Source organism: Myiozetetes cayanensis, unplaced genomic scaffold (assembly GCF_022539395.1).
Source record: "Myiozetetes cayanensis isolate MyiCay16 unplaced genomic scaffold, myiCay2020 scf4, whole genome shotgun sequence".
Taxonomy (NCBI): domain Eukaryota; kingdom Metazoa; phylum Chordata; class Aves; order Passeriformes; family Tyrannidae; genus Myiozetetes; species Myiozetetes cayanensis.
The window spans coordinates 3,790,802-3,934,980 of record NW_026087631.1 but is presented as its reverse complement, the minus strand read 5'-3'; the positions used below and the strand labels follow the sequence as shown (position 1 = coordinate 3,934,980).

The 144,179-nt window shown below is 40.8% G+C and overlaps 3 protein-coding genes across 4 annotated transcripts; 2 read left to right on the top strand and 1 right to left on the bottom strand.

Moving 5' to 3' along the window:
* Window positions 1-13,296: 13,296 nt before the first annotated feature.
* Window positions 13,297-17,040, bottom strand: HINT1 (histidine triad nucleotide binding protein 1). The gene is made up of 3 exons (XM_050329433.1): window positions 16,886-17,040; window positions 14,408-14,512; window positions 13,297-13,651 (listed from the first exon to the last, which is right to left on the bottom strand). Exons 1-3 carry the CDS (start codon window positions 16,994-16,996, stop codon window positions 13,487-13,489), a joined length of 381 nt encoding a protein of 126 aa, XP_050185390.1. The 5' UTR covers window positions 16,997-17,040; the 3' UTR covers window positions 13,297-13,486.
* A 2,769-nt stretch (window positions 17,041-19,809) lies between these two features.
* Window positions 19,810-28,683, top strand: LYRM7 (LYR motif containing 7). The gene is made up of 5 exons (XM_050329434.1): window positions 19,810-19,880; window positions 22,786-22,858; window positions 23,490-23,560; window positions 25,789-25,870; window positions 28,056-28,683. The coding sequence occupies exons 1-5, from the start codon at window positions 19,863-19,865 to the stop codon at window positions 28,130-28,132; spliced, it is 321 nt and encodes a 106-aa protein (XP_050185391.1). The 5' UTR covers window positions 19,810-19,862; the 3' UTR covers window positions 28,133-28,683.
* A 33,904-nt stretch (window positions 28,684-62,587) lies between these two features.
* CDC42SE2 (CDC42 small effector 2) lies at window positions 62,588-143,482 on the top strand. Of its 2 annotated transcripts, none has more exons than XM_050329091.1 (7): window positions 62,588-62,743; window positions 63,721-63,778; window positions 77,322-77,394; window positions 111,663-111,980; window positions 136,389-136,490; window positions 140,963-141,080; window positions 141,509-143,482. In XM_050329091.1, exons 4-6 carry the CDS (start codon window positions 111,927-111,929, stop codon window positions 141,059-141,061), a joined length of 255 nt encoding a protein of 84 aa, XP_050185048.1. In that variant the 5' UTR covers window positions 62,588-62,743; window positions 63,721-63,778; window positions 77,322-77,394; window positions 111,663-111,926; the 3' UTR covers window positions 141,062-141,080; window positions 141,509-143,482. The 2 variants fall into 2 exon arrangements, with proteins under 2 accessions (XP_050185048.1, XP_050185049.1); XM_050329092.1 differs by lacking the exon at window positions 62,588-62,743 and adding an exon at window positions 63,004-63,115.
* The last annotated feature ends 697 nt before the right edge of the window (window positions 143,483-144,179 follow it).

Here is a 144,179-nt window from a genome sequence, read left to right as displayed (position 1 = left end):
GCACCTGGCCTTGTTGGCAGCTTGGTGTTATCTGCAACCTTGCTGAGGGTGCACTCAATCCCACTGTCTGTGTTATTAATGAAGACACTGGGCAGTATTCATCCCAGTATGGATCCCTGAGGGACACCACTCAGCACTTGTATCTATTTGGACATGGAGCTATTGGATTAGCGACTGCTTTTGCTGTTCCCTCAGGACTCTAGGAAGCATTTTTTCAGTCCTGTAGGCTTGTATATTTCTATTTTCCTCAGATGGCCTTGAGCCTGATCTCTCAAAAGTATGTGGGACTTCATTTCTGTTTCCTCCCTTGACACACAGGGACTTGATAGCAGGAAGAGCAAACATCAGTGAAAACTCAGGCAATGCAGTTCTTGAATATCTCAGTGTCTCCATGTCAGTTCTCTCATTTATAAGGGGTGTGCAGAGGTGTCAAGGATACAGTTTGTTTTGTCTTCCTTTTCTGACTAACACACCTGTGGAAGCCCCAGCTGTTTCTCACATCCCTTGTAAAATTTAGCTCCAGCAGTGCCTTAGCTTTCCTGATCCCATCTGTCCTTACACTCTCTGCAATATCCCTCTATTCTTCCCAAGGTGTGAGTCCCTGCTTCCACTGCCTATGCATTTCCCTCATCTTTCAGCCTAACCAGAAGGTCCTGCCTCAGACATGCTGGTATTCTACTTTCCTTACCTGATTTCTTGCTCGTAATTTCCTGTGCTCTAAGGAAAATGGCAGTAATTGTTGCCAGCTCTCTTCTGCTCCTTTTTATCTCTGACAGCAGTTTCTCAGGATGTCCCAGACAATAGTTTCTCAAATAACCAAAAGTTCACTTTCCTCAGGTTTAGCTTTAGTCCTTTTCCTAAGGGTTTTGACCACACTTTTCACCTGGCACATACACCTTGAGATCACGAATTCCACCACAGCGTGACCACAGCAGCTCAGGCTACCCCCAACCTAGACCCCTCCAATAAGGTTCTCTGCACTGGGGAGCAACAGGTTGAGTAATGATTCTCCTCTGGTTGAGCTTCCTATCATCTGGATTAAGCTGTTAACGCAAGAAATCATACAGTAGAACACACTGGCACAAACACTTCTACAGCTTTTACACCAAATGTGAAGAGAGCTTCTGAGGACAAAAGCTGGTCTGTTCTTCACTCATATAAGCTGCTCTAATTATATACTAAAATCTTCCTGCAACTCTTCTCATTTTATTAGCTACACTGCTTTGTAAAGAGACACAGGCCATTTTTCAAGGAGCCAGTTAAAATTAAAAGATCTTACTTTGAGGCCCATATATAATTAAGATTTCACTTTTAGTTCCTACTGCACCAATCACGTACAAGTAGGAAATACAAGAACAGTCAGATGTGAGCTTTGCCAGATGCAACCTTCAATGGTTTACAAGGATTTGTACAAAAGTGAAAAATACTTTTCCCAAGCAGTTTTCACTTTCACCTATCTCCTAAATCTTCCCTGCTTGCCACCTAACATTTCTGAAAAGCATTCAGAAAAGCATTCTGAAAGCACCTGCCCTACAGAGAACGGGAGATCTTGTTCAGTGAATTAATTAGGCCATTTAAAATCAATGTTTTTTTTCAAACCCTAAGGAGCTTCGTTGAGTGCAGGACACAAACACAAAGCAAACAGCAAGCCCCGAAGACTTCTGCAAATCAGACATCTGAAAAAATTGCAAGGAGTCAAGGGAAAGAGAAGTAATTCCTGATTTTATGGAGCCAAACTATACCTACCAGTTTTCACTACCTTTTTTCCACTTTTTTTTTTTTTTAATAACAAGCCCCTTAAAACATTGTACCACTTGAAAGAAATATTCCTGAGAGATCTGGGATTGCGTATTACGATTCTTCAAAATAATCTACCTCTATAAAGTAGCATTTCCAGGGTGCTTTGAATTGTATATTAACATTTAGAAAATATATCCTTCTCTACTTCACCTTTACCTTTTTTTAATCATTGGCAGCCTAAAGCGGGACATGAGATACATGTTGTGTTAAAAGTCTCCACTGGTTAACGATTCCATGAATGAGTCCTTGCTGTTGGTTTCGCTGCTTTAACAACAGCAATGTACAGACACACACACATATGCAGCAACTAGAAAAATGGGAACATGCACAGATGAAACTGAATATGTTTTCCTCGCAGGCTGAGAAGAATATTTATAGGTGGTGAAGCAGGGAAGCTTGAAATAAAAACCTCTCATTAGTTTTCATTACTTATTGTTACTACTTTCTATTTCAGAATTAGAACACACTTTTTACCGCGCTTTCTACTCCAACACAGGTCTGCAGCTAACCTACAGATAGCACCCCTCCATTTTTTTTTTCCCCCTAGTGTGGAATAATTTATTCAGTACCACATATTATACTCTTGCTAACAAACAGGCCCCTCTGACTGGAAGAATACCCAAGGCCTTCATCTTGTGAGCTGTCCCATGAGCTGCAAATCTCAATGAGAACATAAAACTGAGGGAGAAGAGCAGACTGACAGTTCCAAAACGTCACTGTCCAGCAACAGGCAGGTAGATAGTAAGTGATCATCACTTATAGTCACAAAAAAGCAACTATGCCACCGGGTCAGAAAGAACCTGACAGTATTTAGGCAGATGTTTTTCTCATTCATAGAAGTTAAGGCCCAGGCCATACCCCACAGAGTTCAGCAAACAATTTATTTTACCACTGAGATCCTAGAAAGTTAGTTAGTTGTAGTGTAACTTTAGAAGCCACAGTCCCTGAAGACAGTGGGACTTCTTAGGGGATAAAACTGCCTATTTGAGCATTACTAAACTCTAGTAATATGGCAAAACAACAGAAATTCCAGTTAAACCTGGCTCTCATCTCATTTTACTTTCATATTCCTAATCCTGCTTTAGACTAAAATATTTGGTTTCACTTTCTCAGTCAAACCAAAACTTTCATAAAGCAGCTTTGTAAAGATTGCTTACTTCTTGTTCAATCCTTGAAGCCCAAGATCTTTGCATACAACCATCAATGCTTGGCAGGTATCATTAGTAAAATTAATTTTTTCTCTGGGTCAGTCGCAGTGTTTGTCCATGGAATACGCAGGATTTGTTCCTGCTTCAGTAACTTTCTCAGGCATGCATGGCACTACCTCCAGTATAAATCAAAACATGTGGAAGAAGCTACTGAATCAGATATAAGAAGCCCACTTGCAGAGGAAAAAAATATTACAAAAAGAACCCAGAAAACACAACAGGGAAATAAAAGAGCCAGTGGGATTCAGAATTGCCCTTGACAACATGTGGCATTCGGTCGCTCATTTTGTACCTTAATGCTCTCAACTGGAATGCAACTCCCCACCTGAAGAGTGACTTGAAAACACTGTTAAGTTTTTTTCAATTGGTGTTGACTGCCAGCATTATTCAGTGGCGGCTTTCATATTACTGTGCATAAATCCGAAGCATTTTTGAAAGAAAGATTACATTGTTATATAATTAGACTTAAGTGGTTGTTGAGCTATTTCTAGCTAATACTCAGAGATTCTTAGGACCCTTTCCTGCTAAAGGTTCTGAAAGCAGCTCTAGAAATGTAATTATACACCAGTGCTTCTCTGAATAATGAGGCATCAAAAGCAGGACTCTGCTATTAGAAAGAGTTATGCAACCACCCATGTTTTGTGCGCCTGCAGTGACAGTACGTTAGCTGTGAAGGTAAGTTTTCACACATGCCACCTTCAAACCACAGAAGTAAGTGTCGTCTTTGTAGCACCTGCATTGATAATTCTTGGAAAGGGCCCTCCAGAAGACATCCAGTTAATACAGGCATGAGTGAATGCGACAAATTCTCAAGGGCAATCAATGCATGACGCACGAGAACACCAGCAAGGTTTTTTTTTTTCCCTAAACTAACACACTGCAGACCTCAGGATTGTATCGAGCTAATTAAAAGCCAAAACTCTGAAAAAAAGGCTATCCAGCCGTACTAATCACGCTGAACAGACAAATGCTGTTCTGCAAACCAGATATTCCGCACATCAGAGAAGAAGCCATTTGAGAACCTGTGCCGCTTATTTATTTATCTTTTTTTTTTTTTTTTTACAACTTTTCATATTAACATTCACACACCGCCACCCCCGAGGCCGCTGCTGAAACACCAGAGGATGAGTTTAACAAGTCTTACGCTGCTCCCATGTGGCCCTGCCCGGGAAGTACACGCAGGGAAATTCCGCTAGGAAATTCCGCTGGGAAATTCCATCCGCCGTTTCCAAAGGCACGAAAAGACGACACGCTGGAAGAGACAACAACACTTCGCTTGGATACTCGGGTGTGTAAATTCCAAATGCAAACGCTTGCTAAGAATACAGTAAAAAAAATACATAACAATTATACTTACTGCACTACTTGGTATCTGGAATAAAAGTCATGTTCAGTAAGCCATATTTATTTATTCTCCTGTCTCTCAGTACCCCATCATCCTGTTATCTGTCTTGAGATTCACCGTCTTCCTTTCTCTTACACTACACAATCATTAAATTTGTGATTGCCCTGGAGTTTCTTACTTTATTTTGCTATCCATTGTTCTATTTAAAATTTACTGATTTTTTAAAAATTTATTCACTTTTTTAACCTCATTTAACCTGACTTTGAAACACATCGGACGCAGTGCATTTCATATGCTTTAGCAGTATAACATAAATAATCAATAAAATATTTCCTTATGGAAGAATAATTTAGTTATTTTGTTTAAATCTATCCCAGAGTTTTTCAAATGGGAACTGCAAGAAAGTTCAGACTGATCACAATGAGACAGAAAAATGTAGTGCTAGCCATCAATAACTTATTTAATAAAAAAGGAAGAATTTTAATGGCTTGCCACAAGTGCCTAGATTAGCCAGGGCACTGCTGCAGGGCAGTTCTTTCAGAGCAGTGGAGAAGGTTTTAAACATTTGTGCCCACCAAATACTGTCATTTTTTAATTTCTCCATACTCCTGAATTATAATTTCAAAAGACAGAAAAATCTAGTTGACAGAGGATATAATAATTTTTCCTGTTTGATTATATCACACTACCAGTTAACTAAATTGACTCCATAAATCTTTGCAGCATGATTTACAATATTGGCAAGTATGTCACATGTACACCTTTGTTTTCACTTTTTCCAAAATTGGAGGTAGATTTTCTAAATATTTTACAAATAAGAAGACATAAGAGGACTAAGATACAACAAGTTTGGAAATTGGAGTTTCAGACTCTAATACCCATAGAACAGCTTTTTGTTTTGCTGTAACCATTCTCAGACAGCTCACTAATACAACATCAAATTATTCTGCCTTTTTTTTTTTTTTTACAGTCAAGTTAGGCATATGTACTGTAACTTCTTCATGCATCTTTTGTAGAAATTTATTATGAAAGTATTGTGAAACAAAACTACATAAGGATCTAACCCTTTAACCACATGTAGCCATTCACTCATAATTTTTTCTAGCAAAAAATTTACAATTTTGGTAAGTCATAATATTGAAACTTATGCAGCTATATAAAACAACACTGGCTGGGGGGAAAAAAAAAAAAAAAAAAACAACAAAAACAAATCACAAACAAACAACAAGAACACCAGGCAGAACACCTTAAAACTCACACACATAAATCTGACCAAAAGCTTTTCTTCCAATATCTGCTTCTCTTGTCAGCCAAAAAAATATAACCTGACTTGGCAGCAGAAAGGCTGAGGTTCTCTTCAACGTGGGCAGCCTGGCAGGCAGTGCAGATCTGTGCTCTTCCTACCCAAACAGCAGTCAGCTGGGACTGCTATGCAGAAGCCAAAAGTCCAGACACCATCTTATAAAGGCAAAGACAAAGCCAAATACGTTATGTTCTCCTCTCCTTTTTATGCCAAGTAACTTGCATGACATACATGTACGTTTTAAACCAAGCAAGTATCCAAGACACAGCTCACACAGCTCACACAGCTGTAGGCGACATGTTGCACCGTTTTGGTCTGGTTTTTGGGTTTTTCTCCAGTCATCATCACTAATTACATAAGTTCCACAACAGTTTCAGTGTCACCATAGTTTCACATATCAAGGTCTATCCGCTGAGAAAATGAGAGAGAGATAATTTCCAGAGAACAAGGCTCAAAACTGCACTATTGTCTGGCTTCAGATGGGAATTAACAGTGGCTAACTTCCCAAGACAGTTGCAATTCATCAGGGAATACAAAGGGGGTAGGGGACATTATCCACACTTCTCTTACAATTTTTATGTCTTGTAAAACGAGAAACAGTCATGCATTTTTCAATACAAAAAATTCAGTCTGTTCATAACAGCACAACAGCTCTAATCCTCTTTTGTTTCGTGTCTTTGGGGGTTTTTTTCTTTTTTTGTGTGTGTTTGAAAGAAATGTGTTCCACATTCTGATGGTTTCCAGACATTGATTTCTAATTAATTGTGGCTAACAATGAGCAGCTTAATATGGTATTTCTCCCAGTCTCAAGACAGAAGGAGTAAGATACGTCATAAATTCTGTACAAACATATAAAGTCTCATAGATGCAAATTTATATTTGTATTTAAATTTTGAAATTACAGGATTTCAGATACAACCCTTCTCCCTCACATGCTTTTTATTTCAATTCTGCAACTTTTTGAGGGTTTTGCCTTGTGGCTTTCCTGTTGCTTCCATCACTTTATTTTGAACCATCTCAGAAAGTTTTGCTGCTGCAGAGAACAATATTGGAAGGGACCTTTGGAGACTGTCTAGTCCACTTTTCTGTGCAGACACGACTCAACTTTGAAGTCAGATCCACATTCCTTGGGCTCTTGTCAAGCTTTCAGTATCTACAGTCTCCCCAGCCTCTCTGAGCAACCTTCTCCAGCATTTAATCTTCCTCACTGAAATCTTTCCTAATATTCCTATTCAGAATTTCTCCCGCTGCAACATCAGCCCATTGACTCTTACCCTTTCCCCCTGCACTTCCAGAAGCCTGTAATCTCTACAACCACCCATTAAAAAGCTGAAAAGAGAAAGCCCCCTCCAAGCCATTCCTTCTTCAAGACAGAACAACCCAGTTTCTCAGACTCTCTTCGAGTATCATTGGCTTCAGCAACCGTGTCAGTGGCTCACCACTGGACTCTCTCCAGTATGTCTGCACCTCTCTGGTACTAATGAACCCAAGCTGCACACAGCGCTCCAGGCATCCTCTCACAAGAGCTGAATTGAGGGGATTAATGATTCCCTCAGTTAAGCTGTTCCTAATGCTGCACAGGGTGGGCTTAGCCTTCACTGCTGCAAGGACATTTTCGTTCAACTTGTCATCCGCCAGAATTCCCAGATCTTGCTTGGCAAGGCAGCTTTCCAGGCAGTCATTCCCGTCTGTATATATTGCATGAGAGTGGTCCCTTCCAAGTGCAGGACTCAGCACTTCTGTCGGACTTCAAAAGGTCCCCATCAGCCTCCAACCTGTTGTGCCCCTGAATATCAGTCCTGACCTCCAGCTTATCAATCACTCCCCTCCCCAGACTGATGTCACCTGTGAACTTCCTAAGGCTGTGACTGATGAAGACGGTAAATGCAAGCAATACAAAACCCTGAGCAATGTGATGCCTAGTCAGTCACTGTTTGAATCCCTAATCCTTGTATCTATTGGTCCAGCCAGTTTTCCATTCACATGGAATCCTACCAGTCCTTCAGATACAAAGAGGCTGTGTCACACGTTTTGCTCTCTCCACGCCCACACCGTAAATCACATCATTGTATAAGGCTGGTCAGGCACAACTTGACCAGGTAATCCTGTGCTTGTTTTGCACAATCACCTTTTCCTGATGGGCCTGGAAACAATTTCAGGAAGACTGGCTCCATGGTCTCCCTGAGGACTCTGCTTGAAATTCCCCAAATCCACCTTATCTTTCTTCAGGACAGCCGTGTTGCTTGCCTTCTTTCAGCCATAATGTACTTCACCCAGGCATCATGCCTGTTTGAATGTCACAGAAAGAGGCTTGATTGACCAGTTTCCTCAGCAGCACTGCATGCATTTCACTCAGGACCATGAACTTCTGTGTAAGTCTAGATTGTTTAAAAAGTCCTTAACTAATCTTCCTTTACCATGGCCCAAACTTGGCCTCTGGGTACACAGACTTAGGAGACCTGACAGTAGACCTTGCCAGTAAAGAAAGAGCAAAAAAACCTGTTGCCTTTTCAATTTCCTGCATGACTAGGCCCAACCACCTCGTTTTTTCAGCAGGTCTACATGTTCTTTAGACTGCTCTTGCTGCTTAGGCAACTATAACAGCCCTTCTCGCTGCCCTTCTCATACACTACAAATTTCACTTCCATCTGAGTTTAACCCTTCTACTCCATCTGAGAATTATTTATTTCTTTCATGTAGCCCATGCCCACTTCCACTGATGTACAAGTGACTTGAGTTCAGTCAGAGCTGCCCATTCAGCCATGTGAATCTCCTGCCACATCTCCTCAGCCTGTAAACTTCAAAACATGCTGTTCCTGTTCCTGAAGGAGGTTATTGTTGATAATCAAAAAGCTGGTTTAGACCTCTAAAACGCTCCCTCCCATGGGATCTAATCCACAAGCTCACTCAAGAAGTAAGTCCATTCTTCTAAAGACAAAGATCATTGTTCCGCTACACTTTCTCTTTTCCCACAGTAATATATGAGATAAACTCGGGAAACCACTGTCTCAACATACTGATGAATAACTGATCATAAATATAATCTAAACTAAAAACTATTACAAAGGCAAATGTTAAGGTCTGAAAGAATTTCATAAACATTTTTTAATTTCTCTGCAACAGACAGGACATTCTGCTACTTATGCTGGTTTCTGTAATGCACACAGCCTCTCATTCAAGTCTGAAGACAATGCTACTAAAGATGACAGAGCTGTGCAGTTCATCCATGTTCAAAAACCCCAGGGAAAACACCACCCTTGTCCCGCAAGTGTTTAAATGTGCAAGGAACCCATTTGTTTTTCCTGGTTATCTTCAGAAAGCTCTGTGTGTCCAAAGAGCTCAAGTGTGGCAAGCCTGATTACAGCAAAGGGTACACACACACGGTCAGACACCACACTGTGCTGCCCCAGCAAGATCGGGACACATATCAAAAAGTCAGAACTTTTTTTATTTCTTTTAATTGAGAATCTGTCTGAAGGAAAATACGAGTTATTGCAAAATGCCTACCCCAGCATCCTACATGTTGAATCTAAAGGAATCAGCATATTCTATCCCATATGCCTTAACTGTGGGACGGGGACTTCAGTTTAAAATGCAGGAGTATAATTCTACCCTCTCCTTGTTCCCAGGTCCCTCTGCAAAACAGTCACATTAATCTGATCTTCATGTTAGCGTTCAACACATCTTCTGGGACCAGAGTGATAGTGTTTTCCACATTTCTCTAAGCTAAGCTTCAGTGAATATAAATAAGCCTTCTAACCACTGGACCACACTCATGATGCATCTTGTTTGGCCGTGAAGCTGAAATTCCATTCTGTTTGTGCAGAAATAACAGAGGAAGGCCCTAGGCTAGGTTATGATTTGATGATAACTGGAGTCTCCAGGGAGATTGGGATGAAGTCCAGAGAGGTGCCTCAGAGCGGAAAGTGAGCTATACCATGACTCCCACTTATTTCACATCTTCCGATTCAAAACTCAAATGCTTTTATGTCACAGCTGGAAAAGCAAGTGCATGTTTGCTCTGCTGTGAATAAAAATAGAAGCAGTTTTGTGGATGCTGCTGTGCTGCTAAATGATAAAACCCCCACAATATTAAGAATTAAATGAGGCTTTTCTAACTGCAGAAAAGGCAGTGACAAGTGATTAATTCTATCAAGCATCAACCCAAGTGTTCTAACTAAATTAAGACCCAAACACAATTTATAGGACAAAGCTTTTGGACTAAAAATTAAATCCATTTAAATACCTTTCCAGAAATTATTAAGAACTGATATTATTAATAAGCAGCAGTGCAACTTGAAATCTAATCACTGAATGCATTCCAGTCAACAAGACTACAGAAAGGAAGACCTGTGTAAATACTGCGATGTTGTCACCACAGGTCACTGGAACCTCACTTCTGCAAGAGTGCAGAAATGTTATGGACAGGTAGATAAGGTCTGATGCAAATCAAGGCACTGAGCCTCCCTTGGCTTGCACATGGTATGATTCTTGGAGTATTCTGTGCAGGACCAAGAGCTGGACTCAATGATCCTGATGGGATCCTTCCAGCTCAGCATATTCCATGATTCTGTGGTTACATTCTCTGAAAATCTGATGGAAGTACAGCTACCACAACAACAAAATAAAATTACCTGACTGGAGTATAGTTAGTTATTCTCAACTGTGAGTCTTCGCTGCTACTGAAATCTCAGTTATAAAAGACTGACTGGTCCTTGGCCTTCAGCCAAGACAACAGTACAAATCCTTCCTGAAAAACGGGTCAGGGACTACAGCTCCAGCCTGTTTTTGTCCCTTTACCCCTCACATCCTCAAAGTGCTGTCTCCAGTAAGGTTGTGTTTTGATCAGCTTTAGCGCGACCAAGTTAACTTCGCCCACATCTGCTCGGTCACATCTCAGAATCATAATCTTTAAGGTTGGAAGAGACCTCCAAGGCCATTCAGTCCAACCATCTTCATAGGTATTTCTGGGTTTCCAACCTCCTATCAGCTAATACTTACCATTTGCATGCAGGAATGCTGGTTCTCTTTTACCATGAGTTGAGAAGAGGCAGTATCTTCCTTCTGGAATCTCTAGATGCTGCTTCTCCCAAGATCCTCATGTTTCTCAGAAAATTCTGTTCTCTTGAAGCTTCGCACTCAAAGGGGCTGGATCCCCAGACATTTCCCAAGTTTCCCATTGCCAAAGAGTCCAAAAGTGGCCCCTCCTTAAATCACCACTCCCTCTTCAACTTTTACACAAAAGACTCCACATTTTAGACTTTGTTTCCCCCACCTGGCAGCCCTATAACTACCCCAGGTATGTTGTGTAAGCATATCATGATCTGGTGAAACCCACATTTCCTTTTCAAATCCTCTATGATAGGTACAGGGCACATACCTGGTGGCCAAAACTGGCAAACAGCTCTGCCCAACAGCATTAGCCTAGGTTTTGACTTTCCACCAGTTCTTTCAAGCTCAGCTGTGAATTGGTTAGAGTGTAGTATTACAGTTTGTCCAAAGGAAAGAAATTTGTAACTGGAAATCACTACAAAACAAGATTAAATTCTGCCTAGTTCATCACAGACATTTCCTGTTTCTTAAGAAGTAAAAGGAATTGTTGGAATGGCTGTTTTTCTCCCCAAGAACTGGAGAAGAAAAAGAACGAAAACAGAACATTGTATTTAAATCCATACCAAATACAGGTATAACCAGATAAAAATTTACACAGTGCTCTTGACAGAAATCCAGTGTGGTCTACAAAAATGAGTTCTAACACACAAGAAAACACCAAACAAAAAGGAGAAATTCAAGACAACTGTAGCCTCAGTCAAGATGATTTGTCCAAAATTGCAACAGTTACTATCACGGGATTTTCAAGAACTGTATGGGTAATTGTGGTCAGCTTGGCTCAACAAGACTGAGCAGCTCAATACCTAAAAGAATGCAAAATTTCATACCTAGGAAGTGCCTGTTCAAACTCAGTATCTGACATTTTCGAAACTGACTTGAGTGTCGCAGTGCAGTTCAGCTCGCTCTCTCGGACACTCACGTTGTCTCTGATTTGCAGCAATGTAACAGTGGTGTTACACTACAGCAACTCAATTTCAGATTATACATTAGCTTGTATTTAGGTCATGTAAATTGTTTCCACCTTCTGCCCATGAAGATTAAATAAAGGTGAAGTCTTTGGGTGGCTCACAGACTTTTGTCATCTAACCACATTCGATTACCTGCAAAACAGCAGAGATCAAGCCATCTTCCAGAGGGGTTTCAGGTCCACCAGTAATGCAGTCAAAGGACATGTAGGACAATCCTGCTTTCCCACATCCACCTCCTTGGTGTTTACTATGATGAAGTTTGCTGCCTCCCTGTGATGCAGTTAATGTATCTTCCTATGTTGTGGCCTTAGAAATCACAGGACAGAGCAGCTGTACTGGAGTCATCCAGCCACAGAATCAACACTCATTCTTGTGATACACTCTCAGCTATTTGCCCAGGGATGTTGTTCCTCTGGGGACTGGGTGGTTTTCTTCTTCTCTTTTATGCAGGTTACACAGGAATTATGCCGTCAGGCTACCACTGCAGAACCACCTTTTCACTCCTAATTCAAGCAGAGACCAGCCACCTTCAGAAGCACTACCTGATTTTTCCAGTTTAAGTAACATCTTGGGGCAAAAATTCTCAAGGGCCAGGACATCCGGAGGTACTTACAGAATACTTTAAAGCTGAATGAATTCAAATGGCTTTACCAAACTTACAAGTTAGTTATCTGAGCAGAAAACACAACTCACACCCCTTACCTCTCCACCCCCTACACTCTCACATCTTTAACACCTTTGGTGCTCAAAAATAACCCAGTTTTTCTCAAGGTATCTGCCTAGAGGCTTTCAAGTATCTTTTGTCATAAAAACTGGTTACTTGTGACTTAATTTTATCAGAAAGAACAGCTGTTTTATATTTACACTGGCAGACACAGCTGTAAACCTAACTCCAAGAAAATTCATTGTCTTGGAGATCTGATGGCACTGTTGCGTGAAAAACTAACTGTATGCAGCAACACAGAGGCTACTGTTCACTGAAGGACAAAATCTGCTCACTAAAATCTGGAATCTAAAATGTATATACATACATCACGCTGCTTATACGCCAAGATGAAATGCCTTGAGCATCTTAGAAGAGTTCAGTATTTTGAAGCCCTCAACTTGATCCAAATGACGATGGGTAGATACCCATTCACTGTGGAACTATGACAGCTGCCAATAAGACTATTATTTTGACCCTTCTCATTGGAAAAATGAAGCCTTATATTGCCACTGAGAGCGAGCTCCAACAGGAGCTGTATGTTCCCATCACACTGCACTGTACTGACACCAGCCTCATACAGGACATTCGAATTTCACTTTTTAAAAAAAGTTTCAGGGGCAGCCTACACCAGCTTTATGAATATTTACTAACCACATCCAAAAAGCTTTCAAGTTTTCCTCCTGAGAGACGTGAAAAGTCGGCCAAGCAGTTCAGCTGCACCTCCAGGTTCCAAATGCCATGGCAAATCACTGCCTACAGAAGATTTGTCAGCTGACAGAAACCTTTAACTCCAGAGAAAACCCTTTCACCTCGCAGAATTGTTCCCGTAAGTAAGGCACACCAGACAGAGACGATTCCCACATGCTTAATCTTTATTGTGCGAATGTTGCTCAGAGCATTTATCCCCCTCTGCAGACACACGTTAAAAAAAAAAACCAAAACAACAACAATACACTAACAGTGGCTAGATTGGTGGACAACACATTAAATCTATTCGGTGGTAACTTGTGTGCATGCAGTTAAGCTCTGGTGGTGCCAGAAATCCTAGCCAGGAGGCCAGCCCAACTGACGGCCACCCAGGACATGGAGGTGTACGTGATAGACAGACTGCCCACCCTCAGGCCCTTCATTCACAACCATCCGGAATCCGTTGGTCAGGCCCAGGTTAGCAGCACACTTCTTGCCAACAATCATTAAATGCCCAAGAAGCTGGAAGAGAAAGAAAGAAAGAGAAAAAAAAAAAAAAAGAAAAAAACAACAACAGCCAGAAAACACACAAAAAAGAGGAAAGGGCAGGGGAGGGAAGGAATAAGAGCAGAGAATCAATAATTCTCAAAAATTCAGCCACTGCTCTTCAAACTGTTGTCTGATTGCAACTGACATTTTCCAAAATAAAAACTATAACGACTGACTAGGCAAAATATAGGGGGGAAATAGAGCTACAGACTTTTCAAGCCAGGATGTAACAGACTACGAAAGTGTCGCAAAAGCCAAATTATGGCTAAAGCCCCCATTACTGGTTCAGACAACGTATATAATTCTGGTGGAAAAGAAACTTTATCTTACCATGTAAAGCTTTGCAAAATCTTTAAGCTTGATGTTTATAGTTACAAATGAAATATTCAGCACCTCTCAGCTAACTTTCCTTTTCTTCACCTCTGACCTGCTAAAAACCCCAAAGTACTACTGCCTGTAAACCATGAAAACAGACATCAAGAGTATAGCATAATAAATACCAATTCATTTTGCATGGTAAAACACACACAGAGATCTTTTTTCTTTCTATGACTAATTTTACTGGAAAACTTTAACTCCATTATCATTCTAAGTTAGAGAACAAGCATTATAGTATCAGAAAACTACTCTGTCACTTTGATATATCAAGAGGGTAAGGGGGAGAGCCTGCTACATTGTGAAGTAATTAGAGGCATGGCTTGGTGTACAGAAGGCTTCTAGAATACTTACAGATTCATCAGAATCTTCTGCTTCAGACAACCTGACAATTGGCTTCTTAGGAATCACTAGGAAATGTGTTGGAGCTTGAGGTGAAATGTCATGGAATGCGAGGCACTGGAGAAACAGCAAACAATTAAAATATGATTCGCCTGACAGAAAGGTAAGAGTTTCAGTAAACCAACACGCCCTGCGAAATACATACACGTGCCGATGATCAGATAACCCAAACATAAACAGAATGTTGATTTTTCTTGAGTGATTTATTATTCTACATAGTCTCTAATTTCTAAACACAAAACACTACTTACCAAGACATGCTGGCACGAAAAAAAAGAATTGTAATTCCATTTAAAAACTACAGTCCTCTCAGCAAGGTTAAATGTAATCGGGTTCATGATCTATTATTTCAACAGATGCATAACAACTAACAGAGCTGCTGGCGTGACTATAGAAAGTACATTTATGCTTATATTAATTTTTTTATTAATGCTATGTTTAATAAAATAAATGGTAAATGGCTGTTAATCATCTTCCAGTTACATCTGAATATTGCCTTGGCCAAAAGATAGCAGGGCAATTCCAAAGAACCTGAAGTTATTTGATTTGAGACCAAATTACACTTCTGTTCTGAACAGCACCAGGTATTTCAGAAAAAGATTTCAGAGTAATCCATTAAGACTGGCTCTATTTCAGACACTCCCACACTGAGCCAAAGGCATCACTTTTGAAACATGAACTATCAGCAGTGAGTAGTTGACTCTCAACTAAAGTTATGCAAATACTAAAACTGCTACCAATCAGAAACTGAAAGCAGCACCTAACAATCTCAAATTAGGAACTGCCAATAGGTAAGAGAAATAAAAGAGAAAGCATAATAAAAGGAAGCTATGTCTCTGTACAAATGGCCAGCCTCAGGACTGGGACTTGCTACTGCAACCAGGGCAATCTGCAGAGGCCCAGCACGTGCTCTGCCATCATCTGTCAAAGGACACCTCCAACGTGCCCCCCACATGTAACACTGGTTATATCACAGAGAGTTCACACTTAAAAACACACCAATTCTTCCAAATATTTATTTCCTGGATACTTTTATTTCTGTTTAAGAAGATATACTACCCAGGTTTGAATCTCTGACGAACCGAACAGAGAAGGACAGTAAGCAATTAATCCACGAACAAAACTAATTTGCACCCAATTAAGCATATCTTAATTTGAGTTGATCATTTTGTAAGCAGTTTTTCTACTACAGGTGGCCCACGCAGAGGCAGAATGTAAATGGTCAAACTGTGTCAAAGAACTTAATGAGCAGAAGACCAGCAAAAAGCTGGGACAAACAGCAGAAGTAGTATTGAGCAAAAAGCACAATCACAGGAAGTCCATGACTGCAAGGTAAACCAATCTTCAGTTCAGCTAGTTTAGATTCGACTGGCACAACAGTGATAAGGCATAATTTCACAGAGACTTTGTACTTTTTAGTATGTCCTCTTCTCTGCATGTCAATTAATGATTAAAAAGACTCCTTTACCCTTCTCCTTGTAACATTTCCAGCCGTATCTAAAAAGACCTTGAAGGAGTGCACATAACTAATTAAAAGATCACCACTAGTCAACTAAACTCTAAAAGAAATTCTACATCGCTGTGCAATTTAAGGTAAAAATCAACCACGATGCTTAAGGTAATTTACTCTTCCAGAAAATATATTCTGGACTAATGGCTGTCAAGAGTGGGTTATACTCTTTAAGTCACTCTAAGAGTGCTCTGGTTACCACTGCAGCTGAAAAAAAACCTCATGCAGCTTTGACCCGGGTAAAGAAAGAATTCACACCCTCACATGAACACAGAGCTGTAACACAAGCGCGATTTTCAGAAGGCAGCGAAGATTCCCAACACTCTTGAGAGAAGAGGGCAACTGCAGCGTTTCTGCACCAGCTCTCTCAAGCTACTCGGAACTTTTAAGCATAGAGATCTGACACCCTTAGCGAGCCTGCTGAACTCCACACTGAAAATGGCCCTTCATTTTGAAAGTAAAAGCAAAAGCCCCTGTCAATGATGGATTCTGTATTTCTCTTTGAAGGAGGGGGGGAGGGGAAAGGGGGCAGGGGAGCCTATATTGAATACTAGTTAGTTTACAGCTTGGAGATGATCACTGCATTATTTCCTTTAGCCTCTAACGCGCTGTGATGCACCAGCCCCAAGAAGTCACACAGTCACCGCTGGAAACTCTTGCTGCCTGCAGCACGACCAGTGCTATTTAAGAAGAGCTCGAAAAGCTCCAAATGTCTTCCAATTTTCCCTTTAACAATCCTTCCCGCAGGGGAAGGTTTGGCGGCTGCTGCCCCACACCAGCTTTAGAACCCCCGTGCCCTGGCCGGGAGCCCGAACGGAGCTGCAGGGACGGTGCAGGAGCGCCCCGCCCGCCCCGCCGAGCGCCTCCACGGCACCCCCACGGCCCGCTACGAGCCGGGGCGGAGCGGGGCGGCCGCGCACCTGCTCGTCCTCGTAGATGATGTTGGCGGGGATCTCCTTGCGGATGATCTTGCCGAAGATGGTGTCCCCGCCGGGCCGCGCCGCCTGCGCCTTGCTGATCTCGTCCGCCATGGCGGCCGCTCCCGCCGGCCCTCGCCGCGCCCGCCGCCCGCGGCCACGCCCCCCGACGCGGTCATTGGGCCGGCGGAGCACCGCCCGCCACGTCCTGCCCCGCTGATTGGTCGTTTCGCCTGTCTTTCTTCCCGCCCGTCACCGCCCACCGCTCTGGCGCGCCCCCCCCTCCTCGCTGACCTGAGGGGCGCGGAGGGATCCGCGGGCACGGCTGGATGTGGCTGCCGCGGAGGGATCTATGCCGTGAGGGGAAATCGAACGTAAAGAGTTCGGAATGTAAGGAGTTCGTGCTGTCCCATTAAAGGCTGTTGTTGTAGGCAGAAATATTGCTTTATCAAATCCAACCCGAGTGTCTGTGTGACTTCTTGGGGCTTCCCCTTGCAGACTGATTCGGGCAGGGCTGCCTCTAGGCTTTCCCGCACAGGTCGGCAGGTGTGGGGTGCCGGTGGGGGGGTGCCTCCCACAGAGGAGCAGTTTAATGTGCCCAAAAGTTACAGAGGACACCACAGTGTTACACGGCTCTACATCTACTCGTAAATGCCTTTTTTTTTTTTTTTTTTTTTCCCGAGCAGTGAGGAGAAGAAAAAAAGTAACAACACGGTTTTCGTGTGGTTTAACGAGAACAAGTTCACGGTGCTGCTTCACGGCGTCAAACCGCAAGATTGCGGGTTCAAATTAAGATATTGGGAAGAAATTCTTCGTTGTGAGAGTGGCGAGGCATCACAAAGGTTCACCCGGGCAAGCTGTGGATGCCCTGCCAGGGCATTTGCTCTGAGCAAAATGGTTTAGTGAAAATCGTCCCTCCCCATGGCAGGGGGGTTTGGAACTAAGGTGATCTTTAAGATCCCTTCCAATCCAGACCATTCCATGGTCCTGTGATATTCTGAAGCTCGCATATAAAAGAGATTGATTTTCCCCCAAGCTTTGTCTAGGAAGATTTTGATGCAGGCATTTATACATGGCTGCCTCTCGACACAAATGTCACAGGAGAGCCTTCTGGAGGAAGGCAGGGGATAAATACTGCTAAGTGGTTTAAATCTAATATGGCTCCATATTTGATTACCTGAACTTGTTAAAAAAAAAGGCGGAATTTGTCGGATATTTCTGGTAATAACTTTGAAATAGTTTATCTTGAGATACCCTAAACAAAGATCTGATAAAGCAGATTAAACACTGGGATAATGCTCTGTTCCTCAGTTGGTAGTTCTGGATTAGGATATTTTGACATGTATATGTCCTACAGATGGTATTGGAGCTTTATGACATCTAAACAAGCATGGAATTGGTGCTTCCAGGATAAATTTCTTTGATTTATATTGTTGCCTAAGTTTATTTAGTAAATATATAATTAATTTTTTTTTCCTTTCTCAGGAATTAAAGATATTTCGTGAAAGAACAAAAGATCTGATATTACCAGCTAGACAGATTACAGAGTTTAACTTATAGACACTTGTTCAGGATCCATTTGCACACGGTAGTGTACTTTATGCAGTTCCATGGACTGTGGTGGAATCAGTCTAGAAAGCATATTTCTATGTTAAAAGAAGACACAAAGAAACAATTTTAGAAATTTGTCTGAAAAAGTAAAAAGCATTTATTTCATATAGTTGACTTCAACATATATTTTTGTCTCACCATGTAAATGGCAAATTTTATACTATTTTGAATAAAACAGGGTCTTTTCAAAGAGTTTCATTCATTAATTCAAAATAATTATTACTGAAAATAAATCTATGAATAAACATCACATCTCCAGCAAACAGAATGAGTTTATGGGGCACATAGTACAAGATAAGTATTTAATAATTGCTTATTATTAAGTATTAATAATTAATAAATATTAATAAATATATTAAAATTATTGGGTAATAGTTTCTTGTTCCCCTTTCTCAATTATCTTTCAATGTAATTGCAATTAAGCAATTAAATAGACTATGTATTGAAGCTAGAGATGTAGTGAGCAGTGAAGCTGATTACACAGCAAATCTCTCTGCCGCCTTTAGCTAATGCTGGGTGATGTGTTATTGAAGTAAAGCTTGTTTGTTTTTCTAGAGAGTGGCAGCTGAGTTTTATACAAGTACTGGAAATGGCCATGGTATCACTGGGCCAAGGCCGGGCTGGTCCCTCAGGATGTGGGTAAGGCAGGGCAGGGCTGTGGGGACTTTGATGTGAGCAGCTGAAAAACTGACCTGACTAGAAAGGGAAAATGACCGAACAAAAGAAAATGCCTGTTGGAAAACACCAGCAGAGGAAAAAAGCCTGCCAGCCTGGGAGCTGAGATCCTGGGAACCAAAAGTGTCCTGGGAAAGCGCAGCTGGCCCCTCCTAAGTACAGCTGGGTACCCTAGAAACCAGAGACAACCTGAAATACCACTGATAAGAGCAGAAACAAGGAACTGCAGCCACCACTTTCCTTCTGTAAAGGTGAAAAAAGTAGTCTGGGAAAGGAGAAGGCACCCCGACTAAGTAAGGATTCTTAGGGACGATGCGGGAGGGACGAGCCGGGATGGGCGACCTCGGAAGGGCGATGGCCGAGGAACAGGACAGGTGGCAAGGGGCAGAAACTGAGGCACGGGGAGTTCCACCTGAGGACGAGGAAGAACATCTTGGCCGAGCGCTGGAACAAGACGGCCCACAGAGGGTGCGGAGTCTCCCTCGCCGGAGATATCCACGGACCGCACGGGCGGCGGCACCGCCAGCAGCCGGAGCGGCACGTCCGGGATCGCCTCTCCGACACTGCCCATCCCGGCTCGTCCCGCCCTCATCGTCCCTCCCGGATCGTCATTTCCCTGGCTCCGTCACTTCCCTGCTCCGTCACTTCCCCGCTCGGTGCCCGGGCCGGGTCCGGCCCGCCCTCCCGGACCGCCATGGGGAGCCGCGGGCAGGCGAGTCACACACACCTTCTGTACTCACGGGAGCTCTCCGGGGCGGGTTGGAGCTTTGTAGCGTTTATAGGAGGTAAAAAAGAGATAAGGCTTTCAGGATAAGGAGGGCTCAAAAGCTAGGTAAAGGAAGGGAGGGTGTTTTGTTTTGTTTTGTGTTTTTTTTCACGCCAAGGGCCGTTGTGGGAAATGGAGACGAGACAGGATAAGCGGAGGTTAAAATGCGTGGAAAGCACGGCTCGTGAGGGTAAGGTGGAAAAAAAAAAGCAGAGAGCGAAGAATTATTTAAACCGTTCTGTGTTTGCGGTACTGTCAGGCCCGAGAACGCCTCTTTCATCAGTGTTCCTGGTTTTGGAGCGCTGATGCACCGGGGTGTTTGGGGAGCTGTGTGTTCGAGCGGGGTATTGGGGAGGTCGGAGGAGTCCCCACTGATGTGCCGTGATCGAGGTGGGCTGGTGCGACTGCCCCGTGGCTGGGGTGGCGAAAACTGCCCAGGAGGGGTTTGCAGAAACAGGGTAAGAACGTGCTGAGTTGGAGTGGGCCCACAAGGATGATCGAGTCCAACCCTCAGCCCTACACAGGAGCCTCCCCAAGAGTCACACCATGTGCCTGAGTATCATCCAGACCGTTCTTGAACCCTGTCAAGTTTGGTGCTGCGACCACTGCCCTGGGGAGCCTGTTCGGTGCCCAATCACCCTCTGGGGGAAGGACCTTTTTCTAAGATCCAACCTAAACCTGCTCTGACACCCCATTCCCGGGGTCCTGTCAGTGGTCACCGCAGAGAAGAGATCAATGCCTGCCCCACCTCTTCCCCTTGTGAGGAAGCTGTAAACTGTTATGAGAGTGGGAGGGTGCCTGAAAATTGCTCATCAAAGAGTTCGAAATAACCGTAAAAAACTTCTGAGTTTCACCATACGTGTCTTTGACACAAAACCAGTGGTAATATTTATTCAGTATTTACGAAGATGGTGAAAATATTATGGGATAGAAATATTGAAGGATGTCCTGAAGTAATTTAGTCAAATCCGTTAAAATACATCTACGAAGGAAAGAATTTATTTGCTGCATTCTAATTCTGTGAGGTTACTTTCCACAGATTAACCCATCTAGGGAAGGTTGCTATTAAAGGCAAAATGGTTCTGTTCAGCTGCTATTTATTAAGCACCTGGAAGCTGAAAAGGAGCTAGCAGGCTCCCTGTTATTTTTTATATGTATCTGCTCAGATTGATTTAACCGATTGTGAAGTCTCATACTAATTCTTTTGAAAGTGACAAAAAGGTTTTTAACCTGAACATTCACAAGATTCTTGTGCAATTGAGAATGCACTAATTTGCCCTCTTTCCAGAAAGATCTGTCATAAAGTTGCATACACTTCTCAGCATGCTGAATCACATGTTACAGTAAAAGTTATGATGTTGTCTCATCTTCATGGGGAGGTGAGATTTGAAGTTGTCCCTTGACAGCACTAAAGTTTAGTATGTTAAAGAAGCAGCACTGAACTGGAAAGTTGCATGTACTTTACTGGTTTGCCTTCTTCACCTTCCTAAAAGCTGTCTTTCTGTGTGTGCACACTTCTGGATGAATTATCTCAAGGTGTGGCCAAGTGGCCAGCTGAGTGGAGGACGGAGAACATAGCCTGAAAATCTAAAACTGCGTTGGCATTGGTTGAAAACAGTAGCTTTCAGAGAAGATTACCATTTCTGTCATTGGCAGACATAAAGCAGAGACAACACTTTTGTCAGGGTCCTGCCAGGATGGTTTATTTGCATTTTAGTCTTTGGGGACAGTCTTGTTTTCATCTCCAGCTCAGACACAGAACATGCTGATAAAGAAGGTGGCCATTTCACAGTTATAGCCCTGCGTTTCCTCGGTGCCCTTCTAAGAAATTTTTGGAATACTAAATGTGAGAAAACAATTTAATATTATTAAGAAGTACCTGGATTGTGCCTCCTAGAGATGCCAAAACGTGCTAGGAAGTGCTAGAAAGAGCCTCAAAAGGTATCTTGTTATCAACATTAGGTGTTTTTGTGGTGCTTGTCAGAGATCCTTTCCAGTCTCTGACAAACACCAAAGAAGTCTCATAAGGACTTGAGGATTTCTGTAATTCTATGTAGTCTGTATGAGTGAACAGCCAAAGCCACATGCCTGTGGGCTGTGATTCTCTGGGGGTTTGCTTTTCATACGTATTGAGGTGCATCTTCTTCTACATTGTAAGTCCTAATTTTTTGAGTGTTTGCTTTTACTGAAGTTTTTTGTTTGCTGACCTGGCAGTTATATTTAAGGGAAGGACTTTGCTTTGCTTTGGTTCTGCCACACCACCTGTAGAAGATTATGCCCAGGCATTGCACAGAGCCATGACAAATAATTGTTGAATTAGTTAATACACAGTTTCAGATCCTTTTGAAGTTCACTTTTCTCAAATTGGTTTGTAAGTGTAACAGTACTTTAGCCATCTCTATTTCTGCCTTTATCAGTGATTGGAGAACATCCACTGATGTACCCTTGATAGTACCTGCAAGTAACTTGACATTTAGCATTATTCCAATTCTGTTGGGTTTATTTGACATCAGCACAATAAATATGTTTGTGTCCGTGTATTTTCAAGGTTATATACCCATCACGCCAAATAATTACTTAGGAAGGTAACGCTAGCATCTTAGATTAATTTGAAATGTGTAGAACTTGAAATGCCTGGGATTTTGATTTCACCACATCTGCTTCTACTGCAATTTTTTTTTTTTAACCAGGAATTGAAGTAAAATATCTTAGATTTTGGTTTGATTCTGTTGAATTCTCTATTAAATGGAAAGAACATGAAATTTCAACCAAAACGTTTTTAGTTGAAACATGTTGATTTTACCAGAGAATCCTGACAGCAAATAAGTTAATTCTATTGTTGTATTGGCAGGTTTTAAAGGTTTTTAAGTTGTTACACCGAACACGGCAAGAAGTTTTTAAAAATGATACCAGAGCCCTTGCAGGTGAGATATTTGTTTGGTGTTTGCTTACCCATATTTCTGTGGACCTTTCTTCTCCAGAAACACAGAGAATTCATAACATAATTTTTCTTTGCATTATTCTCTTCCATATTTTTAAGTAGTTATTGGGAGAACTTGTAATAAGTAACCAGAGATCCTGTAACTTGAAACGAAAAAATGATTATTAGATTCTAGCACTCAAGCCATATTTTATAAGGGAAACATCTCTTTTTTTTTTAACCCTGCTAATCTTCCTGGGAGATTTTTTTTTTTTTTAAATTTTCTTTTTAAACCTCCTCTGTTCAGTCCAGCCAAAGCATGTTTAACTGTACTAAACATTTGAATTAGTTGTCTGTGTATGATTTCTCCTCAAGGGATAAGTGCTGGTTTTTTTAGTAAACAAGCTTCTGTATGAAGTTCAGAATGCTAGATAGGGAATCTTATTTTATTCCTATACTAATTGACTTAAAATATGACATAACATGACTTGCAAGGAAATCTTACTTTGTAATGCTTAAAGCAGAGCGTCCCAGGAAGGTGGAATAAAGGAGTTAAGATTCTGAGCTTTGAGGCAATGAAAAGCACAGGATACAGTTTTTGTTCACTCTTTGGGTTTTTTGTTTTCTTTATTTAGCTGCAAGACAAAAGATAAATGAAGAATTCAGAAATAACAAAGATGAGACATCTGAGGAGAAGATAAATGAGGTACTTCTTATTTTCTTTTTTTTTTTTCCCCCTTTGCAGAAGAATACATATAAATGACCTTTTTTACTTAAAGGGTCTTTAAAGCAGTGGAGTTACATTGAGAAATCACAAAAGCCAGCTTAGTTCAAAAAAGCTGCTACATGTATCTCTGTTTATAAATATATAAATACCTCCGATGGTATTAATAAGAATTTTTGCACATACAAAAATACATAAGTACAGTTCAGTATGATTATTTTGAAGTTTATAATAAAATTATGGGGAAAATGCTTACAATTGCTGTTTTCATGTAAATATTTTATACTTTGCTCGTAACAGCTTGGTCACTTGAGTTTACCTGGTCGTCGTGTAGACAGGCACAGAAGGATGCAGAGAAATTAAATAATGTGCTCGGTTACTGGCAGATTACAAACAAGTCAGCATCTTCTGTGGGAGGCAAAAACCAGCAAAATTATTATGACTGATTGTAATATAGAGGTGTTAATTATACTCTAGGGATTTTTTATTTCTTTACCCATGGTGCATTAAAAGTACAACATTCTGTTAACTCACTAAGTTAGTTTCCTTTGCTTAGTGGTCACCTTTACACTTTTTACTGAGTCATTTTTCTAAAACTTACTGAGGCCTGATGTGAAACTTCTGTATTTTAGATGATTTTAGTTCTTAACATCTATAGAGAGTGAATAACTAAGTCCTTGTCACTCAGCCTTTTAGCAGACTGTATTTACATTGTCGCTGGGCGTTGGCTGGACAAAAGTGCCTCCATTCATCCCTTGCAAAAATAAATGTAAACCTTTTCCTCATACCAGCCTCTAGACAGTAACATAAATAGTCCATTTAGTTAGGACTTTCTGCATTTCTGCTTGTTGTCAGCCTCCAGTAGCAACACCCTTGTGTTTGTGTTCCCAGTATCTGATCAGCTCAGCTATGTGGTTTGTGGGTTTGTTTTTCTTTTAGTAGATGTTCAGGAAAAACACTCGCTGTGATTTTTAAATCTGTATTTGTTAGGATTGGCAACCTGCAAAATACACACGTAGCTTTTTAATGTGGGTTAGTTGATACTTGATGGATTGTGTCAGTGAAAGAAATGCTGGACCTTCGTCCCAACTTTGCGCTCCTGGAACATCACAGAACCTGTCAGGTTTATTATATATACCTACATATATACATTTGTACATACACACTCTGAGGGCTGCAGAAGGACTGAATCAAATGATACACAGGACTTGGGAGAGTTTGGGCCCTTGCTTGCATAAACACAGTGCTGTCAGCGTTCTGCTTTGGACAGCAGCTCCAAAATTCAGTACCATCATGATGAACCCAATGTGCATTACTTTGCTGGAGTAGAAAGCTGCAGTGTATTCTGATATGACACTTGAAGGGGAAGGTGTGCTTCAGGAGCAAGCAGCCTGGCTGCTAGTGGCCTTTCAGTGGGGAGAACTGATGGATACCTTCTCCAAGCCTTGAAAGGGAAAGGCATGAGGAGAAATGCAGTGTAGATGTCAAGCCTTGAGCTCTAACCTTTGCAGAGATCCTCTTCAGTTGGTTCACACTACTTTCTAGCGTAAGCATGCCTCCTAAAGTGTCTCACTTGTGCAATTTCATTTATTTCTGACAAACAAGCATTAGGCTTCTCTTCATGGCACAGCAGAACAACTAGCAGGGGCGCTTCAGCTTATCGTCTTAATGAGGAAAGGAATTCCAGGCCTTTTGCCAAATACTAATGCCTCTGCTAATCTTAGGTAGTGCCTTGTTCTTGTACTGCTTTGCTGTGAAACCTCAGAATTCTTAATTCTTGTCATGTTTTGCCCTTGTTTTTTTCTCCCTATTTCAAGAGCAGTAGTGTTAAAAGAATGAGATTGCTCTTTTCACTAGGGCAGGTATTATTCAGGCATTCAAAATGTCTTTGATCATTGGAAGCTAGTTAATTGTTTCTGTAGTTGCATTTTACTGTATTTGTTTGCATGGTTTTTTTATACTTTGCTGTATGTTACTGAGCTGAAGTTTCCTTCTCTCATCTGTGTATCAGAGTAGTTTATATATAAATCTGTAAATTATTCCAGCATCCCTAAGGCAAAAGCTACATATAGATAGCTAACTGAATAATTGAACTGACTGGTTTTATTATTTGAATAGTTCTCTAATATGGAAAACATCTTCAGGAATAATCACATACCATTTAAATTACTCTATCGTGTTTTATGTGCCTTTCTCGTTCCTTTTTCTAGCTTCTGAAAATAGCTTCGGATGTTGAAGTGATTCTTAGAACTTCTGTTATTCAGGCAATTCATACGGATTCTGACAAAATAGGTGAGTCTGCATGCTAAAAGGATGTTTTAAAAGGTTATAGTTGTGTAAAAAAATAAAGATTGGGAAAAAAAAAAAAGTAACTCACTATAACTCTTACAAGGGACAGTAATTAGGTAGCAAGTCAGCTTGGAAGTGCAGGCTGGTCAGTGTATGTGTAAATGCAGTAGCCACAGTATCTTTGTATAGGTGCTTTCTCTGCCAAGGAGGTAGAAGCTGCCCGAGGAGAATTAGCAAGGGTACACTGTTCATAGAATAGCATTTTGAGGATTGAGTGTTCTTCCCCAAAACCTTTTTCCAACAATTTCAGACTCAGATTACGCTGTGGAAGATTTGTGACACAGTGGTGGCCTTGATGCAAAGTCTGCCCGATTCTGAAAGTTGAGTCCTAGCTTAGAAGGTCTTTTATTTTAAGGTCAAACACTGGAGAAAGCATACAACTGTGTGCTAGAGAGTAGGGAAAATCTTCACCCAAGTACATTGTTTCCTTTCACTTCTGTTTAGTGTTGTCTGTAAAGTTTTGTAACAGTTGTGAGGTTTAGGTTTGGTAAAGCATTTAATTTTAAAACGGCAATTTTGATGAAGCCCAAAGATATGTCTAGACCAGTGTCAAGTCTTCCACAGAAGAAGAAAAAAAAGCTGAAAACTTGTCTTAGTGAGAACAAAAAAAACCCAAGGGGGAACATCTTCCCTAGTGCAATTAAATTGTCGTGCTGTCACAGCTGCAGTTCAGAGGGCACTGTTATTCTCTGGAAAGAATTTGAGACACAGTGGTGTACAGTCATGTTGAGATTCATTAGTAAATCCTTGAGGAAAAAAATAGGGTGAGGTTTTCTCACTAAAGAGAAGGTAATTTCAATTTGGAGCTTGTTAGGTGTATTAGACAATTTTTGGGGGTTTTTTAATGTTTAGTTACGTTGCTCAGTAGTATACAAATGTCTCAGTCCTTTCATTTTGCTTTAATTTCTGATTAAGCTGAGACAAGTAGAGCTTACATTTTAGTGATATATCACACATGCAGTGTGCTCTGATTTTGATTTGGTGTGTTGGCAATGTGTGTTCAAAACTTAGCTTTGAAAAGGAACGTTAAAAATTCTTCTTTCAGTTTTTGTTTGTTTGTACTTTTGTTTTTCAATACTTCATATCCAGTTCCAGGGTTTTTTAGTATTTGTTCTAGCTATGTAGATCAACGTGTTTTGTCATACCTGTACTCCAGTTGATTATATCTGAGAGAAATGTGATTGAAATGTTACTTAAAGCTCTTAGAAACTTATTAAATGCATCAGTATCGGTACTTAGATGCAAAAAGAGCACACCCTCAAAAAAATCAGGTTTTTTTCTTGTAAGGTAAGGGATATCAGTGCCCTTTGGACAGGATGTTACTCATTGCACACGCAAACACACAGTTTTACAGGTTTAGTGCATCTCTTGCAGCCACCTGGCATAGTCAAAGTACAGTGTTATGATTTCAGGTGTTTGTGATTTAGTTTTTGCTGCTGGAGCAAATCTGACATGACACAGCTCCTTCACTTCATGAAGAAAAGACAAGCTGATCCTGAGTAGTTAGACAGCAAGAACTGAGGTGTCAGGGAGGGGTTAAAATGGTGTATAATTGGACAAACCCTGACACAGTGCACTTCCGTGACAATATAGTCAGTTCTGTGACAATATAGCTGCAATAACTTTCACTAGATGCTTGCCTTTCCTCTTGGCCTTTAAAACAGGTGTGACAAGATAAACAGTACAGATGAGATTCCAGGACTTGGGGGAGAGGGCTAAGTCAAATTCAGTATTAATTTTTGAAACTGTTGAAGTATACATGACTCAGGCTTGATAAAATTGCCGTTCGCTTGCCTGCTAAGAGTTACTGCAAGGCTTTGCCAATTTTTTTTGTGGCTTCTTAGTGCTGTTAAAGTTTTCGGTGTTCTTGAAAGGAAAAATGGGAAGGCATTATTGTGGCCAAGTGAAGGTAAAAGTCTTAGGATAACTTTTTCTTAGGTAGAAGTCATGATGCTGCTTGTACACTTACCAGAAGTTCAGATCCTCATTCAGATCCTCACCACGAACCCGAAGTTCAGAGACTCGTGATCCTCACGAGACCCTGATTTTTTTGTTTGTAAACGTAAAAACAACTTTGAATTAGTATTTTCTGTAACATTCTGTCTCACTGGTTTTTTTCCTGTTACAGTGCTCGTACCCAGGAAAGATCTTCTACAAGACAACACTCCTTACTTAGATAAACCCACAAAAAAGCAAGAATCCTGAGGAAAATACGCCCCCTCTCCCCAGAAAGTTAATATTCTGTAATGACATCTGTCACAATCAACCAACAGTGTATCCCTGTTTTGAAGCTAAATTTTGAAAACAGGAAAACTGGTAACAAACCAGAGGCTGAAGCCAACTCGCCGTTTTTATTGAGTGCTGTGATACCATCGTGCGCTTCTTCTGTGGAAGCCACTAATATTTCTACAGAACTTAAAAGTACGCTGCTGGATTGTGTTACTTCAGGCAGGAATATTTCTCGTTATGACAGCTGTCAGACAGAGATTGTTTCCTAGCAATCCGGAGTTTGTCAGAGCTAAACAAAAATGAAATGCAGTTCTTAATCCTGATAATATTTATTTGTAAGTTTCTTGTTGATCATAGGCTTCTTTGAAGTAATGAAAAAACGTCCTGTGGCATGTGCCGTAAAATTTATACTTTGCACTGAAAGCATGATTTCTGAAGTGGTCATTAATTGTACACTAATATCCTGAGATTCTTGAGAGAGTTCTTAAGGGTTATCTGAATAAATTATTTTTATTTTACAAACAGAAGAGCATGTGTAGTGTTTTTCTTCTCTCACACACCTTGGAATGAGCAGGACTGTTAGAGTTTGATTTCTTAGATGATTTCTCTCTCAGCACAATGACAGAACCGAGCTGCAGCCTAACCTAGGGATGTTGGTTTAGATCATGTGGTTTATGAATTTATGGTTTGTATTTTAACTTGTGATTATTGAGTGACTTACTGAGGCATCCTCTGAAAAAGGAGCCTTGCTGGTTACTTGCAAGTGATGCAACTTGCCTGAAGTGGACGTATGGGGAGTTTAATTAGTAAGCCCTAATCACTTCAGGTTTTTTTTTTTAGAGACTTACTTGCTTCTTTTGGAATTCATCACAATGAGCTGTTTACTTCCATTTTAATTGGCACCAGGTACAACTGGTGCATGGCACCATACTAGGATCTAAATACCTCACACAGGAGTGAGGTGGTCCAGTAACACCCCTCAAATTCTCTTCCAAGTCCCACTGATCCTGTTTATTTTTAATAAGCCTCAAAGATGTCAAAATCGCGTATCTGTGTGGGTTCTGACATGGCTTCGTGACTGAGTAAACTGAGAAACTCGTGCCCTCATCCAGTCCCTTCTCCTCACACAGCGTGCCAGTGTTGTCAGTACTCCTTTCTTTAAAGCTGTTGCCTCTGGCTGCCGTGGGCAGGGCAGCAAACACAGCCTCAGTAACTCTCATTGCACTCATACTGCCTGCACTGTAGCTAGGAGGCAGTAGGGAAGTGATGGGGGGGTAGAGTGAAATGACTGCAGATCCTGCTGCTTGTGTTCTGTTGTCTCCGTTAGAATGTCTCAGTCTGTTGGGGATGTGCTGTTCAAGGCCCCTGGTGCTGTTGACTCCCCTAAGGACAAGGTATGTTCAGTGTCGGGTTTCCCGTCCCTCTGCAGCCTGACTGCCTTGACTTTTTTTGTCCCTATAGGGAGCATAAGAGAGGGGCCTAACCAGAAGGTAGTTGCAACTGTAAAGAGGGAGACAAAACAGAGGATCACCTCAAGCCAAGTGACTAACTTTTAAGCAGAAATAATTAAACAGAGTCTGGCAAGACTGGCAAATTATCTAACCACTGAGGTGTACATCCCATGCCACGTTGGAATTGGGGGGAATTCACCTCTTGCAGACACACTGCTTTAGGCTGTGGGTGTAGCCTTAGTGACTTTATCCTTCAGGCAGACTTCATAGAACTGAGGGCCTGGTAAGACTTTACTATTTCAGCACTGATGAAAAACAGCGTTGCCCGTTACCATCCAAAATACGCACTGAAAGACTCCAGTGATGTTATGGTAGGTGGTGATCTTTTATTTGGTGTTTGAGGAAACCACAGGTGGAGAAACTTTTCACATGTGGTATCGTGCTGTCATGTGTTTCAGGGTTTTATTTCACTCAGAACACGTTAGTAGAAGCGTAAATCCCTCACTCAGCACCCTCTGCGATGAGCGAATCCACAGGAGGCAGACTTAGTCCAGGCAGAACTCTCCTGTAACTTTATTACTCCATTTGTTTATGGAATAAGGGTCCGAGCCATCAAGCCAGGCCAGGTGTTACTTATCTGCACCACACATACCACACAGACACTCCCGTGGCCGCCTTCAGACACGGTCATGCTTCAAGCGGCTCTGCAGCTTGACCTTGCAGTTGTTTTCACACACACACACACTAATCTTAGCTCTGGCTCGCTCAGGACCACAATATTTTTGCTGTAATATTTTCTCCTATCGTCCAGGTGGCTGGTGGTGTCTTTTTAGCTGCTCCTACAGTGCAGAAGTGTCAGCTCACAGGATCAGGCTTGGGATTCAACAGGCACTTGTGTGCTTCATCTTGCCCGCATCTTGAATGCTCACAATAAAAATACAGAATGAGTCACCTGAACAGCATACACAGCTGGTGAAAACATATACTGCATGGTAACAAATACAGTTGGGAGAATTTAATTGCCTTCAGAACCATTCTTACACTCTGGGCAGTATGTTTGGGGACTGTACGTTCCATGTTCCCGCTGTCTTTGTGCATTCCTGGGCAGCAAAGAGGAGCTGAATGTTGCAGGTTTGAGATGAAGAAAACCAATGTGATAGGAAAAAGGCTACTGATGTAAGAGGCTGATAGGCCTGTTGATTGCTCTTATTCAATATGGTCTTAAATAGAAATCCAAAGGATACATAGACCAGGATAGACAGGTATCCAAATAAGTAACTGAGCCTAACAGTATTTCAGAGTTGGCGGCTGTTTGGCCCAGCAGGTGTTTGCTTTCTGCAAATTTAACTTTGCAGTCTTGAAAGACTCTCACAGACCTGCTTAATGAGCAGCTGCTAATTAAAGGCTTCTTTGTACTAGTTGGTGGTAGTGACTATTCCTCTTCCCCTGATTTCATGCTTACCTGTTGGTTCACATTCCAGAACCCTGCCATCCTCCCAGTTTCCATTTCCATTTCCATTTCACTCTGGGTGTGAATCTGTTCTTGATACCACTGGCTTTGTGCTTATACATGTCTATTTTCTTTAATTAATATCAATAATAAGTAAGACAGGAACTATTGTCGCAACCCCTCTGCAAAGTTTGAAGTTTTAACAGGGAAAATATTTTAACTAAATGGCTTGGGAGGGAAAAGGCAGATTTTTTACAACAGAAATTGTAATCTAATAGGCTTTTAATCACATAATTCAGTCATGTTAAACTTTTTCAGGTTTACTTTAACTGCAGAATTTTTAAAGCAAATGTATGTGCCTTTCCTTCTATAGTATGCGTCATTAGTCTTGAAAGATGAGCCTGGAAGGTAATGGTTCTTTGGACTGTAGTTTAGGTATGTCTGTGTCAAAAAATCAGTAGAGGTTTTCTGCAAGCAGAGATGCTGCTGGAAGGGCCTCACTGCTTGTTCAGACCTGCTGCAGTTCAGCTGCCACAGCCAGGAGGTCAGTATGGTCTGACCACCGTGTTGCTGTCCGGAGGTGCCTCCACGATCCCAGCAGAGACACCAGCAGCACTGCCCGGCAGGATCCAGTATTGTAACTGAGAGCTCCAGGTCTGCTCGTGGTAGCCTCATGTGTACAAGGTCTGGCAGAAGAGATGTCACCTCAGTGATTCCACACAACGAAATTCTAAGCGCTTCAGCTTTTGACATCGTCTACCAGGGATGGGTCTGTCAGAGCCTTCTGTCTTGGGGTTCTCTCTCATGAACTCTTGACTTCGTATGCACTGTAGCTTTATTGAAAGCGTTGAATACATCCTAAGAGTATTTCCTGTTTAAATATCGAGTTTTGAGTTTGTGCCTACAATCTTTTCCTCTCCTTTATTTGGCAGTTTCAAAACACAAGGTTTCTTCAGTTGTATTTTTTCTGCAAGCAGTAGATCAGGGTAGGGACCAAGTGTGATATTAGTACATTTGCTGTAGCCTGATACTCATAAAACACAGGTCATAGGTTTAATCTGTGAATTGATTTTATTTTGTGTGGGTAGGGTTTGAGTTGAACTCCTTATAGTCTTCAGGTGAAACAAGGTGGCTTTTCTAATTTAGCAGGGCCAAAGGAATTCCTCTCCTCTGTTCCTGTGCAATTTGGTAAAGGAGACAGTTGCTATTTTTACGGGGAGTGATTTTGAACCAGAGAGTGACTCCACAACGTGTTGATCTGCAAGTAGCATTAAAAATTTAACTTGGAGAAGTGGCTTGTACATTCCCTAAGGATCCAAGTTCTCAAGCAGTTTTTCAGGTAATATGAGATCAGCAAACCTGTGGCAACTTCAGGAACTAAATAAGCATTAGCATTTTTTTCTTAGAAGTCCTGCTGTCTGAAGGAGCTGAAGTATTCTGAATGCTGCATAACATTATGAGTCCTGTTTGTATTACAATGGACCTGTAAATACAGCTTCAAGTACTGGCAGTTCTTTAAACTTCCTTTACAAAAGGGAAAAAAATATTGACAATTGAAAACTAAAAATAAAGGCTGGCCAACTTACAGGAAGAGCTGAGTCCTTGTACTTCCCAGCATTAAATAACTCTTTCTACTAACTACTTGCAAAATTTAATGCCAAACTCTGAAGTTTGGTGGTCTATCAAATACTAGATTTTTAGCTTTAAGGGAAAGGAGGCATTGGGTTGAGGGTCAGACTCTTCTACCACACCTGCAGTGAGAGGACTAAAACTGAGACAGAGGAGATTCATATTACATATTAGAAAAAAAATAAAATTCACTGTTAGGGTGGTCAGGCATTGGAGTAGATCTCCCAGGGAGGTGATGGACTCACCATCCCCGGAGGAGTTTAAGAGACGTCTGGATCTGTCACTGGGTGATACGATTTACTGGCTAAGGAGTTACAGTGCTAGCTCTGGGTTGGTGGTTGGACTGGATGATCTCAGAGGTCTCTTCCAGCTTCGATGACTCTATGATTTTGCAGTTACGAGGTTTTGATGTTTTGATAACTCTAGTAGAAATCTAGTCATCTCAGAGGGTAAAGTATGTGTGGCTTTTATTGGGTAACTTTGTGGTGTAGATAATCCAGACATCTGATTCTGCTGCAAGACTTCACCAGTGAAGCTTTTGTGATAGATTTATTCACTGTTTTAGAATTCTGCTTACCTATGTCTTTTTGTTTGTTTGTTTTGTTTTTGTCCTGCCAGCAAGTGTAAGTCTGAGGAGAGGAAAAGAGAGGAAGGTCACATCTTTATACTTTGCGAAATAGCAATAGGTTTAAATAATTTGCTCTTTATATAAGCAAATATTTCCATTTAGTTAGGACCTCAATAATCTGGTTTGCATCAGGCAGAGGGGTAGTAAAAGCATCTACTTTTCAAATCATGCTTTAAATTTTTCTTGCAATATGTGCCTCAGGCTTTCCACCTCATCCAAAAGGCTATGGATTCACTCCAGGGTTGGTCAGGATTAAATAAACAGCTGGTGGAACTTCGGCCTCTGGAAGCAGGGGGAGAGGATGGCATGCTTTGAGTTGGGCCATGGAAGTGGGAACAGTTCCCCTGTTACACCTGCTGCTGCAGCAGTAGCAGCCCTGTTCTCTGAGGTCCGTGGGTGAAGGGTTGACTCAGCTGCCCTCAGCCACCCCTTCCAGCTGACGGACATCTCCGTAGCCAGCATGGGACTTCTGTCACTCTGCTCACTGTGCACCACAGCTGTGGAAGTGCAGAAACAAGCAAAAAACAACCCACACAGCACTCTGCACTTTTTCCCGTCGGTTTGTAAGGCAAAAAAACCCAAAAAGCTGCTTGCCATGTTTCCTTCCCTTCCTGAGTGTGTATTTGTTGTGTGGTCTGCTGCTGTTCGCCTGCAGATGAGGCAGCGCTGATGTTGCTGTGTGGATGATTTTTTCGGTCTATTCATGCATTTTCTGTCTGGGAGGAGTGCTGTGCTTTGCTTCAGATTTCCTCCTGAGAGGTTCGGTCCGAAGTCAGTTTCTTGGAAGATATTTAGAGAACTCAGCACAAACTGCCCATAAAGAAACAAGTGCTTTTAAGGGGAAGGGACACAGCAAGATATATGCGTTTTTCACACACGTCTTGCCGCGTCACAATTTGAAGACTGTGGCTTCCAGGCTTGTAATGCTTTTGGATGTGATTTCAGAGGCCACAAGGAAGGAATCCCCACCTAACTGGAAACAGTCCCTGAAGAAATGTCCCTTTCATGTTAAGAATATGACAGATTTTAATTTTTTTTTTTTTCTTCGCTACTATTTATTTACGTGTGTGGTTTCCCTCGGTAATTTTCGTCTGAAAATGCTTTGTGGAAACACAAGCAGACAAGTGGTCTCTTTCCTCTGTAGATAAATGTCAGGTTTTCATTGTTTAGTTATAGTCTGCAGTGCAGACTGGAGGTGAAAGGAAGACTGATTATATTTGGACTGAAGAGGAACAGAGCACTGAACAGAGAAATAATAAAGGCAAAGAGTTTATTTCATTTATGCTTGATCTGGCTTCATTGCAGTCATAATTAAGCCCGCAGCATGCTCAGAAAATAACTTATCTGAACAGAAAGGTTTAAGGTCAGTTATCTGTTTTGTAGACATTTTTCTCTCTCTGCTAAGTTTCTGTTGCATTCAGTGGAACTTATGTAAATAAACTCTCAGTTGTCATGACTTGTGGAGGTTTCTGGCTGTATTTTTATTCCTTGTGGAGTATGAAGGAAGAGAATTTCTCCTATAAGAGGGCTGTAAAACTCTTAAATGATGTAATGAGGAAGAGCATATAAAAACTTGAAATGTACCCATATTACTTTCTGGTGATGTTGTAGATGTGCACACGTAGGTAGTAAACTCTCAGCTTCTCGCAATTTCATCAAAATATGGAATCAAATACATTATAAGCATGTTATATATCGCTTATATGTATATATAGCATATATATATAAGCATAAGGTATGAGAAAATGGCAACTTAGTGTCAGACTAACAATACAAACTCAAAAAAAAAAGAAGAAAAGAAAAGAAAAAAGACAAGAAAAGAAAAGAAAAGAAAAGAAAAGAAAAGAAAAGAAAAGAAAAGAAAAGAAAAGAAAAGAAAAGAAAAGAAAAGAAAAGAAAAGAAAAGAAAAGAAAAGAAAAGAAAAGAAAAGAAAAGAAAAGAAAAGAAAAGAAAGAAAAGAAGAAAAAAAGGCTCCAGAAACTGAGGTTCATTTTACAACTTGGCACATAGCTGTAAAGGGTGCACTGCCTGCCTTTGTCAGGTGGGAAACGTGAGTTATGATGCACCAGCTACATCAAATGATGAATCATACTTTAAAGCATGCTGTTTGATGTTATTTCCCATTCCCCTAATACAGCTTTATTTGAAATTCTGTTTTAAGATGCACATTGGGATGTCTTTCACCTTTTTTTTAACCACATTTCAATGAATATTTGAAACTATAAACACTTAAAATGGAGAAAAAAACATTTAAATGCTGATACATGTTTTTTCTCCATTGGGCAGAAGACCTCAAATATACATGAGAAAAAGAGTACAAAAGAAGCCCCCCCAACCAGGAAACAAAGTACTCAACACTATTTCTGAGATCAAGACATCCAGTAAAGCTTGCTGCAGATTTTATCACCTTGTTCTTGTACAGTTCCATTTATTTAAAACTTAGTTTTCTAAGAGATGAAGTAGTTAGCTAAGTAATCTGTTAAATATACAGTAACTCAAACCACAGAAGTTAAGTCAGATGATCTCTCAGGGATTTCTCTTAAGTACCATTTCCTCTACTGCATGTCAAAGAAAGAAAATAAACAGGGAAAGCTAAAATTTTGAAGAAACAAAAAAAAAAAAAAAAGAGCAAAAGCATTTGAACTGAACTGCCTGTAACATCTGGAATGGTTTTGAAACTAAAATCCTATTTAATCCTATAAAACCTACCTCTGTGGAAGTAAAGGGACTTGATAAATTTTAGCAGGAAGAAAAAAAATATAGAGAATTTGGGTTTCTATTTTACTTAGAGGGCTGTTTCGTAAGCGGAAATTGGTAAGGTCAGGCTGGAGCAGTGTGACAGCTTCTAGCTGGGGCTAAGAGGAATTGGGGAAAATATGGGCTGAATATCAAGAAAAGCATGAAGTGCCTTTGTCACTGATGTCAATTAGGCTCTGATCAATGACTTGTCACAGCAAAGTATTCCCTCCTGGAGAATGGACACCCTTCTTGTTAGGATATTTGAAGTCTCAACTCCCACAGCACCAAAGCACACTCAGTAGAAACATTAGAATGAGTAGGAATAAGGATTCAGCTGGGAGCTGGGAAAATAATTAATTGTACCAGTTATATATGTTAAAGTAACGTAACAGCAATGTGCTCAAAGACACTGAAGGCAGCAGAAGCTGAAAGGAAAGGAGATTCTTAGGTCTCCACCATGGCTTACAAGAAAATTAGGAGACAAGGAGAGAGAGAGTACAACAAAAAGATGTTGTGCTGCACTTGGTTCTGTGGGAGTGTATCTGGCTGTAACATCCCTCTGCAGTTCATGGCCTCTACAGCAGAAAGTCGTCCTGCCAAGTGACATAAAATGAAAATTGTGTGAGATGCTAACCTTCTTTTTTTGTCTTAATAGTTTATGTATGAACATTGCACATTTGACTTCTACCTGAGTGTGGTGGGTTGACATTTGGTAAGATGCTAGGTACCCATGAAAACCACTTTATTTATGCCATCCTCAACTGAACAGGGGAGAGAAAATTTAATTAAAGGCTTGTGTGTTGCAATAAGGACAAGGAGGGATCACTCACCTGTTACCATCATGGGCAAAACAGGCTCGACTTGGGGAAATGAGTTTAATTTATTACAAATAAAATCTGGAGTAGGGTAATGAAAAAATAAAAATCTTAAAACACCTTTCTCCCACCCTTCTCTTCCTTCTAGACTTAACTTTGCCCTTGATTTTCTCTCCCTCCTCCCTCTGGGTGGTGCAGGGTAGTGGGGAATGGGTTCTGTTCATCACACATGTTTTCTGCCCTTCCCTTGCTCCAGAGTGGGGTCCTTCCCACGGGAGACAATCCTCCACTCATTTCCCCAACATGAGTCCTTCCCAGGTCTGTCTTGGAGCCGGCTGGCACTGGCTCTGTTGGACACAGGTGAAGCTTCTGGCATCTTTTCAGAGAGGCCACCCCTGCAGCCCCTCCTCTACCAAAGCCATGCCATGCAGAACCAGTACCCTGTGCCCTTCAGGAGCTCTGTCCAGAGTCGGTTTCCACAGGTGCTGTCAAACACTGGCTGTGAACACCGTGTTAGCACAGGTTATTTATTCCCAGATGGATTCTGAATGTGCTACCCCAGAAGGAATAACAGCTAGGAATCGTTTGCAGGGCCTCTGCTGATACTTCCACCAGGTTAAATGGGAGGAAACTCAATCCCACTTCACTCAGTGGGATTCCGTCGTTTCCACTCCACCTGTTTCAGGTTCATTCAACAGCTGTTCCAGGAATGGGAGAGGGTTTCTTGTAAGTGTGAAGTTCTGGTTCTGCTTTCCTGTGTAGTATTGGTCCCCAGCAAACTCTGACTTGGGTACAACAGTCAGAACAGATTCAGACTGTGTACAGGAAAATGTCTTTTTTCTCTATCTTTTCTGTCTGTTGGCCACTATCCGTCTTGGCCTTCTTCCCTCAAGACTTGTTATTTTCTTGCTGTCTTAGAGCCAAAATTCTCCTTTTTTTTTGTCAATATATGGGGACTGATTCTAACCATGTACCAAATATCTCGGATGATTCTTTTTGAGTGACTGATGGTTTTTTCTGCTCCTGCTGAACTCTGAGAAGAGTGAACAGCAGCCTATTCCATGCCAGATAGCTGCATGTGGAGCATGCAGATCACTGTGGATATCCTGAGTCCATTGAAACCAGAAAGGCCAGTGCTTCTTATTGCCTTATCTTTACCCATCAGTCTCACAACAAGGAAGCAGAAAGGTGCTGTATGGAAATACAATTTTATACCCCCTGTTTGTGTAGCCCTCACCCACACGATTACTTTTGCAGAAGTGGGGGAGGACTTTCAGTAAGGAGTGTCTTACTTCCTTAGAGCATGACTTTAAACGAAAACTCCAGCAGTGGCATAGAATTTGAACTGGGCAGCATTTGAGCAAATACATGCTCTCACTTATATAAACAACCCCACTGAATCCACTGCTTAAAAGCTTGCAGAACTGGCAGTGTACTTTATAAGGACAGTTTGCCAAGGAAATAAGGAACTTGGGAGTAAATTTTTCCTGCCTTGTGTACAGAAGCAGTATCATTGAATTCATCTCCGTGCATAGAGCAAGCAGAATTTGGCATGATCTTCAAAGTGTGCCAAGCTCCTGTTTGCACGGGGTACCTTTGGGCATGTAGTTACCTAAAAGCAATACAGAAGTCAATAGAAAGAATGTGTAACCACTCATTTAATCTCTGGAGCCATTTGAAATTTTTTACCCTGGAAAATATCTGTATAGATCTTCACCATGATGATTGATCTCTTTTCAAAGAAAATCACTCTGTGGATCATGCCTTGTGTGTTTCACCTCTGCTGACAATGAGGCTGTTATCTAAGAAGTGTATCTAGTGCAGTTAAATATATATATATATGTGTGTGTGTGTGTGTGTGTGTGATGGTAACAGTCCAAAAAGATTTAGTCACAGAACCAGCTGCAGAGAGCATCAAACCTTCAGACCTTCAAACCTGCACTTGCACATGACACTGTGGTATGGAGTAACAAAATTGCGAAGGAAACTCCACAAAGCTTCACGTTACTGAATGCTTGCACAGCGGTGCAGCTGTGGACATGCTGCTGCAAAAAGCCAAATTAGATGGTGCATCAAGTGTTTTAACTTCCCTCATTTGTTATGCTCATCTTTGTGCCTTCACATATGGTATATTAATGCTTTAAGAAGATTCTAAGGAGTAATTGGAACAATATGTTTTGATTTTTTTGAACTGTACGTTTGACGCAATAGAGTATTCTGGTTTCCTGTCCATCTGTGTACATGAACATCCTTAGATAACCTTAGGTGAACACAAACACATCAAACACAAACACCAACACACAGTTGTTTTATGGCTTTCATCTGTGCTGTTGGCTCCTTTATTGTGTGTAATAATGTGTCCTTTCAGGAAAGAGAGGAAGCTAGAGATGTGAAAGGAGAAGTGATCCCCGGCATTCTAGTTAGAAACCTGACTCCATATTTTAGAATTGCTTTCTCAGAGCTCCAAATGGCAGGCAGTATTCTGCCCTGTTTCCAGCTGACCCTAAGGAGCCTAATGAATGAAATCAGGTGAGGGGCAAGTGAGGCAGTCCCTGTGGTGCTGCTTGGAGAGGTGCATGGCATGGGATTGGGGAAGGCCAATTGTCCTCACACTCAGCCCACGGCTGCTATTACTGGCACTTAGGAGTATGTTCTGCAGGACTTGGTAGTGCTGCACTTTTTAGCATCCCAACCTCCTTGCACAGTCATCCCCAGCCCCCAGACCAGTCACAGTTTCAACTTCCCAAACAGCGATACTGCCTTGGTAGCCTCTCCCATAATCTGGCAGGCAGGACTGGATCCTCCCAGCATCATCGAGCACCTTGGTCTGTAGCTGACCCCTGTCCCTGTTAGACAGGGCTGTAGGCAGTGACCAGCCCCAGGCAAGGCCATTCTCAGTGTCTGAGCACCAGCAGGGGGAGGAGGTAGTGGGGAAGGCACGGGAGGTGACAGGGAGGCTGTGGGAGACAGGCATCGACCCAGCATGAAGAGCTGGGTAAGACAAAATTGCATTGGATTTCTGAAAAGATAAAAAAGCTTCTCAACAGCTGCCTCCAAAGACCTGGAAATCCACAGGAATTTTGTAATTCCCTTCAGCTTCCTGCTTGGAGTTTCCTTATGAGTTAAGCCAGGTGAGTGCAGCAAGCTGAGGAAAGCTGATGATACTGACCACAGAAACTCTTCCTTGTTTTTCCTCCTTTGGCCAAAGAATTTAACATGATCCATCAGCTATACCCCTCTACAGCTTTTTCTCATTGAAAATCCATCAGCAGTAGGTACTGCCCACAGCTGGACCATTTGCAAGCCACAGTCAGTTCAGATTTGTCGCTGTTGTTGCATTAGGTGCAGACAAGTACTGGTTTTACTGTTCTAACTTACAAATGCTGTGCAACTATGCAGATTACGTTTGCATTTTGATTCCAGTATAAAGGCTGAGGATTAGGTTTGATCCTAGAATCCTGAAGATTTCTTTGTTATTCCTTCCTGATAGGAGCAGGAGAGAAACTTTTTTTTTGGGGGGGGAGGGGGCAGGATTTTTGTGCTGGAAGCAAGCTGTCAGAAGGGTTGACTGTGTGATATTTGAATGTCAGTACCAACAAATTAAGCAAAGGAAAGAAAGTGTGTGTCTGTTACTTTTCGTGTTTGTCACAGTTGCAAAACTAGTTAGATTAGGTACTTCAAAGGAGGATTTTTTGTCCCAGTCTCAGCTTGATAGGCCAGGTGTTGAGGGTAGAGCTCTAGTTATTAAACGGACAAAGAAAATAACAAGAAATTGTGAGTAAGATATCAAAGATGGTAGTCTGTTGGATTTCATTACTTGCTGATATTGGGCTGCTTATTCATAGTCTCCAAAAAGATTAGCTTAGTGTTCCAGGCCAAACTTTGCAAAGCCAAGAATTGCTGTATAAGGGAATAGTAATTACAGCTATGTAGGATTTTAAACAGTAGTAAAAGCAAATGCCAGGGGGAGGATGCCTTAAAAGGCAAGGAAGAGATTACAAGTTTGTTTAAAACAATGCAGCAAAGGTGGAAATGGTGCTGGATACAACAAAAGCTTTTGACCTATTTGCTCAGCCTAACGCCACAAAGTTTTATTTTATGGCGTGTTATGTATCTATCATTAACAGAGACAAACTGGGATAGAGGCATGGAATAGAAATGGGAACCAAGGAGAGATTTTCACTGAGAAAAAAGCAGATAGTCAGAAAGAGTTGGAGGGCACCTGCAAGAGGCTGAATTCCTGGGAGGGAGGGAGCTTCCACTTGACTGGGAGGTCAGAACACCAGCCTTGAGCTACACATACTGAAGGGGGTTTACAGGGTCAGGTTTACAGCCAAGTTGCACAGTTTTAACATCTGCTTTATAGAATTGCAGTGGGGAGCCAAAGGGAAAGAAGTTTTAGTAATCATGGTAGTGGATTGTGGGAATTTATGCTGACAGTTTGGTCACCAGAACAGGACAAAGAGAGCAGGTCTTAAAATTTTCTGCAGAAAAAAATATTCTGTGTGTTGTTATTTTCTCATTTTCTGATTATAGCAATGAGTAGTGTTCAGGATAAAATGTCCCTGGTCTAGCTAGGATAGAAGTATGACACTGGTTGTGACGTAGGACTGTTCTGGATAGAAAACAGGAAATTAATATCTGATTGAGATCTGTTTCTTATCACTCTTGTCCTACTTTGAAGTTCCTATGTAAAAAGTATCATCCCTGCAAGCACAAAATTATTTTCATAGTAATAACTTCCCACCCTTCCTCCCTTCATGAAATTAGCTGTTGATTCCCTTACATAAACTCTCTGAGGTTGAGGCAGGAGTGAGGTACCCACGTCAGGGTCTGGAGGGTCCGTCTATGAGGCAACACTGAGGCACCAGGGAGTGCAATGAAAGCTGCCCACGCTGCTTGGTTCAGAGCAAAGCAGGGGTCAGAGGCCACTGAGCTGCCAGATGTCTGGCCAAGTGAGGGGATGGATGTTGTTCTGTGTGTCCACAGCACATTAATGGCCCATGCATAAGTGGCAGCTGAGGGTGAGAAAGGCCTGGAGCAGGTTATAGTTCCCAAAGGCAGAGAAAGCCACACAGTGCTGCCTGTGTGACACCACAGTTGCATTTCAGAATGAGTGTGTATCTCTCTTTTGCCTTCTGCGTTCAGCTGTAGGAACAGGACCACTGTAAAGCTTGGCAGCGTTGGGAGCACATTTGCATCACAGTGTGCCACCCAAGTGGCAGGGTGTGCACTTGGGACAGTGGCTGTGCAGAGTAACCTGAGACTGCACTGCTACTCACCTGAGTACCCTGCATAACGTCAGGATAAAGAGCTGAGGTGAAAGCTGGTCCCTGGGAGGAGTGAGTGAGAGTGATCAGCAGCTATGGACATGACCTCAACAAAGAGGACACTCCTTTAAGAGAAGATGCAACACAAACAGCCAAAGAAGCAGAATAGTCACAAGCAAACCAGTGAAAGGGGAGTAAGAGAAAGGAAAAGGTATGGTGGCATTGCAGAGTTTCCTTAGGGGGGAGTATCTCGTCCTTATCAATGGAATGAAGAGCTTGGCCCTCTGGGGTACAGGGTGAGGCTGTCTGTTTAAAACCCCTGCTTTTCAGTGTGCACTCCAGGACCTGCTAATGCACCTGGACAGCCTTCTCTGTGTGGAGACATATCAGCAGAGGCACTTCTCATTTCTCACCTTTAAACTAATTTGTCCCTGAAGAGGCAGCTGCGTGAAACGACACAGGGTTTTTTTTTTTTTTGCAGGTTTTGTGAGAAGAAAACACCTGCCTTTTCCTCTTCACCTGGCCTTCCCATGACACGTCCACAGATCCAAGGCGGGGACAGAAGGCCTGGAAGAAAGGCAAAGGTCTGGGAATTGGGGTAATGTTGTGGAGTCCTTTTTTCACAGCGTGTATCTGATATGGATGTAACAATACTGTCGGGGGAGAAAGGTCCTGCTCATGCTTCTTCATGGGGCTTCAGTGCTTGAGGTCATGGCCCTGTTATTCTTGTACAAATAACTATACCTTGTCTTACTCATCTTGTAATGCCCAGTTCTAGAACCCTCCCCCCTTACATGAGGAGACTGGTACCTTTGTATGTGATTTGCATGTTTGTGCATGCACTCACCAACATATCTTATACATAAAATGTCTTGATAACAGCAGTATTGTCGTCTTGTCATACATTAGGCTTGATAAGGTTACTTTCAAGTGGTTTTTTTTTGTAGTGAAACAGTAGTATTTTTAGGGCTTCGTATCTGGAGTAGGGAATCTGGGAGCTGAAGAGCACATCTGCAGGGACCAGAAACTGCTCTAATTTTTCTGCTTCTCACAGCAGTATTTTTTGTTAGAAATCACTCATTAAAGTCAATCCAGTGAGATGTGGTGCAATGCTGCAATTCCCTGATGAATTACAAACAGCGTCACTGTGCCACTACACAAAATAAATATTTCACATGGAAAATACTTTCTGAGCAATAACCATTTGGGAGACATGCACTGTCCATGACAGATCACTGGGGAGAATTTGCTGGTGCCCACAACACGATAGCAAAGATTATACAAAAAAAAAAATGCTTAAAGTTTATAAATCACTTTAATAGTTGTTGTGTGTACTGTTTGATGCTGTACGTTTTTACAACGTAGACGTAAGGAAAAAACACAGCCTGTTTGCCTTCAGCTTGTCCTAAAAGAAGCTCTGAAAATTGTGATTCTGTTATTAATAAAATTCTTGGATTATGGCACGTGCTCTGTGTGTTCTTGCATATTTATGCATATGTAATTCTTGAATGCCTTGAGCCACCGGGTGAGGCTTGGATCATGAGGCTCTGGCACTGTGTAGCTGCCCCTGTGAGTGTGGAGCTCAGCTCAGGGTCTGAACTGTGTCTCAGTGGGTTTCCTGTGGTTTTCTTGCTCCACAGCACAAGCTAGACCTCACCTGAGCTGTGCAGGGCTAGTGCTCTTTCAGGGGGTAAGGATAGACCCAAAGGGTTCCTGCTGCTACGTGCAGGTTTCTCAGGTAAGTGTAAACATAGAATCACAGAATAGATTGGGTTGGAAAAGACCTCCAAGATCATCAAGTCCAACCCCTGATCCAACTCTAATTACTGTATCATGGCACTAAGGGCCATGTCCAATCTCTTTTTAAAAACCTCCAGGGATGGTGAATCCACCACCTCTCTGGGCAGGCCGTTCCAATGCCTGATCACCCTCTCTGTAAAGAATTTCTTCCTAACATCTAACCTAAACTTCCCCTGGCAGAGCTTGAGCCCATGTCCCCTTGTCCTGTTGTTGGTTGCCTGGGAGAAGAGACCAACCCCCACCTGGCTATAACTTCCCTTCAGGTAGTTGAAGAGAGTGATGAGGTCACCTCTAAGCCTTCTCTTCTCTAGACTAAACAACCCCAGCTCCCTCAGCCTCTCCTCATAGGACTTGTGCTCCAGTCCCTTCACCAGCCTGGTTGCTCTTCTCTGGACCCGCTCCAGCACCTCAATATCCTTCCTGAACTGAGGGGCCCAGAGCTGAACACAGCACTCCAGGGGTGGCCTCACCAGTGCTGAGTGCAGGGGAAGGATCACTGCCCTGCTCCTGCTGCCACACTGTTCCTGATCCAGGCCAGGATCCATTGGCTTTCTTGGCGCCCAGGGCACACTCTGGCTCATGTTCAGCCTCCTGTCGATGGCTGTGTTGGAAGGTGGGTTAGCAGGTGCTGACGCTGTCAGGCTGTGTTTGGCAAAGCTGCCTTTTGACAAAGGTGTAACACTGATGGAAGTTACATGGGGCAACACTGAAGACAAACCCTGGTGGTTCTGGTGGAGCAAGACATGTTCAAGACACTTTCTTAGCATGGTATCGTTGTCGGGTTAAAACTGCTCTGCGACAGAGTTGCCACTGAGAAGGGTGACTGTGCCTCGCTCCCAGGTACATGTTCCCTTTCCTATCAAAATCAGGAATTGCTTGGCAAGTTTGGTGAGTTTGTTGATCTGGTTGAAAATGATGCCTCCAGGGAAGAAACCCTGGCCTTCAGTGAGACAGGGGGTTGAAATGTCCCACGGCTGAAGGACCGCTACAACCATGCGAACACACGGCAAGCTCGAGCAGCTGGATGTCCAACAGGAGGGGAATTGCTTCTTTTAACAGCGACGTGGCCTAAGATCAGCTCAGGGTGACACTGAAACCATTCCCTCACTCAGGATCAGCACAGCGTTGCTCCTGTCTCTCAGGGGATAACAGAGTGCCTGGAAAAAAAAAAACAGCTGCTGACCTGTTTCATGACAAATCTCTCTTTTGGGCTGCAAACAAGGAGCCACAGACAGTTTATCCCTCTGTGTTTCCGTGGTGGATGTGATTCTCATTAATTGAAACTTTCTCTTTTTTTGGTTTTGATTTTAGTTTTTGGTGTGGTTTTTTTTGTGTGGTGTTTGGTTTTGGTTTTTTTCTTTTTTTTTGGTTGGGGGGTTTTGCAGGAATTTTTGTTTGTTTGTTTGGGGATTTTGGTTTTGTTACTTGTTTGTTTGCTCGTTGTTTGTTTCAGTGGCAGGCTGGCTACAAGTCCAGTAAGGCACTAGCAGTCCTTATGGAAATTTTTGCTAAACTGGTACAGCTACAGGAAAAGTTAAATCCTCATTATTGAGTGAAAATAAACGAACATTAGTTTTACACCCTCCAGCAGCCCTTACAGCCTGCACTTCTATTTAAAATTATCTGAGCATTTATTTCATGGCTTTCTAAAAGCTGTACTCAGAATAGTTGTCAGAAATTAACTGATTCATAATCAGTGTTGCCAGGAAGGCAACCTTGATGCAAAGCAAGTGTGTGGGCAGTGTAATGAAATAAGCCCATTAAAGGAAGTAACAACTGCCTCCATATATAGAAGTTGGTGGTAATAAATACCAATAAAGTACCTCTTCTTGGCACCATTCCTCACTTTCCCCAAAACCTCCATATGTCTCTCAACTCCAGAAAATCTTCAGATCTGGAGTCAAGTAGTATATATTTCAAAAATTATGTTCATTTTCAAGCTACACCAAAAAAAAGAATGACTCTGAGAATCTTAATAGATTAAATCCCTAGGGGGGGAAAATAAAAAAAAAAGAAATGGTAAATACTTTTGCTTTGGGGTTTTGAACTATTCTCTGACAGATGAGCACATGACATCTGGTCACAAAATTGCTACAAACCTATCATGTTCTACAGTGTCAACCTGCAAAGTAGTTATGGTCAGGCAGACATAACCCCTCAGGTCAGTCCAGGGTTGTGTCCACCCCTCGTACTGTGCCGAGCTCATTAAGGCCTGGCTTAATGAGCCAGTAACACCTGGCTGTCAAGAGACATTCTGTCCTCATGATTGCATGATTCCTCTTTAAAATGTAATCAGTGGGCTTGGAAAGTATCCCGCTTCTTGTTCTACAGGTGAAGAAACAGATGCAGGGAGGTTAAGTGGTTTATTGAAAGTCTCAGATAAAGCTGGTGGCAGAGCTGAGAGTATACTTCAGGAAGACTAAATCTCATGACCTTCATCGAACTGACTCTCACTTTGGAAGGCAAGTAATTATTCACAGCTGCCTTTTTGTGTAACAGCGACACTTAATTCCAATTACAGGAAAGAAGAGCTATAAAAAGTGGTAAGTTATGAGAATGAGGCTAAAATCACTAATAAAACAGAGGAGGATGTTTACTGCTGAGAAAAGTACAGTGTTCAGTAAGCTGGGATCAGGAACACTACTAGTTCTGGCTTCTGCAAACAGACTTTGTTAAGTTAACAAGTGGCACAAGGAATCCTCTGCTTCATTTCCAGATATGGGCTTAGTTTCCCCAGGGCTGTCTTCCACGCATTCATGTTTAAATCATATAAACTATGACTTCCCGAAAATAAAAATAGCTTTGTTAAACTTAGACTGTTAATAAACTACGTCAGATTACATGAGGCAGGAAAAGTATTTCTGTGCATAGTAAAAGTTTCTGGCTAGTAACAAGACATTTTAAGACTTAAAACATACGCAAAATTCTGAGCCTCCTTTTATGTTCACCAGTTCAACTCTGAATAGAATGAATGCCACTTCTTTCCACACATAACTTCCTCCTCATGCTGAAGCTTTTAACAATAATAAAAAACTAAACTCTGCATCTGAATTCTTCTGTCAGAGAGAGACGTGAAACACCTTAGAGCAGGATCAGCATTTTGTATTTTCTTCTCCAAGCACAGCAGGACCTCAATCTGCATGCAACTTTGTGAACAGTCTCGCTGAAGGCAAACTAACTGTTCTCCTACGAGGGGATAAAGACGAAGAATGCACCTTTTTAACTTGTGAGGCAGATTGACGTTCTAGCATTATCCACAGGTCGTGTGTTGGGTGAAACTGCAGCTCTGGAAGCAGACTGCCAGGTCATGCAGGTAGTGTTTGACTGCTGGGCTACTTGCACCCCCCTTCAGAACAGCCCTTTGGTGAGTGCAAGCAGCACAAGGTAGAGCACTGTGACAGGCAGTGTCAGACATGAGTAGCTTTGCATTTTCAGACGTGCTAAATGAATGAGACAACTTGTCTGCACGAAGTTTGGCAAGGATGTGTGAGGGGCTAAGGCCTTGGTAATATATTAGACTTACTGCAGTTATATTTTCATGGAAAAAAAACAAAACAAAACAAAAAAAGAAAGCTAAATTCTGTCGAAGTCTCCTGAGATCCAAACTTGGGCAAAGTACTCTACCATCTTCCTGAGTTTGTTTGCAGGGCTGAATCACAGAGGACTGCTTGCAGTGCATTTTTGTCTGTTCACCAAAATGTGTGTTTCAAAAAACAGTAGGGGATCTGTGTTTTACTCCTTTTCCATGGCTAACGGACCAGGGGACCCTTTGCATTGTCAAAGAATGGATGTCCATTCAGCTGTTGCCTAAAAGACAGTGGAGAAAAAGACTCCAGGCCAGTTTAGTGTAGGAGATAAGACAAGGAGAGCAGAAGCTTTAATGAGCCTCCAGGCCCCAGGAATAAAAACCTTGGGGAGCACTTTCGGGCACAGGTGCTATGATTTTATAATGATGTCCATCCAATCCCAATGTGTCCAATGCCCCCCATTCCACCCCTTGGCACATCCGCTCAGATATTGAATCTGGGGGAGTTTGGGACCCCTCTTTCATCATCTTCATCTTCCTTGCCACAAGTGCAGTCTTTGGAGGCCTTCCAAAGGTCCAGGCTTGAAGGGTTGTTGGGCCTATGTTTGCATCTTCTGGTGCAGATGTTAAGGTGTTTTTCTGCAATTCCTCCTTGGTAAGAGGGCTAAACCGCTAATGGAATTTTGAGGGATTGATATGGGGCGGGGTTTGGGATGTGTAACCAATATGCTACTGCCGTTGGTTTTACTGGAAAATACTGGTAAAAGATATAATGCCCTGAGAAATGTAATACAGCTACATTTGGAATCTACATTCACTACATAACTTCTTCTGAAGACTACAAAAATTAGAAAATCGAAAACTCAAAGGCATCAAGTTTAGCCCAGCCAAAAGCACAAGCCAAGGAGATTATTCTCTTGCTGAAGAAGGGACCCTTCTTCCGTGGATACTTTCATTCATCCCTGTCAGTAGCTCTCTTTCTTTCACTACTGCATTGCTGCAGGGGGTCTGTAACTGTTCATGATTGTAAACCCACTTCACCACTGACAGCAGAATCAAGTGACAACTGGAAAAGACATCTAGGAGAAGCAGCAGCTAAGAACGCAGCTCTCTCTCCAGAACTTACTGCCAGCCTGACCAGAAATTATACAGCTATGCACAGCATCTTCTGCTGTAGTTATTTTATCTGGGATAATAGAAGCATGAAATGAGAAAAAGTCAGCTTTCAGAATTAAGAGCCTGGCAGTATTAGCATATTGTGGCCCTATAAAGACAGCAATAGCTGAAGTTGCTTCAGTTGTTTTTTCTCCAGATAGCAGCACTGGTTCATTCTCTCTGTCAGCTGTGCATGCATGCACAAATATTTGATCTAAATATTTATTAATTCTCAGTAGAGAATATAAGTACAACAGTCAAACAGTCCTTGTATGGCCAGGGTCAGACAGTCTAATTTTTTTGAGTTATTGAAATATTGAAGTGAAATATTCTATGCACAGCTGTTCAATTTACACCTTTTTTTTTGTAGATCAGTGAATTCAGGTGGCCTAAGTTAACTTTTAGAGCACCTCTGTATTTTGAGAGCTCTGTGTCACAGTAGGTTTATCTGAAACTTAAACAAGTGTATACGAATGCAGTTTTCTTTTTTTTTTTATTTCCAAATTAGGTTGCAGCTCTGTCTTTTTCAAATGTGAAATGGGACTGCAATGATGTCCTAAGTATAGGCTGCGAAGCCAGTGGCCAATCCCCGAGTTCTGAGCCAGACTGGAAGTTACTTTCAAACTCTGATGATAAAGTTACATATGTAAATCCATACTTCGGCCTTATAATAGAGTTCACATTGTGTCAGGGCTGTTTAGGAAACAAAAAAAGCCCAACACACTCCAGCCAAGTTCTGTCTATAGGTTGCTACAGTCTGCTGTGTGATGTGCTTACTGTAAACCTGGAGCAGATCAGACTGTTGCTACATGAGTAAGTATCATGATGCAGCAGCAGTGCAGTGAAGCAAAGCATTCGATTCAGAGGACCCAAAGTTGACACTACACACATTGTGGAGGTTTTGGAAGACAAATGTAGGTGTGAATTAATTGGAAATTCCTGAATCCACAGTACTAGAAAGGAAAAATTATTATAAGCAAAACAGACATTTAGGAAAACAAAACAAAACACCGCGTGCGCGCACACACACACATACAAAAAAGCCCCCCCCCCAAACAAACAAACAAACAAGCAAAAAGAAAACCTGCCAGAAAATATGCCTGTGGACCAATTTTATTCATTTTTCTTTCTTTGGGATTACAGTTCTGCGTGAATTGAGCACCAGCAAAGACTTTTTTTTCAGCACCAAACTGGTTTGAAATGAACCATTTTGATAAAAATCTGGGGAGAAAGGATTGTCTTTTTGTGGGTAACCTGAAACTGTCAGGCTGGTACCAAGGTGTGCTGGCTTTGGCTGGGGTAGAGTTCATTTTCTATGCAGTGATTGGTATGGGACTGTGTTTTGGATTTGTGCTGAAGGCCAGGGCCTTTTCCGCTTTACCTGCTTGCCACACTGGGGAGGAATTTGGGAGTGCATGGGAGGTTGGGAGGAGACACCACCAGGACAGGTGACTCAAACTGACCAGAGGGATATTCCAGATCATGTAACATCATGCTCAGTATATAAAACAGGGGGAAGTAGTAGGAAGGGGAGACGTTTGGAGTGATGGTGTTTGTCTTCCCAAGTCACCATCGCGTGTAATGGGGCCCTGCTCTCCTGGAGATGGCTGAACACCTGCCTGCCCATGGGGAGCAGTGAATTCATTCCTTGGTTTGCTTTGCCTGTGTGCACAGCTTTTGCTTTCCCTATTTGACTGCCTTTATCTTAATCCATGAGTCTTCTGTCTCTGTGCCCTTCTGATTCTCTTCCCAAGTTGTTGGTGGGGGAGTGAGCGAGCAGCTGTGTGATGCTTATTTTCCACCTGGGCTTAAACCACTACACAAGGTCACCCAGCTGGTCATTTAACCATTCTGACTTCCTCCTTCATGACTGTTTCTTAGTTTTTCTTATTCCATTTTCTTCTCCATCTTGACTGTGAGCTCTTCAGGGCAGGATCTATTTATCAACCTCTACAATCTGAAAGGATGTTGTAGCTGGGTAGGAGTCGGTCTCTTCTCCCAGGCAACCAGCAACAGGACAAGAGGACATAGTCTTAAATGTGCCAGGGAAGGTTTAGGTTAGGCATTAGGCAGAATTTCCTGAGAGAAAGGGAGATTAGGCGTTGGAATGGACTGCCAAGGAGATGGTGAAGTATCCATCCCTGAAGGTTTTTAAGGAAAGACTGGAAATGTCACTTGATGCCATCGTCTTGATATGGTGGTTGGACATATGTTGGACTCAATGATCTCAGAGGTCTTTTCCAGCCTAATTGATTCTGTGATTCTGTGATTTCTACATATGTAAAAACTCTCCTTTTTTGATTTTAAGTATGACATAGTGAGGCTTTTGGAAGCTGGCCCAAGGTAAATAGGAAGCAACAACAAAGCTAAAAGTAATCATGATTAATACCCTGAGCTTCCACTACATTTTCAACCTGCTTCTGTTCCATTTTCAAAGTACTTGGCCACCTCCAGAAATGAATACATAACCATTTCCTACTTCTGTAGATTCAGTTTGTTGTACTTATAAAATGTATATGTGGGGGTGAACTCCAAATGGACAGAAAAGCCAGAGAAACTGGTTCAGACGAATATATATCGGTAATTACAAAATTTGAAATTTAACACTTGTGAGTTTTTTCTAACATTAGTGTGGGACAAATAGACACTGCCCTCCCCATGGGCTAAGTGCACTCTGTGGTACATCCCACTTGATACTTCGAAAGTTCCCCCTTCTCTTTTTGCCCAAGGGAGACAACTATTTTCCTATTAAAGTTCCTTTAAAACTAAACAGGTTTAATCCAGTTCCCACTGAAATCAGTGGGAACTGTTAAACAAATTTCACTAGGAACAGAAGTAGGCCTCTAGGATATACCCTTGCATTATTATTTATTTTATTTTCTTTGGTCAGATTATGTCATCATAAGTACATCTTCATTCTTGAGGAAGTGGCATGGGAGATAGGTAAAGAATTTCACCTCCCAGGAAATTTTTCCAAATCTAGAAGTGGCTGGGGAAAAAGACTTGGAAGAACACACTCCAGACATGTCCTATGACCCAAATGAGTTAGCACACTTTTTTTGTTTAAGCACCCATTAACATATGCCTAGATATTAGACTCAGCCAGCCCCTACAAATGGGGGCTTATAAAGTGTCTTACGGCACCAATCTGTAAACTTTCGCTGGAGGCTAAAAAATATTTCGTCAAAAGTTTTCCAGCATTTCCTGAGTGGTGTGAGTTGTGAGTCTGCCGGTGTAACGTTACAGGGGAAGCTCTGGCAGCTGTGTGGAACAGGTCTGAGCAGCATTCGTTGCCAGCAGCGTGTCTCTGCTGCTGTTCCCACTTGTTCTCCACGCTGCTGAAGCACTGCCCTAGCGCTGGCAGCGTGCAGGTTGAAAAGCACCTTTAAACAAAAGCTTAGTGCTTGAGAGGATTTAAATTTACGTGATCTCACGTTGCATGGGTAAATTGCACTCACCTTTTCCAGCAGCATTTTGGTTTAGGCCCAAGCACTTGAAGTGCTGTAGGGACAGGGCCTCAAAGTCAAACTGCTGTGTATAACCAGATGCTGACAAAACTGTAAGCGCTGTGGGGGAGTCGTGAAGCAGAATGCAGTTCCCAGCCCTTCACACACAAGTCCCTTGCTTTCGGTGTCCTGCACGCCCTCCTCTACCCAATAAAGCCCACAACAACAGCCTGTGTGATGCTGTTCCATGTTTTGAATCCCTTGCTCCCTGGGCAGGGCAATGCAATGTCTGAACAACTAGGATGTCTCCACCGGTTCTGGTTTTGTCACACAGGTAGGGTTCGTGTGGTCTTGGTGCAACAAGTGGTGGTTACGAAGTTGTATTTGGACCAAAAGGGCTAAAAATACAGAAACCAGAAAGGAGGCAGTCATGTGGTGGACACAAAGCACTTAAGTATATACTGACTTTTCAAAATTATACATCCTTATATCCTCCAAGGCACAGTCCTATTTAGGTGCTGTTGCCAAGTACAGCTCAGCTGTGGGTTGTTTGTGGAAAAGACCCTTTCCAGTTTCAGTGAGGTATTCAGCACAAAACTCCTTGGAATGTTTTCCTAAATATATAAATGGGTAGATCATTTCATATAGTTGTTCCCTACTGCTATACTCCCCATTTTCACTGTAACTCTTTTTCTTAAACATTTTTTGGTTGGTTGGTTCTGGTTTTGTTTACTTATGCATACTGTAATCAGTCTCTTTGTCAGGGATTTTCAAAGTTGAAAGAGTTGAAACATCAACAGTTTGCTTGGACAATTTTTGGGATGTTAGGAAAGTATCAATTGTATTATTTAGCAAAGGGTAGCCTGTTAAAACTGCTGAACCTGTTCTGGTGGAATACTTGCTTTGCTTGTGAATGTTACCTACACTAGTGTGCTTTGTTTACAGGATGAATTGTACTAGAATGAATGGCTGAAAGCTACTCAGACACGATGAAAGTCCTATTGCTTTTTAATAAGAGATGTTGCTGAAGCTGCTGTAAATTTCAGTGGTGGTTTAATATCTGAAGCACCTCCCAGATCGGGCTCCTGATTCAGAACTTGAATTACACGCAATTTAAGGCCTAGATTGTTTTTAAGTTTGTCCACCCAGTCTTATCATGTGGTGCCTGTTTTTATTTTGCTCACCAAACTCTACTAAAATTGCCAATTAGCAGCATGTGAATGCTTCTATTTAAAGGGGAAAATCAGGTGTGCATTCCTGCAGGTTTTTTCACTTAGTTGTATGAATTACTGTTGTTGTCTCATTACTTTTCTTTAAGCAGTTCCATAACAAGATAGAGGTAAGGCTTGGTTACAAAAGGTGAGTTCTGAATGGCCCAAGACTTCTCTGAGTGACTGCAAGGGAAGATGTTTCTCTGCACTGCAACCACCTCCTGCTGCGCTGCCATTGATGTCTCACATCAATAAAAAAAAAAAAAATAAAAGGAGGTTCCAGGAATATGTGCAATACAACACAGAGCAATAAATGCCAGTTAAAAAATACTTTTAGTGCCATTCAAAGTGTTCTGTTGTCGCATTAAAGTCTTGTCTTGCTGAGTGGAGACCTGACACAAGTGCCACTGCAGCAGCAAGGAGGCTTTGGCCATCTCACCCTTGTTACACCAGTACCAGCCCACTGCCCTGCACGTGCTGCTGGCTGCCAGGTAAAACCCTGAAGACACAGCTACTTCCACTAAAGATTCATATTTCTGACACCTGCTTCTTCTAACGCTTCTCAGAAAGCTACAATTGATTACGTTCTAGTTTGCGGGTTACCAATTCGTTCAAACAGGTGAACATTTTTTCTTTTCTTTAAACACAATTTCCAAGGCATTAAGTCCCCCTTATTTTAGAAAAGTGTTTGCATATACTTTTGTCTTTCAATATAGTAGGATTGTATTTAACTCAGGTTAAATGTCCTGACGTTCTGATATGTTATACAGAAATACTGCTGCAGAGAGCTCAGCAGTTATATCTGAGGAAAGTTTCATGTATTTTGCGTGGCTTCCTGAGGAAAGGAACTAAATTAACTATAGACTAGTCAAGGGAAACAAAACGGTTGAATAAATGCTGCCTTCTCAATTCTTTGCCACAGGGGAGAAAAGGCAGCCACTCAAGACAGTGAAGAAATAGAGTTTCAAAGAATATTTGGATTACAGTCCAGTTTGCTGGCAGATCTTATTGCCACCATACACTGTTAAAGGCATAAAGCTGGAAAAAATCTTTTCTGGATGTCTATGGCAGGTATGATTTTCATCATGTCAGCTGGGTAGTTGGGTAGACCCATTTTCTAGGCCAATTCTCCCAAATGTGAAAATCTGAAAATTTTTAACAGCTGATTCCTGTTACTCTATTAGCTCTCTTTCTCAGAGCTCTCTTTGTGGCAGAGCTTTTTGGGGTTGTTGTTTTATTTTGTTGTGGGTTTTATTATTTATTTATGGGTGTTCTATTTGTTTGTTTTTGTTATTTGGGGGGGATTTTGTTTGGTTTTTTTGTGCCTGCATAAGTAAGATTTGTCTTATTTTAGTTCAAATTGTACATGCTGTGCCTGTCTGTATGTTCATTATAAAAAGGTAAAGCCCCAGTTTTGTAAGTCCCTACAAATTTGAGTAGAAGAGTTAGCCCAAGAGATAAGAGAAATACTGTCCAGGAGATGGAAGACAAGAGAATGCTTATTAGTCTGTGGAGAAATCATACAGTGGAGACTTTGTGAATGTCTCCACTGCAAGAAAAACTTCAGTCATCTGACTTTTTTATGAGACACCAGGGAATCAATCACAGGATAGAAACTCTAAGAAACTAGAGTATATGGGTTACAGCATTCATGGAACTTCATACTGTTCTCTTATTGACTGTCCATCTTAGTCATCTTTCAACCTCCATGCATACATTTGCCCTCTCCTTTTGTAGTTTTGGCACAGATTGAGATATCTCTTCCCTTCGCAAATCTGAGACTGGCATTCAGAATGGATGCTAACATCCATTTCCACCTCAGGAATATATTCTCCTAAACCATTGTCAGGTTATTTGCTACTTTAGTGGACTTGTTCAGTTCAGCAATGAAAGGGCAGGTGTTTGGGCTCCGGCCTGTGCAGACACCCATGCCCTGTTGTGGCAAATTCTCTCTGTCTGGAGGTGCAGCTGGACGTGCAGAACTGCACCTTTCCCGGGAATGAATCAGCAAGGCTGATGGCATGGTGATAAAAAAACCCCATGTAACCTCACACACACATTTTCTGGGGCATGAATAGCATCTGAGCTTAATTTTTGAGCCAACTTCTTATATATCCTGCCTCTGGATTGATCGGAGAGTTTTCCGAAATACTCCCGACCCTGCTTGCAGTCAGTGGAACTCCTGCTCTAGGAAAAGCTCAGTGTGTTTTTCCTAGCACATCAACTAGTTCTGTTGTCAGCCTCACCTCTTTTGACCAGTCCTATTGGACACGAAACACAATCCCTGTACTCAACACTGTCCGAAATCCCAGCTGCAAGTTGGAGGAGTGTTTGCTTCAGGGCACACAGTCAACTGCTCGGACGCTGAGGGTGGTTGTTGTTTTCTCATGAATATAAATGTCCAGTTCAAACCAAATGTTGCCAGTCTAGGGTGGCCCAGGACTGAAAGCAATTCCAAATTAATTCAAGAGGTTGTCAAGAGATCAAAAATGCCAACAGTGTATGAGTTGATACAAATTTCTGCCAGTTACATAAACAAGGAAGGCATTTAATGGAGTGGTTGATGGCCCAGCTGAATGCTGCTCCAAACAGGATTTTAGTACTACCTACTCACCAGCTGTATAAGATTCTGAACAGAATGAACACTTGCTTAAAATTAAACAATTAAACTAGCTACAACAAACAGCATAGGATAAAAAGACAAAACAAAACTAATCAAAGGACAAGATACTCTCTATTTCGTAGGATGGAACTGAACATGGAAGCCTCTGGTATATAAAAAAATAAACATCCAAGCACACACAGTGCTGTGTTAGGGAGTTGAATTTTTTTACAAGGTGAAAAACTGGTCTCACTGAAGACAATGGCATGTCTTCCACTAAGTCATTCAAGTTTTAAGGTTACTTCCCTGTATTTAGGAACCAGAGAACATTTAATGGTATGAGAGAATTCACCTGAGAAGCACAAAGTACCCTGACACTGGATACAGCATCCTACTGTATTTTTTTAAAAGTCAGAAATAGAAATTTTCTGAAAGTATTAGGAATGCTGATTTTCTTTCAGTGTTCCTTTTGTTTTGGTGATGGGGCACAAAGAGTTTGAACAGCTTAAAGTAAGTAATTGAGATTACTTTAAAAGAAATTGAGATTTATATTCTTATTAGATGACGACTTGCCATCTTGTCATTAATCCTCAATTACACTGAACTGGTTCTGTTGCAGTGACTGCAGTTGGAATATGAGTATGCCTGGTTTGCAGCTCAGAATGGGGTTGTTATGGTTGCTTTCAGAAAAGCAATAAGTATAAATCTGTCATGGAAATGGCAATTAAAAAAGAAGAAAATGTAATAAGAAAATTAACTCAAAGACCAAAAACAAGGGAGCCATGTCAGCTTTCAAAGTGCCACCTGGATCCTAGAAGGGATGATGGTAGAAGCCACTTACCCACAGCTCCTGTTGACTTCATAGGACTTTTTCCCAGACAAATAAAAGCTTCCTAGGAAAATATTTGCACCTCACTAGCAGCACCAATGAGATGAGTCTGTAAAACTCTCTGTGCCATTAGCAAAGCACCTAGGAATATTAAAAGCAGTGGTAAGGAAAATCAGATGTCACAAAGGGTTCCAAGGTGTTTCTTCCCATTCCCAGACCATTCTACCTGTTTTTTCGTGGCAGCATGTTGCAAGGCCTGCAAAATGCAAAGCCAGCTTTTTACCATGCGTAATGGAACGCCCCCAGTCTCTGGTAAAACCAATAAAACTACATTTCCACAAACAGGAAACCAAAGTCAAGCCCTAGAGCTTCTGAAATAATGATGAATTTTAATTAAAAGTGTGGAATTCTTATTTACTATTTGTTTCACAACAGCAAGCAGACAAGCCAAACAAATTGGGAGTTGCTTAATGCTGGGCAGTGTGCAAACATAGCACAAACATCACAGAAATATGCAACCTAAACAGTCCAGACAGCCAGAGGGTAAGAGAGGAAACATTGATGCCTATTAAACAATTACGAATTTCCAAAGCTAGAATAAAAACTAAGGGCAGCTACAGAAAATATTTTAGAAACCTAATTATCAGCGGGGTTCTTGCCAGTGTAAAAAATGCTATTGTTTGTGGAGTTTCATTTCTGTCAGGGAAAAAGGGCAATGAACGAAGGTATCATGCAGATATTTCATTGCAGGCTCACAATGAAGCAACTATATAACTGCAGCTACTTAGCAAAGTTCCTTTCTGATAGAAACAGTACTATTATCTGAGAAAATCCCACTAGATTTTCACTTGGTGAGCTTCTTTTGTTTAAGGATCTTCTTTTTATTATGCAGAAAAGCTCTGAGCTACTTTGCTCAGGTCTTTACATGTTGAGTGAGAACTTACTGAGTGAAGAGGGCACACATTCTTTTCCTCTCTCTCCACACTTTTTTGGTGAGTGGTAAATCCGCTTCACATTACTTGGTGAAAGAGCACCTCAGTTTGTGTTTCAGGTCTTGGGTTCTAACTCAGAAAAAGACATACAGTACTTAAAAAGCCTTAAGAGAGCAGGCATGGTGCATCAGCTTCCACATGGACAGTTATTGGGCCACACAAGGGGGACTTGTATCCAAAATGGGGTGCAGATTCAGAGACTTTGCTGGGACTTCTGGGTGAAACTTCTGCTCTTCTGGAAAAAATAGCAAGTTTTTGCCTTACCCTGTCTTGTTCACAGAAAAGAATCAATTAGAGGAAACAGTGGAAGGCGAATATCACCACCAGCTTCTTTTACCATGAAAGAAGACAAGCAAGAAGTTAGCATTTCTTCTCTGTCCCCAGCACCCCCACTCACTGGGCTGGTCTCCTCTTAAAAGCTGGTGGCTGTGACTGGGCTCACCTTCTGCACTGGGCCTGGGCAGACCCTTGCAACTGACTGAATGAGCAAGGCAAAACACGTTGCCTCTTGTTAGCTGAGCCACACGAACGGGCTGTATTCCTGGTTCCTCGCCTGTGGCAACTGCGAAACAAAACATGTTTGCCCAGGCTGCCGTCGTGAATCACACACTCACAGGATCATTTAGGCTGGAAACGACCTCCAAGGTCGCTGAGTCCAACCTTTTGACTGATCACCACCTTGCCAACTAGACCGTGGCGTTAAGTGCCACTCCCAGTTGTTTTCTGGACATCTCCAGGGATGGTGACTCCACCACCTCCCTGGGCAGTACATTCCGATGTTTAACAGCCCTTTCCATGGAAAGATTCCTGATGAAGGTATGAAGGTACGCAGTTGCCACAGGTAAGGAATGCAGGTATGGTCAGCTAACACAACTCAGTGAGTAGCTGCCTTAACCACTTGTAATTGCTGGTGCACACCTTCGCTGACTTGTATGTGGCTACAGTAGAAATAGAGGAATCCCGTGGAGTTTATGCGTGTTATACCCACACTGTTTTGTTCACTCAAAAAAGGGAACAACATATTTTTAAATTTGGAATTATAAGGTAACTTTTCCCTTTTAAAATCAATATTATTTTTGTTTTGTTTTGTTTCATTTGTTTGTTTGTTTGGGTTCTTTACAGACACCATCAAAGCCAGCAACCATGGATTTGTCTATTTGTTGTGTTTGGTATGCTAACTAGGAAACACTCTGGCTCACAAGGTGGGAATAATGTTATATATCATCAAAGGTTCATATAAATATTGCCTTATTTCTGCCTGACCTTTTTTTTTTTTTTTTTTTTCATGCTTTGGCATGAGGCCCTGAGAACAGCAGGAGAGAAAGAGGTCTTTGAAAGAAAAAGTTCTTGCCCAACTTTGGATATGGAAGGAGTAATTAGTAAAAATAGTCAGTAATATTGCCAAGACTATCGCTGGGAAAAGAAATCAGAAGAATGGTCAGTATTTAGTCAGAAAGACACAAGAGAGACGCTTGGAAAGTGGTAAAGGCACCATGACTGCGCTTTTGAGGAACTAACCGTAATAAAGCAGAATACAAACTGTTGGTCAGAGCACATTTGTCCAACTCAGTTGAATCTATTGAAGGCTTAATTGAGTTTACTTGCAAGCATGGCTGGCTCTGTACACAGTTTGTTCTCACACACAACATGATTAGTACTTTATTAGTAACAATGGCAGCTGAATATGTACCATCGCTGCCAGAAGCAGCCTGGCACATGACTGTCTTCTGACAAGCGTTTGGCACATGCTTTCACAACGTAGATGAATCTTCTGACTCTGCTGCTGGACCTGGTTTGAAAAGGTTGTCTTCTTAGAGGTTTATGTTACTGGCTACACAACACCCCTCCGGGCACACTAGTGTCTGTGGAGGCACGTGGCAGTGGGGATGCCTGAAACTCTGAAGTTGTACTGGAACCATCCAACACAGATGACTGTGGGTGCAGGCACTTTGTTCCTTGAGAGGAATTGCTGTGGGGAACCGTTCAAGGCATGTGTTACCACAGTGCTTGATGAAAATGCTGCAACTCTTTAGAGTATAATGGTACTCCTAAAGTGTATAGTCCTTCAGGATACCTTTACCGTGTTAGCTGCTTTGGCCAGAGACTTCTGTGATGTTTCTCCAATTCACCTGCTCCTGCACAAAATTTAACCAATAACATCCAGAAGTTCTTACATCATATATCTGAAATAGACAAAATGACACACTGCATCATGTTCACCTTATGGGTTTGTACACTTAAAAAACCAGGATGATGTTTCTGCTGACATTTTCTCTGTAAATACGCCTACTCTCAACATTTCAATTCAACTACACATTATTTTTTGCACAAGTTCGACAGAATTTCTTGTAGAGTGTCTTCTTTAATATTGCTTTGTTCCTTCTCCAGTAATTCCTCAGGAGTGGAGTCCTGAGAAACAGAGCTGGAGAAAGAAAATGAAGCTGTGGTTTAGACTGACTGGATCTTCACTCAAACGCTGGATTAAGTTTCTGGTTTTACCACATCCTGTATGTATGACCTGAGGCAAGCTATACTGCCTCTTTATGCTGCAATCTCTCACCTTGAAAGTGGGCATAACAATACTTTCTCTACATCACAGGATTCTTGTGAAGTAAAGTCCATTAACAGTAATGAAAACCTTCAGCAGAGTGGAAATAACCTCTGCAGGTACGACTAAGGCGAAGTGCCAGGTCCTGAACTGGCACTGCAGCAATCCCAAGTGGCGCTACAGGCCTGGGGAGGAGTGGCTTGAGAGCTGTTCTGCAGGAAGGGACTTGGGGGTGCTGTTTGACAGCTGGCTCAATATGAGCCAGCAGTGTGCCCAGGTGGCCAAGAAGGCCAATGGCATCTTGGCCAGTACCAAGAATTGCTGTAGCCAGCAGGACCAGGGCAGTGATCATCCCCCTGAACTTGGCACTGGTGAGGCCGCACCTCGAGTGCTGTATTAATTTCTGTGCCTCTCACTTTGAACAGGACAATGAGGTGCTGGAACTTGTCCAGTGAAGGGTAACAAGGCTTGATAAAGATCTAGAAACCACGTCTTATGAGGAAGAGCTGACACAGCTAAGGTTTGTTTAGTCTCAAGAAGAGGAGGCTCAGCAGGACTTGATCGCTCTATAACCACCTGAAAGGAGGCAGTGAAGTGGGGGCTGGTCTCTTCTACCTTGCCTGAAGTGAGAGGACTAGAGAAAACATCCTTAAGCTGAGACAGGGGAGATTCACATTAGACATTAGAAAATTTTTTTTTCACAGTTAGGATGATCAGGCACTGGGATAGGCTGTCCAAGAAGGTTATGGAGTCACCACCCCTGGATGTGTTTAAGAGGCATTTGGGTCTGGTGCTGGGTGATATGATTTAGTGACTAAGGGGTTAAAGCAGTAGTGCTGGGTTGATGGTTGAACTGGAGGATCTTAAAGGTCTCTTTCAACCTCGCTGATTCTATGATCTAAATAAGGGTGTTCATCTAAACAGAACAGAAGCACCATTGGCAGGGCACTGAGCTGAAACTCATTTTTAGTGACTCTGTCTCTGCAAGGGGAGATCAGTGGCAGGGCATGCCTGATGCAGAAACTTCTCCCACTGTATCCTTCTGAAGGCAAATTAGACATAAGCACAGCTGGTACCTCAGCAGACACAAAGCCCTCCTATAGAAATGTCCAAAATTGTAAAAAAATAGTCGGGAAAAATAATAAAATCCCAAATGTTTTCAGTCAAGAAATCTATATTGCTAGTTAAGTGTAAATGCTGGTGATGCATCCCAGCTAAAATCAGAGATCTTAATTAAAATCTTTTATATACATGATACCTTTTCACGCTATTTTATACAAGTTTGTGCATTTACGTATAGACCAGGAAACTTTCCACTTCACAGCTGGTGTCTCCACAAATTCCCTGCGATACTGTCCAAGTTCAGGTTACTGGCAACTCATTAGCACTGCCACATTTTCCATTTTAACTCACACCACTGAACCGCAGATGATGTGCAAACCTGGGACGAGTAGTGCACAGGTGAGATGGCAACCTGTCTCTGCGTGGGGAGCCACAGCTCGACACTGTCACTGGGTAGTGCTGCCAGCTGTACTTCTCTACCCAGCAAGGAATCTTATGCATTCTTAGCGTTTCATATTTGGGTAATGCTTGCCACCTTTAGCATTTCCCCTTTCATTTTATTTTATTTTATTTTATTTTATTATTTTTATTTTTAAAAGGCAACGCATGATCTGGTGTAACGGAGTGGCGAGAGCTTTCTACGAGAGTCGCAGTGGCACCTATTTTGAATCAGTGAGCCAGTCGCAGGTGTGGAGCACCCACGACGAGCCACGACCTCTCTGCCACCGACTGAAGGGACTGCCCGGGGAGTGGGGGCCGGGGATGCAGTACGGGGACATTTTACCGACACTCAAGAGTGCTGCTGTCAGCAGAGGGAGGTCAGAAGACAGAGACCCTCCTCTTTTCCCGGAGGTCCGACCTTGACAACCACACACCAGCTTTTCGCGACCCGGCATCCCGCAACTCCCCCCTGCCTCGGCAGCGCCGGCGGGTTTCGGGCGGCCGGTGGGCACCGCTCCTGCCGCGGGCGGAGGGAGCGGGCCGTGGCTCGCAGGGGCGGCGGCGGGGGAGGAGCGGGCGGCGATAGCGCTGACGGGCAGCGGCAGCCGCTCTTTGTCCCCTCCCCTCCCCGGCGCGCCCAGCCCAGCCCAGCCCAGCCCAGCCCAGCCCAGCCGGCAGCGCGGAGCGCAGCGCAGCGGGCCGGGGATTCCCTCCCCGCGCCGCCCAGGTCGCCATCTTCGCCCCCGAGCTCGCCTCGGACGCCGCCGGCCGGGCCCCCGGGAGCCACTGGCGCCTGCGCCGCGCCCGCCCGCTGCATGTGACGGCCGGGCGGCAGCGGCCTCCCTCCTCCTCCTCCTCCTCCTCCTCCTGCGCCGAGCTCGGCTGCGTCCTCCGGCGCGGTGGGGAAGGGGGCGCGGGGCGCCCGGCAGCGGGACACGGCGGTGCCGGGGCGCGGCGGGCAGACAAAGGAGCGGGCGCCGCCGTGGGCAGCGGTGAGTGGCGGGGCAGGGTGCGGGGACCCCGCTCTGGCCGCCCTTCCCTGTACCTGTCGGCGGGCTGCGCTGCCGCGGCCGCTCCCTTCCTTCCCTTCGGGGCCGAGCGGAGTGGACGGGGTGGGAGGATGCGCTGCCGCTGCCGCCGCCTGGGACAGCGCGGTGCTTCCCGGAGCGCAGAGCCCGCGGCCGGGGCGCGGCGGGTGCGGGCCGAGCGGGGTGCCCGGGGCGGCGGGGCCGGGGCTGGGCGGGGCGTTGCGGGAGGCTCCGGCCGCGCTTCGGGCAGTGCCGCGGGTGATGCTCAGCGGTCGTGGCGCTCGGGCAAAGAGAGACAGAGGGAGAGAGAGAGAGGAGCGAGCAACGCGTTTTCTGGTGGGCGATTAAAAAAAAAAAAATAGATGAAGAGGGGTTGTTTTTTCGTGATTTTTTTTTTTTTTTTTTTTTTTTTTTTTTTTTGCTGTGGGGTTTTTGGGGAAGGGGGGTTGCGGGGTAGGCTGGGGGGGTTTGCTTGTGTGTTTGTTTGCTTTTTTAATGGTCGTGTTCCCCCGCCCCCTCGGCGGAGCGTGCGGCGGGAGGGCAGGTGCTGCTGCGGAGCTGCTGTGGGCAGGTGGACGAGCGGCGAGGCGCCCCGGGATGGGCTCGGGCTTGGCTCGGGTTATGCCCGGGCTGTGCTCGGGCTGTGCCCGGCGCAGGGCGTGGTGCCGTGGCGGGGATGCCGCGGCGCCTCCTCCCCTCCCTCTCTCCCACCCGCGTCCCCGCCCGAGCGGTACAAGGCCGCCCGGCAGGGCAAGGAGGATCGCTGGGGTGCAACAGCTATGAATTTCGTGCGCACCCAGAGGGGTTAATCAGGGTTTGACGCGGTTATTTGAAGTGCGGCGCTTGTCTTCTGCTGGGTTAAGCGTGCGGTTCTGGGGCGGTCACTCCCGTGTTATGTTGGCCGTGTGCTCTTACTGGAATTATAACTCTTCCTCTCCTAGGCCACGAGAACGTGAAGCTCTGTGACTTTGAACTCTGAAGCTGGATATGCATTAAACTGTAAGTCTTGTGATTTTGTTACTGAACTTGGATTCATGAATGAAAGGAGTAATGATTTCGTGTTTGTGAGACAAAAAACTGGAGAAGTAATTTAAGTGAAACCCTAAGCAGGCATTTCCCGTGCCCATTACAAGTGTATGTCCCCCCTGGACTGTGATAATTCGTCATAAATAGTAAAGAAAGTCTGTAAAACCTGGGAGAAGGGATTGCCTTAAGCTTGAGTTGCCTTAAGCTCTTGCTTTAGGTATGGTTTTGGTAATTGGTCTCATTTAATCCTCAAGGGCTGACAATCACTTTTTAAGGAAACACCTGTAAGTGTAATACTAGTATGTTTCCCTATATTGGACTGAAGTAATTGAGGTTAGATGCTGCTTTTTCCTCACTCATAAGCAATATTTAGTCAATTAGTTTGTTTAGGTACTAGTAGCTTATTGAAGGTACAGATACATTTCCGAGAGTTGTTTTTTATGATTTTGAAACATAGATGGGATTTTGAAAGATGTAATGAAATACTAGATTTCTACTATAATGATGTTTTTTGAAGGGCAGATGGAACTGTTGCAGATGAAATTGCAGAAAGTGATCAAGCAAATGATTACAGCCACTAATGAAATAAGTAGCAGCTCAAACAAGCCATGAGTTAATTCACTGTATAAATTTAGCATATTCATAAACTGAATTGTATGTCAGTAGATGCATCACTGCTCTTTCTACATTTGGTTTCTCCCATTAGATTGGGTGAGAAACTAGAACCTGGATATAGTTTCTGTACATCTAGGTCGAAGTTTTATAGCTTAGAAATTACACCATGCTCTCCAGAAAATATTACATGGCATTTGTACACCAGAGGAACGAAGAACTCTGAAAAACTGTTATGTGTAGCTTGTCCAGAAACCTTATAGCTCTGTCATGCGTGATCTTTTGATTTAAGGGCTGCTTTGCTGAAAAATAATTGTTGATTTATTTGTGCTGTCGTATAACCAGACAAAATACATTTGCTGTAAACTTGATGGTAATTCCGACCTTACGAGGGTGTCGGAAGTTCCGTGGTGGCTTGGCTTGCAGTGTGGTGGTCTGTGGGAAGCCGTGTGGACATCTTGGTTGGTCATGACAGGGAAAAGACAGTTATAAGCGTTTTGAACATCCTGTCATAGTTTCTGCTGTCCAAAAACCAAATTGAGTTGATCTAGAAACGGGAAAGGGAGACGAGGAATTGAGCGTCTTTCTAAATATTTTACTGTGCCTTTATTTACCTCGATATCAGAGCTTTCACTGCAGTGATAAAACATTAACCCTAGAGTGGTGATCATGTGCTAGGGAGGCACTGCAGTAAACAAGAAGTATTAAATGCCTCATTTCATATCCTTCCCCAACAAGAAGTGTAATAGACACTGTCCTGAGTTTCTAGGGAGTAACACCTGTTAACTTGACCAAGCTTTTTAGAGAAAGCTTGCACAAACCCTTAAGGTATTTGTGCCAGACCTTTTGACCCTCAAAGGTAGGGTGTGAAGGAGTTTCTTTTTTTGCCTCCTTAGTTTCTTCTTGCTAGAATTACAGTGCACTACTAGAAAAATACTTTTTTCTTTACACTGTTGAGAAGCAAAACAGGTTTCATTCTGTGGTATGTAACTGAGATGGCAGTTCCTTGGAGTTCAAGAATTTTTTTCAAACTATTAGGAATAGCACTGAGATATTTGCTTTGCTTAATGTGATTTATAGACCAACCTTCAGGCATGAAGCAATAATGTGAAATTAAATTAGTCAATAATGTAAAAAAAGCCCCCAGTGTTGAAGTACTCCCTGGAAATAACTCTCATGTTGATTTTTCTTTTTTTTTTTTTGGTTGTTGTTACTTTCATTTCATTTTCAGTGAACTTAGCTTGATGTGAAATGACAAATTAGGTGTAAACTTAGCATACCATATTGCTAAAGAAAATCTCATGCCAGTCTGTTTTCCAAACTCTGTCATGCTTCGCGTTAGCTCTGGGCAGAAACCCACACGGTCAGTGTCATTTGGATAAAAGTCAAATGTAACTAATTTTTACTATTTTTTTGAGTGATACTTTGACTACTCAAATTACTTTTCAGTAACTCAGTTGCAGCCCTTGACAGGCTGAGTCCAGGTACTAAGTAGCAGTTTATCATATAGTTAATTACCGCAAGGCATGTTTTTACTAGATAGGGTTCTAGCTAATGTTATAGACTGTTGCCTTGCGTAAACACACGTCTGAATGGCCCCGTTATCTTTGGTCCCTGCCTTACCTCTGGGTGTCTGCTTCCCGTTCTACACCTCTGTGTGCACAGATAGAGAAAATGGATGAGGACTTGTGTGGTCCTTCCTAAATCCTTGTTGTACCTCTCTGTGTCACATTCGTCTAAACATGTTTGCTGGTAACTCCTGTGTCTGTTTGACATCAGTCTTCCTGTGTCTCCTAATTTTAATATTGACCCGTAAAGGGGATAAAGAGTTTGAAAAGAACTTAGGTATTTGTGAAAGTGTTAGTCACTGTTTTGATACTTCAAAACAAACAAAAATGCTTTCTTATATGTGTTGAAGGGCTGTAGAGAAATGGCTGCTGTTTACTCCACAAACGTGTCTGAAACATACAAATGCCTGTCTTCCAATGCAATTTTACCATTTCTTGAAGTATACTCAGCAGGGTTAACATGAAGGAGTTTTTTTAATATTGCAGCTGTCTTGCTTTTACCTTTAAAAAGTACTGAAGCAAAATGTACACGATGACTGCACAAATAAATGATTTTCTTTTTTTTTTTAAATAAAATTCTTTTAATAAACTAGATGGAGATGCATTAGAAAAGCATGGACGTGGTGTTCCTTCCTGTAGCCAACCCTGGCAGGAAAATAAAGGCGAGAGGAGGAGGAGAAATGCTGCTCTGAAGGATGCTAATACTGAGAGGGGTGGATTGGATTTCTTTTTCTTAAAAAAAAAATTCAGTAAATCCAAAGAGAGGCTTTTGATTATTCACAGTCACTTAAAGGTTTCATGTAACTTTGATGAAACAAGCCTCTCTTACATGATTAGTGTCTCTGCTTTTATTGTGTGACTAGCAGCGGTGTTAAGCAATAATGACAAATTCAAGGAAGGAGGAACCTGAAACAAATGAAAGTGAGTAGGAGAGCAATCAAACAGCTGCACTGAACATGCAGATTGAAGAGGAAGATTGAAGGGCAAGACTGAAGAGGAAGTTTAGCAGGAAGAAAGCTGTCTGTTAGTAACAAACTGAACGTAGGAAGGTTAGGGTGGTGAGTGTCCTACGAGGGGGTCTGTGCTCTGTGCGTTACACAGATGGGTGACTGTGCCTGAGCACTCCTTTGGTCTCTTTCAAGTTCAGAGTTTTCTGGGTGGTTGTAAGTGGATGTGCGAGATGAAACTCCCAGTCCAAGGGTAAGCATTGCTCTAAGAGGAGCAGTAGTTTCTGCTGACCACCTAAATTCCAAGAGGAAGAGGAGCTCTCTGGCTCATATGGAAGGCACAGTTAAAGGAGTGCAGACCTACTTCAAAGCAGACTTACATATTCCTTGTCAGTGTCTCATTAACAGAAGGGCTTAGGAAGGAGGGGTAAGGAGGAAGAGGTAGGGTGTCAGTGCAATCATCAGCAGGTTTTGCAGTCTTCTTCTGGAAACATGACTGAACTGTATTAACTTTCTCCTCTGGTTGGGTTAGCTTTTTGTCCAGTCAGGTTGGCAGTATTCCTTGTGAGTTGTCAGAGGGAGAACTGATACCTTCTCTCTGCATGTGCAGCAGTGCCTGAGTGCTGCATGGGAGAAAGCAAGCTGCTTTACGATTGCCTTGCCTGAAGAGCTAGGATCTACTGTTCAGTTTGCTTCAAAATCATGGCTAAGCTGTATTCAACAAACTACTGAAATGGGTCTCTGTGGGTTGTGTTCCATGGATGGCTTACTTATCGGGCTGATGCTGAAAGTAGGGATCACATTATAGGCCGACATCTAGCAATGTCAAAGGTCTGCTGGGTTGCAGTTGCCTGAGCACTTGATCTGATACTGTGGTAATTAGAAAGCTGTGAACTCAATCCTTTGCTGAACAGAATCTGAATCCTTTCCCCACCGTACATAAATTGTAACAGAAGTGTCATGGCCCAGGGTGAGATTTGTTTGCCCTAGATAAACCAGTGCCTCTGTGTCGGGGGAGAGGTGCTGGAAAAGAAATTGCAATTCATCTTCATAGTAAAGGAGAAAGTTTGGTCTAAACAATAAGGGGCTTGTAGTGCTGGGAGAATATTACACATGGTGATGACCACTGTGATCCAACAATTTTTCACAGCTTAACAGTTACAGTACTTAGAGTTGCACTTTAGGCAAGCAGGGATAAAATACTCTAAGTATCTTTGGCTGTTTAAGCTAAAAGAGAGAACTATTTGTTTTATCAATGTATAAACAGTACAAGGACAAAACAGTGCATGAACCAAGTAGCTGATTACAGACTTTATCATTGTTTCCTGGATGTTTTGGTATCTTATGCTTTTTTTACAAATTGCTGTACAGCTCAACCTGTTTTTTGCTCACTGTACGTGCCTTGAACTTTATCAGTTACTACACAGAGTTCTGAAATGTTTCCTTAAGAAAACATTCTTTCCGTGGAATAGAAAGTGTGTTGTCACCAAAGCCTTCCCAGTCAAAATCCCAGTTGTCCTCACAGAAAAAATAAGTGTATCTGCCTTTTGAATGAGGTTTGTAATTTTTTACTTTAATTTAGTGGCTTTTCTTTCTCAGAGTTATGACCTATCTTGTAGGGCTTGATATACCCTTCCTTTTTGTAAGGGGACCTGTTATCATCTTTCTTGTAATCACCCACTGAATTTAGAGGCCAACTATTTAAGTCTTGTGTAAAAATAGGACTTCTCTAAATTGCATCTGGCTTCCTTGTCAAAACAGTTATATTACTAAAGACTGAAATATTATATGCAGAAAGTGCCTTGTTACATTTATTGGCTGCTTTTATCTTACAGCTAATGTTCAGTAATTCTCATGCTGACTCTTTTAATTGGCCCCACGTGATGCAACTATTAGCATCAAACACCAGTTGCCAAAGGAATTCCACCTACTCCTTTAAAGCTTCCTGAGAACAATTTCTCACTTGAGCTCAACTACGTATTTACCCTTTAAACTCTTCAAGTCAGTGGTTTCTTGCCCTGATTTTTTTGCACTGAAGTCCTTTTCTAATAAGCTGAATTTTGTAAGGTTTGTTCTGCCCTCATATAATAAAAAAAATTAAAATCGACGTAAGAAGATTGTTTCAAGTTAAGAGTAATTCAGTTTATTTGAACTGTATAAACAGATTTCGAGATACAATAGAAGCTGTTTCCTCCAGCCAAAAATATGGGTAAGTATTTCAGAAGCAGGAGTTTACCCATTCTATTTGGTGTTGACATATCCAAGAAGTCAATGTACAATGGACTGGAAGAAAGGTTTAAAAATATGTGTTTTAAGTAACATCTAATTTTTAAGGGAAGAGAGGAGGGAGCAGGGAATAGTCTGTCCATACATTTTGTTAACATATTTATTGTTTAGTTGGGGCACAAAGAATCAACAATTGTTAGCTTTGCTCCCAGTCCTTTGCCCTCTATGTTGTCAGGACACGTACATAATCACAGTAAGATGATCCTCATTTCTTAAGATTTTTTTATATTATAATTTATTACAGTTGGAAACTATGATAAATACAAGGAAACTGCATCGAGGCAATCCCATTTGGGAGAAACAGCAGGCACAGGTCTGTTATAGTCTGAAGTCCAAGTGTGCATTTTAGTTTAACAGTATATAGTACATAAAATAAGAATTCCTTTGAAGAAAATACATTTTTCTGAAAGGGACACTTGTACAGAGAGCTGCTCAAATATCGACTGAGATAATGGGTGAATCTAGATTATGCTTTTTACAGTGTATATGTGCTATTTCTTTTTTCAAATTATTAAACTTTATTCTCTTTCTTTGTTGCTTTATTTCTCCTGGTTGAGGTCATACTAAGATGTTTTCGTCAGTGTCCTTCTGTACAGGCAGCTTTATCAGAACTATTTGTGACTTATTGTCTCCTTAATTGTAACTTAATTTGTATTTGCCTCTATTCAAAGATGCTGAGGGCATTTCAAATGTTCCAAATTTCCACTGTTCCAAAGTCCCAGGCAGCAAATTTTGCACATCACCATGGTAATGTGTGTGTGCACATGTGGGAGGAAGGCTAAAGTTGGAATCTGCATTAACAGAATCTGTTAATATTACATATGCTCAGTGGCACTAGCACTGCTTGTTCTTTGACGTAGATATGTTCTTTGCTTAATTAAAAACAAAGTAATATGATGGAGTTAAGACTCCCTATCGTCCGTTTTTTGTAATTGTTGGGGGTTTTTTTGTGATTCTGAAACAAATCCACGGAAATAATGAGATATGTGGGTAACTATTGAATTGTCTTTCTGTTCAGAAAATGGCATATGATAATATTGAAATGTAGAAAAGAAATTTCAGAACTTCTTTGTTCCCTCTCTGAGAACTTATGGATAGGCTTAAGTCACTATTTTCCAACTAGAGCTACCTACCAAGGACACTTACTACTGATAGCTCATATCCTTGTGAGTTGTGCCAACTCGTGGCAGAAATGTGAGTGGTTAAGGTTCTTGAATTTGGGTAAGCCTGTCTGGATGCTTTTGTACATACAGTTTTTGCCTCAGTCACAGAATTGGTTGTGAAGTGTCATCAATACTAGTGTAATTTTTTTTTTTTTTTTGAAGAGGAACTGTGTTGTGTTCTGGAGTGCTGAAACTGTTTCTTGACTGCCCTTATTCAGGCAGCATTGATGACAGATAAACCTATAAATGCCTCTGAATCTATAGGGAGAGTGGACAGGAGTGAAGTCAAACGTGACTTTTGTCTCTTTACTAATGCCATGTAAATAAGCTGGAGATATAAATATATTGGAGACTTGGATGAAGAGTGATTTATTTTCTCCATTACTACATTGACTGTCTGAAATCTCTAAGTAGGAGAGCTATGAAGATGGTGAAGGATGTAGAGTGGAAACTGGATGAAGAGCAGCTGAGACTTGGTCTGTTCAGCTGGAGAAGAGGTGACTGAGAGGACAACTCATTGCAGTCACAACTTCCTTGTGAGGAGAAGAGGAGGGGCAGGCACTGATCTCTGCTCTGTGGTGATCAGCGACAGGACCTGAGGGAATGGCCTGAAGTTGTGTCAAGGGAGGTTTAGGTTGGATATTAGAAGAAGATTCTTCCCCCAGAGGGTGGTTGGGCACTGAACAGGCTCCCCAGGGCAGTGGGCACAGCACCAGACCTGACAGAGTTCAAGAAGTGTTTGGACGATGCTCTCAGGCACAGGGTGTGACTTGTGGCATTGTCTAGTGCAGGGCTAAAGGTTGGACTGTGATGTTCCTGGGGGTCCCTTCCAACTCAGGATATTCTATGATTCTGTGAAATTTTGATTATTTGCAATAACTTACTGGTTTAAAAATACTGACCCACTGGTATTGAGAATTTCAGAGGCATTGACATGGGTTCAAAAAGTCAAGCCATGACTTTTGTTTAGATGACCTGAGAGGGTGGGCTTCTTCATGCTTTCATTGCATAGATAAACCTAAAAGCAAAACCACCAGGAAGGATGTGGAGTTAAAATGCTCTTGCTGCATCAGTGTTCAGATGAGTCAGAGGAGGCTCATGAGAGCTCTACCAGCAGAACAGAGTCAATTAGCCTGGCGTGACATGAACGATCAGACTGTCCTGAACTTATACAGTCATCTGTAGATCTGAGCCATCTGTGCGTGTGCACTCACATTACTTGGAGTATTTTGGTTTTTTTACAACACTATCCGCTTGTTGTACACGATCTGTCCTAGCAATAACGCTTATTGCTGTGGTGTTCTTGCTTCAGAATGCCAGGCCTCCTTCCAAGAGTGCGAGTGTGGGAAGTGATGACTTTGACAGTCTTTGCCTTAAGAAAACAAGTTGTGTTTTTTTCAAGGTTGTTTTTGTGAAGCTGAATGCTGTAGGCAGGGGAGTCATTTGTATATCTAGTGACTTGCTAGGTCCTTTTTTGCCTGTGGAGGAGAGAGATGTTTAATGTCCCCTAACAGACTATCTCTCTTCCTGATTCTTCAAAAGACAAAACTTGGGGGTCAGTAGGACTTCAAACAGGGTTTTGGGTGGGAAGTTTTTGTTCCATTGATTCCCTTGGACTTCTGTTTCTGTTGTATACAGGACTGGTAGTAGCACACAGGTTGATTGCCACCTGGGTGACATAAAGCAGACAGCTAAGGGATTATTCATACTAGAATTTGAAGAAAAATTTAAGTAAATTACATCCTTTACCTGATACATCAGTGAAGCTATTCATGGCAGGTTCTCAAAGTCTGTATTAGCAGGTGTGAAAACACAGTAACTGCTTCTGAAAAATATGCTAAATGCTCCTTCCTCCCACCAAAACTCCTGACAGTATTAGACTCTTTCAGCTGTTTCCTTACAAAAAAATGAAAGACTTTATAGTAGTAAAATAATCTGAGAAAGAAGCATTAGGGAGAGTATACTCTTTCTTTCCCTTTAGAAAGGCTTAACCTCTCAGACACTTATACATACTGTGTGTCTCCATACTAAAATTTTAGTTTCTCTAATTGGAGTGAAATTCAAGATTTCACCCCTTCTGTAGCTGAATTTCTGCACTTCCAGCCTCTGACCAAGGTAACTTTCAGTCTTCTCCTTAGTGTATTCATACAGCATTGTCCATTCATCTTCCAAGTAGACATGTGTGTCACAAGGAGTTTCATTGGAATAGAGAAGAAATACTAGCACAGATAAACATGATTTAGAAGTCAGTCTTCTAGGTGTTGGACACCTACTGGTTTCCATAAGAGTTTTTTTTTTTTTTCCCTTGGGGAGATTTCTGGATGCCAACTGAGGTAAGTGTAAACATTATAAAGGATTGAAATGTCTTAATGTTGCTATCTTCTAAGGACCTCTTGAAAACAATGTTTTGAGGTGGGAAAAAGATGTTCAGAGATAAGCTGAAGCAGACCACTCTCCCAAGTCCTCGCCTAGGCTAAGCTGGTGAATAGACTGTCTCCCTCCTAAATGAATATCTAAGTGTAACTTCTATCTAATTTGTTCTGTAAAGGACTCTAATTTTGAGATTTGTATCCCTCTGATAGGAATAGCAGAAACTAAAATCAACTTTCATGATTTTTTTGTTTGTTTGTTGCTCAACTTACCTTTAGTGTTATGTGCCTTATGCCTCTTTTGGTGCCAAAGATGCACAGCTCTGAACTCACTGACGTTTCCTGACTCTGTTCACATTCATTATGGCTCTATTAAGTGAATTGGTGTACTAGTTATAAGCTTCATAATGAAATAATAAAACGTGCTTTACTGGCTATCTGTAATTTTCTGTAAGAATGAGACTTTGTCATTGGCTGGAATAGGAGGATGGTTGTAAATCTCTGTGTATATACTATATATATTCATGGAGGTGAACTTCACTTAGCAGATGCAAGACCTTGGTATTTTTTCTCCTTCTGTTTTTAATAGCGTGCAAAAGGATGAAAAGGTTAGATGTTATAATGAAGAATGTGAAACCCAGTATAAAATTTAGATTATCATTTTCTTACGGATAAACCAGTGAAACTGCTGGAGTTCACTGCTTTTTTTTTTTTTTTCAATAGAAAAGACTGAATATTTGCAGGCTATTGAACTAGTTGTCCATGTACCTTAAACTCATGATCCCTTTAGCTTAGAAAATAGTTTTTCTTACAACACAAATGCATTTTTAAAGCTTACTCTATGTGTGTAGTGTTTTCAAGTTCTGTATCAAATTTCAGCCTGTTTTGTGTGATTAGAAAACAACTTAGAAAATGTTATGGGGCTATACTGATGATTTTCCTCTCTGAATTCGGTACTTAGGAATAACAATATTAATTTTCTCAAGTCTATTAATGCTTATGATGCTTCTGTAGCTGATCTATTAAAATATATTTCCTTGGCATTTAGATTCTCTAAAATAATGTGTGTCTCTTCAGTAGAAGCACTGTAGATATCTTTCACCTTTCTAAGGCAACCCGTGTCTCATTTACCTCATTGATTTGTACCTCGTCACACACAGGTTTCGTAGTGAACTCCTCAAAAAAGGCTTATATGACTTTTAAGCTGTGGTGGACTAAGTCAAATAAGAAGTCATCTGATCAGATAACATCAGGATGACGATGAAATCACCTGCTAGTGTGGCGATGTTAGTGATTTCTTGAAACTGGTTAAATCAGTAATTTAATTATTAGTTAGAAACACAGGCTTGACAGCAAGGCTTCAGGGAGGCATAAAGCTTCAAATTCTCATGCAAATGATGACACTTGAACAATTGCTAGCTATAACTCTCTTTTTTAATGAAAGAGTGATGTGGGCAGGTCTGCAATAAGCTGTCCAGACTTAACAGAAAGTGGGCACAGCTTGATTAGTAGTGTACCTTGGCAGTACCTGCAAACAACCATTCTTTCCACTCTGCTGTCATTTAATACTCTTTCAAGCCAAAAGTCTACCATTTATGGAAATGGTGTTGTTAGTGAAATTCTCCAGTAGGATGTGGGTTTAGTCCACAGGCTTCATTCACATGAGACTCTAGATAGCTGTGACATGATGACTTACAACCACTGGTCCAGATCATCTCATATGTGACTGACTTTTTGAAATGTTACGTGCAAGGATGGCTTTCGTTGTTCTGTCCTGCTGCTCTTACAGCATGGCCCTAGATTTCCGGTGCTACAATTTGGGAAGGTCTGTAAGTCTATACTTATTCTAATTTTCTTTAAGGAGAGGGGTGAAGGAAGACATTTGCCTTAGAAATTGTAAATACAGATGCTCTTATTTCTGCCGTTACCTCATTTGTTACATGATGAAATTGTTTATACAGAATTGCAGTCTCTACATGTTCAGGATGTTGCGTATGCTATTAATGTGTACTCGGTGTTAACATCTCATAATGCTGAGTTGCCTCAGGTTTCTCTTAGTAAAATTTACTAGTATTTACTTTCTCCACTTTGCTTTCAGTTGCATTGCATTTGAGTGAGGAGGTCCATGCTTAACTGCAGTTAAACTAGTTGTTTCTCACAACTGTATATCAGATATTGTCCACAGAGTCTTTAATGGGAAAGTAGCTAATTTTCCATGACAATTCAGTTACAAAATTGACATCTACTCTCAAGGTGCATGTTTGAGTTGCTTAAGAGGTTTATTTGCTTTCATATTGAGCTTGTTAAGTGATCAGTATGGTATCATGAGCTATAACCTGGTTGCTCGGTTGTTTTGTCTGAGGAACAACTTATGGTATGGTTATTTTACTGGGGGGAAAAAAAAAACCACCATCATATCTCTCTTTACAGGTATTCTGAATGTTTTACATAGTTTATATAGTTTATATGGAGCCCAAGTACTATGCTATTAAAGTTTTTTTCTTGTATGCCTTGGCAGCTATGTTGCTTTGCTCCAACTGGGTGTCCCATCTTTGGGATCTGTAGTTCTCCAGCTCTCATCCAGTAACTCTGCACCTTTTATGTGCAGAGTCTGCTAAACTAATTGTTCTGTTAATTAAAGTTTACTCTTGTCTCCACTTCGTTACTCCGAGGTAACTAAGAATAAAGAAAGAGTAATAACCTGTTGTCTCACTCCTTAGCCAAAGGAAGGAGACTGAAATCTCATACTTTCCTCAGAGTGTCCTTGTGTCACTGTCAGGAATAATCAAACATTATTTTCCTGAAGGCAGTTATAGCTAATTCTTAATACTGTTTCCTTTAGTAATCTATTCATGTGAAGTACTTGTCTTCTGAACATCCAGATTTCTACCCTCATAAAAAAGGTGCTCAGAGATCTTGGCACGTAGGATCTTGTGGACAAGTTTTCCGCCTTTCCTCCCTAACGTTTTTCTTTTGTTTTAGCATTTTTCTGCATTTGTAGTCTATTTTACTTGATCTCATCTGCCTTACCTCTTTGTTTCTAGTCTGTAATTTTTCTGACAATCTTTTCTGAAAACTGCATGGGTAAACATAAAACCCCCTTAATTTTACTTTTTAAATCTGTCTTATGTCAGTCTGAGAAAAAACAGAAGACTCAGTTCCCTAAGTTGTGAACAAGGAGGGGCTGAAATATGACAAACAAGACCCCAGTAAATGTCAGCAAGCAAATGCCTTGCCATGAAGCATGAAGGTTAAAACATCAGATATCTCAAGTATATTAGAGAGGTGGGGCTTTTTATTTGTGAATGTGTTTTGCTTTTTTTTTTTTTAAAAACAAAATCAACAAAAACACTGCCCTAACTAACACAGGAAATGCATGAAGTTTATTTTGCTACTACATTCACAGGTGTGATACTACACATGCTGCTACATTCACCCGTGGAGTACATGTGAATGCAGTAGAGTACACATCCACATATGTATATTTTTGCATGCACATTTGAAATGTGAATTGGATTGTTTGTGGTTTTCAGCTTTCCTCGCAGCTTCTGTCTGCCTTGAAGCCCCTTTCTGATCCGTGAATGCTGTCGTGACAGTTTGTCATTACAGGTGGATGCTCTCTAAATACAGGGTGTTTTCTGATTTATTGTGTTTGCTTTTGTTTCTCTTTTAATACAAACTTAACAGCAGTAAATAATCTGCTACCACTTCAAGTAGCAGTGATTCTTGTCGCTCAGAGCCAGCTCTTACGAATGTGTTTCCTTTCTGTTATTGCCTGCAGTACTTGTAATCCATCCTTCCTCTAGCTGAGAAATGCTGAACTTGGTAACAGATGTCACGGGCGATAACTCAATAACAAACTTGTTTGCTAAACCTCACACACATCATGGGATTTAATTGCCAAGTTACACATTTTTAGTGGGACTTAGTACAAACCAGTATTTCCCTGAACTGCCTGGTATTACCAGTAATCTGAAATCTGGTGATTGAGGAAGATTACCTAGCTAATCTTGCAACAACAACAAAAAAAAGTTGGAATATACCTCTAGTTCGGGGCCTTTCCACATGCTCCTGCCAATGTTGAAATCTGAGCCTAGCAAAGAAAGCAGCCAGAACTAAGGAGTTACTGCTTTTGTACCCTTGATCCTTATTTACTTCATATAACTGTCATATGTATGCATATATATATAAATTATTTATGTATTTTATGTATTATTTATGTATATTATGTATTTTAAGCAGTGTGTGAACATATTGGGATATAAGAATAAATAATATAGATCTGAGAGTCGCAAGTCAGTGAAAGTTTCTTCCAACACTGCTGTGAACAAGGTAGCCTCTAATCCTTGAATTCATTCATATATGGAAGTAGCTCTGTCATTCTGACATCTGTGGTGCTCTGCAGAAGAGAACTGCTGGAGAAACTCCTGACTCTCCCCCTTGGTAGCTGTTTTCTTCCTGGAGACGTGAACTTACATTGCTCTTCACTGTCAATAATTTGCATTAGGAGCTGTAATGTAATACATGGTCACTTATGTCATTTTTTTCCCCCCTTTTTCCTTGCTCTCTAGATTTGGGGATCTCTTCACTGAATAACTTGCTGCTTAAAGAAAGGACTAGAGTAACTGAAGTTGGGAAAATCAGGTAGGTAATACTGTCACTTTATTTTTCACTTTAAATATTGATGTAAACATAGATGATATCTATGAATATTTGTTGTGGTACTAAAACCATCAAAGCATGATATGGATTTTAAGCTTAAGTAGATTGGATCTGGTTTCATGGCACATATTATGAATTCTAAGCAGCATTTCAAGTGCTTGGTGAGAAACCCCTGATAAGAAGTCCAGCAGACTTATGATAAGCAAATGTACTTTGTGCTCATAATAAAAACAGATTAATATTCATATCTAATTGAGACTAATTTTAACAGGAGGTCCAGGTGTAATTAATTTAACAAATTATTTTTGGCAGAATTGTCTTATTGCCCCAGCATACTCCAGTATTCATGGTATGTGCAGCCACATACACTCTATCTAATTTCCTTCCCTGATCTTCTTACCAAAATAAATTCTCAATTGATTTGCTAATTACATCCATTTCTATAGCTTTGTTTCAAGTAAGGCTTCTATATAGATTTCCAATATGTAATTCTTGGATAAGATGACAAAATTCTTTTGTTGTTCTTTGTGTAATACCTTTCACGGCTTCGGTAATTCAATTTGTGATGTCATATAATATGCTATTGTTTATCCTGGTTTGCGCTGATTTTAAGGACCCATCCAGCTTTCTTTCCTTCTCTGGTTTCTAATTCCCATCAAGTATGAATGCTTTGGTGTGGCATTAAATAATGTATATGAGTGACCAGTGTTTTTAAACAGCTGAATTTGTGTCCACCAAAATTCTGAGATAGATCTGTTCCTATTTGACTTTAGTTGAAGTGACAGTGATTGTAGCACATTTATGTCGGGCTAATGGCTGTGAATTACTTGAATAATGATGGAACAGTTAAAACCTGAAACTGTTGCTGGTTTTCTTATGAGCTCAGTTCTATATAGCAACTTTAATTTTAGAAGCTTGTGGCTTCTGCTTCATTACTGTTTTCTTGTTTTTGCCTCAAAATCCCAAATGAAGGGTGGAAAAGGATTCTGCAGAGTACCAGTACTTTAGGAAATGTGCATAAAGATCTCTTATGTGCTGTTTTCTCAGAAGGAGGTGCAACTTCTGGAACATGCTGCACAATTCTCCACACAGTGTTTTGCAGGCTTTGCTCTCAGCTTCATTTCTCAGGAACTATGTAACCAGTGTCTTTCTATTTTACCTTGCTCTTTGTGCTTCTGAGCATCATTCAGGTAGTAGGTAATTCTCTCTCCCTTCCCCCATGTTCCTTTGACAACTCTGAAGTGTTTTCAAGTGCAGCTGAAGATACCAGACGTGTTTGGGCTTATCCTTCATGTTGTGCACTTCCTTTCCATTATCGCCTGGTCTTTTTAGTTCTGATTTCACAATGACTTGTAAAATGTTTCAGCTAGAGAGGCTGGGGAAGAAAGAGTATGCATATGAATTTACCCCGGAGAAGTATGCGACAAGGAAGTGGTTGTATGACTATGTGAAACTGAACTGCTTCCCAAAGTGGGAGCAGGAGCTGCAGCCTCTGTCGCTGGCCCTGCAGATCCTCCTCTGGCTTGCTTCTTGCTGCTGTGGCTCAGGAGCATCCCCAGATGTTTAAATACCCACCCTGTGAAAAAAAACGTTCCACTGCAGAATGAGAACGGGCTGTGCAGGTGGGGAATCTCTGTCCTTGAAAATCTGTCAGGATGGGGGAGAGAGAAGAAGGAAATAGTAGCCTAATCAGACAATTTTTAAATAATTAAATAATTTTAAAAACTACCAACCTCATAAAAATCCACAACCAAAAAAACCCTACCCAGTAAAGGTGGAGGGAAGGAGGAGAAGGGAAGGCAGGTAGCTGTAGAGATGATAAGGGCAGGTAAAAGATGGTGATGTCTGTTTGGAGAAGACGAAGACTAAAAGAGGAGCAACAACAACTTAATACCAGAGGGGAGATGGGGCTGTATGGCAAGCATTAGGAGGAGAGCACAGGCATGGATGAGGGCTGATGCAGGAAGACCAAGTGGGGAAGAGACAGGACTTCTGGAGCACTGGCTCAGTCAGTGGTGATCCCCACCGGAGCAGGAGCAGATCAGGAAGCAAAGAGAACTCCACGGCACAAAAATATGTGTATTTCATTCTTGTGCCAGAAACAAGTGAAGTGCACTGGGTGTTCCCAACCTGTTGGCTGCCCTTTCTGTACGTGCTCCAGGAGTGTCTGCAGGAAGCTTCAATCACAGGTCAGGAAGTACAGCCTTCCTGACTTGCCTTGCTGGCAGCTATGAAGTTGGTGAGAGTAAAATCTCCATAAACATCTTACATTATGCCCTATTCCAACCTAAAAAAAAAAAAAAAAAAAAAAGTCTTTTTATTTTATCCTTAGCCTTAGCTTCCAATAAATTCCCTTCATTTATCTGAAGTTTTTGAGATTCAAAATGATAGATTGTAAGACAGTGATGCAGGGCAGCGCTCTGGCGCTGTTTCCTGCTGCCTCTTTACCTAGAACTCTGAAACTTTTCCTTCCTCTGCCCCACTGCAATTGTGTGGGTGGATTTGTATCTTTGTTCACATGCCAATGTTTTTTGTCGCATGACTTTGACCACGTGTTTGGTGGATGTACTTCCAGTCATGTGAAGTAGAAGCATTAAGGCTTGTGGCTCATCTTCATAGTTAGTGTATTCCTCATCTGGTCTCGTGATACTCTGAAACATATACTTTCCAACTGCTTGGAGCAAACCTAGAGAAATGTGGGGAAAAAAAAAAAAATTGTGGTTTTCCTCAACTCTTCCACTCTAGTGTTGCTAATTCACTAAAGTTCTACGATAACAGGGTGGTGAAAAAGGTGATAAAAAACACCTTGTGGAGGTAGTGTCAAAACGGTAATGAAATTTAGATAAATGCTTTTACACCAGGAAATGACTTGAATTTGTCGAGGAAGCCTTTGTTCCACTCACATCTAGCACTAAAAGCTCATGCAGCACTTCTGCAGTGCACTCCTGGAGCCAGAAGAACTACCTAAAATGTTAGTGGACTGTTTGTGTGTTGTGTGCACATCTTGATACCACCACAGAAAAGCCTGCATATCTCCAAAGTCTGAATACTGTTTTTTCTGTTCTTTTGCCTTTTTGGCATTTTAGTATCAGTAGGCTTTTTTGAGCAAGATTTTAATGGATTTTAGTTTCTCGTGTAAGGAAGTGTTTAGGCTTCATCCACTATGCTATTGTCAACTCTGTGTGATTCTAATTTTCAATTTAATAATTGATTCAAAACTTTGGAGCAATACCATAAAGAGAAATTTTATTTCATTTATATAATTGAAATTTAGCTCAGTGCTGTTTGCTTTAAGGGCAGAGGAAGAAAACCTACATAAGATGTTGGATTTCAACATTTTGTTTCATGAAGGGCTTTTGTTTTTCAGTTTAGCTTGACCTCTACCTTCAACTCCAGAGTTCTGATTGTTGCATTAATTCTGTAGAAGAAGTCTGAAGTAACACTGGTGTAAAATTGTCCTTCTGTTACTCCATTTCTGATGCCCATTTGTGCAAACATTCACATTTCAGTACTGCTGTCTCTTGTGCCATCTGTGTTTGTATCTGACTGTCCTTCACTTCCTTCATGGTTAAACTTAGGTCAGAGCACTGGGGTGCAGCTGGATTATGTGACTGATTTAGCTTCTCACATAGGTCTTCAAAACTGGTTTGTTTTGGGGTTTTTTGTCCCCTGAAATATCATATTTGCATTTTGAGGTAGAACACAGCCGATCCAATTGAACTATATTGATGTAGAAGCCCCTGCTGCAATTTTTGCCCTCACTTTTCACAGTGAGGTGGAACATGAAGCACAAATTCTCTGAAGCTTTGTGCCATTGTAAACCATAAAACAGGGGAAAGTTGGGAATTAAAGACTGTCAGTAGGAGAACTGAAGTCATGGAAGCCAACTTTCATTACACCTGTCTGTATGAAGAGAATAGTAAACAAAAAGTAGGAAAGAAAAGTGTGTCAGGAATGTTGGTTGATGTCTAAATTAGATACTTAAACTGGTTTGTCCTCCTCTGTGGTGTAATGGGGAAGAGAAGGAAAGCACAAGGCCCACAAAGAAATAATGCTGGGAAATACACCTGCATGATGTTCAGTTTCCATAATTTGAAATATTGAATACCCAACCTGAGAGACCTTTCATTTTCGAGGTTTTGTATTTAGACTTCTAACTAGCTATAGAATGTACTTTATAATGATATTTAAGTATCTCAAACAGATTAGGGAGTTCTCATCTATAAGATTTTTTTTTTTCCTTTCTGGAAGCGCAGTCATATGCTGTAATTTTTTCCTTAAATTGTCTAATCTTATGTACAGTGTGAACTCTAACATTCTGAAAAACCTGCATGTGCTTCCTGCTCTCTAGCACACACTGCCCTTTGCAATCAAATGTTTGGGTTTATGTGTGATTTTATGCAGGAAAAAAAAAATCTGCCATTTTCTAGTTAAGGCACAAAGCCTAAGAAGCCTAGGAGTATAATTCTGGCTTTTTCCACCATGAATAATCACATCTCCACAGGAAATGCCCCAAGTCCCTGTAATAATACTTGGGACAAAGTGCTGTCTGCAGAGAGAATGCCAAGGACGGTGTCCTTGGACTACTTGAGCGTTGGCATCCTGTTTCCTGGGAGAGCCCAGGCTGAGTGGTAACAGTCCTTGTCACAAATTGTTTAGCACTCACTGTTTGTCTTGTGTACATCAGATTTGTAGTTACCCCCCAATGTGTGATGCTTATTCATTCAGTAAAGCTACCAGACGTGTTATGCAGTCAGATTGCTTTAGGTATGAAATAATTAAGGAACCCTATTCTGCAGCATGAAATTACTTGAAATACTTAAAACCCAGTAAGTTAGGTAGCTCAGGGGCAGAGAAGAGCTCCTGTAAAGTCTAAGAACCTGAATATTTACAGCAGGCTGAAAGTATACACAAGTGAAAGAGATCTGTTTCCCTTAACAAGCCTTAATGTTCTTGAATTCTGGATTGGACTGCTAACCATGGCAGCTGTCCATTTTCTTCAAAGGAAGGGGAATGATAATATTCTCTCCTATGTGAATGATCTAATATCAAGAAGAAAAAAACTTGTATTAATGGCAGAATTTAACTTTCAGGTTCATCTTTGCCACAGCAAATACTCTTACACTCTGTCTTTTGGACCAACAGTTGCTACAGCACACTGAAGGACATAGAAGAGATTATATTCTCTCTTTGTTTCTTAACATTATGTACAACTTACTGAGTACTCCCTTATTAGGAAAAACATTTTAAACTGTATTCCTTAAAGGAATGATGTGTTCCAATAAGCACTTGTTCAGAATTTTGGCACGTAGTTTCAAAATACTGTCTTGAAAATCTTATTAAGATTTAATTTTGGACATGCAGGTTTCACAGACTTCTTGCTTCCTTTCTGTCATTTCACAGACGCCTAATTTGCATGGTTTCTCATGTCCAGAATTGTTTGGTTGAGCTGCTCTCATGTCCAGGAGAGACTGATCTAGTTTCTTGGCATATGCTTCATTCAAATCATATTAGGCTTACCACAAGACATCACTCAGTTATGTGATTTTCTTTTTTAAAATATAATCAGTGAAGCAATTCCTCACTGCTGCTCACTCCTTAAACATGAGCTACAGCATTTTTCAAGAGTCTGATTTCTTCTTTTGACTGAGGCAATCCGAAAGAAGCACATCTTGCCTTTAAGTCTGTCTTTGTACTGAAATGTATATCAGTCTTTAATCCTTCCAGTCTTTCTTCATTCTCAGTTATTAATCCTACCAGGAATGTTTTCTGTTACTGAGCAAATTGGAGAGGAAAGGTAAATAGGCCAGTATTTCCATTATTCCTGTTGCATAATGCATCCATGCCTCTTTCTGACTGTACCATGCATGACTGACCTTTCGTTTGGGACTGGTTTGTTAGACTTCATTTCAAATATGTGTCAAGTTACTTTGTCAGTCACAGACTCACAGAACCACAGACTATGCTGAGTTGGAAGGGACCCACAAGGATCGAGTCCAGCCCTTAGCCCTGCACAGGACCATCCCCAAGAGTTAAACCATGTGCCTGAGAGGATCATGCAAAGGTTTCTTGAACAGGCTTGGTGCTGTGCCCACTGCCCTGGGCAGCCTGTTCAGTGCCCAACCACCCTCTGGGGGAAGAACCTTTTTCCAACATCCAGCCTAAACCTGCCCTGGCACAATTCAGGCCATTCCCTCAGGTCTGTCACTGATCACCACATGCCCTGCTTCTCCTCACAAGGAAGTTGTAGCTGCAGTGAGGTCTCCCTTCAGTGTCCTCTTCTCCAGCTGAACAGACCAAGTGCCCTCAGCCACTCCTCACACAGCTTCAAATCAAGGCCCTTCATCTTGGGGAGTTGCAGTGGCTTCACCGGGTTTTTGGTTTTGTTTGCTTTTTAGTTACTGTAAGTGAATCAAAAAATGAGAATGGTAATGCCAGCCTAGACCCCTCTCTAAGCATAGTCTGTTCAAGTTAGTGCCAATATTGCAGGGAAGGTGCTTTTACTCTGGTAAGGAGGAAATGTGAAATACCTTCTCTTAAAGAAGACTGCATCGGTCTTATTTGCTATAGTATTTATAGATAGATAGATAGATATAGATATTAAAACATGTTAATTTCCTTATGCAGAAGAGGTATTGGAAGCACAGAGAAGCACTGTATTTAGTTACTGGGGGGCATGAGTGCCAGAGGAATTGTCTGATTTGTAACACAGCAAGCCGCATCTGTGGTTGAACAGCACCTGAACCTCAAAAGATCTGTCAGGCTTTGAGTGAAAACTGCTAAGTACTTGGCACTTCTGAAAATCTAGCCACCTAACTTTTCTGTTGAGTTTTGACGTGCTTTTAACATAAGGGTCCTAACTTGGGATGCCACAAGAAGACTACTTATTGAATAGATTTTCTGTCTTTTAATGGACTGTGATTTAACGTGTAAATGAAAAGCCATACATTGACAGGAATCTCTAAGCCCATCTGATTTTAAAGTGCAGATCTAGTTTTTATACAGATCTTATTACTTGATTTATCTGTTGTAGACCAAACAAACTCATGGAAGATTACTGAAACTTTTTGTTGTTAACAGAATTGCCATGGAAGAAAAATATGATTTATTGTCAAAATTTCATTATTTACCTTCACATAACTCAGTCTAGAGAATGATTTTGTTGGCAAGTGCTCTCTTGTAAATATGATGGTTCCTTTGTTTCTGTACCCTGTTTCTTCTGCTCTCCATTTAGCTCCTCAGTATCTCCTGCAACTATCTTTGCCCCTGGATATTTAGATAGATTTCAGCAAAGCTTCTTAATGTAGTAGGTTATCTGTTGTACTTTTACTTTCCCTCCTTTAATTTCTTTTATTTGTTGAAAAACAAATCTCCCACCCAGTTATTTTATGTTGCATGTAAACTTTAGACCTGTTTCATAAGTGTAGCTTCTTTTGCTCTGCTGTGCTCTGCCTTGATTCTCCCCTTCCTCTCTCTTTCCCCCAGCATAACACTAGCCTTTCCTGTTACCCCTAATATAACACCTTTCCTGTTACCTTTTTACCTCTTCCTGTTTCTTTCTTCTGCTTGTGTCTCAGTATAGCTGTAGTGGTTAATACCACTGTGGTGATGCTTGTTAGTTGGACCAAGAATTTGAAGGCTGGTGGATAATTGGGGTGGTAAAGGAGACAAACTGTAACTACTTCTGTTTTAAAAGCCTTGGAAAAGGTTGATAGCTCTGCAAAAACTGACTTGGTGCCATTTAAGGGCAAGGGACTCTGTGTGTGTGTTACAAATCACAGGGTGGTTTGGGTTGGAAGGGAGCTTTAACGTGGTTTTGGAGACTCTTGGATTCTCTTTGTTAACCTCTGTGTTGGTTTGCTGTGGCTAGTAACTCCTTGTAAATAGGCATCAAATCCCAGCTGTAAAGTTTTGTTGCAGAAAAATTGTTGTTATGTCCCAAAACCAAGCATGTGCTTGTCCTAGTCTTCAGAGGGTGATGTACTTTCATTTCCATATGTGCTTAAAGAAGTCACGTACCGTTAACTTACCGGAAGCTTCTACAACAGAGCAGCACTGCAGCTATTGCTAATTTGGTAGCTGAAGCTGAGCTCAAGTGTGGAAGTGGTTTTTTTGTTTGTTTCACTGCTTTCTTTTTGCTTTTTTGTAGTTTTTTGGTGTTTTTTTCAGCTGAGAATCCTCTAGAAGGCTCACATATATCCTGAAGTAATAGCTTGTTTTGCAGAAAGTGATGATATTCTGTATGATGTGTTCAATAGCGCAGTTACTAATAACATGCAGTTACAAAAAAAACCAAAAGCCTGTCACTTGACAAGTTAAGAGAAGTAACTTCTCAGAAAAGCTTCTGAAAAGCTTTTCACTATTTCACTGTTGTGCTCTTAGCATTTGTACATTTAGAAAGTACTTCATTTTTGAGATACTGCATTTTCAATATTACAGTAAAATAGGATATTCACCAAGAAGTGCAAGACAGTATTTTATAGTTTTCAGAATTTTTTCAAAAATCCTAAAGGCTTTGTCTCTTTCCCCTTCAGAATATCAGTATGGAATTAATGAGTCAAAGTTGATGACCACTGTCTGCTGGTTGTTATTACTGGTGTAATACCAGCACTGTCTAAATTTTATAGCTGTCTGGGATATCAATATATTATTAAGCAAATTAAATCAGCATTTGTTTTGAGGGTGGTAGCTTTGTGCACATCTCACTAAAGCAATTGGAATGCTTGAGGCATCTATTTAGCAACATAAAAATATACACACATACTCCTTAATTTCAAATGTTCAAAAATGAATGTATTAGTAACATAAAAAGCAGGTTTGCTTTCTTTTTACAAATTTCAGCATTATTCACTACACTGCATGTTCAAGAACTGCCGTTGTTTCAGCACCACATCGTGTTATTTTTCTGCTCCTCCAGTTACTTCTGCCTTGTGTGTTGCTTAATGTGAAATAACATGTGTGGTGTTATTGTTGTTCGTGGACTTTTCTTCCCTTGGACTCTGGCTGATGTATATGTTTTAACACAGAAATTGAAATTCTTTCTACTAGTTGTTCTACCATCCCAGTTACAGGGCTATACAACAGGAGGTGGGAGCAGGTGGAATCAAGTATTAAAATATGTAGTATTATATGTAAACATTGCACCTGTACCTTTTCTTGATCTTATTTTGTTCTCACTTTAAGTATTTATGAGATGTTCACATGGAGGAAAGCCCACAGTTTTAGGTTAAGGCATCACAAATTCTGGATTAGAAGAAAAAATTAACTTTTTGTTGCACTGGAAGTACTTCAGTCGTGGTTCTTGAATAATACCAGTTGTATTATTCTTCAGGATTAAACACTTTACACAGAACTGAGACAGCTAACTGTGAATGCGTTGCTTTCTCCAAAATGTGGACTTACTTTTGTAAGTTCACAAATTAGAAGTTAGATTTTTTTCATCTCTGCTTTTTTTTTTGTGCCCTTCAGAAATAACCATATGAGGCTCAAAGACCTCAGCGGAGGAATCAAGGGTAAACATTTTAAGGAAGACCTAACCTCTTTCTTAAGAGGTTACCATGCTGTAGACTGGTCTGTCCTTTGTTAACACAGAGTTAAAACAGCATACTTCTGTCTGTGGTCCTTCCAGTGCTAGGTCACCACTGTCTGATTTTTGGGACAGGTAGCAGCCTTTTAATTTCAGTGTCTGGAAGTCGTCATCCCCTGGCTGTTCAGGAGTGCAGTAGGTGCACAGCCTTGCCAGCGTGCTCTGGTGATCTTATGGGCAGGAAGTGCTGCAATTCAAATTGCCTTCTGTGGGGACTTGGCTTCCTCGGAGCTGGCACAGATCCCACTGTCTGCTGCGTCGAGAGACAGACCTTTCAGGTACAGGACTGCTGATTTGATGGCATTTAGTGAAAAACTAAATGTTTAGTTAAGGCCCAGAAAAACTGTGATTTCCTTCCCATCTTTTGTTGTGTGATAGTCTGACACCCTAGGTGAGAATGCTTTGGTAGCCCTTGTAACCTCTGCATGTGCTGTTAATGTAAAACTAAAGATCACTTCAGCTTGCTTACCCTGCACTAAATATTCTGTTTCCATTGTAAACAACTTATTTGCACACAGACTCAAAAAGCATGTTTTATGAGTTATGTGTTGGTACTCAGGGTTCTAATGAAGAGTTAATATCTTTCTCTTAATAATTTTCTGCTCTTCAGCAGTGAATTTTTTGCCCTGAGGAAGGAGAGTCCAAAATGAAAAACAATTAATTTTTCTTGTTTTCTTTCTTCTGACATTAGAAATGCTAAACAACTTTACAGGAAATTGCTGACAGCACACTGACAAGAAAGATGGTACCAAAACCAGTCCAAGAAACAATTAGTTTTTAAATATTTTGATTTTTTTAAAAACTCCTATTTATTTATTTGGCTATGTTTTCTGAATGGAAATACTGCCCATACCCCTCTCTTTCACAAGTGGCACAGTCATGTGAATGCATTCATAAACGAATCCAGCTGTTAAAGCCAATAAAGATTTTAGCTGAGCCCTGGGAAGGTGGTTCAGTGTGAATGAACAGTGCTTCAGACCACAGCACAGTGTGCTAATTCAGTCACTGAGTCCTTTTCTGTTTTCTGTCTTTAATCTGTACGTCCCAGAGAAGGCTGGGACTTTTTAAACAGAGTTCTTTCTGGGAGATCGGGCACATTAGGATATTGTTCTTACTGGTTTTAAAAACACAGATCTCATCTCGGTAGTTCTTAAGCTGAGCTGCAGTGCGAGCTTCCCATCGAGTCGTGAGTCAAGACTGGATCATAAATGAGCAGCTTCTGAGGAGCATCCCTGGAGGGGAGCAAGCTGTGGGGGTGACAGGCAGCTGAGCCGGGGCACCCGTGCCTCCTGCAGCCCTTCACATGGGCAAGGTCACGTCTGGCAGCAGAGCTTGCCTGCCCACTTTCTGCTGGGGGGAGAGGGGGGAGCGCTCTAATCTGGCGGTGCTGTGCCTGCTCGGAGGAGCAGATAATGAAGCCCTTTGTGTCCCCCTCTAGAGACATGTGCTTCAGCAGCAATGGGCCGTGCAGCTGCAGCCCTGGCAACGAGGGCCTGGAGAAAAGAATGAGGGCAGCTTCCCAGCGCAGGATGGCTGGAGGGCTGGGGATGAGCAAATTAAACCAGTAGCACAGTATTTAGACGAACCTGTGTGCCTGTTATTCTTCCTACGGATTTTTTTTTTTTTTTTTTTTGCTTATTTTGACCCTTAGACTGAAATCTATTTGTGTGGTTTTTAGTGCGTAGATAAATCAATGACTACAGACTCGCCAGTGTCTTTGTTTGTTGCTTTTATAGTCTTCATAGTGTGTTTTCTGGAGAATTTGTAGTGTTGGTCTGATGCAATGCACAATTCATTGTCACCAGTTAAGGAGCATGAAAGAAGTCAGTTTGAGCTGATTTTTTTTGTGGCATAGGTGCACAAAATACTGAAAGAAGCCGTGGTTTGAGAAACTAATTTATTTTTTTAAATGTATATATATGTGTACATATTCATTGGAGTTACTTGCACTGGTGCTTCTGAAGTGGTTATGCTTATTGTGAGAGCCGCCTTTTAGAAAAATTAATGTTGAATGTTTCGTTTTTAAGGTGAGACAATCTGATCTATTGGCATGGGAACCTCCATGAATGAGCTGGGGGCAAGGCTGCTGCTGGTGTGAATACGATAGGCTCCATTAATTGCCTTAGCTGTGGATAGCGACTCACAAGCCCCGGCTGGGGCTGCGTGTCTGGGAGAGAGGGGGCATTTGTTTGAGGGAGAGACAGAATAATGAATACCTTAAACCAAATGATCTGTGCCTGAGTGGCAGACAAAGAAGGCTTTGGGGCAGTGGCTGATTATTCTGCGTGAAAGGACCGCAGCCGTATCTGGCCTTTGTGCTGAACCCCTCATGTGAGCCTTTGCCCCCTGTTTTTGGGGAGGAAAAGGGGAAATCAAGTCCACTTTAGGAAGTAAGTGCACCTTGCCAGTGAAGGTGCTGCTACTGACTCCATCATGGGTAGCGAGGAACGGAGATGTGGGAGTTTTGGTTATTTTATTTCTGTTCTCCCGTCTTTTGACAAATACAGTAGACAGATTTTAGCAGGTTATGTACAAGCCCTTTGCTTGTTCTGTCTTGTAAAGGCAAAAGGAAGTGTCTTGCACTTAAATATTTGGAAACACCTTGGGTCTCAAGTTGTAGAATTCTGTCTTTTTTTGAGGGGTAGGAAAAATGAGGGAAATGCTTTGGGGCTGGGAGAGGATTTGAGGCTCTACTTAACTGGTAGGTTTAACAGCTGTATCTCCTGCTCTTTTCAGAAGGTGCTGTTGAAGGCAAAGCTACAGATTTGAAGTTCCTTTGTCCTCTTTAACAGTCCTTTTCCTTTATTTGAGAAGGAACAACCATAAAGGAAAAACATGTTCAAGAGCAATTGCAACTTTTATCTATGTGCACACTTCTTACACCTTAATCTTAAGTTTCAGATAAAAATTGTTATCCCAGGCAAAGGAACTAGTGTGTGGTTTTGGGTTTTTTGTTTCCAAACATACACAGAAAATCCTTGTCAGCAGATACAAGGAGAATGTCCCCCACCCACACACAGAAAAGAAAAAATGAGCAGTTGTGTGACATTGGAGGAGATAGGATCTCATTCAAAACAGAGAAACTTTGTGTGTCAGACTGAATTGTCACCGTGCAGCTGTTTGACAATTTAGTCAAAGGAGTGCTTGCCTTTCCTTTGAGTTGATTTACTTATGTCGATTCTACATGCAGATTGGATTGTATGCTGTAGTAAAACCCTAATGACATCTCCAGATCTTTCTCTGGAAAGGGTTATACAAATGAAATACTGTGATCTTAGCAAATATTTAAAACCAAACAATACCAAACAGAATTAAGACAAGCAGAAAATACCTTTGTTTTCCCCCTCCTGAACAGAGAGGCTTCCACTGAATTTTACAGCTGAAGTTGGTGATGGTGGAGTTTCACAGCAGAAAGAATGCTCACCACAGAGTTTGTGAATGTCAGTAAGAAGATATTTATCAGTTGTATATGATCCAAATATATTACAATGCCTCCTTCAAAAGTGGTTGCAAACCTTCCAACGAGTTCAGGGTAATTGGGTGTAGGCGAAAATGTCTCCTTAGGACTAAAGAAAACAGTGCATCTTCTCTTAAAGTCAAAAAATCTGCAGTTTTAGTTCTTTTGTAAAAGACAGTGTGCTAGTTTGGGCTATTTTAGTCTTTCCAAAACTTGTCTAATCCCTGTTTCTTGGTCATTCACCACAGCAGTTCTTGAGAGAAAATGAAACTGTTGTACTACTTAGTGGTTTGTATCTGCAAACTGCTACAGTGCTGGCATGGGACAAAGTTCCACTGTGTTTAATGAGACTGTGCCCGTGTTTTAAAAGGGAAGCATGTGCTGACCATGGCAGTACCAGTAAAAGTGGTGGATTTGTGTGTTAGGAAATTCTAATGGCTTGTCTTGTTTCTCCATAACAACAGTTGGAGCCAGGATGATACTTCTGAATATATATTTACCTTGTGGTCTAAGGAACTAAGTCTTCACCAAGAGAAATAACTCTGGTTAACTAAGTTTACTTGTCAGAGGAGCAGAATAAGACAATAGATGGTAAGAGTGGAGTAGGTGGTGTTGGAAAAGGTTTTGGTTTTTTTTTTTTCCCCCCAAGCTTAAAGTTGGAAGCATCTGATGTGAAATCCCTCAGGAGCTAAGCCTTGTCATTTAGTGTGCTGTCTGCGGCTTGATCAGGTCTTGGAGGAATCTGATAGCCTTCCTGATAGGAAGGGCTGCAGTGGTTGCCGCTGCCGTTTTCCTTATGGCATTTTCCTTATGGCTTTGTCAGGTACGTCACAAAAAAATTGCTGCTTATGCTGCCTGTCTGAAAAGTTCCGCAGTTGATCTTGAGTAAAGGAACTTTTATTTCCCTGTTTCAAGTGGGCAAATGGTTTTGAGTGATATGAGAAACACTTGAGTCTTCACGCTTATGTTTATTGAGAGTCTTACTCTGTGTGGCAGCAACATTCTTTTCATAGCGAGGCAGCACAAGTATTACACTTCATATTTGTTATTCAGGACCGCTCAAGGTTATCAGCACAAGTACTCTGTGGCTTATGATTGTTTTGGCATGAGAAATACCTTGGTCAAAACACTGTTTATTTTATGGGCTTCCGCTAGGGTTTCTCTTTGGAGTCAGAAGGTTGGAAAGAAGAGGGCAGTGTTTTGTCCCTGTATTTCATTTGCCTTCCTCACCTGTTGGCAAGCAGGTAACTAACTAGAATAGGAAGATTGTGTGGAGATAGTATGCCCCTGATCCAAATCACAATTGCTGATACCATTTTCAAATGTGTTTTCTCATAAATAAGCTCACTTATTCCTTTTCCTCCCTCCAAACGAATTCTCCAGAGCTAGGTCTTTGTACCTGAAAGTGTTGACTCAGTGTGGATAAGCAAATCATGACTGGGCTTCGTGAACGAAGATTTGGGAAGGGCTCTACCCACGCTTGCTACAAGTGTGCTGATGGCTGAAAAGGCCAATGCGAGATAGACAAGTCCGGTTGCAGAAGGCACAGCAGAGACTCCCCAGGTGATACAGACGAGACGCGATTCTTTCTGCGTTGTCTTTTCTCCTCAAGAGTGATCCTGCGTGTGTTCTCAAAAGCAGCAGCAGCGTTATAGATGGTGTGTCTCCAGGCCTCCCAGCTGGAGGCCAGGGTAGACCAATGGTGGTGATCAATATGGCCAAGGATGAGGGATTGTTTCAGGCAGTCCTTGTACCTTCTCTTCGGGGCTCCTCTCTTGTGGCAGCCGGTGGCAAGTTCCCCACAGAGCACGATCTTAGGGAGGCAGCAGTCCTGCATCCTGGAGACGTGCCCTGCCCAGCACAGCTGTGTTCTCAGCAGCATGGCCTCAATGCTCGTGACTGCTGCCTGTTCAAGGACAGACGTGTTGGTCACATAGTCAGTCCAGTGGATGTTTAGGATTGTACGGAGGCAGCGCTGATGGAAGTGCTGTAAGAGACGCAAGTGGTGGCGGTAAATGACCCATGATTCAGACCCATAAAAAAGAGCAGACAGTACAATGGCTCTATAAACACTGATCTTTGTACTTCTCTTCATGTGTTTGTTTCACCAAACTCTTTTATGCAGTTTACCAAAGGCTCTGTATGCCTTTGCTAACCTGTTGTCTATTTCTGCATCAATCTTACCATCCAAAGAGATGATGCTTCCCAGGTAATTAAATTGATGGACTGACTTGAGCTCTGATTTGCCAATGGTGATCTGGGGATGATGGGAGACTTCCTGAGGTGCAGGCTGATAAAAAACTTCTGTCTTCTTCAAGCTGACTTCCAGCCCAAAAGGCTCAGCAGCCTTTGCAAAGCAGGATGTTAAACGCTGCAGAGCTACTTCTGGGCGGCATCATCAGCGTAAAGCAGCTCATGGACAAGATGATTTAAGGTCTTAGTACATGCAATAAAGGTTCCAGGTTCCAGTTCCTGGATCCATAAGAGCCTGTGTCATTTCTTCCTGCTCCGGCCCGCGACAGCAGACAGTGAAAACCAGAACTGTATTTGACTGTAGCTGAACAAAACAAAAAAGGTCAACAAAGAACCACCTCACCAACCAAAAAAAAACACCAAATGCACTCAGTCCTCAATCTACCACCCTATGTCATCACACACAACACACAGCCTTACAAATAAGTAACCTGAAGGTTTACAAGCCTGCTTTTCATAGTGGTTTCCTTTATATTTAAACCCTTTCCTTATTTAAGAGTTAGTGTTTTCATCCTCAGAAATATCAGTGTAGTAGTTTACCTTCCCCAAACTGGATTAAGGGGAAAAATTATAATAAAAGGATACATCTCCCATGGCAAATACAGTTTTTATAAGTCCAATGTTCTCAAATTATGCAAGTGGCAAATAGCATTATCTGACAGTGAGTGAGAGAGCCTATATGAAAAAAGTAACTGAAAATAATATGAATAGGGTCTAACTGCAAAAACACACTTGAGCTGATGTAGTAATAATAATAAGAAAAAGCAACTTACAAAGAATAAAGCAAAAACTTAAGTACCCACTCTAAAGCAAAACAACTTACAAAAGAAGCAAGCAGATCTTTTTAGGGTGCAGTACATTTCACAACAACCGGTGAAAACTGAAATGGGTACTGCCCCCACTGTGGGAGAAACTCCTAAGGCCATACAGCAGGTGAAAACTGGCAAGGCAGCTGGAGTTGACAGAATCCCACCTGAAGTCTGGGAGCATGGAGGCCAAGCACTCCATGCTAAGTTTCACAAATTCGTGGTGCGCTGTTGGGAACGAGGTGAACTGCCTTCAGACCTTCCTGACGCTGTCATCGTCACCTTGTGCAAGAGGAAAGGAGATAAATCAGATTGTTGAAATTACTGAGGTATTACTCTGCTCTCCACTGCTGGTAAAACCCTTGCAAGAATTCTTTTCAACAGATTAATACCTGCTATAGCAGAAGAACTTCTACCTGAAAGCCAACGTGATTTCAAAGCCAACAGAGGTACCACAGATATGGTATTTTGTTCTCAGACAACTGCAAGAGAAGTGCAGGGAACAGAACAAAGGGCTCTATGTAACCTTTGTTGATCTCACCAAGGCTTTCGATACTGTGAGCAGAAAAGGTCTATGGCAGATTTTGGAACATTTAGGATGTCCCCACAAGTTCCTCGAAATGATCATTTTGCTTCATGAGGACCAGCGCGGCCAAGTGAGACATGGTGATGCACTTTCTGAGCCCTTTCCCATAGCCAATGGTGTGAAGCAAGGCTGTGTTCTTGCACCAACTTTATTCACAATCCTTTCTAGCATGATGCTCCAAAGGGCCACGGCAGACCTCGATGATGAAAACGGTATCTACATTTGATATCGTACCAATGGGAGCCTCTTCAACCTAAGGCAACTGAAGGCCCACACTAAGACCTTAAATCATCTTGGATAAACAAATATTGCCAGATAATATGACAGCAGAATTGAAGTACCACAATGGGAAAAAGAATGTAACTTCATTGCTGTGCCATCTTACAGTGATAAGACTTTATTTCACTCTGATAGTATCTACTTATAGCAGATGTTACTTTGACCAGTACAAAATTCATTATCTATTGAATCCTTTTTCCTTGCCAAATGTGTTCATGGAGGAGAGAAGTACAGATATTCTTGAGGAGGAGGAGGAAGCAAGAAATAGGTAACAGCAATGTCTGAAGACTGTGCTGAGCTAGTGTGGAGACCTGGACAACAAAGAGCAAGAGCAGGAAGTACAGGCTCCTCTTTTAACAAAACTTCTGGAACATAAGTGTAAGAGGACTCTGTAGCAAGAAGAACCCGTTTCTCTGTGCAGGGAAACACCTGTATGGAATATCACTGTATGGAACAGGTGGGTGCAGCACGGAAGGGTTGCCCTGCTTGTTCTGTCTATTTTGTTTTCCAGCTTTTGGCTCCCATCCCTTCTGTCCCCAGGATTTAAAATGCCTGCTTCACAGTGCAGAGCTGCAGGAAGAACAAAGGCAGCACAACGAGGAAAAACACTAGAGACTGAGAATTTGGCAGCTTGATGCATCTTGAGGGTGATTGTTGTGTTTGAAATACCAGCAGAAAGATAAAAGTTGCACAGAGTTCTAATATCAGTTTCAGCCTTAGTAGCAGCATAATTGTGTAGATATCTTGAGGGAAGAGTTAAGGAATATGCTTAGTAGTTTGGGGTTCACTTTTCCCAAATTCTGCATCCCATGTCACTCTAGTATCTTTATTTCTTTAAGATTTGAGCTGTACTAGATAGACCATAAGCTGAAGGAGCTGAATACAAAGGCAAGACCAACAGAATATTTGTTAATTTAAAAAAACCCAAAACATATGGAATGCATCCATGTCAAAAACGTTGAGGTAGGTTGTGAAGTAGGGAAAATTGCTACAGAGCCTTGATTATTTATTTATAAAGAAAACAATGTATGTCCTTACTTGGAATGTCTTACACAATGGAAATAATAGTAAAAGGCTAGTGATCTATGATCTCCCCCAACATTCACACCTTCCAGATGCTTATTTGTACTTCTTCCTGTACCTTCCCCTTTGAAAATTGAGGAGGTAAAACAAATATTCTTTAAGAAAGTGGAAAAAAAAAAATAAGGGGAGATGGATGAGAAAGTGTCGTGAATTGTAAGGAAATGGAGGGTTGTATTTCTAAGACTTAGCTGGCTTAGTCATCAAAATAACTTTCTAAGGGTACTAATAGATACTGCATCATTTGTTTTCTTCAAATGGCATTTGAATGTCTATTTAAAAATGTAAACCATGAAACAGACTAGAGATTAAAGATTTTCAATTATGACATTAATGTCTCTTTGTGTAGGATATTGGATGGCAGTGTTGTGGAGGCCTTCTCAGATTGGAAGCACACTGGTCTGTTTATCACTGTTTTTGTTTGTGACTAGAAATTCCAGAGCAGGCCATCCTTAGTTTATCTAGCATTTGTCTACACAGTGAACTTTCAGACCCCAGGGAGGTTTTTTTCTGCTGCTTAGTTTACCAAAAAAAAAAAAAAAACCCAACCAAACCAAACAACCTTCCCCCACAACCCCCCCAAAAAAAGAGAGGAAAAGAAGAAAAAAAGACTGAACAGTTGGCTAAACACAGAGCAGTACAAAGTACAACCCTATTAGTGGCCACAAATCAACCAGTGACTTAACTATATGTTTATTTCTTGTTTTGACTTGTTAAGAATCTCCTTTCAACTTAATCCTCCTTGGTAAAGAGCGATCACACAAAGAAATGTGGTTCTAGCAAATATATGCACCAGTATATTCAACAGGATGTTGTTGCTTTCCAGGTAACTTCTATAGGTCAGCATTAGTAAGCAAGCTTTCTTTTCAAACTGTATTTTGTTTCTTTAGCCTGTTTTTTTCCTGTGCAATTTGTCTGACTTGCAAGGCTTTTGACTCTTTGTTGTAATCTCAAGCCTTAAGTGTAAAGTCTGTATCTTGAGAAAAAGATTAGGCATTTTAAAATCCTGTTACGTCATATGAAAATCTTTTCAAAATAAAATACAAATTTCTAGTGACTTACACAGACTAGTACTAATAAATAGTAAGAAATAAAGTGCTGTCTGGTGCAGTTACAGTCACGTGTTGTTATTGTAGCAAAGACAACTAATCTTTCATATTTTTGGGATATCTTTGCTTGGCAGTTCCCTGGCAGGTAAAATTGATAATTATAACAACTGCATGTGTGATACATTAATGTTACCTAAAGAACAGACTCACTGTGTCCATTAGGGATTTTTTTAGAAGGTTGTGCGATGAGGTTTGGTCGAGGGCTGCTGAGGATACTGCAGAGCTTTTACAAATACACAAGACAAGGTTGACATTAGGGAAATGAAACTAATAAAAGCATGTAAAACTTGATAGGTATCATACTCTTAAGTCCCCATATGGATACTGTAATTTCGTGTGTCTAGTAGAGAAGTAGTATCTGTGGATACTGCAATATATTCATAATACGGCTTACTACAGTAAGTCTTTCCCACCTCAAGAAGGATTAAACCTAGTCTTGTCTTAAAGTTGTTAGTTGAGAGCCAGCTGCCAGACATGCAGAAAACTACCTGTTACATTTGTTCTGAGCAACAAAGTAGAATAGCTGAAAAGACTTCCTTTAAAAATAACATTGATTCCATCATGAAATGGTCTGATTATGTATCTTTGTAGTTGTATTGCTGGAATGCAACAACAACAGATACCAAGAGAGATGTATGGAGGGTTTTTTTTTGCTTGAGTCCATCACAGATGAAAGTAATACATGGCAACTGCAGAGTTCTGTGAGCAGAGTTCAGAGAAACTTCTGCTGAGGAACATTTCTGTTGCTCTCTGTGAAAAGGTAACATATTTTACTTTTGTTATATCAGTTCATAAAAATGTTCTGATTAACATACAGAATTCTAAAAACTAATGAACGTTTGTTGGCCTGCTGAAAGGGTTGACCTGTCAGAAATCTCCTATTTCTTAGTTTGTTTTTAGCAATTAAATTAACTCCAGTTAAATAGTTAGAAATAGAATTCACGATATTTGATTATTCTCAAAGATCTCTTTATGTGTGCATGGTGTTTCCTTTCAGTAGTAACCACCCTTTGCTATGACAATCCTGTCTCAAAACTGACTTCACAAATTATATCAGAGAAGTCACTGTGGCCCAAGATGAAGAGTTATGCCTGTGTTAGAATTGTGGTGAATACAGTAAGGAAAAAATTGTGGTTCACTTACGTGCTTGATACTATTTCTCAAAGTTTTTGCTAAGTCTTTAAATGGTTACTGAATTAAATTTTTTTTTTTTTTTTTGGTAATGTAACTTTTTAACATACATTAAGGTCCTTTTGACTTTTTTCCCCCCGGAATCATGTGCTAAGACTTCCACTATTTGCCTACTGAGACTGTTCTACAATTTGGAAAAAAAAAAAAAAGTGAAAAGTTTTTTTTTAATATTAGCTTTCCATTTTTTCTCCCATAGCATTTAATTTGGGTAAATTCTGTTAGAGTAGGAAGGGGACCTGGAGGCTGGGTGTCAGAGTACAGAAGTACTTTATTGCAAACCTACCTTCAGAAGTAATTACCTAGTTATATCAACAATGTAATTTGTGCTTTGGGCATAATAATTATTTTTCTAATTAAAGTTGTAGTTTATGATTCCATCTTTCATTTGAAAGCATGGCCATGCAAATAAAAACCTGTCATGTTTCGTAAATAAGCTAGATAACTTGATCTCATGTTTATTCTTTGTAATTTAACTTTCATTTATTGGTGAAAACGCTTCATGGTCTCTTAATTTCTCTCAGTGATTAAAAATATTGAGTTAACGGGGCTTTCTATCTCGTATCAACTGAATGAGAAATCCACATCTATGTTCAGCTGAGGCACCCCTCCTTCTCTTCAGAGCAATGGTATCTTTCTGTGAAATTGAAACGCAGGCGTCATACAAAGTGTCTGAGCTGGCAACACGCTCTGAGCTTCTGTAGATGCCATGCAGTAGTTACTGACAGAAGAAGTAAATGTTTGATAATAGCACTGTGCTCATAAATGTGTTTGATTGAATGAAACAGATCTGCAAGCACAGTGCTATTACAAAACATAAACTTAAAACAAACCCAAGATGATCTAAATCGAGATTTTTTTTTTTTTTTTAATTGTTGTTACAGTAACCTGGGAATGGTTATTTTAGTGTTGATGTGGTGCAGCACTGATTTCTTCATGCATGATAGCAATACACCGGAATTTTTTAGGAGGAAAAATACTTGCCTGAATAATTTTTTTAAGTAGGCCCTACTGCATGGGTCTGCTTTGCAAACATCACATCTTATAGACAAAGTTAGGTCCAGCTCCTGATGCACGGCTATCAGCTGTGCAGAGATGCCCACGCAGGGGTTGAGGTGCAGAGCGTGTGAGGAGCAGGGGAGAGGCATTTGGGGAGGGCCCGTGCTCTGAGGCTGGGTGAGTCTGGGCCGTGTCTCTGCGGGGAAGTTGCAGTAGCTGGTCCAGACTCGCTTTCTGTGGTCTGCTCCAGAATCCTGTCTGGTGTGGGTGCCGCCGCTGAGCTTGTGAAAGTCGGATCCCTCACATCCAGCCACGCTTGGCTCATTACGCATGGTATCACATCTCAGACAGCTGAGCACCTCCCTCTTCTGTAGGCATAGTGAATGGAACAAATGGCAAATAAGTTTCATATCCAGTGTGCTCATGGTTGCCTTCCCCCCCCCACCCCTTGCCAGAACACGTTTTCTGATTTCTTTGTTAATAACTTCGCCACTTTCCTGTGAATTAATTTAAGAACAGACTTTCAAAAGGCAGAAGTTGTAGTGTAGGAACACAAATGAAAGCTAATAGGGTGTAAGCGGCAAATGCTGTCTGGCTTTGAGATAAAGAAAGAAATATCCTTATTTGGCGGCAGGTAGGACTGTGATGTGACTGTTTTGGGGATTTTTTGAGTGGTTAGGATTTTTTGAGAAGGCCGTGTGTTGTTGTGGTAGCTACTTATTAATTCAGAACAGAGCAATCTGGTCGGTCTAAGGAACCAAACCTGATAAGAAGAGCTGAACATCCTGTTAATTTTTGTTTAATGAATTCAGGGGCTAGTTAAGCCTGCAGACAGCACAGGCACAGGGGTTGACTGCATTCACAACATCTGTTTCTGAGCACCTGGTGGCAGGATACAAAGTAGTGTTTTTCAAACTGCACCAAGCTGAGAAGCAGATAGCTTTGCTGCAAGTTGAGTTTTACTGTACATAAATCATCTTCTACCAACAATGAGGTTAACAGTTAAACCAGGGACTGTGAAGGTAAATTGAGCAAAAAAATGTCATGTCGTTTAAATCTTCTTTATTGCACTGGATAGAAACACAGAGCAGATTTACAACTGTGTGCTCTCTTTGCTTTAGAATGGCTTATTTTTTTATATTACAGTGGCCTCACGTTTGAACAATTTGCAGTGTAGCAAAGGTAGCACTGAAAGCTCCAGCACTGAGATTTTTGGTGGGAAAGGTTAGTGGCAGCATGTACCTTCTCTTTCCTGTCCGCTGGTTGGATTGGGACTGGAATCTGAAAGAAACTCTCCATATAACTCTTCATGTCTTTTGGTGTACTTACCCACCCTCCCCAAGCCAGGCTTGTGCCATTAGGAGCCAAAAATATTGTTCTGATTGATTTTTAGCTAGGTTGTGTTGAGTAGCTGAGTCTGGCATGACTCTGCTTTGAAAATGTCATGTTCTCCCTCCAGTGACTAGAATTGTTATTGTGTGACATGAGCTTAATCGAGAGTGTATTAGGAGAAGAATAGGAAGGGTGTTTCTAGTGCAAAATATGTCTAAGAGCAAACAAAAAGCATTTTTAAAGAAGAGAACTAGCATCAGATGCATGAGCGCATCAAAGCCAGCTGGATGAAGCACTTCTGCAGTCGGAATAAATGAGTAAATGTGATGCAGGTGAATCAGATTTTGTTACTGGGGAGAAAAATAAAAACTTAATGATCTGAGTATCCACCTGTTTTCTCCTCCAGCTTTTAAAAAAGTTGTCAGCTATCTGCACTGAAGGTGATTGCAGATGTACGTGACATTAGTGAGGCTGTATCTCAGAAAGTGGCCAGGTGTATTGTCTCAGTCCTCCCTTGCTTATTAATATAGTATATGGAAAATACTTTCTTTGCATCACAAAGAACAGAGTGAAGATTACATTCTGAAGTAGCTGTTGTTAATGTCACTAAAAGTTCATCGTGGAGTTCAAATAATGTCATTCTGTGGTTGTTTGGTGTCAAGAGTACACTTTTCACGTTGCCCATTTGCTTCCTTATAGCTAGACACTGGTTAAGAATTGAGACATGTAAGTTTTACTTTCATATTGAGTAGACAAGTATTGCAAGTTGCTTACAGTTTTGTCAGCAGCTCTGAGTCTGGGGAGCCGAAATAAACCTGTTCAACATTTACAGGTATGAACAAGCTAGCTTGAAGCTTGTTGGAAAAATAACTTGTAGCCTTGGCACACCTTTACTCTAGGTTTTCCTGCTCACTGGATACCTAACAATGTAGGTAAGCCATAACACCTCTGTGTGCGTGGGCGTTTCCTGTGGAAGCCAAGCCATTTGAGATTTAAAGTGGTTTTACATGGGCCGTAAAACTCCAGGTGAGTTTTACTCTGCTACTGAGCTGCGACCCTCAGGGCATTTTCCAGATAGACATTTCTAGCAGTAAATAGCCTTGAACTTTTTGTGGGTACACAGGGAACACGATTCAGTGTTCCTTGGCAAGACAGGCAGGTCACTTCTGAGGAGACGATTTGGCTTCTTTTGTGTTCAGATTTCAGAACGGCAGTAACTGTTCCGCTGAGAATACATACTTTGTCAAAATGTTTCTGTAACACTTTGAAACTCCCTTTTCTGTACAGCACTTTTGTTTCTTAACTAGGTCAATAACTTTGGTATCTTCATTGAAATTGCATTTAAGTCATGGAAATCTGTGCAGCACATATTTTTATTTTAAGATGACTGTATGCACGTAGCTATTTTTCTACATATGTAGAAAAGACACAACACAGTGTCTTTTGGTTTTAAAATTGCACATCTCTAACTTATTTAAATTTTAATAACTTGTAATTAAGCTTCATTTGCTGAAGTTGTTCTTGTTGTGTAGTATATAAAATGACATGTTGCAGGTGAATTAAGAGAAGTCATGATTATAGTGTTAACTAAAAATGTTTTATTAGTTGTTAAATGATCAAATTATAATTAATCAGTGGTTGAATACAAATTAAATGGTAATCAATTAAGCAGTAATTGAACGGGAACTAAGCAGTGATTTAACCCAGTTTTCAAGAAGGGTGAGAAGGAAGACCCTGATAACTACAGGCCTGTCAGTCTCACTTCAGTACCTGGTATGGGAGTTACTGGAAAACACCTGAGGGACAACAGAGTCATCAGTCACAGACAACACGAGTTCACGAGGGGAAAGATCTGTCTGACAAACTTGATTGACTTTTAGAACAAAAGTAACCCACCCCGCTGACCAAGGGAAGCCAATTGATGTCATCGTTTTGGATTTCAATAAAGCTTTTGTCACCATCTCACAGGATCCTTCTGGCCAAAATGTCCAGCCCACAGCTGGATAAACACATCATGTGGTGGGTGGGGAACTGGCTTGTGGGTTGGGCACAGAGGGTGACAGTGAATGGGGTGACATCAGACTGGGGACCTGTCACTAGTGGGGTTCCACAGGGCTCCATCTTAGGGCCCGTGCTCTTTGATGTTTTTACCAGGGGTCTGGATCTTCGCTCGCGAAGACTGGCCATTATTATTATTATTATTATTATAATATTATTATTATTATTATTATTATGCAGGTATTGAGTCAGTTGCATTACATTAAATAAGTTTAGCAATTATTCTAATTTAGGAGGAGGTGTGGACTCCCTTGAGGGTGGAGGAGGGACCTTACAAAGATATCTGGGTAGACTAGAGGGCTGGGAAATCACCAAGAGTGTGAAGTGTCAGATTTTTGCATCTGGTTCGAGGTATTGCTGCTTGAACATACAAGCTGGGGGACAAGAGTCTGAAAAGCAGCCACTCAGAAAGAGAGTTGGGAAGAGATCTGGGGTTTGGGTTGGTGGCAAGCTGAACATTATTTAACAGTGTGCCCTGGCAGGCAGGAGGGCCAGCTGTGTCCAGGGCTGCTTTAGGGACAGCAACTGACTGGAGAGGGAGGTGATTGTCCTGCTCTGCTGTGCACTGCTGCAGCCTCTTCTCAAGTGATGTGTGCCACTTTGAGCCCCACCATTTAAGAAGAATATAAAGCCATTACTGGGGGAAGGGTGACCAAGGCAGTGGAAGGTCTCACTGACGAGCAGCTGAGGTCACTGGGTTTGTTCAGCTTGGAGAAGAGAAGGCTGAGGGGTAACCCGTGTGCTTCCAACAAAAAAAAAAAAATTAATAAGCAAATATCTATCACAAAATGAAAGCCAGCAAGGTTTTTCAAGACTTTGTTTGCAGTTACATTTTGTTCATACTCTGATTGTGGAGATAAACATTGTATCAGTGTAAGCGGCAAGAGCTATCTGTGGTTAAGTATTTCAAAGAGTAAATTAGATGCTCACATTCAGCTGAATATTAAGGATCATTTGCAGTGACTTTCAACTTGGGAGAGGGAGAAGCAAAGAGCAATAACTCCTCTTAATTAATGTGCAGTATCTGAATCAAGCTGCATTTCAAAGGTGGTCCCAAAATAGGATATTTTGGGAATTCCAGTATTTCATCTATGATAAACAAATCTGTATAGGTACTGGTGTTATTGCTACTAGTGACCTGTGGCTATGTGTGCATGTGTAATGGCTTAGTGAAAGCAACTGCGGAGAGAAAAAAAAAATCTGAAGAGTTTCTTCATTTTTCTCCCCTCCCTGAATTTCATTCTGTTTTGAAATATGTGTTCCTTTCAACAAAAAAAAAAGGAAAATGTACTGTTGACTTGAAAAACTTCATTTCATACTGACTGCAGCTCGAACATAGCAAAGTTTTCTTTACCAGCTGACCCTAGTTCTCCTTAATACAGCCTGGTTGTCTGAGGTTTGTAGAGGCAAAAGCCTGTTAGCATTCTGGTTGTTTAAATACTTGCATGATAGCCTTGGCCACAGGAATGAAATACTTTATGAGTGCTGCAGTTACTAATTACAGGTTGTGTGTGTGTGGCTTCTTATGGATATGTGCGTGCACATGCAGCCATGGTATTTGGTAGGTTTCTTGTGTGTAGAAGTGGCTAAGAGGGTTTATCTGTTCTGTGGAAGTTTAAAAGCTCACCTGTGCGTACTTGTTAGTAGTTGTCTTTCAGTTCATTATTTTCTTTGCAGTTGTTTAAGTGTTACAGAATTAAGACACTCTTCTATGCTTTGTGACGCGTTTGAATTATGGTACGGGAACCAAATTTCCTTGTTGCTATGGTTATGTCTAGATTTTCCTTTCCCTTAAGTGACTTAAGAAATGTCTCGAGGCAGGGGAAGAGAACCATTTCTTGCTGTATGCTGCTAGACAAAGATGAAACCTGACCCTCCTGTCCAGGTGTCAGTTTGTGCTGCATGTTCCAGGGCACTGTGCTACCACATCTCAGGCTATTGGTGGGCAACTAAGAAAAAGCCAGGCAATTTATCAGGTTGTTTTTTGTTTTGTTTTTCCTCCACATGGTCTGGTTTAAAAGCACACATAATGCTGTTGTAAGCATTTTTTACATGTATGCAGATTCCTGACTAGAGCATTCTTTTTGAGACGTGCTTTGTCAGTCTATCTACTGGCGCAGCTCCCTCATGCTTACATTTAAATGAAATCCAAACAGGCCCAGTTATCACTTGTCACCTCTCACCAGTTCTAAAATTTCTGTGATTTCTGGCTCTGCCATATGCCCCAGTAGCATCCTGCTTTTCCTGCCTAACTTGGGTGGTATTGCTTGTATTTCTGCACCATTTTCTGCCTGAAGATGGACTTCCTGTAAAATAAACCAAACATTTAATATACTACTTTGAAGTGTCTAGTCATGGAAAACTGATACCACTCCAGAACAGTTGTAGCCTAATTTAGACTTGTGTATGTGTGGTTCTTGTGTGAGTGCTCTTCAAATGAGCAATCAGTAAGGGCAGAGGAAGTTGAAGCCAACTTCTACCTCCTGTATTAAGCTGCAGAATGGTCATTTAGTGGGATTTCTGAAAGTACAGTCCAGTGGGCAGTAACAATAGACTCTACTGCTTCCTGGGAGCTGATACTCCTGAGAAAATGGGCTGCATGAACTAATAGATTTCTGCCTACAGTTTCTGCGACTACATAGTCTAAAAGTCCTAAATTCTACTTCTTCTCTAGAGTGGTCCCAAAGTATCTTTGAAAATGTGATTTGTCTGAACTTTTAAGTTTCTTTAAGCAATCTCCCATGTGCCTACATGCAGGTGCACATGCAGAGTCCAAGTCATCTAAAGCAGCTAATAGAGAAATTGTAAAAGGGCTAGAGAATAAATATAAACAAATAGTAAGGCCTTGGATGCTAGCAGATTAAAAGTACACTGTTCTCTCGCACTTTGAACAAAAAGTTGTTGCTCTGTTTGTTGCTTGCAAGCTGTGGAGCTGAAAGCTAAAGCAGAGAGATGCTGCTTGAGCTGTTGCACTCTTCCTGTTTGAAACATTGCATTGCCATGTGCCAAGGACAGCTCGAACAGAGGTGTTCCATCTGGCTTTTCAAACCAGCACATGTGGACCCTTAGACAGTGTCACTGGGCGACTGAGTGAACTTAGTGTCACAAAATGTGATGCTGCTTTTGCTTCCTGTAATTGGTCTCATAATTTCAGACCTTGAGTGGGAGGTGACAAAGTGATGGCCAGGTATTAGATAAATTACTTGTTAGTAGAGTTTCCTCGTTAAGGTTTAAGGCCTGACATGCCTCCGTGATCTCAGACTTAGGGAGAAGCTAACAAAGCTCGGGGGGAAGGATGTACTACTGATAGTAGACGAAAACAATGCAGAATTCATAGGCCACAAGGACTTCTGGAAGAACTCTAAAGATAAGGAAGAAACTAACAAAGCCAACTCAGCAACTGTGCTGAAATTCAGCTCCAACTGAATGAAAGGTGATTCTGGCAGAGGGAGATTGTGACCAGTGACTCAGGAAACCCACTGACTCAAAAGAAGAGGAGGACTGAGCATGCAGACTAATAAGCATCAGAAGCGAGAGAATCATTTAACCGGTAGAAGGTAGAATACTAATTAATAAGAGGACTAAGTAACTTGTGAGACAGCCTTTTGTGGGTTACCAGTCAGCTCCCTACTTTGTGCAGAATAGAACAAAGAAATAGAAGTACCTTGTCTGGGTGTGTAAATTGATGCTGCGCACCAGGCAGCGAGCCCGCATTCGGGACAGCAGAAGTGACAGCAATAATTTGCTGAAGTGCATTAAAATGTCTTCAGATGCAATGTCAGACTTGTGTTGCAAGGCTGTTTTACCACAGATGGTTAAAATCTGCAGTAGTGGTGTGCCATGGTGATTGGTTTTTTTGACATGAAACACTGTACTGGTGAAAGTTTGCCTCTGTGAACTCCTTGCAGTTTTAATGGACTTTTCTCCTCTTGTTCACACTCACTTCTTTCCTCTATCCTGAATCTTTCTTGAAAATTGCTTTGATGTATTTGTTTCCCATGAAAAAAAGAATACTATAAAGGCTGTGAATGGTGCTTTTTATCTATTGTCATGCTAAAAAAAAGGTAAAGGTCCCTATCTTGTATGGTCTGCATGCAGTTTGTTATGAGCACAGACTATTCCCTTCCTTTTAATGCTGCTCTGTTTTTAAAATGGAGGTCTCTCTGGATGAAAATGTTGTGGATTCCCCATCATTACTTTAGAGGTAGTAACTGGGGGTTCTTTGGGGAGGTTTGAGGTTTGTTTTGGGCTTTTTCCTTTCCATTCTTTATGGAAATGGTACCTTGCTGACAGCCTGCCTTGAACCACTACTTTGCCCTGGGAGTTTTTTTCTCTCTGACTGGTATTACCAGTTGGAATTACCAAGGAGACCAGCTGAGAAAATCATTCTACAGTGTTACCTTCAGTAGGGATTGCCACTTAAGAAGAGAATGTTATTGACCAATTAAAACTTCAACTAACAGGATTTTATTTTTTTAAATATAATACGCTATCAGTGACCTGATAGGAAAAGCCTAGTGTTTCTCCTTACAAACTTCTTGTGGTATCCTTCCTGTATCTTTTGCTGCCCTCCCATGTAGTATCCCAGGTGGGTAGATTTGCTGCAGGGAAACTTGTGATGGCTTCCTTAAAATTAAAAACACAAAAGCTGGAGGTGTTCTGGTTCCAGTGAAAGATGATATTGTTTGTAAAGCCAGACTTCGTTCTATTACTGACAACAACATTTAAAAAAAAAATAAAAATCAATCCATCTGTCTCCTTTAAGTAATCCTTAATAGTACCTTTATCATATTCCTTCATTTTCATCATTCTTTCAAACTTTTAACTCAGAAGCAAAGTACTGTCATAGTAGTAGTCGTTTATGGCTATTAATTTGTGTTGAGCTTGATTCGAAGTACAACCTTATTTCTACGTTGCTTAAGGAAATGCTTAATGAAAACCATTTCAGTGTAAATAGGGACGAAAAATAAGAACTGACTCCAAATGACCAGTAATCCCAAAATAAAACCCCGTAATAAAATCTTAAAAATGGCTTTAATCATAATGTGCAAAACTATATCATAAAGATGTGGATAAAATAACCTTTTTACAGACTCGGGATCTATGTGTTCATGATTTGAAAATATACATGAAAGTCTAACTTAGAGTTTGAAGAAGATTCTTAAATGTCTTGAAACTAAATCCTAAAGCACTTGGCTGGGGTTTGGGGCAGAATCAATATGGGAAAATTGGGAGGAAATGAAGAAGGGATCTCAGCCTTATTTGGCCTGTGTCAATGGTGAATGTCATCTCTCTTTTGTCTGGCAAGAGTTACTTGCAGCTCAGGTTTCTCTAGGACAAAGTGGAAGTGCAAAAGATAATTGGTGCACTAACATGAGTGCCAAAGTCCCCAGAAGTGCCTGTTCTGGTAGCAGTGAAGGGAGGAAGAGTGTTTCTCCAAGTGCAGTGCCCCAGTGATAGAAAATTAATGCATGAAGGCAGTTTTCCCCATAGGTTGTGCTTGTTTAAAACCTCTTGCTTCTTGTAAATTGTTTTATTTAAAAAGATGAGGCTGGCAGGGGAATAAACAATTCTCACTTCCTTTTAATGATGGAGAGTGTCCTCCAGTTGCTACAGCTGTAAGTGTGTGGAAGTGTGGTTTGGACACACCTTAATCCTCTTTTCCTCCCACTTCTGGCTGCCACTTGATTTTGTGTAGTCATCATCAAGAGGAGTGAAAAACTTGAAGTCTTAAAAATACGCTCAGAAATGATGAATTTTTACTTACAGCTTGAAGGATTGAAACAAATTAGAGCTTTTCAAAACCTTTAAGGAAAAAAAAAAAACAAAACCACCAAACAACCATGAAAGCAGCCATGTATTTTATGGAATTAATCTCCAATATTAAGAATAATTGAAAATTTCTTTGTTATGAAGTACTTGAAACTAAAATGCTAGCGGTAGGTCCGGTTGTGACTGTGCCTACGTGTGCACATTATCATGTGCATGTCATCATGTTGTGTCATGACATGCCATACTTAGGTATGGTTTTTTTGTTCACAGTTTGGTTTTCTTGGGTTTTATTTTGTTTCTGTGTGTTTTTTGTTTTTTTGGGTTTTTTTTTACCTTCCTCCCCCCTCCTTCTCCTTAAACAGCAGTCTGAGCTTTGGAGCAAATCTAGCTAAATTCAGATGCTAATACCTGCTGTCATTTTTTTTTTTTTCTCTTCCTGTGGTTTTATTTGCTTCAAGTATTTGTCACAGAGCGTTGTTACCGCACGTCCTGTTTGAAGCCGCAGTGAACAGTGTGCACTCAGAGGACACAGAGGGTTCACCCTTAAAAGGAACTATATAGATTGCTTTTTTAAGAAAAATAGTGGCTGTTCTTAAGCTGTATAATTAATAAGTAGTTTTATTTTAACTGACCCTCCACGGCATACAGCATGTTCCTGTATGGATCAGCTAAGGTAAATGCTGCCTAACCTGCTTTTTATCAGTAAACATAAAGAGCTTGGAGGGAAAATTGATTTCTTTGTTTACCTTTCCTCCTTTCCTGCTCTATATAATTCCCACAGAGAAGTTAATACTGCTTTAGTAAGAAAAATGGGTGATACTGTAACAGAATGTGCTCTGCCCTGACTATTCATTAATGCTGTGTTTGCAGTTACTGTCTTTATGACTGGTATTTAGCAATAAGAAGTAGTTTTGGTTTTTGCAATAAACCAGTCACTGTGGAATAAGCCTTAGGGTAATGAAAATTACCTTACTGGTTTTCAATCTAAATATTAAATAATGTATTATTTTTAGTATCTTAATTTCTTCATACTGCTTAGAATTTCTATAAATGGTATGAAATTGAAATAATAAATAAGGTATAAAAGCCCTAAAACGCGACAAAGTTGTTCAGTGTAGTAGTCCTGTGTGTTCTTGCAATGTGAATCATGCTCTCTAACATAAACTGCATTCAGAGTTCAGAAGGTTTACATGGGAAAGGCAAATAGGTGTCTCACCACTCATCGCTTGGGAAACTCACCAGTTCAGACAGAGTTAAGTGCCTTCTCTTTTCCACATGAGCTCTAACCGTGTTCTGCAGCTCTGAGCACCATGAACTGTGTGAAGAGCAAACACAGAGGGTGGCAGAGCTCGGGTCATGAACTGTGTCCTTCAGCCTCTGGCCAATTTAAGGTCAGCTGGGACGGGGTGCTGAGTAACCTGGTCTGGTGGAAGGGAGGCTGGAACGAGGTGGCCTTTAAGGTCCCTTCCAGCCCAGGCCATTCTGTGGTTCTGTGATTCAGATCTTAATCCCGTGTCAAAGCTGTAAAATACTGTGTGTATTTTGGGAGCTCACGAGTTGCAGCTAGGTTTGAGGTGCAGTTCAGGCTTTGGAGGAGCACTTTCCCACGAGATTGCTACTGTGCTGATACTAGGTAATTACCTGACTAGAGTAGCTGTAGGTCAGTATGGTTTCTTTTTTATTTCTTTCCTTATAACCAATAATTTGGAAAAGAACAGCAGAATTTTCCTGTTTCAACTTGTTCCTTAAACAAGCAACTAGCAGTGTAAGAGAAGTTCCTAGTGTGTTGCCATTGGCATCGCAGCACTGATATGCCTTTCTCCTTTCGGTTTAATTGTTTTTTCTTTCCATCTTGGTGGAGCAGATTTATACCTGGTATTTTCCATTGAATTTTTCCACTTAAAAATCATGGTTAACAGACTGGGGAGGAGTACAAAATTCTGAAACTCTTAACAAGCACTGCTAAGTGTTTGCTTGCCTTTTAAGAGGTGCTTTTAATGTTCATTTTCTCCAGACTTAGTGCTGTGTCAACCATGTTTTTTTAATTAAAAGACAACAGATTGAAAAAGTGTTGTTCAAGTGTTGAAACTTGAAAAAGAACTGTGGAACTAAAGGCAAATATAACACCATACCAGGCTGTAGAAGATAAAATATATTTTTAAGAATGAACATGTTATCAGAGACTAGTATTCACAGTCTCTCAGTTGGCCTTGTTATTCAGCAGCCTTCGTTCTAAGGCGAGGAGTCAGCTTTGAAGAGAACTCTGTCTTGAAGGTCACAAGTCCTGCATGCTGAAAGACTTCTGCACCCTTGGGCATTCTTTAACCAGGAAGAGCTTTCCAGGCTCACAGGAGCATGCACAAACCCTTCATGTTTGTTCCCAGGGCTCCAGCTCAGCACGGTGCTTACTGTAGCCGTGAGCTGGAGGAGCGTGCCAGCTCTCAGTGAGCCGATGCAGAGATGGAGAGACAAGAGGAATTCTCCCTGCCCTTTCCAGGTGTAACAACCGGGTGAAAGTTAACCCTCCGTGAGAACAAGAATTTAATGTGTGAAATTTTGTTACATACTGAATTAAATTTAGAAAAGAAATTTGTGTAGCATGCAAATACCAAGACTGCAGAGAACAACGGAGTATTTTCTTGTGAAGGTTTTCTTTGTTAGTCCAGCTCTGGCTGTTTTAAAGTTCATCAAATTTTCAGTCATGTAGAGAACTGATGAGTGGAACTGCTCTGCCACAGAATATGTGTGTATATTTGTATATTATATGTAACTGTGTGTGTATAGTTTTATGCATCCCATGGAGTCTCCGAACCACTTCATACTGTGAGGAATTACACTGAAGTAATGATACAGTTATGCAAATGTTTGTATGAGTGAAGACATATATAGAATTATATAAAATGTAATAGATGTATATAGAATTATTAAGAAATATGCATGCAAAAACTTCTGAGTACTCATTATCTTGCTTTCTCTTAAAGTAGAGTTTATGATAAGTGCCAAGATAAATGAAATCTCACAGGAATTTTTATTGCACTCCTACTGGAAGAAACTGGAATGGAGATTTATCAATAAACAATATTTTAGAAAAGGAATGGTTGGAATCTGGAGCCTCATTTGTTCCACTGGAGGAACTTTAGAGCTTTTAGGAAACAGTTTCAAACCCTACAATGTCCTTTTTTGAAGTCAGTTGTACATCAAACACAGGGTAGAAGAGAGTGGAAGGGGAATACATTGTGTAGACCAAGTCCAACCATTTTGCAGATTTCTCATGTACATAAATTTGTTTCCTCCACATTTAGGAAAGCATGCCTTTGACTGACAACTGTGTGACAGGGTTGAGGTTACATGCTATTTAAACCTCTCACTGTGAATGGTCTGGGTAACTTTTCCATTGAGAAATATGATGTCAGTAGGCGCATTTCCTTAAGAAGTTTAAAAGGCGTGTGTGGGCAAATACCACTTTCTGAAATGACATTTGAAAGTTAGAAACAAGTCAAACCAAGATGACTGCCAAAAGATTGGATGCCAGTTCTTAATATCACTTCATCTAACCAGAGCTGGAATGTAAGCCTGGTACGGATTTTATGGTATATGCCATTTTTGGCAGTCACTGCAGAAATAAGCACACGACTTCAGTCTGTGATTCAGGATATTACCAAGAAATTGGTAGTGTGGGTGGCTGCCTGGGAGCTTGAGATTCTGTATATTCCCTCTTTTTAATGTAATGTACTTCTGTTTTCAGGTTCACATAACGCTAGGGACCAAAGAAGCCTATATAACATTTCTGTGGTGCTGGCATCAACCTTCTGAAAGAAGACTAAAATAACTTTTTGCCTTCAAGCTGCTTGTCCTGGGACTGACTGGTCTTTGGAGAAGAGCTCAACAGAAAGAAAGATTTTCACATTGGAGCCATTATAAACCTGTTTGAAGAACTTGCTATCTGCAGACAGACTTAGAAAGGTTGAGTCGTGCATTTCACCTGTCTTCCCACTTCAGACTGTAAACAATGAGTGAGTTTTGGTTGTGTTTCAACTGCTGTATTGCAGAACAGCCTCAGCCTGTAAGTATGATATTGGCACTGCTTTGTTTTAATATAATTAACTGCATTGTTCACATTTTTTGCTTTTCTTATGGCTTTTTAAATTAGTGCTGTCTGGCCAAACTTGGTGAGAATTAATTAACATCCTGCCTTGCTGGGGACCAAAAAAAGTCTTTTCCAAACTGTTGTTGTACTGGTATTTTCCTGTCCTTAAGATCAGATCTATCCTTGCAAAGAGCCTCTACTTGTTTGAATTGAAGAGGAGGAGAAGGGAAGGGTGAGGAGGATGTAAACTGTAATCTGAGAGTAAATGACTTTCTACTGGAAATCTGTGAATGTCATGACTTCTGTGTGGCTGAAGGCCTGCCTATGGGTGTGGCTAGACAATGGTGGGAGAAGGAAACAATTCTGTTAAAAAGTTCAAAGTGAAATCCAGTCTTCCACTGCCTTAATTCAATCAAGAATTTCAGCTTTAATAGTTTTGTTAATTGTTAGAGTAAATCTTTAGAGAGTGAAGGGATGCACTCGTATTGTAAATACTTTTTTTTTCCTTTTTTTTAAGTAGAATATGAAATGGTGGTTGAGTGAAAAACTACATAGTGAGCAGTTGGATAAAAGAACATTTCAAAGCATATGTAAGGAAAACAGAAAAATTATTGGGAAATATTCTTGGGTTTCATATACTCTAAGTAAGGAAAACAGAAAAATTCTTGGGAAATATTCTTGGGTTTCATATACTCTAAGTACCTTTAGAGTATGTTTCTGAGTTCAGTGTCTACCTGCACAAAGGTAAAATTAACCAGGCAGATGGTTAGAATTGTGAGAAAAGTCAGTGTATAGTGGCATCCAGATCGAGTTAATAAATATATAGAAATGACAGTGATCTTACAATTATGTGAAAAAACCCCCCACCAGTTATTACTAAAGGAAATGCTGGTATTAGAGCAACCAGGAGAATCCAAGAGTGAGTAAACTCACATTAATATGCTCTGATGTTAATATTTGGCTTTAGGGAAGCCAAAGAATTTTTGGGGAAAAAAAAATAAATCTCATGTTAGGCATTGTCACTGCACAAAGCCTGAATGCCAGACTGAACTTTGGACGACGTGCAATTATTACAGTGTGACCATTACCATTTTGAACTAATGAGTGCAACTTAATCTTAGTGCAGCAGAGCTGTGGGAGATGAACTCTGAGGGACCAAAGTGGGAAGCTGCGAGCCCTCCCATTGCTGGTAAACCATGCAATCCTTCTAAATACCAGCTGCGTCCATATATAGCCAGTGATTTGCCTTGGTTTTTGAACATATATCTGAATAAGATAGGACAGTTCAAAATGTTTCAGACAGAAAAATTGAGTATTCTGTTTGGTTTTGAGAATCCCAAGGCTCAGTTCTTCACAAAATCTTGATTCAAGCTTCATGATACATTTAAGTTACTGCCCAGGAAATACACATACATTAATATAGCACGTGGAGATCTGTGGGTCATGACTCATGGAGCAGGTGGGGAATTTACTTCAGAAGTGGAGAAAAAGGAAGCAACCCTTTTTTTTTGCTGGTATAGTGGTGTGCATTTGCTTGATGATTAAAACCATCCTTGTGTTTAAGATCCAAATAGCACATTGCTGAGCACTGGCCTGGTTTCTGAAATCTGCCTTTCAAATGTTGCAGGAGACTTGCTTGTTACGGAGTTCCAAAATTCTTAAGGATGCATCTCAGAAAAAAAGAAGTGTGTGCCCTTTGTGGCATGCTTGACAAAAGGCATTTAGTTGTCCTTTCCCCTGTTGTGTTGTGTTGTACAGCCACTGTTCTGCCATGCACTGTTGCGCTAAGAGGGGTGTTTAATCAGACAGGCTATTCCCCTGAGCAAGCACAGGAGTGTTTTCTGTCTCTGATGTATAGCAAAGCATGTCCTGTAAGTGTGAGGCCAACTGATAAACGAGAGAAGTGGTGAGGAAGCAGTGTTTCCCCTGTCTCTGCAGCTGCTGTGTGCTTGCATGTTTGGGAGACTTACATGCTGAAAAAAACATGCTCGTTTTTAGCCCAAAATACTGTCACTTACTGCCCTGTTGTATCACAAGCTAAGTGAAATGTGCAAACTTGCATAAAAGTTGCGTGTCATTCCCCTGCTCTGCGCTCAGCCTGTCAGTTGAGTCCAGTTGCTCAGGAGAAATGCCTAATCTGCCCAGTTTCATCCTTTTCATGTGCCTTCTTTCATTTTAACTCCTGCATCTCAACTTCTTCATGGCCTGCCTGACAGTGTCCCCACTGAACTTTCATGTTCAGCCATGACATGTTAAGTGTACTTCTTCTGTGGATGGACTAATATGGTCCTGTAGGAAGACCAACAACCACCAGCCTCTCAAAATAGCCCTTGAAAGCAGGAAGTTAATGTAACTTGGTGCTCATCCTGATCAATGCTCAGAACATTTCTTCTGTTTTTTAAACTCAACATTTATCGCAGAATAAACGGAGTCGGAAGTGACCCACAAGGATCATCGAGTCCAGCTCTTAGCCCTGCACAGGACAGCCCCAAGAATAACACCATGGTGCCTGAGAGCATTGTCCAAGTGCCTCTTCAGTTGTGTCAGGCTTGGTGCTGTGACCTTGGGAAGCCTGTTGCAGTGCCCAACCACCCTCTGGGTGAAAAACCTTTTCCTGATATCCAGCCCATGCAGCTGTTGACACAGCTTTGTGCTGTTCCCCCACCTCCTCCCACTGGTCACCAGGGAAAGGTGGATCAGCACCAGAGAAAGGAGGAAAATCTTGTCCACATCATCAGTTGTCTGTCCATCCAGTTCCAGGGCCTCGTGCCTGTTGTATGAGGGCACCTGGGAAGGTGAGATGGGGTGGGAGGGGACTTGCCTGCCACCACGAACCTGCTTCCATTCTCCCCCATCTCCCAGGTCCCCTCCTTCTGCCTGGTGGCATTCTCTGAAAGATGAGCGTTTTTCTCATTATCTCTGGCGGTTGCTGATATCTGAGACACCTTTAAGGTCATAGTTAGTGACATAAATGTTAAGCCTCTTCACTGGAGGGTGAAAAAATTGAAACTTCTAGTAGTTGCGTGTTTCTGTGGTGTTTATAGCATCCATTGAGCTAAGGAGTTTCCTCCTCTCTTGAAATTCGGGATGCAAGAACTGTCTCTACTTTCTTCTGGCAAAATCATAGCATACTACATTAGAAATCTCCAAGTACAGCATCTCTATTCTTTTCAGCTATAAAATGAAAGCTGTGTACATGCATGAGGCCTTTTGATCAATTTTATAGAAGAACAATAAGAACATATTGCTTACTGAATTTCACTGCCATCACTTCTCTGATAGCATATCCCAGAGCAGAACAGTAACAATGCTGCAGCTACAGAATAGTGCACTTTGAGGTTCCTTCATTCAAAGACAGTGTTCAAGTGTTATCATCGTCTTTTGGCGATCTGTATCACGGCACAGCCTTTTGTCTTTTGTCAGTGCTAAATGGATACACCCTGCAGCTGTGAAATAAAACACAGATGTCTTAGAAAGCAGTGTTCTACTCTCTCTTCTAAAACGATGCTTTGGTTGCTAACTGTTTCACTTGGTGCATCCAAAACTGCAGTACTCATGATCATGGAAGGCACATGTTTGAAACTGGGTCTCTAAGCTTCTCTGAAATAGGGTGATAAATGAGGAAAACGAGTATTCAAAGAAACAGAGCTAATTAGGAATGCACTTGTAGGAAGCATGTTCCTGATAGTGTTTTAAGTCTTGATTTTAAGCAGCCTGGGGTTTTTACCACGGTAGAATCCAAGCAAAAGTCGAGGGAAGGTGTTCTTGTGTGAACTTCTTCTTTTTTTTTTTTTGGATTGATAACGTATTTTACCACAATGAAGGCTTCAGACAACTAGTTGCTTTCATATCTCTTTTCATGATACCAAGGAGGTGTTATTAACCTCTTAATATCTGTGCTCAGGTTTTCTTGGTTGTTTAAGTAGCCTGAATTCAGTCGCTTCTGATCTGACCCGACCCAAACCTTTGAGAAGAGCAGCACTTTCTGTGATTGCACCAGGTTTCTTACAGCTCTCACTGATAGCCTTCATAGGTTCTGTGAGCTCATTTTGCATTTCCCAGTGCAAGATCATTCTTCCCATGCTTTCTTCGTGCTATCGTCTCATCCACTGCTCATTTCAGTAAACTGCCAAATCCTCACTACCAGCTGCACTGCTTGAGAACAGAAATTTAGAAAGTCCTTTGTCTTGCAGGTTTTCAGAGGTGTCTGTGCTTTCTTTCATAGGCTGAGCTTGTTGCCTACAGCAGGAATCTGTTATTTTCCTGTACTTCTGTTTTCCTGTTCTGTCCATTTTTAGCTTGCAAAGTTAATTTTTGGTCTGAGAAGCCTTTGGTCACGATCTGGTGCACTGCCACCTGGTTTGGGCCAAAGCCCAGTATAGCTGAGCTTTTCAGTTTGCTTTGACCTTGCAGTAAAATTACTGCTCTTCTGTAGAAGAATAAACAATGATTTCTTCCTTCTGGCTCCAGGCTTCCTTCTCTAGTTAATAATTAGTTGCTGTTTTGTTGCCTGTCTTTTGTTTAGATGATTTCCATTTTGTGTTTCGTCAAGGGGCTGTTACCGTTTTGTTGCATGCTGTGCCATAAATGTTTTGAAGTGGTTTGGAAAGTGAAGTTTGCTCAGTGTCTCTCTTGATGTATGAAAGAGGACTGAGGGATAGGTGGGGAGAGATAGAGTGGGCAGGCCCATCTTAAAATAAAGGTTGAAAAACCCCTGCACATACTGCTGTATTTATCACCTGAACTGAATGCTGATTGTTACAGAAGACGTAAATGATCTTGATCCTGGTTACTCTAAGGAAATTAACCACTGGTGGATATTGTCAGCCCTAGCTTGCTTTCTGGAGAAGGAGTTATAGATAGAGCTAAGGATATATCTAGCACTGCAATTTCTGCAGCTCTTAAAAACTTGATCACGATAAAGATAGCGAAGCATTCAGCACGCCGAAGAACTGCAGAATAAATCACCCTCAGTAGGCACACATACCAATTCAGGTCTTTGCTACTGAAGAAGTACTGGTCCAGGCTCCCTGTTCAGTTCAGCAGTGCTGTGCAAGTGCAGCTTCAGGCTTAAAAAGTCTAAAACTCCGTGCCTCTTCTTCATTACACTTGATCAGCCTATTGCATTCAGTAAGCCCATGAAGGATTCCTGTAAAAGGTGACAACTTTAGAGACCCATCAGAGTCCCATATTGAGCTATCAGTTCAAATGCTTCAAATTCCTTCCTTTTCCTATTCGGGGCTGTTGTTAGAAGTAGCTTGGGGGGAACACCTCTTTGAAGGGGACAGAGTTAAATAGGCAGCAAAATGCTTGGCCTTTATTTTTGTGCAGCTCTCAGCCTGATAGAGCTGGTTTGGGTTTTTCTTTTACCTTTAAATTAGGCCCCACAAGTCTTAAAATATCTGCTGTGGTGTTCAACTAATAAAGTGTCTACAAAAAAACCCAAAGAAGTAGCATTTGTGTTAATGTATAAATACCTGAATGAAAACCAACTGAATATTTTATTATATTTTATTACTGCTATGAAACTTTTAGCTCTTCCTTAGCTTTATTGATGCTGTTTACTTAATATAATGCCAGTTGATGACATGTAAAATAGCTCTTTGGGGGAGGCTGGAAACGAGAATTATTGCCAGCTTTCTGTTGATGAGAATGTGTCTTGCCATTATCAACATATTTGAAGAAGGGCGTAACAGGCTTTTAATATCTGCAGGCTCTGCAGAGCTCAGGCCTTCCACTTAAACATGGGGAAGAAGAAGACTGTGCCCTTTGTTGATCTGGATACCGGTGTTAGAGCCCTTTGAACTTCTTGGTTCTCTTAAACCTTCAAATTTTTCAGCGAGAAGGCGTCTTCAAAAGCAAAACCCCAGTACGAGTCACTGACAAAGTGAGTGACCACAAGAACTAGTTGATAATGCCTGGCAAAAATTGATATGTATTTTTGCAACCATCCTTTGAGACTATGCTGAAGCATTTCTGAAATTACCAAACCCAACGCAATTTTTGTAATTTTTTTTTTTTTTCTTTAGTGGAAGGTGAAGGTACAAAGCCCTGGAGTTTTTGGTGTATATTAGCGTTAATGCTTGGCAGTTCAGCTGTTTTTTCCCCTGTTATGCTTTTCATGTCCTAGCATGGGCAAGCATGAAGGGTTAGGGGCATTTCTACTCGTCAACAGCTGGAGGCAGAGGTATTTTAGAGATAGTCTGGGAGATGTGCACTTCCACTGACACTATATGGAAGTATGCTTTGTGTTAGTGAATAGAGAAGTGAGTCACTGCCCTGAAGCTAAGTGTTCAACCTTTTTAGCTTTAACTGGTTTTCATATGAAAGGGTGTATTGGGGCCAGAAGCTTCCTCTGCTGCTATCTTACTGTATTTTTGTTGTAACTTTTCTGGAATGGATCTCAGATATTCTGTTGGAGGTAATTCCTAAGACCAGCATGCAGGTCACCGAATATGCTTTTTTTAAATGGCTGTTTTAAAGATCTCTGCCTGTACTTACATTTTCAATTCCCAACATGAGCATTTCACAGTGCTGAAAGTTTTCCTTTTTCAGACTGTTCCTCAAACCTTTGGTTCTGCAGTTCCTGTCTTGGCACTTACTTATGCATGAGACATGTGTGACACCAAACTTCCCATTTATTTATATTATAACTTTTCTTCACGTGGTCTCAAAGGTCCTGAATTTATAAGGTACACATTAAGCCACAGACTTTAATATGTAATCACCTGCAATGATTTTCTTCCTTCATCTTCAAAGCAGCTTATCTGATCACTTTAAAATGGTGACTTCTGTAATTCTGGGTTTATATCCTGCCACAGAGTGAGCAGAATAGAATAGTGGAGGTTGGGCAAAAAAAGCTGAAGCTTGAACTTCACTCTGGTGCAGATTCAGGGAAGTGATTAAGCTGAACCCATTCGGCTTTTTTTGTTTTTCAAATAATTTTAGAGATTTTTTTTTTTTTAGCTACTTGGGCGTATCCTTGAGAGATCGGTAGTTTATTGTAGCCAGGAAAGATAGTATCTCTCCCTTAAATAAATGTGTGACACTGATTTGGTAAATGTCATGCTCTGAGAGTGTCCTGACATCAAAAGGGGTGAGGCTCGTGTGTAATTTTTTTTAGTAGTTTTATGCTACATTATCTCTCTTCTTGCAATTGTAACTTCAGCTCATTCAGGGTCAGAAAATAGTGTGGGTTTATAAAATGCTGTCTTTAGCAGGCTCAGGGTCTTTATAATCGTGTGTTTCTCTTGCTTGTGGTGTGACTTTTTCAGTGTGAACATAACTACCCTTTATGTCCTGCTTGTATCACAAAGGGCTACCTGGTTCATAATTTGTGGGTGTTCTGGGATGCTCTCAGATCAGAGTGTTTTAATTTTGCCATATCTTTGGCAGGACCGTGTTATGATTTATGTGTTTCTAACCTGCACAAGATTGTTTCAAGTTAGTGTGCGACTGTTTTATCTCCAGATACTGAGAAATTAACTGGGATCAAATTGTTCTACCACTGATGCTGAGTTCAGGCCTTCTTGCATTTCAGGCCTGACTCATTCACAAGGTCAGCATCGCCCTGTCCCTGTTTTACAGCTGGAAGGAGTCTGGCAGGTTGTTTGAAGAGCTATGTGGTGGTCCATCAGTGGCTTCAGAGCCTGGGACCTTAAATGAAGAACAGAAAAATTGTTTGGGATGCGGAGGGTACCATGAATCAAATTTTAGTGAAATGGATGACAAGACTTCAACAGGATTTATGAATAGATGTTAATTGGGGATTACACCAGAATGATGGAATTTTAGAGGTGATGTCACAGTCAGGGTTTTCAAAAAGACAGTTGCATAAACTGTTGTTACCAATCTTTACCTCACTATATATATTTGCATAAAACTTGCCTTTTGGGGTGCTTTATTAGTTTTGTGAACTTTCAGGAATTAAATTATCTAAAGAAAGCACCCTTGGCTACATTCAACTGGTAACTGAAATTGTTTATCAAGGGAGTGTATTATTTAGAGAAGGAAATTACTATTATGACACACCAAGTTCTTCTAAATGTAGGGAGCTTACAAGCTAAAATCCACTTCGGGTAGATTTCTTGAAAGGCTACAGTGAAATTTTATGGGGCATGTCCTATTTAACTCTGTTTGGAACAAATATTTCTTTAAATACAGCTTACTAAAAAAAAAAGAATTAATTCCCAGGCTCTAGGGTGGTGGTTAAGTAGTGGCTTACTGTTAAAATGGGGGAATAAGTGCTGCTAGGCATATATTCCAAACAAATCTGCTAGGATATGTAAACACACGTGCAGGTATGGGACACACTGGGGTGCTGGCGTTCGTGGCAGCAGCTTGGCACTGCTGAACTTGTAAAGAGAGGAAGAAATGCCAACACAAGAACAGGCATGCTGATCTACAGATCAGCAGGCAGGAGAGCTCACAGAGCCCTTTATTCTCCATGGAAGAATATCAAATGCATGTTTTCTCTAAAAAAAGTAAAATTACTCTTGGGTTTTTGTTGCGAAGAAAGGAAGATTCGAGGGAGGAAGAAAAAAGTTACAATGCCTGTACTTCAGAGATTGGAGAAACAACACTTGAGAGAGAACTGGTCTTACTTAATTATTGCTTTTAAAAACTTTTAAAACACATAGAAGATTTCTAAGCTTGTTATGCTATATGGGTATTTACTTTTCGACAAGCTAACCGTGGAGACAGTGTAAATCCGTAAAATGCTATGCAACCAATGCTTGGGAGGGAGAAGAGGTGATTCAAGTGGCCATGGTAAAGCAGTGTGGACTAAACTGACTGCTGGAAGACTAGAAAATGCAGTTTGTGTGGTCCTGCCCCTGAAAAAGTTAAAGCATATGTGTGCATCTCAGGTCAGTGAGATTCAGCTGCTCTTTTTAAACCAGGAATAAAAGGCCAACATTTCCATTATTAAAGGAGATTAATGTTCCCACACAGGGAAGATTGAGGGGGAGGAGGAAATTTACACCTTTTCATACATACACACCTAGATTAAAATCTGGCAAAAACCTGACCAAGCCATGAAGATATATGTGTGTTTAGCTGATTTAGTGGTTAAAGAACTAAAGGTTGTGGGGTTTTCTTCAGGCTGCAATACTTGGTGTTCTTTTTCATATAGCAAAACATTTTCTCTGATTTGTAAGAGTATTTCTTGGAATGTAAGGTTGGATTTTGGTGTTTAGTTGATTTTTTTTTGGTCTGTTTTGGTTGGGGTTTCTTGTTTATTTGGGGTTCTTTTGTGTGTGTTTTGGGAGTGATGTTCTGAACTACAGCACAAACCAACTGCCAGGGTATTTTTCTTGGTGCTTGCCTGGGATCCTGCTGATTGCCGAGATACTCTTGAATGTTTGTTAATAGTTTTTATGGGCAAAAAATTTATTCTGGCTAGATTTTAAGATGTATGGTGCTACTTCTGGATTACCTGGGGTGTTTTTTTGTTGTTTTCTTTTTTTTACTTGCTTGATGCTCACTGTGGACACCTTTTCTAAATCTAACTAGATTATAAAACAAGAGTTTCTGAAGCGACCAGTATTCATACTGACACATACAGAAATAACTACTGAGAAGCATCTGCTTATAAAATTTTACAAATGTGAGGGCACCTTGATAATCCATTGAAGACAGTAAAATTATCCTCCTTGTGTGCTGCTGGTAACGTGTTTCATATCAGGAAAATTATGTTCTGCAACATCTTTGTCTCTTTCTTACTGTCTCTGAGCTTGACACCACTGTAAACAGTGTTCACTCTGTTTAGTCAGAGAAAACAAAACACAAGAGCTTACATCAGCCTGATCTATCTCTATATAATACGAAAAGTGACCTGCTACCCTCCAGTACCTTACATTACATAACAACTTGCGTAATTTAGTGTTCAGGAATTAGTCAGCTCACATTATTCTCCAGTGAAAATGGAAGAATAGTTATAAAGGGAATGAGAGGACTTCACTTGGTTTTGTTGTGCTTGCAGTTTTTGCCCAAAAAGACGGATAAAGCTTTCCCTTTGAAGGGTGCTCTGAAACACAACCCAAAAACCTATTTTGCCATATGGTTGTTTGCTGATCACCGAACTGTAAATCAAGTGATTGACTCTTACAAGGACCCACTTTTCAAAACAAGTAAATCTCCCCGTTGCCAAGTCTACAAGCTCCCTCTGGGTTCAGAGAGTCAGGCAGAATCTTTTTCCCACACTGGTACAGTAAGTTTTCCGTGAACAATCCCTCTGCTTCAGCTCACTGGAATTTAGTAAATAATTTGGTCGTGCCCAAGAAGGAATAGAATTCGACTTAGGCTCTTAGCCATGTTGGCTCTGCAGGCATTGCAGGGCTGAGTATTACTGACCATTTATTTGCTATGACCAAACATAGCAGACACTTAAGTTTTGAATGCTTAAGACAAGAAATGCTGTAGGATTCCCTGACTGTGGTATGGTTCGTGTTACTGTTCCCCGGATAGGCAGCCACATCTAAGTTTGACACTGTGGTTTGTGCAAGTTTACGTGGTTTAGCTTCTTAAACAAAAATGAACTGTAGCTATGCAGTCTCTGAACACGATAGGAGTGGTCTGAAAGCGAAGCCTGCAGGGAAACTATTGGGAGGGGCAGAAACATTTGGGTTCCTCAGGTTTTCTTCTTAGCGATCACAGAATCAATGTGTCAGTGTCTGTTCATGACAGCATATGCAGGTGGCTACTCTAATGTCTCTGTCTATGGATATTATCAGAACTTCAGGGAAACCTGGTGAAATGGTGAAGCAAGGTTGAGGCATGGAAAACATGCAGGAAATCTGAGAAGAAGATTAACTTGTGGCGAATTCTGTACCTTGATCATGTAAGCGCGTGTCTGGGTGGTATAGCCTGGTGACAGTGTGGCATAGAGAACTCTTAAATAATCTGATATGACCAAAATTTGGTAGTTATCATACTGTCAAGGCTGTGGTTAAGAACTAATTAATTTTTTTTTAATTGACATAAGCTGCCATAGTCCACTGAAGACCTGTGTGTTAGTAAAGGGTACCTGACACTTGGATAATGAAACACACAGTGGGAGTGGTGGTAATATTTTAGCATAGCTGTTGGTGTTTTTCTTTAATTTAGGAACAATATATATCCTCTTACAACAATTACTATTCAGTTCTGTGTTCATAGCTCCAGTTGCTGGGAAAATGGAGTTGTGTCCTGTCTTTTTAGGTATCATATGGTTCCATTTAATGAAGAGTAAAAGGAAGTATTTACTATAATTAATTTACATTTATTATTACGCAGTAAGTTCAGAAATTCCCAGCCTGCAGCTCTTTAGGAAACCTGATTTTGCTCTGTATGTTTATTCCTCTCTCTACTCTTCATTCTGGCCTTAACTGCCAGTGGCTGTAAATCGGTAGCCAAAAGCTGATGTTGGCTGTATCTTGGTTTTGGTAGAAGCTGACTGCACCTGTGGAGCTGGGAAGCAGTTGCCCCCAGGTTGCCAGTAATGCATGACCCTGGAGGAATCTAAGAGGTCTCCATGGTGCTCAGTTTGCAATGCTAAAGCTTCCTGCCTAGCTGACAAAGAAGCATACTCTCCTGTTCCTTCTGTCCTAAGAAGCTCTGACATACGGCTTTATTCTGGCAAGGGCAGTAGGTCTGACACGCTAAGAAAGCCACTGTATTTCCTGGATTTCTGCAGCAAATCCAGCTTCAGAATTGCCAGTACTAGGCTGAAGGAATAGTATGAAGTGTTATTAAAAAGTATGCACGTAGAAGACACAGCAAGTCAATAATAGAAAATCTACTTTCGCAGGGATAAATTTATCACAGATAACTTAGAGCAGAAAAACCTGCAGGACAAAGAGGCATGAGCTTGCCACAGAAATGGATTAGTAAATAGAAAGGTTTCTCTGAAAGGTGCAAGCAGCCAACACTGCCTCTGTAAATGATTGTGTGATATGTTGTTGATCCTACTCCTGACTCTAGCAGTAAAATATGAGTAGTGAATGCACCTGAGACTTTGTCCTCTACAAAACTTCTGTGTCTTTTTAGTGCAGCTAGTGGAATAGTAAAGAGCTATTGCTGCTACTGCTCCTGAACACTTCTTTTCGACAACACTGGATTTAGAGCAGAAGAATTTGACAAATAAATTAGGAGTATGGGGCACTTTCTGACTTGATGAAATTAAAATAGTTAATGGTTGTTTACACTCCAGGCCTGTGGAATTGTGGCATGCCTCAGCAAGATAATACTAAAGTGCCTGTACATGTTTGGGACTGGTGTTTTCCTTTTGATGGGACACTGGACAAGGCAGTAAGGATTCCTTTGTTTCGACAGGGAAAGCAGAACACTCCTTGAAAGGGCTTCCTTTTTATGTTCCTTGTAATGAAATAGGTAGGCTTACAGTGCTTGGACTAGTTTTCCCTCACAATGGCCTTTTTCTTTACTGTCTGTCTTTTGAACCTACAGATTTGCAATGGCACATCATGTTGCTCTTCCTTTGCTGCTGTGCTTCTGTTGGAACTTGTTAAATAGCTCCTGAACAACTTCCCTTCTGTCTTTGGGGTGTATTTGTCACACTTCAGGCATAGGCTTTGGTGTCAGATACTATTCTGAATATGTCAAAAGCTGAGCAGAGACCTAATTTAAGTCTTAAGTGCAGCTGTTGATGAGAACATTCCTAAAGAGTTGCTGGTAGACTACTCTTCCAGAGATGCTTCTATCCATTCTAAGTGTGGGCTTGGCATGTAAGCATCCCTAAGCATCTACTTGGCCATCTGTTGCTAAATTGTTCTGGCTGGTTCTTGTGCTGTCTTGTTGTAATTTCTTGTAAAGTACCATCATTTCCACGTCCATTAGTTGGGATCACCTTTCAAATGTGCAACTTTTTTTCATAGCACGGGAAGAACAGGGGAGGCTGTTCCTGCTTCCCTTTTGTAGGTTCCAACTCCTTTTTGCCTTGATGTTTTAGGAGCAAGCGAAGACAGACTGTCAGATTATGATGTATTTTGGCATGCACTTTTCCCAGTGACTTACCTAAAATGAACTAGATGAACAGATTTCCAACACTAACAGTCTAATCTGGGAGCTTTGCACAAGCCTTCACAGGAGCAAGACGTGGGGTGGCACTGAAGGAAATTTGTCATTCCATGCTTATGGAATCCATGCAGCACTCACATGTCCTGAGAAGGTAACTTGGTCATGGTGCCTTTGGAGCAGAAAGGACAACCCAGAGATAATGCTGAATTTACTCAGGTGACAAATAACTTCAGCAAGGAAATGCCAGTGGGAAGAGCACCAGAAAGGTCAGCAGTCAGGAGGTGTCTCATAGACTGACACACAAAACTAACGGGATTTCTTCCCTTAAAAAGGGATAGGTACAAAAAAGAGAAGGTACCTTCATTCAGAATGCATTCAGTTTGATAGAACTTCACTGGGAAGTAAATGGTACACCTTTAGAAAGGTGCACCTTTAGAAAACCAGGCAAGTTTTTAGGTATTTCATTGCATGTGTATATAAACAAATAAGAAACTGCTGCCATCTGGGCAAACTGATGCCTGGTTTCTAGGATGAATACTCACAGAGGTATTTAAAAGCTGACAAATTCACCGTATGTGTGTTTGTTGATTCCTGTGTATATTAGTCAGCTAACTCTAGGAAGTCTTATTGCAGGCCTTGCAATCATGAAAAGTAATTTCTCAGCAAAGCAATTTCAATACACAGTGTATTCAAGGGCGCCCAAAGCTTTTGTTTGTGTTGTAGCTGGGGAGTAAAGAGACATCCATTTGGCTGAGCAGGAGGGGCTGCATGCAATCCTGACACATGTCCTCTAGAGAGCTACAGCTGTCACCATGCTAGATGATCTTTCAAGTATTTCTTGTGTTCTTGTTGGGGAAGGTACAGTGAGTGAAAGGAAAGGAAGCTCAATGTGATGCAATTTGTGTTGTGTTCTTACCAACACTTTGGGATTTGGTTTTTATCGGACACTATCAGAAGCTTCCAGAAAGTTTGTGTTGTGCTGTGTCCTTACATCATTTGTTTAACCCCTGTTTTGTGACGTTATAAATTTGATTACTGGGGAGAATATACAGGAAAGTCAATTCCAGCCCACTCTACCTTCTTCATCAACATCTGAAGTTAAAGACTTGGAAAGCAGTCTGGGTGACAAGACTCTGGGGGTACCATCTAGTGCAAAGCACCTGCTCCAAGCAGAACCAACTAGGCTTGGGTTTTGCAGGGCCATGCCCATTTGTCTTCTGGGGATCTCAGACAGCGGACTTCTTTGTCCAGAGTTGGGCCACCTACGTGCCTGTTTATTGTATTTATTTATTTAATCACTATTTTATGTGTTGCAACTTCATGTTGTGGATTCTCAGACTATCACCATGCACCTTCAAGTCTGTCTGTCTTCTGTACCCTCCTGTTAGATAGTGGAAAACTATTTAAAGACCACAAAGGAGCAGTGATTATCTTTTGTTTCCAGCTGTGTGGGCAGGTAACAAGCACTTGATCCAAGCAACACCTAACCTACTGGAAGTTTTTCAGCTGGGCAACTGTAAGGAAAGAGTTAATATGTTAAAGTTAAGTTCTGATCTTTGCTGAGATGCTACATCCAGTATCACAGGCAAGGGGGCCTAAAAAGGCTGGAGAGGGATAGTAGAAAACCAGTATTATTATCTTAGATGACTGGTTTGAGTTTTTTTAGTTTATGCTTTATTTTTTTTAATTATGTTAGAGACATTAATCATCCAAAGTAATTTAAATAAAATTATTATATAAGTAAGAATTATTTTTGTGGTACAAAGTGACAGCCAAGTTGATTGTTCTAAATGTTATCTTAAACTTGCACTAATGTGTATTTTTAAAAGGAGTACTTAGAATTTATACCAAGGAATGAATTCAGATTTACTGTGTTACTTAAAGTTTGGTTAAGCATCTGGAATGGAACAAGTTCCCTTTGATGTGTGAGCTAAACACATTTCATAAAAGACCTATTGTGTTTCAGAGTCATTTGACCTCATCTGGCAATTTTTTCCTGTTTATTTAGAAAACATAGGCTACAATTGCTACTTTTGTCATATGATGACTGACATCATCATAATATAATGGAATATTGTGTAAACAAATCAAAAAGCTTATACTTCAAAAGATTCAAGAAGGTGCTGAATTTTCTAAAAGCAAAGGAGCTGTTTGAGATAATATGCAATCCAGTTTGATGTATTAATTTCTGAAATAGATTAATTTGATGTGAAGTTGAATATAAAATCAGTCTGGAAGATTTGAAAAAGTCAGCTCTTCTGCCGTGTTAGCTTCTTTTTCCTTTTACCTTTGTTTTTTTCTCCGTGTGAATGGAACTGCTAATTGTTTTGCCGAGGAGTTCAGAAAGCAATCAGATTTTGTAATTCCTTTTGTTTCCACTCGAGTCAGCCAGTACATTCCAAGTGGTTTTGCCATAAGAGCTAAATCCAGCGGCCATTTGATAATCAGTTTATTAGATGCTAGTTGTAACAGCTTACATTGTTTAAAAATTTAGCTGTTTTCAGTCCTTGGTCTCAGTCTCCTGACTCCTTTAGCTAGAGAAGTCATGGGACATCCTGAATTTTTGGAAACTTGATGAAAGCTGAGTGTGCTGGATGCCTGCTACTTATCACTGTTGCTTAAGAGCTGGCGTGAAAACCTGTACTGGCTTCCTCCTGCTTCTGTTTTGATGAAGCCTTAGTTTGTAAGATCCTTAATCAGACAAGAGTCTCCAGGCAATCTGCTAGAAACTGCCCGTGCAGGAGACTGAGAAAAATGTGATGGCAAGGGCAGCATCTCTGGTGTTTTGCAGTTGATGAAGATCACAGCACTGCTCAGAACATCATTAATGCTGGGCTTGGATACCACATCTTACTGCTTTAGAATAAATCTGTCACTGAAACGTGGCTGTTTGGAGGGAGTGGCTTAGCATTTCAATTTGTCTTGCATGTTGCCTTAGTTGTTCTTCCCTCTGTGCAGGAGACCTTTCGACGTGAAGCATTTGAAATTTATAGGTCCAGTCCTTCATCCTTGCTTATTCAGAGAGCATATGGGCTCCTGCAATTCAAATGGTCGCTGTCACTTTGTGGTTTCAAAAATGGAATTAAATGTCCAAAACTTAAAGGATATGCCAGAGCTTTCTGGGATTTTAACGTTACTCTGTATGGTGCCTCTTCACTTTCATCAGCTTCCCTACAAACTGTGGGTATGATACAGAAGTTGGACTTTGCAGTGTAAGTTCACAGAACTCTAAAAAGCTGAACAAAATTGAAAATATGGTATTCGAGGAAATGTTTAGGGAGTGTGCAGCCTTTTCTTCTTCAAAAATGCCACACTGGCTTTATGATGGTATTACACATCCAGCCGTTGGTGTCACAGTATTAGTTTGATACCTGATGGTCCAGTTGCTAGAGATGGGAGTGTATTAGCATTCCTGATTTATACATATTTTTTTTGTTTTTAACATGAACCTGTGGGTTCCTAACTAGGGAGGAAAGCGTGGAGAAACGCCTCTTAAACACACAGTGCATGAAAACAAACACAAGGGACACCACTGTCCCTGCAGCCCCCTTATGCAGGGTTTGATGAGAGACCCTACAGCCTTTTTAGGCAGTTTTGGTGGGTCAGTGTTGGGCACCCAGGCACGTCACTGAGACCACAGCTTGCTGTGAGAGACAAGCAGCCATCCTGTGCACATGAGACTATTTTGGAAGCAGAACAGCATGTGTGTGGGAGGACAGAAAGACACCTCTACAGGGCGATGTGATACTTCCTATTCTGAGCGGGTCCCTAGCCCTTCCTTTGTGTTAGTCCGTGGAGGATCAGCTGGGTGCCACAGCACAGGGACTCTTTTGCTGCTGGTGTTCTTTCAGAGCAGATATAAAAAGTAAGAAGGATCAAAGAAGGAAAATAAAGCAAAGGATGTCTTCTCTCTTTCAGTTTCTCCTCTAACCATCCAAATCCCCCATCTTGAAATGATTGACTGTCTTGACTTTGATTAAATCCTTTCCTTAGATTTCTGTCTTAGCTTTTTTTCCTGTCTTTGGCCTTCACTGCTTTTGAAGTTTCAGCTGAGTTCTTGAATACAAAGCTAGCAAACAGCTCTGTTTCAACAGAGAGTTGTATCACTGAAACATTCAATAGATCACTTTGTCCTCAGGGAAAAGTTGTGAAACACCTATCTTGATTGGTGACAAAAAACCTGGAGAGTAAATCTGCACATTAAAAGAGTCTGCTTTTTGCATTGGCTAATCCTGAAATTAACACTAGAATAAATAGTAGCAGAAATTCTCAAAAAAAAAGGTTGCTGTTTGAGGATTATTTCTGAAAAGTCAAACACAATAGGTGTGAACCTCCCTATAAATCTGATGGTTCCTATTTAATTAAAAAAAAATCCATATAATATCCATATTATCACTGTCTTTCACGCTCAGATAGTGTGGAAACAAAATATAGTGAAAATAAATGTACCATGCAGATACAGTGCAAAAACAGGAGTGTGTTTCTTGTTTGCATTTTCACTGTCTACCATAAGAATGGCAGTTGTTGTAGCTTTACTGGGATCTATTTTCTTTTAGGAGAGTTTGGGATTTGGCTTGGTTTCGAATGGAAAGATGTATTAGTGCTAGATCTCCTGGTGTAACAAAGGATTAGATGATGTTGTTAAAAGTTATTCTATTTTATTGTGTTCAATTTACCATTCTATTACTTAAAAAGTCAAGCTTGTGGAGAATTAATCAGAGAGTGAATTTCTTCTTTCTGTATTTGATGCCATTGTTACTACTGGGCAGACTGAACACTTGACCCTCAAGTTGTGGAGGCAAGTTTAAAAGCTGTGTGACTTTCTAATGTTTATGAATGCACAGTCACCTTTCTGCTTTTAAAAGAAAAACCTTTCTGGAGGCAGTAAATGTTAAGTGATCATTCTCTGACCACAGAAACTCATTCTGCAAAACAACTGTTTATAGCATCCAGATTGAGCATTCAGTTCTGTGTTCCCAGTGAGGATTTATCAAGAAAATTTATTAAGTCTTGAATGAGGCTTCAGAGAGGAATTAAATGTTCCTTAGTTTTCTTTTGCCAAGAGAGATAAGCCTGTTTTACGACAGTATTCATTTAAGAAAAGAGGGGAACTATTTTTGGCTTAGCTAGGTTTCTGAGTCTGCAAGCCAACAGCAAGCACTGCTGACTCCATGAAGGCCATCCTAGCAGGTGATGCTCCTGCCATAACCCACTCCAATGTGGAATGTTAAGAATATCTTGATCTACACAGTCTCCTCTCCTTTTAGTTCTTCTCTTCTTTTTTTAATTGTCTGAAATTAGAGAAAAGACTGATATAAGACTGGAGAACTAAACTTGGGAAGCTGATGCTGTTACTCTGCATCAGCTGAGGTGCCAAAGCATGGCACATAGTGTTGGCTTTTTCTTGTGTGTGTATCAAACCAAAATAATATGTCATAAAAAATAATAGTGTCGTGCAGAATAAGGAGAAATAATAAAAAAATTGGACCAAAGTTCCTCTTATACAGATAGTTAGAATGAGAGACGAGACAAACTTGGTCAAAAAAAGAAAGGTGCATCACTTGCTATTTTATATATGGATCACTCCATATTGATTGGGATCTGGTTGGAAGCACGTTGCACAAAATTAGACTAAATGGAACATATCAGCATAATATTTCCTTTCTAATATATTTTACTACCTGAGAGTTAAATACCAAATCTTGTTATTCTAAATGTGAGGTGCAAAGATCCGGCCTGCCCCTGGTGTGTTGCTCGAGTAGATGCTGAGGGCAGCAGGTATTCTGTTGCCTGGTTTCTTACAGTTTACCGAGATCCTAAGATATAAAACCCCAGGACAACATACAGCTGGATAAGGAGCATTGCTGTGTGGGGGAAAAAAAAGGAGTTAGCAGTTTTTTCTTGTCTGCAGAGTGGAGATAAATTAAATGGGCAGGCGATAGGAGAAGAGTGGCATATGTGTGAATTTAAATAAGGAAGCATTGTTTTCAGAAACTCTATATTCACAACGTGGTAATAACTTGCCATCCCCTCTGAATTTCTTGAGTTTCCCCCATGTGTTGCTTTATGCTTTGAGTGTGTGGTCTTCGTCTGCACTTGCAATACCCGCTTTCATTTGAGGGCAGACTGGGGCTAAGATGGAGCCTTCTGCAGGTGAAATTCACGCAGGCTTTTGTGTTGCAGGGTCCTTTGCAGTGCTGTATGCCACACTTGGAGTTGTGACACTTTTCTATCAGCTATTTTATAAAAAATCCGGTATAGATTTAGCAGAACATGCTCTTCTGCCAGCTAAACAGATTTCTTTGCTTTTGGTTCCCAGTGTGTGTAGGTTGGCTTTGGAGTACCTTTGTATGATATTCTGTTTGGATTAACTTGCAACTTCAAGTTTTAGCATCTTCCAGAAAAGTAAATTATTAGCCTCCTAGGGTCCAAGTGACATCACTTAAATAGTTTTTTTGATATGTTTGAGACTGTGATTTTACTCTCCATGTCTTGTCTTTTTCTTCTTTTCTGAGAGGGCCTCTCTTGAAGAGCAGAGAGAGATGCATAACTGCAAAGGGGAAAAATTTCCAAAACTTGTGTTTTTCATATGTGTAAATATATACAGGCTGAGAACTTGTGTAATTCAGAACTGTTGCCATCACTTATGAAGTGGCTTGAGCTAAAGAAGCACAGCCCAACCTCTGGACAAAATTTGGAGGCAGTGAAACAAGACCACTTCTTCCCCGAAAGTCAAAAATAGAGGGGAACAAAAATTAAATTTTACATACACATCTGGACCCACCCCAGTGACAATTGTTTGTTACAAAAATTGTTTTGTACTCACAAAAATTACACTTCTGAATTTTTTGCCAAAAGTACTCCTTTGAACTATGAAAAGTGATGTTTCAGTAAGATGTTTGTGGCTTTGCTGAAGGGCAGGATCAATACATAGTATAACTAGATTTACTTTTTCAACAAGAGTTTAAAATGGTTTATGGTTTCAAGACACTTGCAGGGTTAAAATAAATTGTGTGATGGATCTGTTGGTGGCTGTCTGAATTCTGCTATGGTACCCCGAAGGAAGGTAGTGGGTGCAAAGTATCGCTTGCAGGTTAAGAATAGAAAAGATCAATTTTTACTTCATTTCTGTGGTAACCTAAATGTGATCCTGTTTCACTGCATTTGGTATATATTCAAAGCAAAGCTCCTCGGATGGGTCCTCAGATTGCTTCCATTCCTCTCAGACATTTAACACACAAACCTGCATCTCTTCTGCTTCTGTTTAAAGATTAGTTCTACTTTTCGTGGTGTAAATATTACCTGGTATGTGCTTTGCAATCCAGGTTCTGCAGTTCTTTGTCAAGGGAACAAACTGAATAAAGTCATTAAATGATAAAATAATAATATACTATATTTTTATATATATATAATATAATATATTTATATTCAATATTATTAATATGAATATTCAAATGACAACATGAATATTCAGCTACTCATGTATTCATATCATTTCCAGGATCCTCTTACTGGTCTTTTCATCTCATCTTTGTTGTGCTCCTTGCCCCCTTAGTAAAGAGGCAAATTCCTTGAGACAAAGCAAAGAGAGAGAAAAAATTCATATACCTCAGTATAAATTTTAAACCTTTTTTGGTCGTTGATGGCAAATGTTTCAGTGACTTGACCCAAACTGACAAGAAAGATAAGTTAGCTAATCATAATATGAACTTTCTTCTATTTCCCCTCCTGCTAAGAAAAAAATCCGCAGGGAACAACTGACACAGGACACATGGTCTGACTGCAGTGAGGCTGACAGAGTTGAGGCATATATTTGCTCTGTCAGAAACATCTTGAAAACGAACCTCTAGATAATACAAATATTCAGATGTGTGTATGTGTGTGTGTGTGTGTTAAAGTTCTTTGCACTAGCATCACAAACATCCATTTGTTTTATAGATTACCTTTATGATGAGATCTCATTGCTACTCATTACTGAGTTAGTGGTGTGTAAATATATTCTAAGACACAGAATATATTTATATTATCATACTATTTAAAACAATCACACTATTTATAATAATCATACTATTTATGCTATGATACCAAGTGGAGTTTGAGGTATGGGTGAAGTTATAGGGATTAAATTTTGCTAGGCTCTGTCAGTATTTTATTTGATAAGTCTTCCCCTCTACCAGAACATATCAGTCACACAGGCAGGCTTGTGACTTGCACTAGGAGCAAACATGGAGAGACACAAACGATACACAGAGGGCAACGAGCATAATTGTGCATTTCATTTCTTCCTAAGTAAGAGGTGAACTGCTTCTCAGCTTCTTTCAAATTAAATTTACTAAAGAATCCATCACTGTGTGTTAGAGCAGTGGTGTTGCATGTATTCTTACAGGTACAGGAACTCAGAAAATACAACTTCACCCAAAAATCCTGTCAAAGCTAATGTTTATGGTGTCCTCTGTAAAAGCTCTGTAACCTTTCTGGGCATGTTCTCGTACTACTTTCTGCTGTGTTATATTCCTCCCAAGGGGTGACTTTTTACAGTGTTCCCCATGTCCCTTTATGCATCCTAATTGCTCAGTTTGGTTTTGGCTGAGACTGTGCCTGTAGAAATGGCACACCCTAGTAGGAGAGCAGAGCAGGTGGTGTTGGGGAACCATGACATGCATTAGATGTCTTTTGTCATCTTCTCCAGACTGGCTCACCTGGTTCATTGGGCTCGATGTCTGTTAGCAATGGGAGGGCATCAGTTAATCTTCTAGTTCAGCCAAACTTCTTTTTCATTCAAAAAAAAAGCCTAATTTGTGCACTCCAAGATTCGTCTGAAGTTAAAATTGAATCATGGTAAGTGGGGACTGGTAAAGTTGTTTCAAAAGCATTCTCATCATCCAAGCTAAAACAGTAATGTAAATGCAACCTGGGTGCTCAAAAACTGAAAAAAAAAAAAAAAAATCAAACAAACACCCTCCCACACTATTTTTTATTTGCTTTCAGAATGAACTGCTTTATGGTCTTGATACAACAGAGCACTTAAATACAGTTCCATTGCTTCCTGGAACTCACATCAGTGGGCGCATGCCAGGGTGTAACAGGTTGATGGCCTCTGATAAGGAACTCACTTAAGATAAGAAACATGGTTTTATGACAGTGCAGTTTAACTAGTGGTTACTGGTTGACTACCTGATGATTAGTGGAGAATCATTTACAGTGATTCACAAGATCCAGCACGCTCAGTCTGTTACTGGTATACCAGTGACCTTAACAACAAGGAGCAAAATAAGTTAAGTCTGATAAGAAGAAAGAGTTTGATTGTTTGCAAAACACAAAAAAAAAACAAGAAAAAGAAATAAAAAATCCTTGGGTTTGTCTGCATTTTCTCTGCATCAAAATGCTGCATTTCAAAAGCTGACTAAAATTAAGACGTGGGTGTATTGTTTAGATACATAAATTTGACTGTTCTTTTTTGAAAAGGAGAGGGGCAGCTACTACAGACCTGAGACTATTTTAAAGTGTTTCTGTTGGAGCAGTTTGTTTCAGCTCTCTAGATCTTTCTGTGTCAGTGTCACAGCACATGACAGTGTTAGACTGTAATTTCAGCACTGTGAGCTTCAAATAGCTGGTAGAGATGCTCCTGAACATGTCAGGTGAGCAGTGGAAGCACGAAGCACAAAGCTGGTGTGGGGTCTACCCCCCCCCCAATTTAGTCACATATGCTTTACTAGCTGCTGTCATGCATAACCTATGAAATCCTGTGCTGTGTGTATAAGGGAGCTTGAATTCCAGGTTGAAATATTGGCTCATTGGTGGGACGTGGTAATAGATCCTGTTGTGGCTATTTATGACTCTATGAACTCTTCTGGTGTCTTCTGTAACCGTGACTCTAAACATTTTTTTTTTCTCTGAAAGCCTTCAAACTGCCTGAAGGTGTTTTTACAGCTGGAATATTTTATTTGATTGATCTTGTCAAATTTAGTGGAATTAGAGAGTTTGCTAATTGTTTTGGCATAGATCAAGTCATTGTAGTTAGCTATTTCTGTGGGAGAATTTTATGTGTTCCTCCTCATCCCAGCTATATATATATGATTTTGTAATAGAGAAAAGGTGCAGGACAGGATTCAATGTGTTTCGTACGTGCTGGCTAAACCCCGTGATGTATTCTCATAGCTGTGGGCCCTGATTCATAAAGATTTAATCATCTGTAGCTGTGTTTCAATAGCAGCTAGCCCACTGGTGAGACATGTACCTTCGAGTCTTGAGTCTGTGTGGTCTCACAGAGTCATTGCAGGTTAGAAATGGAGACCTGTAAACATGAGGCTGAGTGGACTTTAAGATGATGGGAAGGTTTTACCTGAGCTCAAGTAATTTCTTAGATGTTACGCTCTGTTTTGTGCAACACACATAAAACTGTGATATTGATACTGCGCTCCATGGATATTTTATTTTTTCCAAGCACAGGCATTTTTCAGGTAATGGCCATGTGGTGTCTACATGCTGCATGGAAAGCTCTGTGTAAGCTCCCTGGCTCTGCCCTCAGAAAGGAGGATAGGGTTTTCTTGTTCTGTTCCCTTAGAGGCGATGCTCAGCTGTAGGCAGGTAACCAAAGCAGGCTTAATTAGAGGAAGTCTTTACCGCTTCTAATTTTTTATATGTGTGTGATTGCATTCATAAAAAACAAAGCTGTGACTCTGAGAAATCAGAAGCAGAGGTTAAGCAATTCTTGCCTTCTGTCTCACAGTACAGGAGTCTGAAGTGTCCCTAATCCGACATTTTGCCCTGTTACCCCAGTGCACCCCTTCAGGTTACACTGGAAGTGTATCTTGAGTAGCAGTAGCAGGCTGGAAGTTATCTTGAATATATGGGGTTTCAGAGTTCAGTAAAGATATGTGACTAACCCTTATCAAAATCAAGGAACTATTCTGAACATCACTATAAAGTATGTTACAAATAGTGGCATAAATTCCCATGGCATGCAGATCAGAAATTCTGAAAGTTAGTGGTTTCATAGGCTGTTCCAGTACTCTTTGATCCTCGATTCTTGTTTTGAATGACTAAACCTCAAATTCGATCTGTCCTACCATGACCTAAATGCAGATATAGGCAGAAGTTATTGTATGAAACATTACAAATATTGGTTAGTAAACTGCAGAATTTAGTAAGGTTGTTTACAAGTGTTTTGTTGGCCTATCAGAGCTTGTCTAACACCTGCTTTACATCCTCTGAGTAAAAACAAAGGACAGCGCAAATTGGTTAACATCAGAATTTGGTCTCTGCTTTCTATGGAAAAATATCCTACAGAGGGTTAACTTCAGCACTTATGACACACATTGGTTTTGCCTTTGCAGTGAATCTCAGATATTTTCTTTCCCCTCCTTTCAGAAAAGACGACGGCGGATTGATCGGAGCATGATTGGGGAGCCAACAAACTTCGTCCACACAGCTCATGTAGGATCAGGGGATCTATTCAGCGGGATGAATTCGGTAAGTACGAGCAGATGAACATAATTTGATATTAAACAGAACATAGGAGCACTGTATATGTATATTGTGGCTGAAGCAATGAGTCTTTCAACCATAACGTGTATAAAACAACCTGCTAGCATTTTAATTCCAAGTCCTAAACAGTTGCATTGAAGAATATGGAACATAATTTTTTTAATTCCTGTATTTATTGACAGTGCATTTTAGATGCTGTATAAGTTGTGCAGAATACTTTCTAAATTAAAAATTTATTCTGATGTCATGCGTGAACCAAAACAGAGGTATCTTTGAAAATATGCTAGAGAATTATATGGGAAACTTTGTGTCTTATAAATGAATAGATTTATTACCTTAAATGCTTTAAGCATTTAGTTTACATGAACATAGTTCATGTAAAACTCTAGCTTACATTGGTTTATAGTGCACACAAATTTCTTTTGTGTGTGTCCTTGTTGAGGCTTTTCTGTATTCTGTAGCCCTCTTTGCAGTGTGAATTATTTCCAGAGCAAACAATGTCACAGATGAGGTTTTGTGGCTTCCTGTAGATGACAGGAACAAGAAATATTTTTTACCTCTCTGAAAGTGAAAAACTGAGGCCAAGATAGGTAATGATTATGGAAATAGAGTTATCTTGTACAGCTTCAAATTTCTGTGCAATGTCAATCTGTTTTTAAGGTCAAATATATATGGAAAAGGGTTGTATGTAGATAATGGTGACAAATATTCTTGACTTTAACAATCCTTTTTAAAGGAAAACGGGTTTGGAGATGAAAAATCTCTCAGAAGTATCAGAACAGAGAGCAAGAGCTGTAAAGAAAAGATTGAGGTCATTTGTAGTTTCAACCAGTTTAAGTTGGTCTTATAGAGATTGGACAAAAACTTTTGTAACTCAGCATGTCATGGGGAAGGGCAAAGCTAGAAAATTTGACATAACAAACAATATACACTACATTTTCCCAGAAACAACATAGTGGTCTGAAAGTGATTTGTACTAAAACATCTGTGAGCAAGTTAAATGCCAAACAGCTTCAACTTGATAGAATTTAGGTACAACTAATTACTTATTTATTGCAATGTATTACATTAATATTTAAAGCATTACAAATTGAAATAATAAAGCGATAATGAACTGAGCAGTTTTGGGGTTTTTTTGGGTTTTTTTTTAAGTATGGTTTTTACTTTTGAAATATTTGTTGTCTTTCCTGTGGGAACCTTCTTCATTCTCACAGCTGAGCTGCCTCATGGGGTTTGTGGCACTTGCCTGAAGCTTTGTTTTTTCATCTCACACTTTCCCCCTGCTTGCCCTCACCTTTGCCTTGTTTAATATTCAATTCATCTCCAGATATTAGGTAATTATTGTTGTCTCTCTGCATAGACTTTTTCATTTAGAGTGCTCATAACCAGCTTTTTCTCTCACTTCTTTTTCATTTGGATAATGTGCTGCATCAGTGAAGAGAGGGATTTTTCCAATCCCAGATAGAAAATATCTGTATGATGAAATTAGCATTTTCTACCCTCTCTCGCTCCAGAAACTCAAATCTCTGCTTTTTCACGTTATTTTCTGCCTCTGGTGTGGTGGTCTCCATGTTCACTCTTTGCAGTGTAATTTCCAAGACTGCAATGTTAACCTCCACATGTTTTTCTGCTGCGTAATTTTCATTTGTAGTGTGGACATTATGCTCCTTCAGGAACCTCCTTGTACTTTCTCTCTTGTAAATACCCTAGGAAAATACCTGCAATTTAATTAGGATTTCCCATGTAAATTTGCTTCTTCATCCAGTTTCTGTCTGCTCCATGGCTTTTTTCATCAGCATTATTATTCATTACATATCCTTATGATTTTGAGGGAGTAGATTTCTGACTACTGAATTATTTGGCTATTTTGTTTGCTTTCTCTGTAGAGTGCTTTGTTCCTTTATCAAAGGTACACTTAAACAGCAGGAGCCCTCTGTGCACTGGTTCTTTTTCATTCCCATCCCTTTCTTCCCTATTTTACATTCATACTCCGTGGTGAAATCTCCTACTTTCTTCTTCTGCTTCATGTTCTTCAATCTAGCCTTTGATTTAATGTATTTCATGTAGTTTTCAGTTGTTTTCTTTCTCAAGGTCCATCTGTGCTATTTCCTAATTCTAAAAGGGTGGGAAAGAAAATGAAAGAAGGAAATTAATGAGACAGATAAGCAGAACAACAGTTTGTATGATCTTTAATTGGTGCAATCCTCTTTCCCTTCCAAAATCCTTACCCCATCTAAATTAAACATAAGAGAGAAGAAACTTGCTGTTATATATCATCAAAGAAAGGCAATGACATCTTTGGGAAAGAAAAAAAAAAATTAATTGGATTTCAAGGTGCTTGTTGCTCAAATTGCCTCAATAGGAGGCTGCTTGAGAAATAATACCATCCTATATGCCTGATTCTGCAGTTAGACCTGCTTTTTGTTCAGAATTTTTAATACTGTATGTCTCCTACAAAGGTTTTCATATACAAAATAGCCACAGAACTGTTAAGACAGTGAAATTTAATTTCTTGATTATCTGCTTTAAGTGTAACAGCCTCTGCATTTTAAACTGATACTTCCTTACCCACTAACACAGTAAACATTTGTGGGTGTGACTCAGGAGCCGGGGAAATTTTGCTAACCTTTGGAAAAAGTACTCATAAAAATTTACACTTTAGCCTTGCAATTTGTGTTGATTTGCTGCTCTCAGAAATTTTAAAGTCCTGTAGGCTGGTTGTCAGGCTGAAAGGTGATGTGGCCTGGAGGCTTTTCTAGTTCTTTTTCCACTGGAGGCAGGGTTCATTGAGATGAAATTGTAACATCCTTATGTCACTTTTTTGAATACATTTACATGTGGATGAACTATTTTCTGGGGAAACAAACTATTAAAGTCAAGCTCCTCTGTTTCAATGGGCAACAGAAGATGCTTGGTGAAGAATAAGAGCAGCTTGGTGGAATGTGAAAGTTATTAAACCCATTCCCATGAGCGTGATTGCACTTCTCCACACTTCCTTACTGGACCTGTGGTCTCTGATGTCAATTGCATGTAGAATATTGGCTCTGACTGCATTCCCCTGAGGAAAAACGAGATGGTAATATTGCTTTGCTGCAGATGTATTTTAGCAAAAGGCCAAGTTAGAAAATGGTTTTACTTTGAGGTGCTTAAATACGTAAAAAACGCAACCTTTTGCGTAGCGTTGCAATGTGCCATGCTGTTGAAGATAAAGATCAAAAAAACCCAGGCTCTTCCATCACACAGGTCTGAAAAACTGCGTGGAAGAGAGTTCTGCTGATTCATTTTATGTGAGCATTTGTTTTGCTGTGCTGTGGGGGGGGGAAAAAAAAAGAAAAATCTACTTCTTTTGTCTTTGTAGGCAGGGAAAATATTGTGCAAGCCACTTGGAAATATTTCTCCTGCGCTGTTTTAATGCAGCTTTCCAGTGATGGTTTTAGGTCTCTGCTAAGGAGCATACATGAAATAATTGCAAGTGGTGCCCTGCAGGCACAGCCTTGCATGAATGCTGTTTTCTGCTCTTTGTGTAGTTGTTATGTATGCTCTGGGGTGCAGAGAGAAAAGGGCCAAACCTTTGAGGTTCTGGTTGTCTTCCTGCATGCACTTGGACGTGATTATTTCGTCTCATGCAACACAGGCAGGAAAGAACTGTGGATTCCCTCTTTTTTTTTTTTTTAGTTGATAGAGGCAGTGCAAGTCGTAGTGGGATGTGCATGTCCTGGGGCAAGGAGGTCATGAAGGGCATGTCTTTATGTGTTTATTTGCACCAGGCAAAAATAACCTCAAATAAGCTATTTTCAGGGAAGTTCAGATTGACTGTGACTTAAATAATAAATGCCCTTCCATTTAAAGGAATAGTAGCAATCAATGAAAGCATTGTATGCTGTTACATAAATAGATAAATCAAAAACATTCTGCAAACAAAAAGGTCCTTTTTGATTTAGAAAGTCCTGTTTTACCCCTATTTCATTAATCTGAAAATAGCTGTACAGTGCAGATGCTATCCAGATATTTGTAAGTTGTCCATTACATTTTTAACATAATGGTGTTAACTCCTGTGGTTTTTCGTACTTGCCAAAGAACATTTTTCATATGAGAAGATGAATTATAGTTTGTCAGGTGGAGTCGAAGCCAGTAAGAGATTTGAATTTTTTAATATTAATGTTTTGATTCATCAAGTGGGTCAGTGAAAGCCTGAATCAGCCACTTTTCTTTGGGAGGGAGGAAAAACTTCTGCCTCGACACCAGTTCTTCCACCTCTCCTGCTGAGCTATGTGCAGAAATTAAAATTCCAGCAAGCCTTTGCCACACGTATCTTCATGCAAAAGTAATGTAGCTGCACTGTTAAAGGAGCGCTTGAAAACTAAACCTACAAGAAGAAACGAAGTTGGAAGCAAGAAAATGCCGCAGCTCACTGTTCTTCTTCTCTCCTCTGCTCCCCTTTTCCATTCTGTCTCCAGGTCAGCTCGATTCAGAACCAAATGCAATCCAAGGGAGGCTATGGAGGTGGCATGTCTGCAAATGTTCAGATGCAGCTTGTAGATACGAAGGCAGGATAACCTTGGGGATAATTTTCCAGTAAGTATTGCACTCTGTTTTCTAGGCACTGATAGAAGAGTAGGAAACACAGTCATACTACTTCATAATTAGCTCCCTATAAAAAGCTATGTCTCTATGATGACCAATTTTAAAACCCATCTCTGAGTAAAAAATTAGATCTTGTGTAATCAGGCTAGTTTCTTCACGCAATGAAGTAGATATTGTTCTGGCTGTATCAGTCTGTCCTTAAGCCTGTTTTAACCAGAGATGATACTGTAGACTAAACTTTGCAAGTGAAGTTAGTTGTAAAACAAATAATCTCAGAAGAATTTTGTTATATGATTAGGGTACCGTTTTTGCGATGCTGCCATAAAATGTGTTAAATCAATGAATAGCAGCGTTACAGTTGGAAAATGGTCACTCAGAATGCTCAAAACTCGGTTTAATAATGTGTTTTGTCTTTTCAGGTTTATGTGAATTCCTGTGTCTTCTTTCCTGTGTCCTCTCTTTTGCCTTGGTGACTGCTTTCTGTGCTCATGACAAGAGAAGTGATGGCTCATTGTTCACCCTTTGTGATTAGTCCAGTGAAAAGTTGCTGTTTTGCTCTGATGATGCCATTTATCAGATTGGTCCAACTGTGCCTTTCAGTGGCATGCACGCATTGGCCTCTACCAGTATCATGGACGTAGAGCTGTTTAGGATTGGTTTTCGCTTTTTTTGTTTGTTTTAAGGCAAAATTAAAGCACCAACCTTAGCTTTCCTCATTCCTCACAAATACTAATGCACATTGTGTTGTTTTATAGTATTTTAATCTTTTTCTCCGCTTAAGTAATTTAGAAACGAATGAATTTTCCATTAATGTCTTCAATCACCTAACGTTCATACCCATATTTGAAAGGTCTGGGACCTGCAAGCACAAGTAATTATTTCGTACAAAATCAACAGAGTAGATGACCGCATGCTTTTGTGAGGTTGCTTTGTATGGTGGCCTGCTTGGTGCTAAAAGACACAAAAAAAAAAAAAAAAAAAAAAAAAAATAGCTTGCTGCAGGTGGGAAACATTTTGCTGTGGCACCAAGTCATGCCTGTTTCTCAAAAAGGACTTGTAACTTAGCTGCTTCAGAGTTATGTCTTTGTTTTAGTTTTCACACAACTGGCCTTGAAATAATAAAGAGAGAACTTGCATTCATGAGGCATTTGTTGTAAATGTTCAGTATATTTATTTTGAAAGAGCTGACCTTGAGACTGTAAACCAGTGTAGTACCGTATCTAAGTGTTGTGGAATTGCTTTAGTCTATTTAAAAAAGAAGAGCAACACGTTTGGCTGCTTCTTTTTCTTTCTACAGTTCTTCTTAATTTTAAGCTGTACGGTCATTTCCAGTAGCAGCATGTCAGACAGCCTGCAATATTAGCTGAAAAGTTTAGTAGACCTTTCTAAGTAGTTGGCAGTTTCTGTGTACTGAATATTTAGGGGCCATGGAAGTTGCTAAGAGCAACATACTGATCTGGCAGAACAGGTGCCAATGAAAACAACACACAGGGTGACTTTTTATTAAGTCAGTAAATTGCCTTTTGCTCAGGTTCCGAAGCATGTTTCTTTTATATGTTGTGAAACTGCGTTTTAATACTGCACTGTTTTCGGATTATCTCTGTAAATGGTCCCTTTCTTTGCTCCTTGTTGGTGGTTTGAGAGGCATCAAAGATTTGAGTCCTGGTTACATGAAATCTTTTTGTGAACCCCCACCCCCCCCAAAACATCCCATCAAATAAGGCATAACTGAGCGTAATAAGATCCATTTTTACACACAAACATGCATGTAGATCGGTGTCATAAATGATTCTTTATTCTATTTCCATCCTTTCCCTGATTTCACGTCGCAACAGCTGTCTGGTTGATTTAATCGCTTATGAACCTACCTTATATCTTCTCTCTCTGTTCGTAAACAACAAGTAACATACAGGGCCATGGGGATAGTTTGCCTTCCTAAGTTGTATTTCAGTGGTAGATGTCACTTATCTGGTTGAATAGTTCAAATTAGGTTGGATAGTATTCACTGGTAAAGGTACTGATTCCTGATGAAGATCAAGATGTTCAGTTGTCTGGCTGCATAAACACATGGCAGTGCAGTGATATATATTTTTTTTAGTGGTTAATATTTCCAATTCCACTTTATCAATGACTCTTAATTATACTACAAAATTATTACAAAATTATTTGATCTTTGTTACTGGTAATAGCAGCTTAAATTTGCTTGCCAAACCTTATCTTGCACTTGCCAAAATGTTTTCAGCTCGAAAGTCAGGAAAAAGAATTGACATATTTTTATAACAGACATACTTTTTTTGTACATTGTGTTCATTCTTGAATAAAGTCAGTTCAGTGTTGGCTTGTAGATATTAAAAGGAAAGTATTGACTTTGATTCAATAAATGTTTTCTTTCAGTTGCTGGCCTACCTTTTTTTCTTTTACACAAAGTACATTTGCATTAGAAAAACACTTCCATCTTACAGACAAATTAGTGTTGAAAATGCCCTGAAGAGTAGGGTATAAATGTCAGTAAATAATTTCCAGGGTTGAGTCTTTTTCATGTCACTTGACCATTTTGTTGCCAAGTGGATTAAATCATAATTTTATCAGCAGTATTGTGGCATTGATTTAGCGTGTATCCCAAGGAAGGAAAAGTTTCTTAAAAAAATACATTGGAAATCTTTCCTTTTGATTGAAACTCATGGGTGTGTTACTTTCTTGGTGCAGATTACTGTGGTGATCACTAGAAGACTTCATTGTCACCATAAAAGGCTCATCTGCATTAAAAATACCTGCGAGGCACAACATTGTCTACTCTGCATTTGGCTCAATTAATTTTTCTGTTTGACACTCTCACAGGCAATTCCTTAAGCAGTAATTTGCTGCATGAAATTTCATACTAAATTGTTTTAAAGAGTGATAATGAATTCTTCAGCTCATGCCAAGTTCATTAAATTGCCAGTTGAGGGGAAAAAATGGAATTAGGTTTCTAAAGGGAAATAGACATGAAACCATTAGATATCAATCATCTAGAGGGATCTTTTCTTTAGTTTTTGAGGTTATAGAAACTTAGGACTGTCTATAAAGGTGTGTCTGTATTGGGTACTAACC

Bases quoted from the DNA above. Each gene is read 5' to 3' on its own strand.
- HINT1 (XM_050329433.1), bottom strand. From the start codon at position 16,996: ATGGCGGACGAGATCAGCAAGGCGCAGGCGGCGCGGCCCGGCGGGGAC. The intron at 14,513-16,885 runs GTGCGCGGCCGC...CTGTTTCTCCAG, and splicing joins TCATCTACGAGGACGAGCAG to TGCCTCGCATTCCATGACAT. The intron at 13,652-14,407 runs GTAAGTATTCTA...TTTCTCTTCCAG, and splicing joins CAGAAGATTCTGATGAATCT to CTTCTTGGGCATTTAATGAT.
- LYRM7 (XM_050329434.1), top strand. The intron at 23,561-25,788 runs GTACTTCTTATT...TCCTTTTTCTAG, and splicing joins CTGAGGAGAAGATAAATGAG to CTTCTGAAAATAGCTTCGGA. The intron at 25,871-28,055 runs GTGAGTCTGCAT...TTCCTGTTACAG, and splicing joins TACGGATTCTGACAAAATAG to TGCTCGTACCCAGGAAAGAT.
- CDC42SE2 (XM_050329091.1), top strand. From the start codon at position 111,927: ATGAGTGAGTTTTGGTTGTGTTTCAACTGCTGTATTGCAGAACAGCCT. The intron at 111,981-136,388 runs GTAAGTATGATA...CCCTCCTTTCAG, and splicing joins TTGCAGAACAGCCTCAGCCT to AAAAGACGACGGCGGATTGA. The intron at 136,491-140,962 runs GTAAGTACGAGC...TTCTGTCTCCAG, and splicing joins TATTCAGCGGGATGAATTCG to GTCAGCTCGATTCAGAACCA.